Genomic DNA, 141354 nt, shown 5'->3' with positions numbered 1-141354 from the left:
TCTGGTCTCGCGGCACTCTGCGGTTGTGCGCTCTCGTGTCGCGGCGCTCTCCTGTCGCGCCCTCTCCCTCCGGCGCTCTGGTGTCGTGCGCTCTCGTGGCGCCCTTCCGAATTGAACACGTTCTGAAAAGTGCGAAGAAGACAAAGAAGTTGCTTTTTTTTGGTCTTCTGACAACGAAGGCGACATAGGTTTAGCAAGTGATGTGTCGAGGGCGTTAGAGGGTGGTCCAGCCTTCATTTGAAGAGAGGTGACACTTGTGGGATTTCCCTCCTGCTACCCGTCTCGGGGAATGACACAGCAGACCGGTTCAACAAAACGTAAACATTTAATGACTGCAGTTGCCTGCGCCGCGATCCCAACTGCCCCCGCGCATCCGCTGCGACGGCCCTTTATCAGCGGCGGAGCCCCACTCGCGTGGCCAGTTGCCCTTGGCCCCCTCGTGGTCAAGATGACCACTCATGATTGCCAGAGGGGCAGCCTGGGCCAACCGCTTGGAGTCCCCATGTTGCCCACACATCTCCCCCTTTCCGAAAAGGGAAACAGAGGTCGCCTTAGATGGTGTTGGTGGGCGTTTCTTCTGGATCAGCAAGGGTCTTCTCGGATGGGCGAGCATGGGTCCGACGTCTGTACTTCCGGACAGTACCGATGCAGCTGTGGAGGGGGGTGGTCTGATGATGGGAGCTGCGTCGCCGCTGTCTGGCACGAGGAACAAGAATTAAAAACAACCTGAGGCCATGGGGCGGTAGGAATAAATGTTCGCGCACACGAAAGATGCCTGCCCACAGTGCATACGGGAGCGCTGCTACTTTCTCTTCTCCCCCCAAAACACCGAAGAGGGCATGAACATAATGCACTTAGAGCTCGTGCTACTCCGGGGCGTCTTCACCGCCGCTTCAAGTTGCACCGCGGCAGAGACGGTGTGGAATCCTCCGAGAGGTGGTCCGGATTGTCGCCATCTGGGACCTGCGAAACATCTACCTCCTCGGGTTCATAGAAAGCCCTTAGGTCGGCGACATGAATAGACCCGTACACTTCACCAGATTCGCAATGCACCAGCTCATAAGAGAGATTGGGGAGCTTCCTACTAACGCGGTACGAACCATCCCCAATCTTTGCTAAAGAGGCCGTGAAGCCTCTAGCAGCATCACTCAGCGGATGAGTTCGCCTCAGTACCGGAACTCCTACCTTGAACTGCAGATTTCGCCTCCCTTTGTTGTACTGGTTTGGCTGCTGCAGTCTGCAGACGTCGAGGCTCTCTCATGCTTCAGGCAGGTTCTCTGTGAAACGCTTCCGTAGATCTTCTGCGAACTGTGTCGTAGTGCGCTGCATGCTTGCAGGATTTTTGAAAAGGAGGCCGTTTCCCAGGGGAAACACGAGCACTTCCCCAAAGTTAAGTTGAGGCGTAGTAAAACCCGTGGACCGGTTGATTGTTGTGCGGGTAGCGAGTGCCATTTCTACCGATTTCGTGTCCCAGTCTTTGTGTCGCTCTGTATGCAATACAAACATCTGCTTCAGATTACCGTTCACTCTTTCCGTGATATTCGCTTGCGGATGGTATGGCGAAGTGCTTTTTTACCGTATGCCTAGCGCCTTACACGCATCCACTAGCAACTTGCTAACAAAATAAGAAGCGCTGTCTGTAATAAGCGTTGCGGCAAAGCCAAAGCGCGCGAAAGTCTCGAGAAGACAGTCCCAGATTTTCCTAGTATCTAGTTTACGCAAAAGATACATTTCGGCCACGGCTTATAGTACGAGGCATCGAGATCGCTTCGTCTCGTGTTCTGAGGGTGTGGTTTATTCTCTGTGGCAAGCACTACGTTGGCCAAAGGTGTCGTTCTCTCAATGACAGGTTAAGAGAGCACGCTTACAGTGTCTCCACAACCGTGTCTGGTCATCTGGGCATTCATTGCCGCGACTGTGGTTGCGTACCCGACTTCCAACGGTGTGAGGTTGTTAAACGTCATAGGGACCAGCTTACTCCGGAAATTTTAGAGGCTCTTGAGGTAGCGAGGTAGGGTGCGGCATGTGTAAGCAGTCCTACTGTGACGCTATCAGGCAAAGAGATGAATTTCCTGGTTCCCTCATTTGCTCGTTCTTAGCACGTACTCTGCACGGCTGTGTCATGGTGCATTTATATATATATATATATATATAAATATATATATATATATATATATATATATATTATTTTTATTGGTGATGCATCAGATGGGGTGAATTCCTTCTTCTTATTTGTTTGGGACACCGCAAATATACATTGCGATTTTGCGTTAAATAAACTCAGTTGTAAGTCAGCGCTACGTCCGTGTCAGTTCTTTATCTGGTCCTCGTCTTTTTTGCGCTGTTATAAATTCCGAAGTAATTTCGACCCACTCCGTGAATGGTCGGTCACTACTAGCAAATACTGATTGCCGCGTTGATTACAGGAAAAGAGACCGACAACGTCGCAGACAACGTACTCCCAATGGAACTTGCTTTCGACTGACTGCTTTAAACCTGGTGTTTGGCCATCTCGGGGTTTCGCCTTCTGACAAACCGGGCAGCTACGTGTGTACCTCATCACATCCTGTCTCATACCTGGCCACGTTGCAATTTGGAAAACCTTTTCGTAAGTTTTGCTCCCACTGCTGTGGTCTGCCAATGCGGGATAATGCATATATCTTATAACTGACTTAGGCAGTTCCCGAGGTATTACAGTCCGGAATGGCGGGCTGCTAGACCCATCGTCCGCCTGGGGGATATATCGCAGCAGGATGCCGTCGCTGCTGAGCAGGTATGAGTCCAATTCTCTGGGATTCTCAACGTCGGCTGCGTTTTCTTCTGCCAGCTGGTGCATTACCTTCTGACAAAGTCCATCGGACAGCTGGGCCGCTCGGAGCTCCTCTCTGCTCACCAGGGTTCCTCCCGCGAATCTGGTGTGATGGGTGCCGCATTGACCAGTGCCACCAAGACGGGATCCACCTGCATTTGCTGCCCGAAAAGTAGAGCACGGGACAACGCATCTGCAACGTGGTTAGACCCTCCACGCTTGTACTCGAAAGTGTATTTCTAGCACTGGAGCGAAAGGGCCCATCGAGCGAGTCGTCCTGCAGGTTTTTGAAGCCTTTTGAACCACGAGAGAGCCATGTGGTCAGTTCGAATGCTAAACGAAGCGCCATCAAGGTACATGACAAACTTTTTAAGCGCAAAAATAACTGCCAGGCACTCCTTTTCAGTTGTTCAGTAGTTTCGCTCCGCTCCGGTTAACGTATCACTGGCGAAAGCTACGGGACGAATAACGCTGCCATGTTCCTGCAGAAGGACTGATCCTAGTCCGTAATCGCTTGCGTCGATCTGCAAGATGAAGGGACGATTGAATTCGGGCAGATTTAAACACGTGCTTTCAGTCACAGCCCTTGAAAGACACGCGAATGCGGTTTGCTGCTCTTGCACCCAGCACCATTTCGTTTTTTTTTTTTCTTTTTTTTTTGCAGAGCAATGGGTTCAGAGGCTCAGATATCTCCCCAAGCAGCACATTACGACCGGCTCAAGCTTGAGCCAGACTGGGTAGCCGGGGAAGTTTCACTGGGCCTAGATTGTTTTGCCCCATGGCGCTAGGCAGCCCCATCCTGGTATGCCAGTCTGGCGACCACCGGCAGTTCCCAGTGTAGCCATGGACTGGCTCACCGCTGGAATTACGGCATGGGCCAGGCGGGAAGCTCAGTGGTACCCGAAGCTTGGCTCTTTATTGTACATACAGCATGGGCCAGGTTAGTGGCCGGGTGGTCAGCCAAGCTTGGCTAAACTATAGAAATTCACCATGCAGTTAAACCAGTTTAGCTGGTGATATTGACAACACACGTCGTAAATCAATAAAATAAAATTTATTTCCACAAAAAAAAGCACATACTGCAGGCCACGAAAATAAGCATAAAGACATATGTACAATGCAAAAAAAATTTTCATGATATTATTGATGAGTCCCAGGCGGTTGGCGAGATTCTCCACATCTTCTGGAGTGTCGGGGTTCCGGTGGTGGCTAACGTAGTACCCCAAGGCATCTGAAATAATAATAAACATCAGTAATTACAACAGTGGCAGATTTATTTTCACCCGTCTGTTCTAAAACGGTATGTAACTAATGCCACAAACAAAAAATATGCACTACCATAAACAGTATGAGAGAGAATACGGAAGCGTGTGCTAATTGCACATGTGGTGCCAGGCTCGCGGCAATTAAGTGGAAACCGCATCTAAGCGATTTGACGAGCGATGACGATCCGCTTCGTTGTCGTTCGGTCACTCGTGCGACGCGGCAAACCGCATGAAAGCAACGGGAGCAAGCGACCAAGGCGATGAGCGACGATTTCTAGAAATCCAAAAACCGAGCAACGCGACGAGCGATTGCGGGGAATCTCTGCCGCTCGTCGCTCGCTTAATCGCTTACATGCGGTTCAGCCTTTACGCAAAACAACGCCTAGGAATGAAAAGATGCTGCCGTTGCTACCCCCCTCCTGCCTCCCCAGTCCGTCGTCCGTCATGCAACTCGCAATCGCCAGTTGCATAGCGGACGAAAGACTGGGAAGGCAGGAAGGGGGTAACAACAGCCGGATGCTCTACCACAGTGGTTAACCACTGTGGTACAGGATCTCTGAAGCTGAATGTATACACTGGAGGTTGCATTACTAGCATACTTGTTCCAAATTGGGTTGCAAACAGCTTCAGTTTCACATGCACCTGATTACAAAAATGAATCTAAATGGTCGAGCCTGCTTACCTGGCTCGCTGGCGCGGAGACAAGAGAGAGCCATTGCCCGCGCTGCAATCAGGACGGAGCGAATTCCGAACACGCCGTTCTGGGATGCAGCCATTGCGCCCACGAGCGAGTGGAACTCAGGCGGAAGACGTCATCAGCCACAGGAACCATCGGCAGAGGGTGCACTCAAGGCACCGGCAAATTATCACAAACACAGCAGCTTCTAACCTCCCCAAGCAGAACAGCAGCGGGCACTGGCGGGAACAAAGACCCAAATTCGCGCCACGCCAGATCCGCTTTTTTTTTTTTCTTCTTCTTTTTCTTTCTTTTTTTTTTTTGGTACTGCGCCGCCGCCGACTCAAACGGGCGCTTCGAGCGGACGCGAAGGCCGCGCTGATTGGCCCGCGCGCTCCCTGTCCTTGCACGTGAGCAGCTCTCCAAGTTTCAAGGCATCCGCCCGCGCTGCGCGTGGAGACACAGCATCATCTCCTGGGGCACTGGCGCATTCCAAGCGCGTGATTCACTTGGGGGTGTGGGAGTCTTCCCGCGCTTTTCCAACATCACGTGGGAGGCTCCCCGCCTCGGGCACTTGCGCTGGAAGCGGCTTGTCCGTGCAAGCCAGGATAAATAAAGGCCGCGGTAATAAGCGCGAAAGTTATAAAGTTCGAGTTCGACCAATTTAGACAGTTTGATTTCCGATTTGTCTGGTACAATTCCACTACAACCAGTTCATTTCGGGTTTGGCCTGTTCATATCCAAACTGTTTTCAAATACTTTTTTTTTTCTTTTTCAATGGGGAAAACGCGTTCTTTTTTACGTCTCCAACTAAAACAGACATCTCGCACTGAAACGTCGCTTTCTACTGCGATTGCTCGTGCCACAAAGCACCAAAAATATGTTAAGAGAACGCTCATAGGAATTAAAAAAAAGAAAGTGAAAAAAGTTAAACGAACTATAAAGTAACAGTGGCTTTCAGCGGGAATTCTGGGTCCAATAAAATACGAGCTTGAGCCACGGAACAGTGCATAGCGGAAATTCCCTGCTATTCCTTGGCTCACCCTATCTTCGATCTGGCAACATGCCCGAATACTGGCTGTTGCTTGTATTGAGTGGACCAGGGAATTCCTATGAACCACCATGGAACCTCAAAGCTTGGCAGAGGCATTGCTACCTTGGCCATCTCTGACCGAGGAAAATCAATAGACAGCCAGGGTACATAAATAATGGCAGCGGCCTGTTTACACTGGCCATCAATGACCAGGGAAATTGACTGGTCAACCAGGAAAGACGTTCCTTGGCAGTTCCGTGGCTTTCTGGTGCAAGGAAAGACTGTGAAACGCCAGGCTGGCATACAGACGGAAATGGCTGGGCAGTCGTGGCCAAGCTATGACAACTAAATGCCAATTCTGGCCCCAGCTAAGCCAGGCAAGTGTGCTACCTGGGTCAGCGCATTGCGGAATAAAATCTCTATAACACGTAATGATCCCGAGATATCTCTGTAGGTTTTGACGTCATAAGGGGGTGGGTACTCCGTTATTGCGCACAGCTTATCTTCATTCGGCCGCAGCGTTCCGTTATCTACAACAAATCTGAGAAGGTTGATTACAGGCGATGCCAACGGGACTTTAGATGAATCGTAAGGCCGGCCTGACGCATTCGTTCAAGTATGATGCGAAAGTGCACGAGATGCTCCTCGAATGTTCGTGAAAACACCCCTACATCATCCTTGTACGCTATCACAAACTCGTACTTCGCGTCACCGAGGACAACGTCCATTAGGCGTTGAAAGCTGGCGGGAGAGTTGGACAAACCAAAAGGAAGGCGAGTGTAATCGAACAACCCCCTGTGGCAAATGAATGCGGTCTTGTTTACATCAGCCGGATGAACTTCGATTTGAAGAAATCTGCGGCTCCAGTCGGGGGTTCTGAAAACATTCGCGTTTCCAAGGGCATATATTACTGAGGAAATACTAGGAAACGGGTAACTCTCTCTGACTGACACTTCATTTAGGCGCCTGTAATCAACACAAATCCTTGCTGTGCCGTCCTTCTTTGGAGCAAGGACCACCGGCGATGCCCATGGGCCTTTTGACTGACGTACTGCGCCTCTGTCAATTATTTCCTATAGCGCCATATCAAGAGGTTCACGCTTGTGAGCATTTATGGGTCTCGGATTGCACCTCCGCGGGGGTGCACCCTTGGTTTTGATGCGGTACTCTAGGAGATCGATTTTCCCAGGCCTTTCCGTGAACATCAGAGAGAAGGATTCCAGCAGGTGCTGGAGCTGCTTCTCATTGTCTTCACAGGAACACTTTTGCACGACTTTGAGCACGCTGTCTGGAAGTATAGACATCTGCCCGACAAAGTTTAACGCGAACGCGAACGTTACACAAAACGACTAAAATACGCGAATTAAATTAAGAACATAAGCTGTTAGGAAATTGTATCTTAGCTCGTCAAAGTCCTTTAGTGCATGGAACGCACTATTGAAGGGGCGATGTCTTACATTTTTTTAGAAGGCGTTGAAAGGTATTTCGGGTAGCAAAAAACATATATTCTATAAAACCTGATGTTACGGAACTCACCATAAACGCTGCTTCCACAAGCACAACCCCCCCCCCCCCCCCTCCCAGTCCTCCACGGCCAGCCTCCCTTCTTTCTACATGACACACCTTGGCTGCTGTGATAGCTACAGGGTTTTGTTTTTTCATTGAATGCACATGATTTATACTAAGCGTTGTCGTATAGTTCACGTGGTATTCTCGCTCTGTAATTATAACCACCCGGTAGGCATGTGCCTCGCTCGTCTCCAAGCAAGTGACACAACACAACGAGAAGACAGCGAATAGGTTTTCGGTACTTCCCGCTTGCCAGTCCTCAAGAGCCGGCAGTCCGGGCCCGCCGATCCTGGTTGTCTGCCGTCGTTCAGAGCTCGCAGTCGGAGTCCATTTCCAGGCCTGCGGATCGTCCTTCCCACGCCAGTGCTTGATAGGCAAGTTGTCCTTGGCTATCGTAGCCCGAGTCTCGCTGCTGAACCACTCTGGGATAGTCATGGTCCAGCCCTGTATGGCAGGGTTTTCCGTTCCCCCCAATCTTGGTCGGAACCTCGCTTGTGGACCGCTCCGGCATAGCTACAGGTCAGAGCAGCCGAAATGGCTCCCTCCTTCCTGATCGGTCCCAGCCTCGCGCAAGACGCTCTGTCTGGCTCCAGCCCATGACCCTTCGACCAATTGCCCGTCACGCGCCCTCCGCCCCATCTTCTTCCACTCTCGTCTCCCACAGCGTCTACACGTTTTCCGGCTAATTTTGATCCCAACGATGATCAATTTAATCCGAGGTTCATCAAAGTTTATTCAAACGCAATCACATTTAATCCCAGTGCAACCCAAGTTATTTCTGTCGTCAGTCAATTTAATCCCCAATGTGTTCACGTATAGATTTGGTCTTTAATGGGCGGGTTTTGGTTGCATTTTCGATAACTTAGATCAATTTTTTAATGACTTAGATTTCTTTAAAACAACTGATACCTTAATAATTATTTTGATTACCTTGACTTAACAGTAGGACAATTCCCGTACAGAATTGACATGTTGATTACTCTTTTGGTAACACCGAAATATAAGTAGCGCACTCGACTTTAATTTAGCTGAATTCATGTTTTGGTTTACGTTTTCTCATTGGTTCGACTTATTATTGACGCAATTCGATTGATATTATGAAAACTGCAGTTTGTGATCGATCTCTTGATTGCTTCGCGCTATTGTAGACACCTTTCATTTTATTTAAAGCTTAGAGGAGCTATGGCTTCTCATTATAATAACTGAGGCCAATTAATAACACAATTTATATGATAAAAGTTTACAAGCATATTTAGTTACTATCTCGATTACCTCAAAGAAGTATTCGCAAATTATAAGTTTCTAGAACCTCATAAGGCCCTGTAATTACGTTTTTGATATCGATTTCCTCGAATGTGGTTATTTTTTATATTTTGGCAAACTGTGAAGGTGCCCCCCCTCGCAGACGGGGTATTTTGTTTCTCGAATACACGCGACAGGTTCATCCGGTAATACTTTTACTCCCAATATCCACCCCCTAGCCGCATCTCTGTGCTAAATCGCAGCAGGATACCTTGGTAAACCTTTTTTTGGAGAGTGTTCAAAGTGAGCAAGAAGCATTTGGTAACACGCGGAGCGGTTGTCGATTCGCGGAAGTCTCAGCCTAAATTCGATACGTGAATTTTAATTTACATGTTACCGCGAACCAGTGAGGACACCCTTCGAGCGGACTGTTCATGTTGCCCTTCGTGACTAGAGTAGTTGCAGCGAATGCTACCGGTGTAGTGTTAACGAAAAAAGCTGCGTGCTCCGAGTGTCGTTGATAAGTGTGGTTACCGCTGCACCTCTGAAATAGAAACGAACGTCTTCCGTGTGGCACATTCTATGATGACAAAATATAAAATGATTTAGTTTGGACGAAAAAGTGGCACCGCACCTTCGCAGATTGCAATGCCCTCTTGCAATTCAAACATTGTCTACGTAGTAAACAAACATGGTACTGCTTCGCGGCCTCAGTATTAGCTATATAAAGGCTGTTTCACGAGAGGTGGACAAATGAGTTATTGCAGAAACTACTCACGGCACCAAAAAAAAAAGTCTTCTGTCATTGTGGCACTAGGCCAGGGACCTATTTAGGAAATATATTTAAGTTCGGGATAAGTAAACTGCTAATAATGGTCGCGTATATAATTTTTTATATTGCGTTTAAGGGCATTGTTTTAACTAGAATCTTGCGGATTACCATCGAAAATCACTAAATCAATAACTTGCAGAGCGATAAAAGGCACGCGTCGTATTTTACAGTTTTCCGAAAAACCGCACAATTTCCACGGGTTTTTAATTTTCGGTTTTGCAATCGAGGCACTTCTCGGCACCAACGGCACCGCACCCCGTGGAAAAATAGTGGAACCAACCTCTGCTGCGCTGTCCTCGCGCAACACACCAGAGGCTGGTTGCACTAATTCGCTATGGGGTGCGGTGTCGTCGGTGCCGAGAAGCGCTTTGATTGCAAAAAGAAACTTTAAAACCTGTCGAAGTTGTGCGGTTTTTTAGAAATCTGTGAAATACCGCGCGTGCCTTCTATCGTTCTGAAATTTGTTCATTCAGTGTTTTTCGATGATGCTCAGCAGTATTCTAATTACAACCATGCCATGAAAATCAATATTTATAAATGCACGAAAATAATTAACAACTTAATTATCTAAAAATTTTCTTAAACAGGCCCCTTGACCAGATCCAAAACAACACAAGCGTTTTTTTGGCGCGATACGTAGTTTCGCAACATCGAATTTGTCCACCTTTCATGAAACACCTTGTATATAAAGTATATCGAGACCCAATATTACATGACAGATAGGCAATATAGGTTCAGTGGAATCCCGCTGATTCGTCCCCGGTTTAGACGACTTCCCATATTCTGTGACGTTGTGGCGCTGCGCCTACAATCTCATAGAGATGCGTGGAATAAACGACCCAACCATTATGGCGTCGTAACTTCGTGAACATATCTGTTATGCTTTGTCATTTATGGTATGATAGTAAATAGTTTTTGGCAACGGTGTCGACTCTCACCATCTCCCGTAACTGTGTTTCTCTGGTGATTTGATCGGCATGAACGCGTGCCGCAGCAGCGTATAGTGGTTTTGAAAGTACACTGCGCTCCTGGGCAAATGTGCACGGTTTGTGCTATGATGACTCAGTGGTCCGCCTCAAACGCGAACCAGTTTTGTTCGTTTCAAGGATATGATGATAGAAATTTTAGAGATGCTATGAAGGTGCCCAAATATTGCTTTCAAATGAGTCAAACAAGACTTGCGAGCGTGTTGTTTTTGCAACGCTTGTAAAAACCAAATAGTTGATCGTTGTTCGTGCCACACTATCTCGAATTGTAATGTTCCTATAGACACCAACACATATTTGGAAGAAGATAGATTTTTTTGAATGAGGATGTCATGCCTATGTCTAAGGCGCGCCAATGAGTCATGACCCTCAGATAGTTAGAATGCCTCCCAGGAGTGCAGTGCAACCTCCTGTGCAGAAAGTATATGCTCTCCGCTTTAGAAGGAAAACATGGTTACAGTGGAATACGATGGACCGTAGTGTCCAAAGAAGAACATTTTCTAAAGCAAAATTTATGTTCAAGCATTCAATAGAAGCAGATTGGCGCACAGGGTGCCGTCATCATAATCGCTGTTGATTTTATCCTAGCACGCAATCAAAAGAAAGCGACATTCTCCTTTCATTTTCACAACTTTACGTACTTATGTTGTCACTTGTGGTAACATTTTTATGAGGCTGAGTGTATTGGCTCAAAGAAAAATAGACCTGTTGCGAAATACAAGCAATCCTTGTAGCATAGTGCGGCGCAGAGAACCTTGGGAACCCAATGGTCATGGTTTCAATTTTGATTTGCAACTTCGATTCCCGACATACTTTCGAGACAAAACACAGTGCATGCATTTTCGAATAAAGGACCATCCCTAAATTTAGAATACTATAAGTTTTGACTACCAATACAAAAGATTGCTGGGACATCTTTTTTTTCTTGATAAACACGAGAAGTATACTGTGCCGAATAGTCTGTTCATTTGTCTCAAAGTCCTAGTCTCCTTAAAGGATCCGTGACTCAGGAGGGACATGCGGCACTTTGAAGTTGTAGCCACGCTGCCCAACATGCATGGAAAGCGGCCGATCTCTAACTCCTAGGTAAGTGAAGGCTGATCCCTACCGCCGCTGGAGGTTTGCATTTTAACGGGGCCTCTCGCAATGATGATTGAGTATATGTAAGCTAGTGGTCAAAAAAAAAAAAAAATCCCACAACGGAATGTGATATGTGTTGCACATTGAATTTTTAGAAGTAGTTGATTGGATCATGGAAAAAAACTACCCTTCCTCGACAAGAGTATTAAACGAGCGAGGCTTCGGCACATTATTCACAGCTTTTAGCGCTGGCAGTAGCGCGGTGTGAGAACCGCACTCCCTAGTTCCTGGATGATCGGCTATACAAAAAAATGTGCTTGGCTATATTTTGTTAATCTGAACAAATAATGCAATAATATAATGCTTATTATATAGCAAAACCAGAATTACTTATGCATCGGAGATCCCGACTCGTAGCATCGTACCGGTGTTCTACGATAATTATCTAATCATCGCGATGACGACCATCTTGATAAGCACTTGTGCTGCCCCAACATCTTATGGAAGTGGCAAATATACAACCTGGTGGGTCTGTTTTGGCATGCGCTGAGAAACTGCGGTGAGGAAGAGACGAGAGCGTGTGGGGGTGTCTGAATGTCGAGCTCTTGTTGGAATTATTAGGAGATAGATGTAAAGTAAGCTGACTTTTTAGAGCGCAGCTCTTAGGGGCCCGTTCCCGGCTTGAGCGGCGTCGGCGTCGCCGTTGGCGTCGGCGTCGGCGTAACCAAGGTCACCCCAAGGTCACGTGACCCCCAGAGGTCTCGTGACCCCTCCCCCAGGGTCACGTGACCCCCAAGGTGACACCCAAAGTCACGTGACCCCCTGAAGTCACGTGACCCTCCCCCCCCCCCCCCCCGAGGTCACGTGACCCCCCCCCCCCGAAGTCACGTGACACCCCCCAGGTCACGTGACACCCCCCAGGTCACGTGACCACCCCCAGGGTCACGTCACCCCCACCGAGGTCACGTGACCTCCCCGATGACGTCATCGTCACTGATGACGTCACCGGCATCCGCATCGTCATCAGTGATGATGACGATGACGATGCGGATGCCGGTAAGGTCATCAGTGACGTCACTGATGACGTCATAAGTGATGATGACGATGACGATGCGGATGCCGGTGACGTCATCAGTGACGTTACCGATGACGTCATCAGTGATGATGACGATGACGATGCGGATGCCGGTGAGGTCATCAGTGACGTCACTGATGACGTCATCGGTGATGATGACGATGACGATGCGGATGCCGGTGACGCAATCAGTGACGATGACGTCATCGGGGAGGTCACGTGACCTCGGCGGGAGTCACGTGACCCTGGGGTGGTCACGTGACCTGGGGGTGTCACGTGACTTCGGGGGGCATCCGCATCGTCATCGTCATCATCACAGATGACGTCATCAGTGACGTCACTGATGACGTCACCGACATCCGCATCGTCATCATCGCTGATGACGTCATCAAAGTCCGCATCGTCATCGTCACTGGTGACGTCATCAGTGACGTCACTGATGACATCATCGGCATCGTCACGTGACCCCCCCAAGGTCACGTGACCCCCCCCAGGTCACTTCACCCCCCAGTACCCTTCCCTCCTCCTCCTCAAGAGCTGCGCTCTAATTCGGTGTTACAGGGAGTTGTAAACGGCTTTCACTTTTTTTTTCCACTGCACTCGTTGACTGCACTAGAATGCGAGAGCCATTTTAATCCGTTCGTCGGGTGCAGTGAAGACAAAGGAAGTTTCCCTTCCATCTACCCATTAATTATTGCAATTATAACTCGGCCTTCTGAAGTCCCAGCGATTTTTTTGTTTTCTTGTCTCTCGGGATTTATTTGAGCATAGGTTTTGGTGGCACGCGATATCGAACCTAGGAGCATCGAGTATTATGACCATACGCAATTATGAATTCCTATATAAGGTAGATTTCGAGCAAAGGTAAAAACCAGGTGTTTACTTACTACGGCCATGCTTATTGTAAAATCCTCATTGTTCAAGAGCCCTTAATACTTTACTATTAAAATTTCGGTCCTTATTGGTCTTAGTGCATGCGTCTGGATTTCATGAAATTTAGTGGCCGTCATTAGTCCTCTTTGTCCGATTCGTGAAAAATGGGTGCCGCGGAAATAAAGGATTTTACAGTAAATTTCTTAAGCGCTTCACATCTGATAGTGTCACTTATTTAAAAACATCAACAGGACGACCTATGAAACGGCCTATTCCTGGACTGAATGACCACGCCACGCCTCGGGTCTTGAAGGGAGATCCGAAACACCGCTTTATGCCACATGTTTTACCTGGCTGGGAAGGAGCTAAAAGTAGATAATAACACATTTATCAGAAGAGACTTACTTCCTTAAAACGATCTCTATATTAACAGGATTGGACTTTTTTAAAGTGACCTATGTGTTTTAATAAACGTGGTGTCTATTGTTAAATTTGCCGGAACACGAAATAAAAGTTAGAGTTACGTCCGACGTAACTGTAGAAACATTTGCTTTAGTTACGTCCGACATAACTGAAAACTCATTATTCTAACATAGCTGCACAAAAAACTTTGTCTCCGAGTACGTTGGACTCAACCTTGAATTTTATTTTAGGTTACGCCGGACGTAACTTTAAAGGTAATACGTCTCGAGACCTCCGGCCTCAAAACGTCTTGTCTTTTCTTTCCCCAGAAGTCGCGGTTTTAAAGCAGCGCCGGGTTTAATAGGCTCCATTGTGTATCGCGGCTTTTTTAGCGAGAATACATAAGCAAGGTCTTGCTTCAAACAAAGAAAGCTTTATTAGCAGTATCACTTCTAAACATGTCGTTTTAAAGTTTTGTGCACCATTTTATGATGCCAGAGATGGAATGTTCCGCGGAGTTAGTTGACGGACCTGAAGACGAAAATGTATTTTATTTTTGTTACCATCCATAACGATTTGTACTCCACAAACTCTGCGAGACACTGTCGCAACATACGGGGAGGCTGTGCTGGGAGATGCGACGGGCCAGCTGAAGGATCCGCAAGATAAGACACTGAAGACTCCCGCTGTTGTATCAGTAGTTATTTTTCTATTCTATAATGTTTACGTTAGAATGTAACTCACAGGTTGTGTCAAACAACCCTTTGGCAAACCAGATCCTCGTAAAATTTCGGCGTATATAGTTGCACATTAGTTGCTAGTAACTACTGCATTTTTCTACAGTTATTTAGAGTACTGCAGCACCAGAAAAGAGGCAAATAGTCTCATATTACTGTTTTCAGGACGTCAAAATGAACGACAAAACATTTAGCCAGAGCTGTGTTACCTGGCTATTTTTTATACAATTGTTTACATAAGTGCTTAAGTAAAAGAAGAGGAAGAAAAGTCGGAGGTGGGGGGGGGGGGGGGGGGGCTAGCCTCCCAGCATCTGCATCATTTTGTTGAAAGTCAATTTGAAACATAGGCAAAAACCGGCAAAACCTCGGTCACCCGTTAATTTAATCGGCTGAATTGTCTGAAGAAAGAACCTATACTAACAAAATAACAAAATTGAGTGAACAAGCCCACTCCGAAGAATTTACTCCCAAACTGACCTGAAGAGCGATATTTGTTAGGTATTTTTTCTCATGCGGAGCTGGGAGGGCACGTCACAGTTAAAGATAAATTTCTGATTCCCTCCCAGTATGCCCACGCCATGTGTTTTGTGCTGTCGGCCAAACTTACGGCGTCCCACCAAGTGTTATGGCCTCTTTAATATGCACCATTATCCGGCATTATCCGTTTGACATCCATTTAATTTTTAAGCATGTAGAGAGTTTCTGGACTTTCTCAAATTTCTTAGGAAACGTTACAATGCCAACTGACCCTTGCTCAAATTCGCACGACTGTCCTAGATTGACATTTAAAACGTTGGAAAAAAGATTGCGACAAAAATAGACATGCCCATTGCTTAAATAATATATTTACGCCGGTTCTGAATGACTTATGCAAGCAAACGCTCAGAAAAATAAATTTTGTACGGCAAGGTAAACATGATATTAAATAAAATTAATTTACATGTCAGAATTGTGCCACTCAATATTCTTAAAGGGGTCGCTGAGCACCTTAGAAGCATGCTTAGATATCTCGAGGCGATAAGCATGTAACAAACTAAATTCACTTTGGAAAAACTGGTCAGCGAAATTTTTATATTGCGATGCACGTCATGAGTTAGCTAAACGAAAACTTTCTTCTATTGACCCTAATTCGAATGAAGCCTTGTCAAATTCCGTTGGTTGAAGATGTTCAACGTTTGAATAGTCGTTATGAAATCGTTGATATGTGATATTCTGGTGTTTTTGTCTACATAATGGGTGGCTACGCGAGGACTCTTTCAAATATCTCAAAATATTTTTTTTTAAATTATTCCCAGATCTTTAATTCCGAATTTGTTTATCTGAAATTGTATTAAACATAGCTGCCAGCAATTGAGAGTCGTCCCATTCGACGCGGAGATTGTTGAGCTTGTCAATTTGTATGAGAGTGAGTCACTTCGCATTCGCCATGCTGATTATCTGGCAGTTTAGACCCACGCAGTTTTCAGCAATGGGCGCACGGACAGCGTTCAATTTGCGTAGCGCTGGTGCACGCCTTAATACCTTGATTGGTGTAACCCTACTGTCCTACTAAACTTCTTAGGTTGAAGTTGCTCGACTTAATGTTTCGCGCTTGTTGACGCTGATTTTACATATATGGTCCACGTTCGCCTCACTAATTTGTGGACGGGTGCAAGTGTTCCAATTGCAACCCTGGTAGAAATTGTGACACTTGCAGCCATTCAAAAAGCTCAAAAAATTTCAACGCTTGAAATGGGTAGATCAGCTTGCCCGGAAAAGAAAGCACGGCTCATGCATATTAAGAAAGTGCAGCGCAACTTCCGTAGCCGCGCATTTAGAACGATCTATCGTCAGTATGCGCGGGATAATAATTACAGGCAGCGGGAGACATAGGCAGACGATGACAGACGGTGCAGCGTCGCTTCTAACACGAGTGGCATGCGATGACGGACGCCAAGAAACAATAGGCTTGCGTGTGGTGTGCGGCCGAGCAGCACCAGCAGGTCAAAAATTAATGGGCGGGCCGGGGCGGGCTCGCAGTAAATTGCGTTTCGTGACGTACATGCTATGTATTTTGTATTTTGGGAAATATTTTGTTTTGTGAAATGCGTGTCGTATCTAGCCACTAAAATATTTTAGGCACCCATGCTCCTTTAATTCACTAGATGCCAGGCGTACTAAGAATTTATGGGTAGATTCTGTTTATCACTGTAAGAGAAAGCGAAAGCAGTTTACCACTCCCTGTGAAGCCGAATTGGAGCGCAGCTCTTGAGGGGGAGGAGGGAAGGGCACTGAGGGTCACATGTTCTTGGGGGAGGGGGTCATGTGACCTCAGGGGGGGGGGGCACGTGACCTTTGGGGGTCATGTGACCCCCCTCCCTGAGGTCACCGAGGGTACCCGAGGTCCTCCCGAGGTCCTCCCGACGGAACCCGAGGTTCTCGCGAGGTCTTCCCGCAGGAACCCGAGGTCCCCCCGAGGTCTTCCCGAAGGAACCCGAGGTCCTCCCGAAGTCCTTTCGAATGAACCCGAAGTCCTCCCGAGGTCCTTCGGGAGGACCTCAGCTTCCTTCGGGAAAATTACCCATAATGCACCGCGCGGTTACGCCGACGGCAATGGCGACCCCGCTCAAGCCCGAAACGGGCGCCTAAAAGCTGCGCTGTAAAAAGAAAAAGCCGTTTCAACTCCTTGTAATGCCGAATTAGAGCACAGCTCTTGAGGTGGAGGATGGAAGGGTACTGAGGGGTGTGTATACCCCTCTTTCCTCCTCCTCACCTCCTTACCCTCCTCGTCCCCTCATTCTTGAATCTCCTCCGGGGGAGGGGGGGTACGTGACCTCGGGGGGGGGGGGAGGGTCACCTGACCCCCCATGTCACGTGAACCCGGGGAAGGGGGCTCGCGCGGTGCTTTATGGGACATTTCCCGTAATGCACCGCGCATCTACGCCGATGGCGACGGCGGCGCCGCACAAGCCGCAAACGGGCGCATAAGAGCTGTGCTCTAGAAATGAACGCCGTTTACAACTTCCACTAATGCCGAATTAGAGCGCAGCTCTTGAGGAGGAGGAGGGCAGGGCACTGAGGGTCACGTGCTCTCGGGAGGGGGCCGGGATCACGTGAACTGGGGAGGGGTCACGTGACCACCCCCCTCCCCGTGGTCACGTGGGGGGGTCACGTGACTTTGGGGGTGTCACGTGACCCCCAGAGAAATTTTAGAGTGCAGCATTTGTGGGCCCGTTTGTGGCTTGAGCGGCGTCGCCGTCGGCGTCGCTGTCGGCGTCGGCGTCACCGTCGGCGTAACCGCGAGGTCACCTGACCCCCCAAGGTCATGTGACCCACTCAGGTCACGTGACCCCCGAGGTCACGTGACCCCTGAGGCCACGTGACCCCCTGAGGTCACGTGACCCCCAAGATCATGTGACCCCCCGACGCCACCCGACCCCCCTTAGGTGACGTGACATCAAGAAGTCACTTATTCCTGAGTACGCTTCCATCCTCCCCCTCAAGAGCTGCACTCTAACCGGCGTTGCAGGGAATTGTAAACGGCTTTAATTTTTTTTCGCTAGATTTAGGGGAAAATTGGTTTGGCTAAATCTAGCGGGGAAATTTTTCCGCTCGATTTAGCGGGGAAACGTTTCCACTAGATTTTGCAGGGAATTTTTTCCGCTAGATTCAGTGTGGAAATTTCGCCGCTAGATTTAGCGGGGAAATTTTTTCCCTAAATTTCACGGGGAAATCGCTAAATTTGGCGTAGAAATTTTTCCGCTCGATTTAGCATGGAAATTTTTCCGCTAGATTTAGCGAGGAATTCTTTTTCCGCTAGATTTAGCGCAGAAATTGTTTCGCTAGGTTTAGCGGGAAAATTTTTCGCTATTATTAGCAGGAAAATATTCCGCTAGATTTAGCGGGGAAAGTTTTCCGCTAAGTTTAGCGGGGAAAGTTACCCATAATGCACCGCGCAGTTACGCCGACGGCGACGCCGACGCCGATGCCGCTCAAGCCGGAAACAGGCGCCTAAGAGCTGTGCTTTAAAACATTACAGTTCTTGAGCTTTTTCTTGACTAAAAATTATATCAATAACAGACAGCATGCAGGACTGCTGGTACACTTTCGGTAACTTGTTACAGACACAATCACCTTTGTGTGTTCTTATCTTTTTGGTTATTCAGCCTTATGCTTTAAAGATTGCCAAACAGTTTTTTTATATTTTTATACTCAAATGTCTTTCAGGCTTTAAGTTCAATCAATCAAGCATTTTGTTGAAAGCAAGAACAAAAAAAAAAAAAAAAAGAAACACTACTTTCTGTCGAAATGGTGCGTCTCGCTTGACAGGCACGGTTACGATACTTTTCACTGCATTGTGATTTATATAAAAAATTATATATTGTCTATCGTGTTTAATGCTATTATTACACTATATAAGGTTCTTGTTTAAGCAGCAGCTTTCTAGGAGCTGAGTACTAACTCGAAGAGAATATACGCTTTATTCCTAAAATTAATTTAGAGGTTGTCTTCGAGATGATGCTGAAACCGGTAATATTCCTGGTCGCGGTGCTACTGGCAGCTCAACAGTAAGTCTTGCGAGGCATTCGGTACGGGCGAGTCATATTGTAGCACATTGGCTCGTGTCTTGTTTTCACATCTAAAAATTTAAACCATTTCTCACACCGAGAAAAAAGTAAATGTAATGCAAGTATTCGTTTTCAGTGAGGAGAAATAAATTGATTAGTCGGAGCTGTTAAAGTTGCTATGTTTCAGAATACGTCATTGCCAAATCGGTTGGTTTGGTACTGTGGCTGTGACTTTAACTCTACCATGCAAGGGTGACTAATGGCTATTCCGCGGGACAAAATGTTAGCATGGATAGAAAATCGCAAAGTGTAGTTTCTTAGCTCCTGTTACTACACACAGTTTTATCATATGGTATTTCTTCAAATGCAACTCATCAGTAGTAGACATTGTGCTGTGAATATTTGAGTTTTCACTGCCTATATTTTCTTTAAAGGCGTGGCTAAGCATTGTCGCATTAGGAGAATCGAAAACCGGATTGTTTTCAAGGATTTCGCCAAACCCCGACTAAGATGAACTGGAGACTTTGTAAAGAGTAGCTGAATAGTCTTAGCATTAATTTCTTCTCATGTAAAGAACGCAAAGTAGCAAATTGGCACAATTTCGCATCAAAATAACGAGCCAGCTTTAAAAGTATTCATCAAACTAAAACAGGTCTTATAAAAATAAAAGAAACCGGCATATTACATAACGCACACTGTGCGGGAGATGGCCGACGGGAGTCTACAGTAAAAATTATGATATGGCTGGAAAAAATAATTTTGACCTTAAAAAAGATGACTGTTTCGCTCTAATGCAAGGTTGGAGCATTAATACACGTTCACGTCTCCCTTAATTAAAACACGCTATATAACTTCCGCTGTCGTATTTCACACGCTATATGCTATTCTACAAAGACGTAAGATTGAATATATTGGGCGTGATTTTGGAGTAATATATACCGAGCGGCGCTCACGCAATAGAGCACTTATTCATTGAAATGTACAAGATCACATAATATTTTATTATAACAAAATGCGTAAGCAAAAGCTCATACTTCAGTAGAAACTTGAACCATAAAGCTTTTAAATAAAGTCAGCGCTCCGTTAAAATATTCTTGTCAAACGTATTAACCAAGCACTCTCAAGACAGGCCCGCAGAGGACACTGAATCATTCTGCATTAGTATATTTAATCCACAAAATGCAAGCAGCTGGATATATATATGAATACTATTCACATTGCCACCAAACAACCATATCGTGCGTTTTTTTTTTTTTTTGTCGCGGCTTCTCGCGCACCCGTTGATCGGGTGAGCCTGGACACGTTACCGCTAAAAAGTAACGGTGTTACAGTTACAGTTACACAGGGGAAAGGAAGTAACCCTGTTACAGTTACAGATATTGAAATACTAAAATGTTAAGTTGTTCATGAAAGTTACGCCGTTACTTTTTCATTAGTTTACCGAATGATCAAATATTTTATGAAGTATACCACAATTAATAGGCGTTTGTTATGGAGTATATTTCTGATACGCATTAAGTTATAAGCGACAATGAATCTTCTGCTTTTAAGAAACCGAGGTTTTTATAATATAGTGAATATTTATTTTTGGCCCTTCCTATATTATATTTACCACACAAAAAGCGCCGAATCGGATCATAATTTAGAGCAATATTTCGGTAAAGTCACTGCGTGATTAGACGTCGATAAAGCACTTCTAGCTTTTCTGTATCAAAATTACAAGCGACTATAATTATTCACAATGGTGAGCCAACTGATGCCGGTTGATGATGCAAGAAGCATGAATAAATATCAGGCGAAGCTCTCCATCTTTTCATTATTTTTGTCACTCACCGATGAAGAACTCGAAAATAGACGCAACCACCATGAGATTTAGACGTGTAGGTGGGTGTATATCATCCGAAATATCCAACAGGCCTCGAGTTTACACTAACTAAATAAAAACCTTGTATTTTTCCGGCGAGAATTAAAGAAAATAAATAAATAAAACAATATCAAATGTAAGGTAAACAAAATGCACGTCGCGTGTTAGTGCAGTAGTGACTCGTTGCTCCAATCGCGTTTAACTGCATGTATACCATCTTTAATAAAACACAAAGCTTCACTTTAAACGCGAATGTCAATTTTCCGTCAATACTGTTCCCTCAAATACTCTATAATCTGTAATGCCGTGGCGTAAAAAAAGGTCTTATCGAGGTACAAACGGTGGGCTAAAATTCCAAATGGTTGTTCCTGTCTAGTTCGACACGTATTCTTTAGCGGTTCCTAGCCAAATCGGTCAGCCTTGCACTCCATCCCACCACTGCACATAAAAGAGACCACAACGGGAAACCACGACGCAGGCATTTGTAAATCAGCTGATGCCGAATGCCCCGGGGCCTGGCGAAGGGCGGCCCTAGGGATTGAAGAGAACTCACAAAAACTCAGAAAGACATAGATGTTTCGGGTTGATGCTCTTTCTTAAATAACAGAGCTCGCAATGCTGAGAAATGGGCAGGAAGTGGGTTACACAAGAACTACCAGTAATTGCTACATCAGAAACAGGAAGGCCAGTAAGAGAAGGGGGGGGGGGGGGGGACTAGGGCCAGACACAGATACCGGCAGAAGCGCATATTGGAGATGGACGATTCACATTAGAGGGAAAGATATGATTTGCAACAGAATGCTAGTTTTGGAAAATCAACTTGGTGATTGCCACCCAAATGTCAAAGGCGATTGAGTGACAATCACCGAAAACTGTCCTCCACTTATAGAACCGGCTCCCTCCATCGGACAACGAAATAATAAATTGTTTAAACATGCTGCGCTTTGTTCTATGTAGGCGCGCTTTCAGGCATAGTAAAAACACACGTTATTTTTTTTGTTGCTGTTTTTAGATTTTAGCTTCAGACGAGCTTTGTAGCACTTTCTCTTTCACGAGTGGCGAGACGATTTTTTTGTCGTGTTCCAAATAACTTTCCGTCGAACTATGCAAAAGAATCTGTGACGACATTACTCTTTTCAGTTGCATCCATAAAGTACCAACCTCTCTATAGTTTAAAATTATTTCGACCAAGTAGTCTAACATTACAGTTACAAGTTACCGTGAGAAGTGACTGGTTGCGGATAACGCGTTACTCGTATTTCGTTACTGCTCAAGATCGCTTTGGTTCATAAACGCGGAAGAGGAGAGCACATCTGGCTAGAAAACGAAATAGGTGATTGGGTACAGCCGCAAGAAGAGTAGAGCTACGAGGCTAAGACAATGCACTCGACAAATATCTGAAGAAGGCGTTAATGGTGACAGAAATTCGGTATCCGCCAGATTTAACGCACGCTGCCCTGCTAAAAAAACATAACATTTGAAACTTTAATGGGTTTCAAACTGGTCAGCCCGTCAACCCATCTGGGGTGTAGGGATACGTGTACCTATTTGATACACGTACCTCTTTGGTATGGGTAGCCGTTTTATACTGACACCTGTTGGATACGTGTAAATATCCGATACCGCACCCGCTTGATACGGGCAGCCGTTGGAAGCGGGCACGTTTTGTGGAAGCCAGTGGCTTCCATCCCCTGAGCAGGTGTATGCCACAGACGTGATGGCCGAAGTCGACTGGTCTCTAGCCCGCTCGTTCTCTATCGATCGACACGCGGCCGCAACGTCTCGGAGCTGTGGTGGCGCTGCAATGACGCCGTAGCCGGGTGTTGTGGGCAGAAGGTCGCACGTTTTGCATGGGCATCATAGTATTTCACCATGCCGCAAAGCTGTGTTGCCGTTGTTGCACCGAAAGATATATAAAAAGTAGCTGTGTGAGGTTCCACAAGTTCCCGGCGAACACTGAAAGGCGCAGAAGCTGGATAATATCCGTGGATTGAAAAAAAAGAAGGTTGCCTCGCGAGGACGATCGCTTGTGGAGCAAGCACTTTCTTGTGGTCAAGTGCGACAGCCACTTCAATTTCTTTCTCCAGGCTTGCTTATGTGCAGAAATACCGTTGTCTCATGGAGACCACCCAGATTTTGTTCCCACGGTGTTCGTGCACAAAGCACTAAACAGGTGTTCGTCGGTGGCTCGCTACGCTACCAAGCGGAAAGAAATCGGAAGAAAAACGAACAAAGTGTTACCGCTGTCGTGCCTTGTGGGCATGAGTGTAAGAAAAATATCATAGCTTGACTTGAAGGACGCCTTGTGCATTGTATCAATTAACAAATACCCTTTCGCAGACCTACAGTCTGCTGATCCCGCAGGCAGCGCAGAAACCGGTTCGAAGGGATCGTAGACTGCGAGACACTCGTACGCCTGCACCGTGCCAGCATGCACCAGTTTGGAGCAAAAATTAATGAAGTGACGACCCGGGCCATCGACATCGGTGGCAGAAACTTCCCGACGGAACTCCAGCAGGCTTTCTTTACGGCGTATAAATCGTCGAAGGCAACGCCGTCAAAAAAAAAAAAGTTTTCTCGATACTGCCGCCGTTCCAGCCTGGGTAGCGAGCTCAAATAGTCGGGCATAATATACGATATATGTTAGCATGAAATACGACGCGCGAATAAAGTTAGAAGCGTCCCTAAGACGTCAACAACGAGTACGCGCCACACATTGAAATGACGAAAACACGGAGAGTCATTCAAATTCTTCCCACAAGCTTCTCCGCATGCGCGGCCTTCCGCCCGAGTTGCTAAACAGAGCTGCGCCGTGTGTCGGTCTGTACTGTTCGGTAGAGTTCGCCACCGTGCTGACCATCCCTCTCGCACTCCTCCGTGCGCCTCCTGTTTCGGGGACCAGGGACAGATTCCGCGGGCACAGTGGGCGTTCCCTCCTCTAAGTGCACGGCCGTCTGGCAGAGAACTCTGGATAAACAGCAAGCCTCGCAAACATTCACGGCTGTACGCAATCAGCAAACACTACCCGCCCCCTCCAACTGCCCGCTTATCTTTATGTGACGCACAATGCAGCATTTTGTAGCAAATCCAGACTAAAAGAGTAGAAGGATGGCAGGCCGGAACTGTGATAGGATAGGAGGGTAAGATAGCAGTAAGCCAAAACCACGTAGACAGAAGACCTCCACATGGTCTCCTCTCCCTCTATGAAAAGTCATCAGAGTCGGATCGCGCTAACTCGTCCATTGGGCCGAGCCCGACCTTCCACGCGCTGATTGAACAGGAGCCCCAGCCCTTGTCATCTCACGCCTCCATTGACCTGACTGCGATGACGCGTTTGGAGGCCTTCTTTCTAGGTGGTGTTGAGTAAGCCCACTGCCCGCGATTAGCACTTCTTGGACGCGCAATGGGGACTGCGCGCCTATTACTAGGTCGCGTGTTAGCCCACCCGGGCCCCCGTTTACGGCGCTTTGCGGCGCCAGACAGCGGCTGGCGCATTAAAAATATTAACCCACCTGGCACACCCGTACACACCGCTTCACGGTCCACCGCAGGCGGCCCAAATCGCGCTGTCCCCAATTACACCTCTGTAAAGTCGATTCCACAGCCCGCGCTCTCGTGTCTCGCTTAAGGTTTATACGACACGTGACGCCGAAACCTGCAATTTTGTTGCCTTGTCCCGCAATCGCGGCCATAATTTATTGTTTGTGCGCCTCAAATGCATACATATATTTTTCGCTTGACATGTTATTTCATACTCTGCTCTTCGGCACATGCTTTCTCTAGCCATCCGACGCCATGGAGAGAACCTGATGATTTTCCGCCGTTCAGTGTGTACTACTTTGTTTTCAGAGCTAACGCTTCCAGAGTCACAAATACTCCGCATGCAAAACCAGAGAGCTGTCAAATTCCGGTAACAACAAAACATTTCTTAAGTCCCCAAATATTGACATTATAGCGTTGTCGCAATGATAAATTAGGCAGGCGAAAAGACATACGTAACGCATGTTGTATATGATGTATTAATAGGGACAATTGTCTTAAAGTGTTCGTATCTTTATTAAAACTTTCGCCAGTAGAATATTTTAAGTGTTTTCTTACATGAAAACTTAGTCAAGCCGATAAGCAGAGCCACGCAGTTTTTGTTTGGAATAGATCGCGGTAATGTTGACACTCAAAATATTATACGCGTGTAGTTCTGAGAAAAAATGAACACTTTGAAAGTAATTTTACACTCGCGACTTAAAAGCATTTAACGGTAGGCAGTTATGTCGCGGTAAGAGGATTAAAGTTTGTAAGTAGAACAATGTTTATTACCTCCTTTATAAATCAGGCAAATTGCGAACTGAACAAATATCATGTTGGTGACAAGAATAGGGACAGCACGATATTATCTCTCAACTAGAATTAACAATCTTTAAGTGCCCTAGACCGTTATTGCTGACCCAGCCAGTGAGTTAATGAAGGTAATGATAGTAATATGACTATGGCAGATATAAAGAAAGGGCAAGTGCCAAGGCTAACCCTGCGGAAGGGGCCATGAATGATGTCTCTGCGTAACCGCTTCTTTTGAGGAAAACAGGACTCGAATATTTAAAACCTCAAAATATTGACAGGAAAAAGGCGCACAAACCAGGAACAAAAATAATCGCACGCAATAATAGTTTTTTTTTACAAACGCACAAGAAACACCTAGCCACGCCAAAGAATAAATCTAAAATCAGATGTTAATTTCCGTTCGAAGAACGTCACTCGGCCGCCCTAGAAAACGACTAGTGTTTTTATTATACCACGTCGACCTCTTTTGTAGGAACATGGTCATCCTACTCGAATAACCAAAAATATGTCTTGGAATACTCATGTTATCTATATTCATAAAAAAAACTATGCAAAGTTTTCTGAATAATGAATAAATTCAGATGCATAGTTGCGGTAAATATTAAAACAATAATTTACAATGCGTTGTTTCACCCTGGGCTTTGCTACTCCCACCTGGTGCGGGGTTCGACTCTAAAGGGCAACATTTACAAGTTACGCCTATTACTGAAGGAGGCACTTAGTATAATCGCAAAATGTTCCACGTGAATATTAGTCCCTTCCTCTTTTTGAAAAACATAGTAATTGATATAACCAATTTGTATGCGCATAGACTCATAGCTAATTATCAACGATCCGTAAGGGAAAGTAATGTAATTTATTTAAATCTTGGTAATCTAGAAGCGAACGAGTCTGTAAACCCATCGCGACATAGACCCCCCCGGAGTATTTCCTATTGAAGGACAAATTTCGGTCTACAAAGATATCGCCACCAATTACCACTTTTATGAAACACTCTGTGTTCCCGTGATATTGAAATACACTCTGTTAGTCATCGTTCCATTCAAGAAGCATTATAATAAGTAACCGACACTTTTTTGTATACTGTTGATTGCGATACACCTATAGAGAGGCATACACCTCTGTATATGTCCATGCCAATGTATGTGTGTGCATATTCATTCTTTTTTGTCTGTGTGTGCCCAGTGCCGTTCTTACCTTGTACTGGGCGCTGGGACTCCTCAAGCTGCAGGCGTGCAGCTTTTTTTTCCAGCGCCTGTGTCACAGATGTACTGTTTGTGGGAAAATAAACGAATTTGAATTCTAATCTGAACCAAAAAAAAAAAGTTTTTCCTAGATAACGAGCTGCTGGGAAATATGACCGTCGAATCAAGCGCGTTTGCTTGAAAGTCCTCTATGTGCTTTGTTTAGAAGATGGCCGTCGTTACATGACCCTAATGCTTAGATGGGAATAATATTTCAGTTCATGTACAGTCGCCCATTTTTTTAATAATATCACGCGAGCGTCGCTGTGCCGCGCTGTGCCGCGGAGAATTGCGGCGTCACGGGAGAGATTAGGAGCGTGCGCACAAAACTCTATCCGGTGCTAGCGTGGTCTGCTAGGCTATTCTGTTGACCGCACACATCCCCTGTTCCTTATCTGCTGGCATAGCTGACCGCCTCTAAGCAAGGATCTGAACAGCGCTTGCTTGCGTGATGCCGTGATACTGTTCAGGCGTGAAAGGAACCGCGCGTCATCTCCTTGAATTTTGTTTTTTTTACTCTTTTATTTTTTTATTGCGTTTCCTTTGTCAGCGAAAAAAAAAAAAAAGAAAAATACGATGACACGACAAGCTGAATGCAACGATGCATTCAACTATATACCGCAGCCAATGCTACGAGCCATCAAAATGAATCTAGCGCTGTCACCCTGCCACGGGACATCGTGCTTCCACGTGCAGTTGTACCCAACAGGAAGGTCACGTGACACACTATTTCCGATGGACTGGTGAAGATGGCTCGTAGCGTCGGCTGCGGTATAACACAAAGTAAAACGGCGTATAAACAATCAGTGCAACGCGCTCCTTTGCTACGGACCAGGGGCTATGTGCCATCAGCGGAATAGCCTAGCAGACGACGCTCCTCGGAAAGGGCTTTGTGCGCACACGCTCAATCTCTCTCGTGACGCCGCATTTCTTCGCGGCACGGCACTACGTTCGACGTTAGCGTGATAATATTAAAAATTGGGCGACTGTACATTGCAATTAAAATGACCATGAGATAACTCTAGCCTGGGGTCTTGATGCTTTTGCGGCAATCAAAAAACAAATATGTCCTGTAGATAGGCAATCTACCGTTTTACAGATAAGCTGATCGATACTATTTGAAACGTTTGCATCTATATGTGTGAGGTGGTTAAGTTCGGCAATGATTGTACAGTGAGGGTAGACCTTCAAATGATCTCTGTACAAAGCCGTCGTAATATTATCTGGAATATTGGAATACTATAGGAAGTGGTATCCAATTTATCCAAAGTTATGCGAATGGCTGCCCTATATTGACAACATTGACAGCTAATTATCACTTGAGTAGAAGTGGTATCCACATTATCCAAAGAGTTGTCAATAAAGGTCAAATATTCCACATCACTCGAAGACGATTGGTACTCCTCTGTTAGTGGTATAAGATTTATTTGACGGGTGCCATACACTGCCTAATATTGCAGCAGAACACCCATTGACAGTCTATCGGAAGTGATATTCGAAGTATATAAGCTGACGCCAATAAGTGTCCATTTTTGGACAGTGCTTGAATTTCATTGGCTCTACAGTGGAATTGTTTTTAGAGCGCAGCTCTTGGGCGCCCGTTTCCGGCTCGAGCGACGTCGCCGTCGGCGTAACCGCGCGATGACAATAACGATGAGGATGACGTCATCACAATGACGTCATCGTCATCGTCACTGATGACGTCACGGATGACGTCATCAGTGACGACGATGACAGGGGCTATTTTGGTGTGCTTTGTGTCTCGTGCGATGATCATCGAGTGGTGCGCTACAGAACAGCTTGGGCACTCAGAGAAAACGTGGGGCATTGCTGGCCGGCTCCTTTTCCAACAAAGTTTTTTCGTGTGGAAATATTTTTTATTATTATGTTCATCGGGCGTCTACATTATTGGTGACCGGACCAACTGCAGCCATAACAACGGAGTCGAAAGCAGTGAGCACGCTCTTCAGCAACTGGATCCACCGCGGTTGTGACGATTCCCAAGTTCTGGGCCTTTGATCGTGTACTTTGATGCGTATCAGTAGAAAACAAGTTTCGACATCCCCGAACCAGCTTCTAAACACGACAGTATGAAGTCCTCATCGAAGCCCTACCACAATAAGCTGCCACTGAGGTACGGGACAAACTCCACTTTCTTCTCGGCGAGTGGAGTTTGTCCCGTAATTTAGTGACAGCTCTTGCCAAAGGGGGTTTCGTCAGTCGCCTGGTCGCTTCCGAGAAGCGACGCCTTTAGCAACTTGTCAGCGTTCAAAGATTAGGTGGCCGCCGCCTATCTCAGTTCTTTTCGTCTTCTAGAGAATCTAATGAGCTACAGGTTAGCTTCAATCGACGCAGACTTTCTTCAACGTTTTTTCTCCAACTGCCGCCGGCACCTGTAGCACCGGTCTCGCAGAGGCCCACAGGCTACCGCCAGCGGAACTCGCCGAGCTGGCCGATGACCAACCGAACCGTGGCGCCAGCGGTTCCCCCATTGCTGTTAAAGAGCCGTCCCTGGACCTAGTGTCTTACATCGCAGGGCTACGCGGAGCATTACAGGAGTTGACCACCGCGGTATTACAGCTTCGACGAGACTTCAGCCAGCGAACAGACCTGATCTTGCGTCGTTCAAACGACCTCCCACGACAACGCATTAGCCACTAAAACTCACACTGATGTTCTACATTGCCCCGATCTTGTGGCAACCTCCTCGGCCAGTATCACCTTCAGTTTAATTTATAGGCCTGCCACTGTCGCCATTCTTCTTCTTGGAACAAGGAAGCGGGACAGCCGGTCACTAGCGGTGGCGAGCGACCCATACAGTCCTACCAGCCGCCTTTTTCGCGTTCGTGACAAGATCACCAGTACACAGTTTCTAGTCTACAAGGACGCAGAAGTGAGCATAATTGCGGCCAGCATATTCGACCACAGAAATCTCGCCGAAATATACTCGCTGCGGGAGGTCAATGCTTCACCTATGGCAACATATAGACAAATATCGCTGACCTCAAACCTTTGTCCAAGATGTCCTTTCAGAGCTTCTTCTTGGTGGCAGTCGTGGGGTACGCCATCAAACATGCCAATTTTTACGCCATTTCATCATGCTGGTAGATATCACAAACCGACCACCCATCTACACGGTCTGGCAAACATGCATGTTGGGCATCTTATCCAGAATACAAACACTCAATCCAAACTTCCTGAAACCTGCACCAAATTAGTTCACCTGCTTTCTCAACACTTGCCAGAAACTTGCATATCATAAAAAACAGAATAATTATCAAATCATGCAGTTACACAATATATGCTTACATCCGAACCGCCAGCAAATTTCCGACACCTCGTCTTGGACCTGAAAAGCTGCGAGTGGTTGCTGATGAATTTCAGCATATGCTCCATCACGAAATTGTGCGCCCCTGGTTCAGTTCCTGGTCACTGGGCCTTCATATGACGTACAAGAAGACCGGTGACAAGTATCCGAGCGCCGCTTAACGCGTTCACAATATCAGATCGCTACGCCATTTCACATGTAAGGGACTGCTTAATTTGTTTTATTAGGCACAACCATCTACTCCAATATCGAATTCGTCAAGGCATACCACTCAATTCCCGCCAAGCCTGCTGCAATACCGAAAACGTATAACAGCAGGTTTTGGTTTCTTTGACTAAGTTTGGATGTTTATTAGGTGTCGTAATGCGGCCCAAACATTTCAACGTTTTCTAAAGGACGTTATCCGAATACTATAGTTTACTTCGCTCACGAAAACTACCAACTCGTCGAAAGTAATGACTCGGAAGAACACAAGGGCAACTTATGTACATTTTTGCAGGCTTCGTGATAACGGGATCATCATCAACGCGGGCAAGTGTGAATTCTGCTTGGTCTAGCTTAAGTTTATTGGCCTCATAGACAACCTAGGAATCCAGCCACTGCCAGGCAAGGTGCAGGTTGTTGTGAACTTTCCACTTCCAAGAACAAAACACGTCGTACGGAGGTTATTTGTAATGGCGAACTTTTAAAGGCGTTTTCTGCCATACTCCGCAGTACTACTGCACTCTTAGGATGCCCTACTCTGCAATTCTGCCGCTGAAAGGTTACTGCTGCCTTGGCCCCCTTATGCAGAACTCGTGCTTGTCAAGGTCAAGACAGAACTCGCCGACGCCACGCTACTTTATCAAACCTCACCAGAAGCTATGACGTGCCTGATTGTCGATGCCTTTAGTGCCACAGCTGGTGCCATCTTTCAGCCGAAAACCAACAACAGCTGGTCTCCCACCGCCTTCTTTTCGCGAAAGCTGCAAGACACCAAAAGACTCAACTGCACTTTTCGCAGAGTTGCTGGCACAATATTTTGCTGCGAAGCATTTTTGGCGCTCTCTAGCTAGACGCCCCTGTACTATTTCCAACAACCACTACCACCTCGCCGATGCCATTCTGTTGCCTAGCCAAAACCACGCAACGGGAAAGTTTCACCACTTTAAGTTTAAAGCAAAATACACCACTGAAATTGGCCACGTGAATGGGCAAGGCGACACCGATGTCGACACATTAACTTGGATGGTTCTCAACGCGATTGCTTCCGGAAAGACCCGGTTCTCCTTTTCTGAGGTGACTAAGGCCCCAAGAAAGACAAAGATTTGCGGTCTATGTGTGACGTTGGCACATCACCCCTCTTTGGGGACGAACATTTTCAGATCACGGTGTCACCCTCGCCTGTGATACGCCCAATGGAACTTATCAACCATACGTTCCTCAAATACTATGTTGCGCAGTCTTTCTTTCACTGCACTCTCTTTGCCACCCTTGTGTTCGATCAACGAAGGAGCTAAGCACGAGCAGTCTTGTTTGACAAAGCTTCAGAGCCGACATTCGTTATGGGGTGCGGTCCTGCGATGCGTCCCAACCCTTGAAAGTGCTCGAGACAAACACACACACTTTTTGGCAAGTTTCCTTTTCTATCACAGCGGTTCGAACAAGCGTACGGAGATATCGCGCGACCATAACCACCGCACCGGGGCTACACATATCTACTCAGCAGTGTTCACCGTTTATCGCGCTCGCCAGAGATATTTCTTATGGAAAAGATCGCAGAAATGATAACTAGAGCAATTATTTTCATCTTGATAAGCAGCTTCGGCGTTCCTTCAATTGTGACGACAGACCAAAGACGGCAATTTGAGTCTTCTTTCTTTCTACAGGTGATACCTATCCTTGGGGCCCCAAAACTTGCAGTTCTGACTAAAATTTTGCAGAAAACGAATTACTGAAATGTTTCCACCGACGCAGACATTGCCTGACACCTGGGTGGGCAACCTGCCTTTCGTGCTTCTTGGATTACGGTCAACATTAAAACCTGACCTTGGATGCACAGCGGCAGACCTTGTCTACGGCTCCCCACTTCGTTGAGCGGCCAAATTGTCGAGCCTACCATTATGGGCAAGGTTTAATTTACGTCATTTGCCACGAATTAAGTAGACAGTGCCAACGCTAAGCCCGTTACCGTCACGCCACCAAGCTCTACATAAGGTTTTTCAGTAACCCGTTCTTGTTAAAGCTTCTTATGTTTTTATCTGAAAATACGCCCATCAGAAGCTCCTGGAGAACTGATACGACTGGCCGTTACTTGTAGCTGATAGATCACCTGGGGACCATAGTCTCAGAGGTCGTGGTTGTACAGGCAGTTATCAGCGCGTTCGCCGACGTCAACGTAGCTGGGCGGTCCCGTATCAAACTCTCAAATAGCGTTACGCAAACGTTTTGTGAATAGCCACACATTGAAGGACTCTGGTAAAAAATGTACTCTATATCATCCTCCACTCACCTCTGATACTGATATATGTTACCTTTTCTTGTTTCAGTGCAGTAAAAATGAAGAATGCAATAAGCCTCCTTGCAAATATTGCAGACACTACTTGTTTGGTTGGATTGCCTCCAAGTGTGATGGGTAAAGTGTGCGCACATTAAGATGCACGAATAAACATGCAATGCATCATTGTAGAACGTATTTTATTTTAAAGCCTAGCATATTTGATTAATGATTATCGCATTCCGAAAATTATAAAGAATATACTGTTTACGCACCTCACAATAAATAGTGTAAGGTGTGACTGGATACGTGGCTTGAAACAACATATCAAACAAAACAAACTGCTTCATATTGCCGCGCGCGCAGCTGGACAAATAGGCAGCGTGCGCGTGGCCTAATGGTTATCGTACTGGCCTCCCACGCGAAAGCTAGGGTGTGATTCCTGGGAGCAACGTGTCTTTTGTTTATCCCTGCATTTTAGTGTTCTGGCAAATTCGAGAATCCTGGTGCTTGTTCGAGGTGCGAAAGTTCTGCGCGTTGAACTTTCTGCGCCGATTGTTCCAGAAGCTCACGCGTGTATATAGGGGCTTCGGGTAGCGAACCAGTTTCAGTTTCGCCTCGGCGTTCTATCCCGCTGCTTCGCCGCCTTCGACGCCCGCGACGCTCTGTTGTTATCTTTCTTTCTCCTTTTATTTTTGGGCACAAGTTCGTCCCCATTAAACGTTCACTGCCTCATCACTTGTCATTCGTGGCAATAAGATGCAAGTATGGCAACCAGCTACTTTCCTACAGATATGTGTGCTGGTTGTGCGTATCCGCTAAATAAGTTGGATTTTCACTGCACGCAACCAAGCTGAAAAATAATTCCGCTGGATATATAACTAAACAAGTCTTTACTGGAAGCCTATCAAACTTGTCTCTCAACTGGATATGAGAGATTCAGTATGCACAATAAGATACTATGCAGAAAGTAACATGTCCATTCTCGCGGATGAAGCAGTTTATTAAATATTAAATTACTAAAACTTTGTAAAAATAAAAGTGTGTTCTTTCGCAAAAAGTATAACATAAGTACTCATAATTCATAACTTTTCACTGGAGCAACGTGACACTGTCACTTTGTTGGTCAAGGCTTGCGTGAAGCAATTAGTCGTGTATGTGAAATCACGCCTTCAAGTTAAGAAGTTTATGACAATCATAGCAACGTTTGCTGAGGTATATAAAACCTTGATGCTACACGCCCATCTTTTAAAAAAAGAGAAAATAAGGTATACATGGCGAAAACTCCCCGGCAAAAAAGAAATAATTCGAAAATAGTAAACTTTTGAATTTATATTATATTATGAAGAAAATATGGCGTTTCTTCTACATCATTGTATCAGTTACGTAGTGACACACAATGTTCTATGCCGGGCAGCTCAACTGAGCCGGTGTTTATTGCCCTATCGTTTATATACACTGCAAGGGCGTCGTCGTAGTTGCTAGTAACACGCCGCCAGTAGTGTATTATGATACACGATTGAGTCGGAAGTAAACAAAATCTGGTCACATACACGTAAGTAAACAAATTCCGCGCGCGTACTCGGCACGTGCCTTGGTTCCATCCTGTATCATCCTCCCACGTGACCATGACGTCACTTTCCCACGCCCCGTTCCCACGCCAACGCCCCGTTCCCACGCCCACGCCCTCTCCCGTGGCCCGGTCCTTGGACCCCAAATTTCGGGAGCTGTCAATCATTCGACAGAGTCACATGATGATGACGTCAGATGTCGGGTGGCCCCCACATGACGATGACGTCAGAGGACGGGTGGTCCTCGGACTCCAAATTTCGGGACCTGTCAATCATTCGGTAGTCACGTGATGATGACGCCAAAGGTAAGGACGACACTCGGCACCGTCCTCCCACGTGACGTCCCATTTCCACAGCCCCCTCCCATGGCTCCGTCCTCGGCCTGTTTAGAAATGTTTCCAGAGGGTACGAATTGACTTGAGAGGGTGACGTCACATGATGATGTGATAACATGGGACGATCACATGACGCGACATCGCCACAAACTATGTAGGCCGACAAGCATGATCATGTCCCATGGCACAAGATTATTCCCTCCCTCGACACAAAGATAGCGGATCCCATGAGGCGTTAACGGACGGTCTTTTTTCAAAGTTCTTTGAAGGACGTCCCATAGAAACACTGCGTCCCAGCAGTTGAGGAACACATGCTCTAGTGTTTCCGGCTGTTTACACAAAAGACAGTTCACTGACCACACTACAGAGATACCTTTCCCTTCCAGCCACACTTTAACCGGCAGGGTTTCACTATGCAGCTTAAAGAAGAAAGTTTTGGTGTAAGCGGGGACCAACATTCGCTTGACACGTTTTAAAACATCCTGCCCCTTTCCCGCGTTGAACACCGAACGGTACAGCGGAATGGGAAGGAGAGAAACAATGAAGTCTTTGGTCAGCCGTTTGCGCGACACACTGGACAGATATTCAAGTGAAAAACGAGCCACTAGAAACCGGTAGGAGGAAACAACCTCATTCAAATAACCTCGCACATCGGGGCTTAGGTCTACGTCTGTCGAGACAATAAACTCGTGCAGCGCACTGCGCAGCCGCAGCTGAATGACCGTGCGTAAAAAGCTGTCCTTTTGGTCCCTTAGAAAAATAAACCTTTTCACCATGGTTATAATGCAATTAAATGCAAAGGGGCAAGCGAGCTGGACAATACTGATGAAAATAATCCCTGGAGAAGGGGAACAAGGGGGACAAAGGACAAACGTAAATCTCCAAACACAGCTAGGTGACTGGTGAGCGACCGAAAAAATCCGCCTGGTCCGGGTATCGAACCCGGGACCTCTCCATTACAAGTGGAGCGCTCTACCAACTGAGCTAACCAGGGGTTAGACGTCAGTAGAGCAAACGGGTTTTATCAGCTGCCACCAGTCTAACACCAACAAGGGTGAAGCTTGCAATTTAAGGTTATGGTTATAATGCAGTTAAATGCAAAGTGGCAAGCGAGCTGGACAATACTGATGAAAATAATCCCTGGAGAAGGGGAACAAGGGGGACAAAGGACAAACATAAATCTCCAAACACAGCTAGGTGACTGGTGAGCGACCGAAACAATCTGCCTGGTCCGGGTATCGAACCCGGGACCTCTCCATTACAAGTGGAGCGCTCTACCAACTGAGCTAACCAGGGGTTAGACGTCAGTAGAGCGAACGGGTTTTATCAGCTGCCACCAGTCTAACACCAACAAGGGTGAAGCTTGCAATCTAAGGTTATGGTTATAATGCAATTAAATGCAAAGGGGCAAGCGAGCTGGACAATACTGATGAAAATAATCCCTGGAGAAGGGGAACAAGGGGGACAAAGGACAAACATAAATCTCCAAACACAGCTAGGTGACTGGTGAGCGACCGAAAAAATCCGCCTGGTCCGGGTATCGAACCCGGGACCTCTCCATTACAAGTGGAGCGCTCTACCAACTGAGCTAACCAGGGGTTAGACGTCAGTAGAGCAAACGGGTTTTATCAGCTGCCACCAGTCTAACACCAACAAGGGTGAAGCTTGCAATTTAAGGTTATGGTTATAATGCAATTAAATGCAAAGGGGCAAGCGAGCTGGACAATACTGATGAAAATAATCCCTGGAGAAGGGGAACAAGGGGGACAAAGGACAAACATAAATCTCCAAACACAGCTAGGTGACTGGTGAGCGACCGAAAAAATCCGCCTGGTCCGGGTATCGAACCCGGGACCTCTTTATTACAAGTGGAGCGCTCTACGAACTGAGCTAACCAGGGGTTAGACGTCAGTAGAGCAAACGGGTTTTATCAGCTGCCACCAGTTTAACACCAACAAGGGTGAAGCTTGCAATTTAAGGTTATGGTTATAATGCAATTAAATGCAAAGGGGCAAGCGAGCTGGACAATACTGATGAAAATAATCCCTGGAGAAGGGGAACAAGGGGGACAAAGGACAAACATAAATCTCCAAACACAGCTAGGTGACTGGTGAGCGACCGAAAAAATCCGCCTGGTCCGGGTATCGAACCCGGGACCTCTCCATTACAAGTGGAGCGCTCTACCGACTGAGCTAACCAGGGGTTAGACGTCAGTAGAGCAAACGGGTTTTATCAGCTGCCACCAGTCTAACACCAACAAGGGTGAAGCTTGCAATTTAAGGTTATGGTTATAATGCAATTAAATGCAAAGCGGCAAGCGAGCTGGACAATACTGATGAAAATAATCCCTGGAGAAGGGGAACAAGGGGGACAAAGGACAAACATAAATCTCCAAACACAGCTAGGTGACTGGTGAGCGACCGAAAAAATCCGCCTGGTCCGGGTATCGAACCCGGGACCTCTCCATTACAAGTGGAGCGCTCTACCAACTGAGCTAACCAGGGGTTAGACGTCAGTAGAGCAAACGGGTTTTATCAGCTGCCACCAGTCTAACACCAACAAGGGTGAAGCTTGCAATTTAAGGTTATGGTTATAATGCAATTAAATGCAAAGGGGCAAGCGAGCTGGACAATACTGATGAAAATAATCCCTGGAGAAGGGGAACAAGGGGGACAAAGGACAAACATAAATCTCCAAACACAGCTAGGTGACTGGTGAGCAACCGAAAAAATCCGCCTGGTCCGGGTATCGAACTCGGGACCTCTCCATTACAAGTGGAGCGCTCTACCAACTGAGCTAACCGGGGGTTAGACGTCAGTAGAGCAAACGGGTTTTATCAGCTGCCACCAGTCTAACACCAACAAGGGTGAAGCTTGCAATTTAAGGTTATGGTTATAATGCAATTAAATGCAAAGGGGCAAGCGAGCTGGACAATACTGATGAAAATAATCCCTGGAGAAGGGGAACAAGGGGGACAAAGGACAAACATAAATCTCCAAACACAGCTAGGTGACTGGTGAGCGACCGAAAAAATCCGCCTGGTCCGGGTATCGAACCCGGGACCTCTCCATTACAAGTGGAGCGCTCTACCAACTGAGCTAACCAGGGGTTAGACGTCAGTAGAGCAAACGGGTTTTATCAGCTGCCACCAGTCTAACACCAACAAGGGTGAAGCTTGCAATTTAAGGTTATGGTTATAATGCAATTAAATGCAAAGGGGCAAGCGAGCTGGACAATACTGATGAAAATAATCCCTGGAGAAGGGGAACAAAAGGGACAAAGGACAAACATAAATCTCCAAACACAGCTAGGTGACTGGTGAGTGACCGAAAAAATCCGCCTGGTCCGGGTATCGAACCCGGGACCTCTCCATTACAAGTGGAGCGCTCTACCAACTGAGCTAACCAGGGGTTAGACGTCAGTAGAGCAAACGGGTTTTATCAGCTGCCACCAGTCTAACACCAACGAGGGTGAAGCTTGCAATTTAAGGTTATGGTTATAATGCAATTAAATGCAAAGGGGCAAGCGAGCTGGACAATACTGATGAAAATAATCCCTGGAGAAGGGGAACAAGGGGGACAAAGGACAAACATAAATCTCCAAACACAGCTAGGTGACTGGTGAGCGACCGAAAAAATCCGCCTGGTCCGGGTATCGAACCCTTGTTGGTGTTAGACTGGTGGCAGCTGATAAAACCCGTTTGCTCTACTGACGTCTAACCCCTGGTTAGCTCAGTTGGTAGAGCGCTCCACTTGTAATGGAGAGGTCCCGGGTTCGATACCCGGACCAGGCGGATTTTTTCGGTCGCTCACCAGTCACCTAGCTGTGTTTGGAGATTTATGTTTGTCCTTTGTCCCCCTTGTTCCCCTTCTCCAGGGATTATTTTCATCAGTATTGTCCAGCTCGCTTGCCCCTTTGCATTTAATTGCATTATAACCATAACCTTAAATTGCAAGCTTCACCCTTGTTGGTGTTAGACTGGTGGCAGCTGATAAAACCCGTTTGCTCTACTGACGTCTAACCCCTGGTTAGCTCAGTTGGTAGAGCGCTCCACTTGTAATGGAGAGGTCCCGGGTTCGATACCCGGACCAGGCGGATTTTTTCGGTCGCTCACCAGTCACCTAGCTGTGTTTGAAGATTTATGTTTGTCCTTTGCCCCCCTTGTTCCCCTTCTCCAGGGATTATTTTCATCAGTATTGTCCAGCTCGCTTGCCCCTTTGCATTTAATTGCATTATAACCATAACCTTAAATTGCAAGCTTCACCCTTGTTGGTGTTAGACTGGTGGCAGCTGATAAAACCCGTTTGCTCTACTGACGTCTAACCCCTGGTTAGCTCAGTTGGTAGAGCGCTCCACTTGTAATGGAGAGGTCCCGGGTTCGATACCCGGACCAGGCGGATTTTTTCGGTCGCTCACCAGTCACCTAGCTGTGTTTGGAGATTTATGTTTGTCCTTTGTCCCCCTTGTTCCCCTTCGCCAGGGATTATTTTCATCAGTATTGTCCAGCTCGCTTGCCCCTTTGCATTTAATTGCATTATAACCATAACCTTAAATTGCAAGCTTCACCCTTGTTGGTGTTAGACTGGTGGCAGCTGATAAAACCCGTTTGCTCTACTGACGTCTAACCCCTGGTTAGCTCAGTTGGTAGAGCGCTCCACTTGTAATGGAGAGGTCCCGGGTTCGATACCCGGACCAGGCGGATTTTTTCGGTCGCTCACCAGTCACCTAGCTGTGTTTGGAGATTTATGTTTGTCCTTTGTCCCCCTTGTTCCCCTTCTCCAGGGATTATTTTCATCAGTATTGTCCAGCTCGCTTGCCCCTTTGCATTTAATTGCATTATAACCATAACCTTAAATTGCAAGCTTCACCCTTGTTGGTGTTAGACTGGTGGCAGCTGATAAAACCCGTTTGCTCTACTGACGTCTAACCCCTGGTTAGCTCAGTTGGTAGAGCGCTCCACTTGTAATGGAGAGGTCCCGGGTTCGATACCCGGACCAGGCGGATTTTTTCGGTCGCTCACCAGCCACCTAGCTGTGTTTGGAGATTTATGTTTGTCCTTTGTCCCCCTTGTTCCCCTTCGCCAGGGATTATTTTCATCAGTATTGTCCAGCTCGCTTGCCCCTGTGCATTTAATTGCATTATAACCATAACCTTAAATTGCAAGCTTCACCCTTGTTGGTGTTAGACTGGTGGCAGCTGATAAAACCCGTTTGCTCTACTGACGTCTAACCCCTGGTTAGCTTAGTTGGTAGAGCGCTCCACTTGTAATGGAGAGGTCCCGGGTTCGATACCCGGACCAGGCGGATTTTTTCGGTCGCTCACCAGTCACCTAGCTGTGTTTGGAGATTTATGTTTGTCCTTTGTCCCCCTTGTTCCCCTCCTCCAGGGATTATTTTCATCAGTATTGCCCAGCTCGCTTGCCCCTTTGCATTTACTTGCATTATAACCATAACCTTAAATTGCAAGCTTCACCCTTGTTGGTGTTAGACTGGTGGCAGCTCATAAAACCCGTTTGCTCTACTGACGTCTAACCCCTGGTTAGCTCAGTTGGTAGAGCGCTCCACTTGTAATGGAGAGGTCCCGGGTTCGATACCCGGACCAGGCGGATTTTTTCGGTCGCTCACCAGTCACCTAGCTGTGTTTGGAGATTTATGTTTGTCCTTTGTCCCCCTTGTTCCCCTTCTCCAGGGATTATTTTCATCAGTATTGTCCAGCTCGCTTGCCCCTTTGCATTTAATTGCATTATAACCATAACCTTAAATTGCAAGCTTCACCCTTGTTGGTGTTAGACTGGTGGAAGCTGATAAAACCCGTCTGCTCTACTGACGTCTAACCCCTGGTTAGCTCAGTTGGTAGAGCGCTCCACTTGTAATGGAGAGGTCCCGGGTTCGATACCCGGACCAGGCGGATTTTTCGGTCGCTCACCAGTCACCTAGCTGTGTTTGGAGATTTATGTTTGTCCTTTGTCCCCCTTGTTCCCCTTCTCCAGGGATTATTTTCATCAGTATTGTCCAGCTCGCTTGCCCCTTTGCATTTAATTGCATTATAACCATAACCTTAAATTGCAAGCTTCACCCTTGTTGGTGTTAGACTGGTGGCAGCTGATAAAACCCGTTTGCTCTACTGACGTCTAACCCCTGGTTAGCTCAGTTGGTAGAGCGGTCCACTTGTAATGGAGAGGTCCCGGGTTCGATACCCGGACCAGGCGGATTTTTTCGGTCGCTCACCAGTCACCTAGCTGTGTTTGGAGATTTATGTTTGTCCTTTGTCCCCCTTGTTCCCCTTCTCCAGGGATTATTTTCATCAGTATTGTCCAGCTCGCTTGCCCCTTTGCATTTAATTGCATTATAACCATAACCTTAAATTGCAAGCTTCACCCTTGTTGGTGTTAGACTGGTGGCAGCTGATAAAACCCGTTTGCTCTACTGACGTCTAACCCCTGGTTAGCTCAGTTAGTAGAGCGCTCCACTTGTAATGGAGAGGTCCCGGGTTCGATACCCGGACCAGGCGGATTTTTTCGGTCGCTCACCAGTCACCTAGCTGTGTTTGGAGATTTATGTTTGTCCTTTGTCCCCCTTGTTCCCCTTCTCCAGGGATTATTTTCATCAGTATTGTCCAGCTCGCTTGCCCCTTTGCATTTAATTGCATTATAACCATAACCTTAAATTGCAAGCTTCACCCTTGTTGGTGTTAGACTGGTGGCAGCTGATAAAACCCGTTTGCTCTACTGACGTCTAACCCCTGGTTAGCTCAGTTGGTAGAGCGCTCCACTTGTAATGGAGAGGTCCCGGGTTCGATACCCGGACCAGGCGGATTTTTTCGGTCGCTCACCCGTCACCTAGCTGTGTTTGGAGATTTATGTTTGTCCTTTGTCCCCCTTGTTCCCCTTCGCCAGGGATTATTTTCATCAGTATTGTCCAGCTCGCTTGCCCCTTTGCATTTAATTGCATTATAACCATAACGTTAAATTGCAAGCTTCACCCTTGTTGGTGTTAGACTGGTGGCAGCTGATAAAACCCGTTTGCTCTACTGACGTCTAACCCCTGGTTAGCTCAGTTGGTAGAGCGCTCCACTTGTAATGAAGAGGTCCCGGGTTCGATACCCGGACCAGGCGGATTTTTTCGGTCGCTCACCAGTCACCTAGCTGTGTTTGGAGATTTATGTTTGTCCTTTGTCCCCCTTGTTCCCCTTCTCCAGGGATTATTTTCATCAGTATTGTCCAGCTCGCTTGCCCCTTTGCATTTAATTGCATTATAACAATAACCTTAAATTGCAAGCTTCACCCTTGTTGGTGTAAGACTGGTGGCAGCTGATAAAACCCGTTTGCTCTACTGACGTCTAACCCCTGGTTAGCTCAGTTGGTAGAGCGCTCCACTTGTAATGGAGAGGTCCCGGGTTCGATACCCGGACCAGGCGGATTTTTTTGGTCGCTCACCAGTCACCTAGCTGTGTTTGGAGATTTATGTTTGTCCTTTGTCCCCCTTGTTCCCCTTCTCCAGGGATTATTTTCATCAGTATTGTCCAGCTCGCTTGCCCCTTTGCATTTAATTGCATTATAACCATAACCTTAAATTGCAAGCTTCACCCTTGTTGGTGTTAGACTGGTGGCAGCTGATAAAACCCGTTTGCTCTACTGACGTCTAACCCCTGGTTAGCTCAGTTGGTAGAGCGCTCCACTTGTAATGGAGAGGTCCCGGGTTCGATACCCGGACCAGGCGGATTTTTTCGGTCGCTCACCAGTCACCTAGCTGTGTTTGGAGATTTATGTTTGTCCTTTGTCCCCCTTGTTCCCCTTCTCCAGGGATTATTTTCATCAGTATTGTCCAACTCGCTTTCCCCTTTGCATTTAATTGCATTATAACCATAACCTTAAATTGCAAGCTTCACCCTTGTTGGTGTTAGACTGGTGGCAGCTGATAAAACCCGTTTGCTCTACTGACGTCTAACCCCTGGTTAGCTCAGTTGGTAGAGCGCTCCACTTGTAATGGAGAGGTCCCGGGTTCGATACCCGGACCAGGCGGATTTTTTCGGTCGCTCACCAGTCACCTAGCTGTGTTTGGAGATTTATGTTTGTCCTTTGTCCCCCTTGTTCCCCTTCGCCAGGGATTATTTTCATCAGTATTGTCCAGCTCGCTTGCCCCTTTGCATTTAATTGCATTATAACCATAACCTTAAATTGCAAGCTTCACCCTTGTTGGTGTTAGACTGGTGGCAGCTGATAAAACCCGTTTGCTCTACTGACGTCTAACCCCTGGTTAGCTCAGTTGGTAGAGCGCTCCACTTGTAATGGAGAGGTCCCGGGTTCGATACCCGGACCAGGCGGATTTTTTCGGTCGCTCACCAGTCACCTAGCTGTGTTTGGAGATTTATGTTTGTCCTTTGTCCCCCTTGTTCCCCTTCTCCAGGGACTATTTTCATCAGTATTGTCCAGCTCGCTTGCCCCTTTGCATTTAATTGCATTATAGCCATAACCTTAAATTGCAAGCTTCACCCTTGTTGGTGTTAGACTGGTGGCAGCTGATAAAACCCGTTTGCTCTACTGACGTCTAACCCCTGGTTAGCTCAGTTGGTAGAGCGCTCCACTTGTAATGGAGAGGTCCCGGGTTCGATACCCGGACCAGGCGGATTTTTTCGGTCGCTCACCAGTCACCTAGCTGTGTTTGGAGATTTATGTTTGTCCTTTGCCCCCCTTGTTCCCCTTCTCCAGGGATTATTTTTCATCAGTATTGTCCAGCTCGCTTGCCCCTTTGCATTTAATTGCATTATAACCATAACCTTAAATTGCAAGCTTCACCCTTGTTGGTGTTAGACTGGTGGCAGCTGATAAAACCCGTTTGCTCTACTGACGTCTAACCCCTGGTTAGCTCAGTTGGTAGAGCGCTCCACTTGTAATGGAGAGGTCCCGGGTTCGATACCCGGACCAGGCGGATTTTTTCGGTCGCTCACCAGTCACCTAGCTGTGTTTGGAGATTTATGTTTGTCCTTTGTCCCCCTTGTTCCCCTTCGCCAGGGATTATTTTCATCAGTATTGTCCAGCTCGCTTGCCCCTTTGCATTTAATTGCATTATAACCATAACCTTAAATTGCAAGCTTCACCCTTGTTGGTGTTAGACTGGTGGCAGCTGATAAAACCCGTTTGCTCTACTGACGTCTAACCCCTGGTTAGCTCAGTTGGTAGAGCGCTCCACTTGTAATGGAGAGGTCCCGGGTTCGATACCCGGACCAGGCGGATTTTTTCGGTCGCTCACCAGTCACCTAGCTGTGTTTGGAGATTTATGTTTGTCCTTTGTCCCCCTTGTTCCCCTTCTCCAGGGATTATTTTCATCAGTATTGTCCAGCTCGCTTGCCCCTTTGCATTTAATTGCATTATAACCATAACCTTAAATTGCAAGCTTCACCCTTGTTGGTGTTAGACTGGTGGCAGCTGATAAAACCCGTTTGCTCTACTGACGTCTAACCCCTGGTTAGCTCAGTTGGTAGAGCGCTCCACTTCTAATGGAGAGGTCCCGGGTTCGATACCCGGACCAGGCGGATTTTTTCGGTCGCTCACCAGTCACCTAGCTGTGTTTGGAGATTTATGTTTGTCCTTTGTCCCCCTTGTTCCCCTTCGCCAGGGATTATTTTCATCAGTATTGTCCAGCTCGCTTGCCCCTTTGCATTTAATTGCATTATAACCATAACCTTAAATTGCAAGCTTCACCCTTGTTGGTGTTAGACTGGTTGCAGCTGATAAAACCCGTTTGCTCTACTGTCGTCTAACCCCTGGTTAGCTTAGTTGGTAGAGCGCTCCACTTGTAATGGAGAGGTCCCGGGTTCGATACCCGGACCAGGCGGATTTTTTCGGTCGCTCACCATTCACCTAGCTGTGTTTGGAGATTTATGTTTGTCCTTTGTCCCCCTTGTTCCCCTTCTCCAGGGATTATTTTCATCAGTATTGTCCAGCTCGCTTGCCCCTTTGCATTTAATTGCATTATAACCATAACCTTAAATTGCAAGCTTCACCCTTGTTGGTGTTAGACTGGTGGCAGCTCATAAAACCCGTTTGCTCTACTGACGTCTAACCCCTGGTTAGCTCGGTTGGTAGAGCGCTCCACTTGTAATGGAGAGGTCCCGGGTTCGATACCCGGACCAGGCGGATTTTTTCGGTCGCTCACCAGTCACCTAGCTGTGTTTGGGGATTTATGTTTGTCCTTTGTCCCCCTTGTTCCCCTTCTCCAGGGATTATTTTCATCAGTATTGTCCAGCTCGCTTGCCCCTTTGCATTTATTTGCATTATAACCATAACCTTAAATTGCAAGCTTCACCCTTGTTGGTGTTAGACTGGTGGCAGCTGATAAAACCCGTCTGCTCTACTGACGTCTAACCCCTGGTTAGCTCAGTTGGTAGAGCGCTCCACTTGTAATGGAGAGGTCCCGGGTTCGATAGCCGGACCAGGCGGATTTTTCGGTCGCTCACCAGTCACCTAGCTGTGTTTGGAGATTTATGTTTGTCCTTTGTCCCCCTTGTTCCCCTTCTCCAGGGATTATTTTCATCAGTATTGTCCAGCTCGCTTGCCCCTTTGCATTTAATTGCATTAAAACCATAACCTTAAATTGCAAGCTTCACCCTTGTTGGTGTTAGACTGGTGGCAGCTGATAAAACCCGTTTGCTCTACTGACGTCTAACCCCTGGTTAGTTCAGTTGGTAGAGCGCTCCACTTGTAATGGAGAGGCCCCGGGTTCGATACCCGGACCAGGCGGATTTTTTCGGTCGCTCACCAGTCACCTAGCTGTGTTTGGAGATTTATGTTTGTCCTTTGTCCCCCTTGTTCCCCTTCGCCAGGGATTATTTTCATCAGTATTGTCCAGCTCGCTTGCCCCTTTGCATTTAATTGCATTATAACCATAACCTTAAATTGCAAGCTTCACCCTTGTTGGTGTAAGACTGGTGGCAGCTGATAAAACCCGTTTGCTCTACTGACGTCTAACCCCTGGTTAGCTCAGTTGGTAGAGCGCTCCACTTGTAATGGAGAGGTCCCGGGTTCGATACCCGGACCAGGCGGATTTTTTTGGTCGCTCACCAGTCACCTAGCTGTGTTTGGAGATTTATGTTTGTCCTTTGTCCCCCTTGTTCCCCTTCTCCAGGGATTATTTTCATCAGTATTGTCCAGCTCGCTTGCCCCTTTGCATTTAATTGCATTATAACCATAACCTTAAATTGCAAGCTTCACCCTTGTTGGTGTTAGACTGGTGGCAGCTGATAAAACCCGTTTGCTCTACTGACGTCTAACCCCTGGTTAGCTCAGTTGGTAGAGCGCTCCACTTGTAATGGAGAGGCCCCGTTTTCGATACCCGGACCAGGCGGATTTTTTCGGTCGCTCACCAGTCACCTAGCTGTGTTTGGAGATTTATGTTTGTCCTTTGTCCCCCTTGTTCCCCTTCTCCAGGGATTATTTTCATCAGTATTGTCCAGCTCGCTTGCCCCTTTGCATTTAATTGCATTATAACCATAACCTTAAATTGCAAGCTTCACCCTTGTTGGTGTTAGACTGGTGGCAGCTGAGAAAACCCGTTTGCTCTACTGACGTCTAACCCCTGGTTAGCTCAGTTAGTAGAGCGCTCCACTTGTAATGGAGAGGTCCCGGGTTCGATACCCGGACCAGGCGGATTTTTTCGGTCGCTCACCAGTCACCTAGCTGTGTTTGGAGATTTATGTTTGTCCTTTGTCCCCCTTGTTCCCCTTCTCCAGGGATTATTTTCATCAGTATTGTCCAGCTCGCTTGCCCCTTTGCATTTAATTGCATTATAACCATAACCTTAAATTGCAAGCTTCACCCTTGTTGGTGTTAGACTGGTGGCAGCTGATAAAACCCGTTTGCTCTACTGACGTCTAACCCCTGGTTAGCTCAGTTGGTAGAGCGCTCCACTTGTAATGGAGAGGTCCCGGGTTCGATACCCGGACCAGGCGGATTTTTTCGGTCGCTCACCAGTCACCTAGCTGTGTTTGGAGATTTATGTTTGTCCTTTGTCCCCCTTGTTCCCCTTCTCCAGGGATTATTTTCATCAGTATTGTCCAGCTCGCTTGCCCCTTTGCATTTAATTGCATTATAACCATAACCTTAAATTGCAAGCTTCACCCTTGTTGGTGTTAGACTGGTGGCAGCTGATAAAACCCGTTTGCTCTACTGACGTCTAACCCCTGGTTAGCTCAGTTGGTAGAGCGCTCCACTTGTGATGGAGAGGTCCCTGGTTCGATACCCGGACCAGGCGGATTTTTTCAGTCGCTCACCAGTCACCTAGCTGTGTTTGGAGATTTATGTTTGTCCTTTGTCCCCCTTGTTCCCCTTCTCCAGGGATTATTTTCATCAGTATTGTCCAGCTCGCTTGCCCCTTTGCATTTAATTGCATTATAACCATAACCTTAAATTGCAAGCTTCACCCTTGTTGGTGTTAGACTGGTGGCAGCTGATAAAACCCGTTTGCTCTACTGACGTCTAACCCCTGGTTAGCTCAGTTGGTAGAGCGCTCCACTTGTAATGGAGAGGTCCCGGGTTCGATACCCGGACCAGGCGGATTTTTCGGTCGCTCACCAGTCACCTAGCTGTGTTTGGAGATTTATGTTTGTCCTTTGTCCCCCTTGTTCCCCTTCTCCAGGGATTATTTTCATCAGTATTGTCCAGCTCGCTTGCCCCTTTGCATTTAATTGCATTATAAACATAACCTTAAATTGCAAGCTTCACCCTTGTTGGTGTTAGACTGGTGGCAGCTGATAAAACCCGTTTGCTCTACTGACGTCTAACCCCTGGTTAGCTCAGTTAGTAGAGCGCTCCACTTGTAATGGAGAGGTCCCGGGTTCGATACCCGGACCAGGCGGATTTTTTCGGTCGCTCACCAGTCACCTAGCTGTGTTTGGAGATTTATGTTTGTCCTTTGTCCCCCTTGTTCCCCTTCTCCAGGGATTATTTTCATCAGTATTGTCCAGCTCGCTTGCCCCTTTGCATTTAATTGCATTATAACCATAACCTTAAATTGCAAGCTTCACCCTTGTTGGTGTTAGACTGGTGGCAGCTGATAAAACCCGTTTGCTCTACTGACGTCTAACCCCTGGTTAGCTCAGTTGGTAGAGCGCTCCACTTGGAATGGAGGGGTCCCGGGTTCGATACCCGGACCAGGCGGATTTTTTCGGTCGCTCACCAGTCACCTAGCTGTGTTTGGAGATTTATGTTTGTCCTTTGTCCCCCTTGTTCCCCTTCTCCAGGGATTATTTTCATCAGTATTGTCCAGCTCGCTTGCCCCTTCGCATTTAATTGCATTATAACCATAACCTTAAATTGCAAGCTTCACCCTTGTTGGTGTTAGACTGGTGGCAGCTGATAAAACCCGTTTGCTCTACCGACGTCTAACCCCTGGTTAGCTCAGTTGGTAGAGCGCTCCACTTGTAATGGAGAGGTCCCGGGTTCGATACCCGGACCAGGCGGATTTTTTTGGTCGCTCACCAGTCACCTAGCTGTGTTTGGAGATTTATGTTTGTCCTTTGTCCCCCTTGTTCCCCTTCTCCAGGGATTATTTTCATCAGTATTGTCCAGCTCGCTTGCCCCTTTGCATTTAATTGCATTATAACCATAACCTTAAATTGCAAGCTTCACCCTTGTTGGTGTTAGACTGGTGGCAGCTGATAAAACCCGTTTGCTCTACTGACGTCTAACCCCTGGTTAGCTCAGTTGGTAGAGCGCTCCACTTGTAATGGAGAGGTCCCGGGTTCGATACCCGGACCAGGCGGATTTTTTCGGTCGCTCACCAGTCACCTAGCTGTGTTTGGAGATTTATGTTTGTCCTTTGTCCCCCTTGTTCCCCTTCTCCAGGGATTATTTTCATCAGTATTGTCCAGCTCGCTTGCCCCTTTGCATTTAATTGCATTATAACCATAACCTTAAATTGCAAGCTTCACCCTTGTTGGTGTTAGACTGGTGGCAGCTGATAAAACCCGTTTGCTCTACTGACGTCTAACCCCTGGTTAGCTCAGTTAGTAGAGCGCTCCACTTGTAATGGAGAGGTCCCGGGTTCGATACCCGGACCAGGCGGATTTTTTCGGTCGCTCACCAGTCACCTAGCTGTGTTTGGAGATTTATGTTTGTCCTTTGTCCCCCTTGTTCCCCTTCTCCAGGGATTATTTTCATCAGTATTGTCCAGCTCGCTTGCCCCTTTGCATTTAATTGCATTATAACCATAACCTTGAATTGCAAGCTTCACCCTTGTTGGTGTTAGACTGGTGGCAGCTGATAAAACCCGTTTGCTCTACTGACGTCTAACCCCTGGTTAGCTCAGTTGGTAGAGCGCTCCACTTGTAATGGAGAGGTCCCGGGTTCGATACCCGGACCAGGCGGATTTTTTCGGTCGCTCACCAGTCACCTAGCTGTGTTTGGAGATTTATGTTTGTCCTTTGTCCCCCTTGTTCCCCTTCGCCAGGGATTATTTTCATCAGTATTGTCCAGCTCGCTTGCCCCTTTGCATTTAATTGCATTATAACCATAACCTTAAATTGCAAGCTTCACCCTTGTTGGTGTTAGACTGGTGGCAGCTGATAAAACCCGTTTGCTCTACTGACGTCTAACCCCTGGTTAGCTCAGTTGGTAGAGCGCTCCACTTGTAATGGAGAGGTCCCGGGTTCGATACCCGGACCAGGCGGATTTTTTCGGTCGCTCACCAGTCACCTAGCTGTGTTTGGAGATTTATGTTTGTCCTTTGTCCCCCTTGTTCCCCTTCTCCAGGGATTATTTTCATCAGTATTGTCCAGCTCGCTTGCCCCTTTGCATTTAATTGCATTATAACCATAACCTTAAATTGCAAGCTTCACCCTTGTTGGTGTTAGACTGGTGGCAGCTGATAAAACCCGTTTGCTCTACTGACGTCTAACCCCTGGTTAGCTCAGTTGGTAGAGCGCTCCACTTGTAATGGAGAGGTCCCGGGTTCGATACCCGGACCAGGCGGATTTTTTCGGTCGCTCACCAGTCACCTAGCTGTGTTTGGAGATTTATGTTTGTCCTTTGCCCCCCTTGTTCCCCTTCTCCAGGGATTATTTTTCATCAGTATTGTCCAGCTCGCTTGCCCCTTTGCATTTAATTGCATTATAACCATAACCTTAAATTGCAAGCTTCACCCTTGTTGGTGTTAGACTGGTGGCAGCTGATAAAACCCGTTTGCTCTACTGACGTCTAACCCCTGGTTAGCTCAGTTGGTAGAGCGCTCCACTTGTAATGGAGAGGTCCCGGGTTCGATACCCGGACCAGGCGGATTTTTTCGGTCGCTCACCAGTCACCTAGCTGTGTTTGGAGATTTATGTTTGTCCTTTGTCCCCCTTGTTCCCCTTCGCCAGGGATTATTTTCATCAGTATTGTCCAGCTCGCTTGCCCCTTTGCATTTAATTGCATTATAACCATAACCTTAAATTGCAAGCTTCACCCTTGTTGGTGTTAGACTGGTGGCAGCTGACAAAACCCGTTTGCTCTACTGACGTCTAACCCCTGGTTAGCTCAGTTGGTAGAGCGCTGCACTTGTAATGGAGAGGTCCCGGGTTCGATACCCGGACCAGGCGGATTTTTTCGGTCGCTCACCAGTCACCTAGCTGTGTTTGGAGATTTATGTTTGTCCTTTGTCCCCCTTGTTCCCCTTCTCCAGGGATTATTTTCATCAGTATTGTCCAGCTCGCTTGCCCCTTTGCATTTAATTGCATTATAACCATAACCTTAAATTGCAAGCTTCACCCTTGTTGGTGTTAGACTGGTGGCAGCTGATAAAACCCGTTTGCTCTACTGACGTCTAACCCCTGGTTAGCTCAGTTGGTAGAGCGCTCCACTTGTAAAGGAGAGGCCCGGGTTCGATACCCGGACCAGGCGGATTTTTTCGGTCGCTCACCAGTCACCTAGCTGTGTTTGGAGATTTATGTTTGTCCTTTGTCCCCCTTGTTCCCCTTCGCCAGGGATTATTTTCATCAGTATTGTCCAGCTCGCTTGCCCCTTTGCATTTAATTGCATTATAACCATAACCTTAAATTGCAAGCTTCACCCTTGTTGGTGTTAGACTGGTTGCAGCTGATAAAACCCGTTTGCTCTACTGTCGTCTAACCCCTGGTTAGCTTAGTTGGTAGAGCGCTCCACTTGTAATGGAGAGGTCCCGGGTTCGATACCCGGACCAGGCGGATTTTTTCGGTCGCTCACCAGTCACCTAGCTGTGTTTGGAGATTTATGTTTGTCCTTTGTCCCCCTTGTTCCCCTTCTCCAGGGATTATTTTCATCAGTATTGTCCAGCTCGCTTGCCCCTTTGCATTTAATTGCATTATAACCATAACCTTAAATTGCAAGCTTCACCCTTGTTGGTGTTAGACTGGTGGCAGCTCATAAAACCCGTTTGCTCTACTGACGTCTAACCCCTGGTTAGCTCAGTTGGTAGAGCGCTCCACTTGTAATAGAGAGGTCCCGGGTTCGATACCCGGACCAGGCGGATTTTTTCGGTCGCTCACCAGTCACCTAGCTGTGTTTGGAGATTTATGTTTGTCCTTTGTCCCCCTTGTTCCCCTTCTCCAGGGATTATTTTCATCAGTATTGTCCAGCTCGCTTGCCCCTTTGCATTTAATTGCATTATAACCATAACCTTAAATTGCAAGCTTCACCCTTGTTGGTGTTAGACTGGTGGCAGCTGATAAAACCCGTCTGCTCTACTGACGTCTAACCCCTGGTTAGCTCAGTTGGTAGAGCGCTCCACTTGTAATGGAGAGGTCCCGGGTTCGATACCCGGACCAGGCGGATTTTTCGGTCGCTCACCAGTCACCTAGCTGTGTTTGGAGATTTATGTTTGTCCTTTGTCCCCCTTGTTCCCCTTCTCCAGGGATTATTTTCATCAGTATTGTCCAGCTCGCTTGCCCCTTTGCATTTAATTGCATTATAACCATAACCTTAAATTGCAAGCTTCACCCTTGTTGGTGTTAGACTGGTGGCAGCTGATAAAACCCGTTTGCTCTACTGACGTCTAACCCCTGGTTAGCTCAGTTGGTAGAGCGCTCCACTTGTAACGGAGAGGTCCCGGGTTCGATACCCGGACCAGGCGGATTTTTTCGGTCGCTCACCAGTCACCTAGCTGTGTTTGGAGATTTATGTTTGTCCTTTGTCCCCCTTGTTCCCCTTCGCCAGGGATTATTTTCATCAGTATTGTCCAGCTCGCTTGCCCCTTTGCATTTAATTGCATTATAACCATAACCTTAAATTGCGAGCTTCACCCTTGTTGGTGTAAGACTGGTGGCAGCTGATAAAACCCGTTTGCTCTACTGACGTCTAACCCCTGGTTAGCTCAGTTGGTAGAGCGCTCCACTTGTAATGGAGAGGTCCCGGGTTCGATACCCGGACCAGGCGGATTTTTTTGGTCGCTCACCAGTCACCTAGCTGTGTTTGGAGATTTATGTTTGTCCTTTGTCCCCCTTGTTCCCCTTCTCCAGGGATTATTTTCATCAGTATTGTCCAGCTCGCTTGCCCCTTTGCATTTAATTGCATTATAACCATAACCTTAAATTGCAAGCTTCACCCTTGTTGGTGTTAGACTGGTGGCAGCTGATAAAACCCGTTTGCTCTACTGACGTCTAACCCCTGGTTAGCTCAGTTGGTAGAGCGCTCCACTTGTAATGGAGAGGCCCCGGGTTCGATACCCGGACCAGGCGGATTTTTTCGGTCGCTCACCAGTCACCTAGCTGTGTTTGGAGATTTATGTTTGTCCTTTGTCCCCCTTGTTCCCCTTCTCCAGGGATTATTTTCATCAGTATTGTCCAGCTCGCTTGCCCCTTTGCATTTAATTGCATTATAACCATAACCTTAAATTGCAAGCTTCACCCTTGTTGGTGTTAGACTGGTGGCAGCTGATAAAACCCGTTTGCTCTACTGACGTCTAACCCCTGGTTAGCTCAGTTAGTAGAGCGCTCCACTTGTAATGGAGAGGTCCCGGGTTCGATACCCGGACCAGGCGGATTTTTTCGGTCGCTCACCAGTCACCTAGCTGTGTTTGGAGATTTATGTTTGTCCTTTGTCCCCCTTGTTCCCCTTCTCCAGGGATTATTTTCATCAGTATTGTCCAGCTCGCTTGCCCCTTTGCATTTAATTGCATTATAACCATAACCTTAAATTGCAAGCTTCACCCTTGTTGGTGTTAGACTGGTGGCAGCTGATAAAACCCGTTTGCTCTACTGACGTCTAACCCCTGGTTAGCTCAGTTGGTAGAGCGCTCCACTTGTAATGGAGAGGTCCCGGGTTCGATACCCGGACCAGGCGGAATTTTTCGGTCGCTCACCAGTCACCTAGCTGTGTTTGGAGATTTATGTTTGTCCTTTGTCCCCCTTGTTCCCCTTCTCCAGGGATTATTTTCATCAGTATTGTCCAGCTCGCTTGCCCCTTTGCATTTAATTGCATTATAACCATAACCTTAAATTGCAAGCTTCACCCTTGTTGGTGTTAGACTGGTGGCAGCTGATAAAACCCGTTTGCTCTACTGACGTCTAACCCCTGGTTAGCTCAGTTGGTAGAGCGCTCCACTTGTAATGGAGAGGTCCCGGGTTCGATACCCGGACCAGGCGGATTTTTTCAGTCGCTCACCAGTCACCTAGCTGTGTTTGGAGATTTATGTTTGTCCTTTGTCCCCCTTGTTCCCCTTCTCCAGGGATTATTTTCATCAGTATTGTCCAGCTCGCTTGCCCCTTTGCATTTAATTGCATTATAACCATAACCTTAAATTGCAAGCTTCACCCTTGTTGGTGTTAGACTGGTGGCAGCTGATAAAACCCGTTTGCTCTACTGACGTCTAACCCCTGGTTAGCTCAGTTGGTAGAGCGCTCCACTTGTAATGGAGAGGTCCCGGGTTCGATACCCGGACCAGGCGGATTTTTCGGTCGCTCACCAGTCACCTAGCTGTGTTTGGAGATTTATGTTTGTCCTTTGTCCCCCTTGTTCCCCTTCTCCAGGGATTATTTTCATCAGTATTGTCCAGCTCGCTTGCCCCTTTGCATTTAATTGCATTATAAACATAACCTTAAATTGCAAGCTTCACACTTGTTGGTGTTAGACTGGTGGCAGCTGATAAAACCCGTTTGCTCTACTGACGTCTAACCCCTGGTTAGCTCAGTTAGTAGAGCGCTCCACTTGGAATGGAGGGGTCCCGGGTTCGATACCCGGACCAGGCGGATTTTTTCGGTCGCTCACCAGTCACCTAGCTGTGTTTGGAGATTTATGTTTGTCCTTTGTCCCCCTTGTTCCCCCTCTCCAGGGATTATTTTCATCAGTATTGTCCAGCTCGCTTGCCCCTTCGCATTTAATTGCATTATAACCATAACCTTAAATTGCAAGCTTCACCCTTGTTGGCGTTAGACTGGTGGCAGCTGATAAAACCCGTTTGCTCTACTGACGTCTAACCCCTGGTTAGCTCAGTTGGTAGAGCGCTCCACTTGTAATGGAGAGGTCCCGGGTTCGATAGCCGGACCAGGGGGATTTTTCGGTCGCTCACCAGTCACCTAGCTGTGTTTGGAGATTTATGTTTGTCCTTTGTCCCCCTTGTTCCCCTTCTCCAGGGATTATTTTCATCAGTATTGTCCAGCTCGCTTGCCCCTTTGCATTTAATTGCATTATAACCATAACCTTAAATTGCAAGCTTCACCCTTGTTGGTGTTAGACTGGTGGCAGCTGATAAAACCCGTTTGCTCTACTGACGTCTAACCCCTGGTTAGCTCAGTTGGTAGAGCGCTCCACTTGTAATGGAGAGGCCCCGGGTTCGATACCCGGACCAGGCGGATTTTTTCGGTCGCTCACCAGTCACCTAGCTGTGTTTGGAGATTTATGTTTGTCCTTTGTCCCCCTTGTTCCCCTTCGCCAGGGATTATTTTCATCAGTATTGTCCAGCTCGCTTGCCCCTTTGCATTTAATTGCATTATAACCATAACCTTAAATTGCAAGCTTCACCCTTGTTGGTGTAAGACTGGTGGCAGCTGATAAAACCCGTTTGCTCTACTGACGTCTAACCCCTGGTTAGCTCAGTTGGTAGAGCGCTCCACTTGTAATGGAGAGGTCCCGGGTTCGATACCCGGACCAGGCGGATTTTTTTGGTCGCTCACCAGTCACCTAGCTGTGTTTGGAGATTTATGTTTGTCCTTTGTCCCCCTTGTTCCCCTTCTCCAGGGATTATTTTCATCAGTATTGTCCAGCTCGCTTGCCCCTTTGCATTTAATTGCATTATAACCATAACCTTAAATTGCAAGCTTCACCCTTGTTGGTGTTAGACTGGTGGCAGCTGATAAAACCCGTTTGCTCTACTGACGTCTAACCCCTGGTTAGCTCAGTTGGTAGAGCGCTCCACTTGTAATGGAGAGGCCCCGTTTTCGATACCCGGACCAGGCGGATTTTTTCGGTCGCTCACCAGTCACCTAGCTGTGTTTGGAGATTTATGTTTGTCCTTTGTCCCCCTTGTTCCCCTTCTCCAGGGATTATTTTCATCAGTATTGTCCAGCTCGCTTGCCCCTTTGCATTTAATTGCATTATAACCATAACCTTAAATTGCAAGCTTCACCCTTGTTGGTGTTAGACTGGTGGCAGCTGAGAAAACCCGTTTGCTCTACTGACGTCTAACCCCTGGTTAGCTCAGTTAGTAGAGCGCTCCACTTGTAATGGAGAGGTCCCGGGTTCGATACCCGGACCAGGCGGATTTTTTCGGTCGCTCACCAGTCACCTAGCTGTGTTTGGAGATTTATGTTTGTCCTTTGTCCCCCTTGTTCCCCTTCTCCAGGGATTATTTTCATCAGTATTGTCCAGCTCGCTTGCCCCTTTGCATTTAATTGCATTATAACCATAACCTTAAATTGCAAGCTTCACCCTTGTTGGTGTTAGACTGGTGGCAGCTGATAAAACCCGTTTGCTCTACTGACGTCTAACCCCTGGTTAGCTCAGTTGGTAGAGCGCTCCACTTGTAATGGAGAGGTCCCGGGTTCGATACCCGGACCAGGCGGATTTTTTCGGTCGCTCACCAGTCACCTAGCTGTGTTTGGAGATTTATGTTTGTCCTTTGTCCCCCTTGTTCCCCTTCTCCAGGGATTATTTTCATCAGTATTGTCCAGCTCGCTTGCCCCTTTGCATTTAATTGCATTATAACCATAACCTTAAATTGCAAGCTTCACCCTTGTTGGTGTTAGACTGGTGGCAGCTGATAAAACCCGTTTGCTCTACTGACGTCTAACCCCTGGTTAGCTCAGTTGGTAGAGCGCTCCACTTGTGATGGAGAGGTCCCTGGTTCGATACCCGGACCAGGCGGATTTTTTCAGTCGCTCACCAGTCACCTAGCTGTGTTTGGAGATTTATGTTTGTCCTTTGTCCCCCTTGTTCCCCTTCTCCAGGGATTATTTTCATCAGTATTGTCCAGCTCGCTTGCCCCTTTGCATTTAATTGCATTATAACCATAACCTTAAATTGCAAGCTTCACCCTTGTTGGTGTTAGACTGGTGGCAGCTGATAAAACCCGTTTGCTCTACTGACGTCTAACCCCTGGTTAGCTCAGTTGGTAGAGCGCTCCACTTGTAATGGAGAGGTCCCGGGTTCGATACCCGGACCAGGCGGATTTTTCGGTCGCTCACCAGTCACCTAGCTGTGTTTGGAGATTTATGTTTGTCCTTTGTCCCCCTTGTTCCCCTTCTCCAGGGATTATTTTCATCAGTATTGTCCAGCTCGCTTGCCCCTTTGCATTTAATTGCATTATAAACATAACCTTAAATTGCAAGCTTCACCCTTGTTGGTGTTAGACTGGTGGCAGCTGATAAAACCCGTTTGCTCTACTGACGTCTAACCCCTGGTTAGCTCAGTTAGTAGAGCGCTCCACTTGTAATGGAGAGGTCCCGGGTTCGATACCCGGACCAGGCGGATTTTTTCGGTCGCTCACCAGTCACCTAGCTGTGTTTGGAGATTTATGTTTGTCCTTTGTCCCCCTTGTTCCCCTTCTCCAGGGATTATTTTCATCAGTATTGTCCAGCTCGCTTGCCCCTTTGCATTTAATTGCATTATAACCATAACCTTAAATTGCAAGCTTCACCCTTGTTGGTGTTAGACTGGTGGCAGCTGATAAAACCCGTTTGCTCTACTGACGTCTAACCCCTGGTTAGCTCAGTTGGTAGAGCGCTCCACTTGGAATGGAGGGGTCCCGGGTTCGATACCCGGACCAGGCGGATTTTTTCGGTCGCTCACCAGTCACCTAGCTGTGTTTGGAGATTTATGTTTGTCCTTTGTCCCCCTTGTTCCCCTTCTCCAGGGATTATTTTCATCAGTATTGTCCAGCTCGCTTGCCCCTTCGCATTTAATTGCATTATAACCATAACCTTAAATTGCAAGCTTCACCCTTGTTGGTGTTAGACTGGTGGCAGCTGATAAAACCCGTTTGCTCTACCGACGTCTAACCCCTGGTTAGCTCAGTTGGTAGAGCGCTCCACTTGTAATGGAGAGGTCCCGGGTTCGATACCCGGACCAGGCGGATTTTTTTGGTCGCTCACCAGTCACCTAGCTGTGTTTGGAGATTTATGTTTGTCCTTTGTCCCCCTTGTTCCCCTTCTCCAGGGATTATTTTCATCAGTATTGTCCAGCTCGCTTGCCCCTTTGCATTTAATTGCATTATAACCATAACCTTAAATTGCAAGCTTCACCCTTGTTGGTGTTAGACTGGTGGCAGCTGATAAAACCCGTTTGCTCTACTGACGTCTAACCCCTGGTTAGCTCAGTTGGTAGAGCGCTCCACTTGTAATGGAGAGGTCCCGGGTTCGATACCCGGACCAGGCGGATTTTTTCGGTCGCTCACCAGTCACCTAGCTGTGTTTGGAGATTTATGTTTGTCCTTTGTCCCCCTTGTTCCCCTTCTCCAGGGATTATTTTCATCAGTATTGTCCAGCTCGCTTGCCCCTTTGCATTTAATTGCATTATAACCATAACCTTAAATTGCAAGCTTCACCCTTGTTGGTGTTAGACTGGTGGCAGCTGATAAAACCCGTTTGCTCTACTGACGTCTAACCCCTGGTTAGCTCAGTTAGTAGAGCGCTCCACTTGTAATGGAGAGGTCCCGGGTTCGATACCCGGACCAGGCGGATTTTTTCGGTCGCTCACCAGTCACCTAGCTGTGTTTGGAGATTTATGTTTGTCCTTTGTCCCCCTTGTTCCCCTTCTCCAGGGATTATTTTCATCAGTATTGTCCAGCTCGCTTGCCCCTTTGCATTTAATTGCATTATAACCATAACCTTAAATTGCAAGCTTCACCCTTGTTGGTGTTAGACTGGTGGCAGCTGATAAAACCCGTTTGCTCTACTGACGTCTAACCCCTGGTTAGCTCAGTTGGTAGAGCGCTCCACTTGTAATGGAGAGGTCCCGGGTTCGATACCCGGACCAGGCGGATTTTTTCGGTCGCTCACCAGTCACCTAGCTGTGTTTGGAGATTTATGTTTGTCCTTTGTCCCCCTTGTTCCCCTTCGCCAGGGATTATTTTCATCAGTATTGTCCAGCTCGCTTGCCCCTTTGCATTTAATTGCATTATAACCATAACCTTAAATTGCAAGCTTCACCCTTGTTGGTGTTAGACTGGTGGCAGCTGATAAAACCCGTTTGCTCTACTGACGTCTAACCCCTGGTTAGCTCAGTTGGTAGAGCGCTCCACTTTTAATGGAGAGGTCCCGGGTTCGATACCCGGACCAGGCGGATTTTTTCGGTCGCTCACCAGTCACCTAGCTGTGTTTGGAGATTTATGTTTGTCCTTTGTCCCCCTTGTTCCCCTTCTCCAGGGATTATTTTCATCAGTATTGTCCAGCTCGCTTGCCCCTTTGCATTTAATTGCATTATAACCATAACCTTAAATTGCAAGCTTCACCCTTGTTGGTGTTAGACTGGTGGCAGCTGATAAAACCCGTTTGCTCTACTGACGTCTAACCCCTGGTTAGCTCAGTTGGTAGAGCGCTCCACTTGTAATGGAGAGGTCCCGGGTTCGATACCCGGACCAGGCGGATTTTTTCGGTCGCTCACCAGTCACCTAGCTGTGTTTGGAGATTTATGTTTGTCCTTTGCCCCCCTTGTTCCCCTTCTCCAGGGATTATTTTTCATCAGTATTGTCCAGCTCGCTTGCCCCTTTGCATTTAATTGCATTATAACCATAACCTTAAATTGCAAGCTTCACCCTTGTTGGTGTTAGACTGGTGGCAGCTGATAAAACCCGTTTGCTCTACTGACGTCTAACCCCTGGTTAGCTCAGTTGGTAGAGCGCTCCACTTGTAATGGAGAGGTCCCGGGTTCGATACCCGGACCAGGCGGATTTTTTCGGTCGCTCACCAGTCACCTAGCTGTGTTTGGAGATTTATGTTTGTCCTTTGTCCCCCTTGTTCCCCTTCGCCAGGGATTATTTTCATCAGTATTGTCCAGCTCGCTTGCCCCTTTGCATTTAATTGCATTATAACCATAACCTTAAATTGCAAGCTTCACCCTTGTTGGTGTTAGACTGGTGGCAGCTGACAAAACCCGTTTGCTCTACTGACGTCTAACCCCTGGTTAGCTCAGTTGGTAGAGCGCTGCACTTGTAATGGAGAGGTCCCGGGTTCGATACCCGGACCAGGCGGATTTTTTCGGTCGCTCACCAGTCACCTAGCTGTGTTTGGAGATTTATGTTTGTCCTTTGTCCCCCTTGTTCCCCTTCTCCAGGGATTATTTTCATCAGTATTGTCCAGCTCGCTTGCCCCTTTGCATTTAATTGCATTATAACCATAACCTTAAATTGCAAGCTTCACCCTTGTTGGTGTTAGACTGGTGGCAGCTGATAAAACCCGTTTGCTCTACTGACGTCTAACCCCTGGTTAGCTCAGTTGGTAGAGCGCTCCACTTGTAATGGAGAGGCCCGGGTTCGATACCCGGAGCAGGCGGATTTTTTCGGTCGCTCACCAGTCACCTAGCTGTGTTTGGAGATTTATGTTTGTCCTTTGTCCCCCTTGTTCCCCTTCGCCAGGGATTATTTTCATCAGTATTGTCCAGCTCGCTTGCCCCTTTGCATTTAATTGCATTATAACCATAACCTTAAATTGCAAGCTTCACCCTTGTTGGTGTTAGACTGGTTGCAGCTGATAAAACCCGTTTGCTCTACTGTCGTCTAACCCCTGGTTAGCTTAGTTGGTAGAGCGCTCCACTTGTAATGGAGAGGTCCCGGGTTCGATACCCGGACCAGGCGGATTTTTTCGGTCGCTCACCAGTCACCTAGCTGTGTTTGGAGATTTATGTTTGTCCTTTGTCCCCCTTGTTCCCCTTCTCCAGGGATTATTTTCATCAGTATTGTCCAGCTCGCTTGCCCCTTTGCATTTAATTGCATTATAACCATAACCTTAAATTGCAAGCTTCACCCTTGTTGGTGTTAGACTGGTGGCAGCTCATAAAACCCGTTTGCTCTACTGACGTCTAACCCCTGGTTAGCTCAGTTGGTAGAGCGCTCCACTTGTAATGGAGAGGTCCCGGGTTCGATACCCGGACCAGGCGGATTTTTTCGGTCGCTCACCAGTCACCTAGCTGTGTTTGGAGATTTATGTTTGTCCTTTGTCCCCCTTGTTCCCCTTCTCCAGGGATTATTTTCATCAGTATTGTCCAGCTCGCTTGCCCCTTTGCATTTAATTGCATTATAACCATAACCTTAAATTGCAAGCTTCACCCTTGTTGGTGTTAGACTGGTGGCAGCTGATAAAACCCGTCTGCTCTACTGACGTCTAACCCCTGGTTAGCTCAGTTGGTAGAGCGCTCCACTTGTAATGGAGAGGTCCCGGGTTCGATACCCGGACCAGGCGGATTTTTCGGTCGCTCACCAGTCACCTAGCTGTGTTTGGAGATTTATGTTTGTCCTTTGTCCCCCTTGTTCCCCTTCTCCAGGGATTATTTTCATCAGTATTGTCCAGCTCGCTTGCCCCTTTGCATTTAATTGCATTATAACCATAACCTTAAATTGCAAGCTTCACCCTTGTTGGTGTTAGACTGGTGGCAGCTGATAAAACCCGTTTGCTCTACTGACGTCTAACCCCTGGTTAGCTCAGTTGGTAGAGCGCTCCACTTGTAACGGAGAGGTCCCGGGTTCGATACCCGGACCAGGCGGATTTTTTCGGTCGCTCACCAGTCACCTAGCTGTGTTTGGAGATTTATGTTTGTCCTTTGTCCCCCTTGTTCCCCTTCGCCAGGGATTATTTTCATCAGTATTGTCCAGCTCGCTTGCCCCTTTGCATTTAATTGCATTATAACCATAACCTTAAATTGCGAGCTTCACCCTTGTTGGTGTAAGACTGGTGGCAGCTGATAAAACCCGTTTGCTCTACTGACGTCTAACCCCTGGTTAGCTCAGTTGGTAGAGCGCTCCACTTGTAATGGAGAGGTCCCGGGTTCGATACCCGGACCAGGCGGATTTTTTTGGTCGCTCACCAGTCACCTAGCTGTGTTTGGAGATTTATGTTTGTCCTTTGTCCCCCTTGTTCCCCTTCTCCAGGGATTATTTTCATCAGTATTGTCCAGCTCGCTTGCCCCTTTGCATTTAATTGCATTATAACCATAACCTTAAATTGCAAGCTTCACCCTTGTTGGTGTTAGACTGGTGGCAGCTGATAAAACCCGTTTGCTCTACTGACGTCTAACCCCTGGTTAGCTCAGTTGGTAGAGCGCTCCACTTGTAATGGAGAGGCCCCGGGTTCGATACCCGGACCAGGCGGATTTTTTCGGTCGCTCACCAGTCACCTAGCTGTGTTTGGAGATTTATGTTTGTCCTTTGTCCCCCTTGTTCCCCTTCTCCAGGGATTATTTTCATCAGTATTGTCCAGCTCGCTTGCCCCTTTGCATTTAATTGCATTATAACCATAACCTTAAATTGCAAGCTTCACCCTTGTTGGTGTTAGACTGGTGGCAGCTGATAAAACCCGTTTGCTCTACTGACGTCTAACCCCTGGTTAGCTCAGTTAGTAGAGCGCTCCACTTGTAATGGAGAGGTCCCGGGTTCGATACCCGGACCAGGCGGATTTTTTCGGTCGCTCACCAGTCACCTAGCTGTGTTTGGAGATTTATGTTTGTCCTTTGTCCCCCTTGTTCCCCTTCTCCAGGGATTATTTTCATCACTATTGTCCAGCTCGCTTGCCCCTTTGCATTTAATTGCATTATAACCATAACCTTAAATTGCAAGCTTCACCCTTGTTGGTGTTAGACTGGTGGCAGCTGATAAAACCCGTTTGCTCTACTGACGTCTAACCCCTGGTTAGCTCAGTTGGTAGAGCGCTCCACTTGTAATGGAGAGGTCCCGGGTTCGATACCCGGACCAGGCGGATTTTTTCGGTCGCTCACCAGTCACCTAGCTGTGTTTGGAGATTTATGTTTGTCCTTTGTCCCCCTTGTTCCCCTTCTCCAGGGATTATTTTCATCAGTATTGTCCAGCTCGCTTGCCCCTTTGCATTTAATTGCATTATAACCATAACCTTAAATTGCAAGCTTCACCCTTGTTGGTGTTAGACTGGTGGCAGCTGATAAAACCCGTTTGCTCTACTGACGTCTAACCCCTGGTTAGCTCAGTTGGTAGAGCGCTCCACTTGTAATGGAGAGGTCCCGGGTTCGATACCCGGACCAGGCGGATTTTTTCAGTCGCTCACCAGTCACCTAGCTGTGTTTGGAGATTTATGTTTGTCCTTTGTCCCCCTTGTTCCCCTTCTCCAGGGATTATTTTCATCAGTATTGTCCAGCTCGCTTGCCCCTTTGCATTTAATTGCATTATAACCATAACCTTAAATTGCAAGCTTCACCCTTGTTGGTGTTAGACTGGTGGCAGCTGATAAAACCCGTTTGCTCTACTGACGTCTAACCCCTGGTTAGCTCAGTTGGTAGAGCGCTCCACTTGTAATGGAGAGGTCCCGGGTTCGATACCCGGACCAGGCGGATTTTTCGGTCGCTCACCAGTCACCTAGCTGTGTTTGGAGATTTATGTTTGTCCTTTGTCCCCCTTGTTCCCCTTCTCCAGGGATTATTTTCATCAGTATTGTCCAGCTCGCTTGCCCCTTTGCATTTAATTGCATTATAAACATAACCTTAAATTGCAAGCTTCACACTTGTTGGTGTTAGACTGGTGGCAGCTGATAAAACCCGTTTGCTCTACTGACGTCTAACCCCTGGTTAGCTCAGTTAGTAGAGCGCTCCACTTGGAATGGAGGGGTCCCGGGTTCGATACCCGGACCAGGCGGATTTTTTCGGTCGCTCACCAGTCACCTAGCTGTGTTTGGAGATTTATGTTTGTCCTTTGTCCCCCTTGTTCCCCTTCTCCAGGGATTATTTTCATCAGTATTGTCCAGCTCGCTTGCCCCTTCGCATTTAATTGCATTATAACCATAACCTTAAATTGCAAGCTTCACCCTTGTTGGCGTTAGACTGGTGGCAGCTGATAAAACCCGTTTGCTCTACTGACGTCTAACCCCTGGTTAGCTCAGTTGGTAGAGCGCTCCACTTGTAATGGAGAGGTCCCGGGTTCGATACCCGGACCAGGCGGATTTTTTCGGTCGCTCACCAGTCACCTAGCTGTGTTTGGAGATTTATGTTTGTCCTTTGTCCCCCTTGTTCCCCTTCGCCATGGATTATTTTCATCAGTATTGTCCAGCTCGCTTGCCCCTTTGCATTTAATTGCATTATAACCATAACCTTAAATTGCGAGCTTCACCCTTGTTGGTGTAAGACTGGTGGCAGCTGATAAAACCCGTTTGCTCTACTGACGTCTAACCCCTGGTTAGCTCAGTTGGTAGAGCGCTCCACTTGTAATGGAGAGGTCCCGGGTTCGATACCCGGACCAGGCGGATTTTTTTGGTCGCTCACCAGTCACCTAGCTGTGTTTGGAGATTTATGTTTGTCCTTTGTCCCCCTTGTTCCCCTTCTCCAGGGATTATTTTCATCAGTATTGTCCAGCTCGCTTGCCCCTTTGCATTTAATTGCATTATAACCATAACCTTAAATTGCAAGCTTCACCCTTGTTGGTGTTAGACTGGTGGCAGCTGATAAAACCCGTTTGCTCTACTGACGTCTAACCCCTGGTTAGCTCAGTTGGTAGAGCGCTCCACTTGTAATGGAGAGGCCCCGGGTTCGATACCCGGACCAGGCGGATTTTTTCGGTCGCTCACCAGTCACCTAGCTGTGTTTGGAGATTTATGTTTGTCCTTTGTCCCCTTTGTTCCCCTTCTCCAGGGATTATTTTCATCAGTATTGTCCGGCTCGCTTGCCCCTTTGCATTTAATTGCATTATAACCATAACCTTAAATTGCAAGCTTCACCCTTGTTGGTGTTAGACTGGTGGCAGCTGATAAAACCCGTTTGCTCTACTGACGTCTAACCCCTGGTTAGCTCAGTTAGTAGAGCGCTCCACTTGTAATGGAGAGGTCCCGGGTTCGATACCCGGACCAGGCGGATTTTTTCGGTCGCTCACCAGTCACCTAGCTGTGTTTGGAGATTTATGTTTGTCCTTTGTCCCCCTTGTTCCCCTTCTCCAGGGATTATTTTCATCAGTATTGTCCAGCTCGCTTGCCCCTTTGCATTTAATTGCATTATAACCATAACCTTAAATTGCAAGCTTCACCCTTGTTGGTGTTAGACTGGTGGCAGCTGATAAAACCCGTTTGCTCTACTGACGTCTAACCCCTGGTTAGCTCAGTTGGTAGAGCGCTCCACTTGTAATGGAGAGGTCCCGGGTTCGATACCCGGACCAGGCGGATTTTTTCGGTCGCTCACCAGTCACCTAGCTGTGTTTGGAGATTTATGTTTGTCCTTTGTCCCCCTTGTTCCCCTTCTCCAGGGATTATTTTCATCAGTATTGTCCAGCTCGCTTGCCCCTTTGCATTTAATTGCATTATAACCATAACCTTAAATTGCAAGCTTCACCCTTGTTGGTGTTAGACTGGTGGCAGCTCATAAAACCCGTTTGCTCTACTGACGTCTAACCCCTGGTTAGCTCAGTTGGTAGAGCGCTCCACTTGTAATGGAGAGGTCCCGGGTTCGATACCCGGACCAGACGGATTTTTTCGGTCGCTCACCAGTCACCTAGCTGTGTTTGGAGATTTATGTTTGTCCTTTGTCCCCCTTGTTCCCCTTCTCCAGGGATTATTTTCATCAGTATTGTCCAGCTCGCTTGCCCCTTTGCATTTAATTGCATTATAACCATAACCTTAAATGGCAAGCTTCACCCTTGTTGGTGTTAGACTGGTGGCAGCTGATAAAACCCGTTTGCTCTACTGACGTCTAACCCCTGGTTAGCTCAGTTGGTAGAGCGCTCCACTTGTAATGGAGAGGTCCCGGGTTCGATACCCGGACCAGGCGGATTTTTTCGGTCGCTCACCAGTCACCTAGCTGTGTTTGGAGATTTATGTTTGTCCTTTGTCCCCCTTGTTCCCCTTCGCCAGGGATTATTTTCATCAGTATTGTCCAGCTCGCTTGCCCCTTTGCATTTAATTGCATTATAACCATAACCTTAAATTGCAAGCTTCACCCTTGTTGGTGTTAGACTGGTGGCAGCTGATAAAACCCGTTTGCTCTACTGACGTCTAACCCCTGGTTAGCTTAGTTGGTAGAGCGCTCCACTTGTAATGGAGAGGTCCCGGGTTCGATACCCGGACCAGGCGGATTTTTTCGGTCGCTCACCAGTCACCTAGCTGTGTTTGGAGATTTATGTTTGTCCTTTGTCCCCCTTGTTCCCCTTCTCCAGGGATTATTTTCATCAGTATTGTCCAGCTCGCTTGCCCCTTTGCATTTAATTGCATTATAACCATAACCTTAAATTGCAAGCTTCACCCTTGTTGGTGTTAGACTGGTGGCAGCTCATAAAACCCGTTTGCTCTACTGACGTCTAACCCCTGGTTAGCTCAGTTGGTAGAGCGCTCCACTTGTAATGGAGAGGTCCCGGGTTCGATACCCGGACCAGGCGGATTTTTTCGGTCGCTCACCAGTCACCTAGCTGTGTTTGGAGATTTATGTTTGTCCTTTGTCCCTTTTGTTCCCCTTCTCCAGGGATTATTTTCATCAGTATTGTCCAGCTCGCTTGCCCCTTTGCATTTAATTGCATTATAACCATAACCTTAAATTGCAAGCTTCACCCTTGTTGGTGTTAGACTGGTGGCAGCTGATAAAACCCGTTTGCTCTACTGACGTCTAACCCCCGGTTAGCTCAGTTGGTAGAGCGCTCCACTTGTAATGGAGAGGTCCCGAGTTCGATACCCGGACCAGGCGGATTTTTCGGTCGCTCACCAGTCACCTAGCTGTGTTTGGAGATTTATGTTTGTCCTTTGTCCCCCTTGTTCCCCTTCTCCAGGGATTATTTTCATCAGTATTGTCCAGCTCGCTTGCCCCTTTGCATTTAATTGCATTATAACCATAACCTTAAATTGCAAGCTTCACCCTTGTTGGTGTTAGACTGGTGGCAGCTGATAAAACCCGTCTGCTCTACTGACGTCTAACCCCTGGTTAGCTCAGTTGGTAGAGCGCTCCACTTGTAATGGAGAGGTCCCGGGTTCGATACCCGGACCAGGCGGATTTTTCGGTCGCTCACCAGTCACCTAGCTGTGTTTGGAGATTTATGTTTGTCCTTTGTCCCCCTTGTTCCCCTTCTCCAGGGATTATTTTCATCAGTATTGTCCAGCTCGCTTGCCCCTTTGCATTTAATTGCATTATAACCATAACCTTAAATTGCAAGCTTCACCCTTGTTGGTGTTAGACTGGTGGCAGCTGATAAAACCCGTTTGCTCTACTGACGTCTAACCCCTGGTTAGCTCAGTTGGTAGAGCGCTCCACTTGTAATGGAGAGGTCCCGGGTTCGATACCCGGACCAGGCGGATTTTTTCGGTCGCTCACCAGTCACCTAGCTGTGTTTGGAGATTTATGTTTGTCCTTTGTCCCCCTTGTTCCCCTTCTCCAGGGATTATTTTCATCAGTATTGTCCAGCTCGCTTGCCCCTTTGCATTTAATTGCATTATAACCATAACCTTAAATTGCAAGCTTCACCCTTGTTGGTGTAAGACTGGTGGCAGCTGATAAAACCCGTTTGCTCTACTGACGTCTAACCCCTGGTTAGCTCAGTTGGTAGAGCGCTCCACTTGTAATGGAGAGGTCCCGGTTCGATACCCGGACCAGGCGGATTTTTTTGGTCGCTCACCAGTCACCTAGCTGTGTTTGGAGATTTATGTTTGTCCTTTGTCCCCCTTGTTCCCCTTCTCCAGGGATTATTTTCATCAGTATTGTCCAGCTCGCTTGCCCCTTTGCATTTAATTGCATTATAACCATAACCTTAAATTGCAAGCTTCACCCTTGTTGGTGTTAGACTGGTGGCAGCTGATAAAACCCGTTTGCTCTACTGACGTCTAACCCCTGGTTAGCTCAGTTGGTAGAGCGCTCCACTTGTAATGGAGAGGTCCCGGGTTCGATACCCGGACCAGGCGGATTTTTTCGGTCGCTCACCAGTCACCTAGCTGTGTTTGGAGATTTATGTTTGTCCTTTGTCCCCCTTGTTCCCCTTCTCCAGGGATTATTTTCATCAGTATTGTCCAGCTCGCTTGCCCCTTTGCGGGGGATCGGTGGCCGAGTGGGCTGAAGCGCACACCCAGCTCGACGCGCGTGGAGCGAAAGCTCGCGCTGCCGAACCCAGGGATCCTGGGTTCGAGCCCCACCCCTGCCCGTTTCGATTTGGATGAGCGTCGTACCGGCGTGCGGTCGTGTATCACTACTGCGTGGTGCACGTTAAAGACCCCAGGCTAGCGGTTACCGCACTGGCTAAATTGCTCATCTACAGTGTAAACCAGTGTCGCCCCTACTGGCAGACCAACCTTACGCTGTATAAATCACTCAAACGTCCAATTTGACTTTGATTTTGCCCCTTTGCATTTAATTGCATTATAACCATAACCTTAAATTGCAAGCTTCACCCTTGTTGGTGTTAGACTGGTGGCAGCTGATAAAACCCGTTTGCTCTACTGACGTCTAACCCCTGGTTAGCTCAGTTAGTAGAGCGCTCCACTTGTAATGGAGAGGTCCCGGGTACGATACCCGGACCAGGCGGATTTTTTCGGTCGCTCACCAATCACCTAGCTGTGTTTGGAGATTTATGTTTGTCCTTTGTCCCCCTTGTTCCCCTTCTCCAGGGATTATTTTCATCAGTATTGTCCAGCTCGCTTGCCCCTTTGCATTTAATTGCATTATAACCATAACCTTAAATTGCAAGCTTCACCCTTGTTGGTGTTAGACTGGTGGCAGCTCATAAAACCCGTTTGCTCTACTGACGTCTAACCCCTGGTTAGCTCAGTTGGTAGAGCGCTCCACTTGTAATGGAGAGGTCCCGGGTTCGATACCCGGACCAGGCGGATTTTTTCGGTCGCTCACCAGTCACCTAGCTGTGTTTGGAGATTTATGTTTGTCCTTTGTCCCCCTTGTTCCCCTTCTCCAGGGATTATTTTCATCAGTATTGTCCAGCTCGCTTGCCCCTTTGCATTTAATTGCATTATAACCATAACCTTAAATTGCAAGCTTCACCCTTGTTGGTGTTAGACTGGTGGCAGCTGATAAAACCCGTCTGCTCTACTGACGTCTAACCCCTGGTTAGCTCAGTTGGTAGAGCGCTCCACTTGTAATGGAGAGGTCCCGGGTTCGATACCCGGACCAGGCGGATTTTTCGGTCGCTCACCAGTCACCTAGCTGTGTTTGGAGATTTATGTTTGTCCTTTGTCCCCCTTGTTCCCCTTCTCCAGGGATTATTTTCATCAGTATTGTCCAGCTCGCTTGCCCCTTTGCATTTAATTGCATTATAACCATAACCTTAAATTGCAAGCTTCACCCTTGTTGGTGTTAGACTGGTGGCAGCTGATAAAACCCGTTTGCTCTACTGACGTCTAACCCCTGGTTAGCTCAGTTGGTAGAGCGCTCCACTTGTAATGGAGAGGTCCCGGGTTCGATACCCGGACCAGGCGGATTTTTTCGGTCGCTCACCAGTCACCTAGCTGTGTTTGGAGATTTATGTTTGTCCTTTGTCCCCCTTGTTCCCCTTCTCCAGGGATTATTTTCATCAGTATTGTCCAGCTCGCTTGCCCCTTTGCATTTAATTGCATTATAACCATAACCTTAAATTGCAAGCTTCACCCTTGTTGGTGTAAGACTGGTGGCAGCTGATAAAACCCGTTTGCTCTACTGACGTCTAACCCCTGGTTAGCTCAGTTGGTAGAGCGCTCCACTTGTAATGGAGAGGTCCCGGTTCGATACCCGGACCAGGCGGATTTTTTTGGTCGCTCACCAGTCACCTAGCTGTGTTTGGAGATTTATGTTTGTCCTTTGTCCCCCTTGTTCCCCTTCTCCAGGGATTATTTTCATCAGTATTGTCCAGCTCGCTTGCCCCTTTGCATTTAATTGCATTATAACCATAACCTTAAATTGCAAGCTTCACCCTTGTTGGTGTTAGACTGGTGGCAGCTGATAAAACCCGTTTGCTCTACTGACGTCTAACCCCTGGTTAGCTCAGTTGGTAGAGCGCTCCACTTGTAATGGAGAGGTCCCGGGTTCGATACCCGGACCAGGCGGATTTTTTCGGTCGCTCACCAGTCACCTAGCTGTGTTTGGAGATTTATGTTTGTCCTTTTTCCCCCTTGTTCCCCTTCTCCAGGGATTATTTTCATCAGTATTGTCCAGCTCGCTTGCCCCTTTGCATTTAATTGCATTATAACCATAACCTTAAATTGCAAGCTTCACCCTTGTTGGTGTTAGACTGGTGGCAGCTGATAAAACCCGTTTGCTCTACTGACGTCTAACCCCTGGTTAGCTCAGTTGGTAGAGCGCTCCACTTGTAATGGAGAGGTCCCGGGTTCGATACCCGGACCAGGCGGATTTTTTCGGTCGCTCACCAGTCACCTAGATGTGTTTGGAGATTTATGTTTGTCCTTTGCCCCCCTTGTTCCCCTTCTCCAGGGATTATTTTCATCAGTATTGTCCAGCTCGCTTGCCCCTTTGCATTTAATTGCATTATAACCATAACCTTAAATTGCAAGCTTCACCCTTGTTGGTGTTAGACTGGTGGCAGCTGATAAAACCCGTTTGCTCTACTGACGTCTAACCCCTGGTTAGCTCAGTTGGTAGAGCGCTCCACTTGTAATGGAGAGGTCCCGGGTTCGATACCCGGACCAGGCGGATTTTTCGGTCGCTCACCAGTCACCTAGCTGTGTTTGGAGATTTATGTTTGTCCTTTGTCCCCCTTGTTCCCCTTCTCCAGGGATTATTTTCATCAGTATTGTCCAGCTCGCTTGCCCCTTTGCATTTAATTGCATTATAACCATAACCTTAAATTGCAAGCTTCACCCTTGTTGGTGTTAGACTGGTGGCAGCTGATAAAACCCGTTTGCTCTACTGACGTCTAACCCCTGGTTAGCTCAGTTGGTAGAGCGCTCCACTTGTAATGGAGAGGTCCCGGGTTCGATACCCGGACCAGGCGGATTTTTTCGGTCGCTCACCAGTCACCTAGCTGTGTTTGGAGATTTATGTTTGTCCTTTGTCCCCCTTGTTCCCCTTCTCCAGGGATTATTTTCATCAGTATTGTCCAGCTCGCTTGCCCCTTTGCATTTAATTGCATTATAACCATAACCTTAAATTGCAAGCTTCACCCTTGTTGGTGTTAGACTGGTGGCAGCTGATAAAACCCGTTTGCTCTACTGACGTCTAACCCCTGGTTAGCTCAGTTGGTAGAGCGCTCCACTTGTAATGGAGAGGTCCCGGGTTCGATACCCGGACCAGGCGGATTTTTTCGGTCGCTCACCAGTCACCTAGCTGTGTTTGGAGATTTATGTTTGTCCTTTGTCCCCCTTGTTCCCCTTCGCCAGGGATTATTTTCATCAGTATTGTCCAGCTCGCTTGCCCCTTTGCATTTAATTGCATTATAACCATAACCTTAAATTGCAAGCTTCACCCTTGTTGGTGTTAGACTGGTGGCAGCTGATAAAACCCGTTTGCTCTACTGACGTCTAACCCCTGGTTAGCTTAGTTGGTAGAGCGCTCCACTTGTAATGGAGAGGTCCCGGGTTCGATACCCGGACCAGGCGGATTTTTTCGGTCGCTCACCAGTCACCTAGCTGTGTTTGGAGATTTATGTTTGTCCTTTGTCCCCCTTGTTCCCCTTCTCCAGGGATTATTTTCATCAGTATTGTCCAGCTCGCTTGCCCCTTTGCATTTAATTGCATTATAACCATAACCTTAAATTGCAAGCTTCACCCTTGTTGGTGTTAGACTGGTGGCAGCTGATAAAACCCGTTTGCTCTACTGACGTCTAACCCCTGGTTAGCTCAGTTGGTAGAGCGCTCCACTTGTAATGGAGAGGTCCCGGGTTCGATACCCGGACCAGGCGGATTTTTTCGGTCGCTCACCAGTCACCTAGCTGTGTTTGGAGATTTATGTTTGTCCTTTGTCCCCCTTGTTCCCCTTCTCCAGGGATTATTTTCATCAGTATTGTCCAGCTCGCTTGCCCCTTTGCATTTAATTGCATTATAACCATAACCTTAAATTGCAAGCTTCACCCTTGTTGGTGTTAGACTGGTGGCAGCTGATAAAACCCGTCTGCTCTACTGACGTCTAACCCCTGGTTAGCTCAGTTGGTAGAGCGCTCCACTTGTAATGGAGAGGTCCCGGGTTCGATACCCGGACCAGGCGGATTTTTCGGTCGCTCACCAGTCACCTAGCTGTGTTTGGAGATTTATGTTTGTCCTTTGTCCCCCTTGTTCCCCTTCTCCAGGGATTATTTTCATCAGTATTGTCCAGCTCGCTTGCCCCTTTGCATTTAATTGCATTATAACCATAACCTTAAATTGCAAGCTTCACCCTTGTTGGTGTTAGACTGGTGGCAGCTGATAAAACCCGTTTGCTCTACTGACGTCTAACCCCTGGTTAGCTCAGTTGGTAGAGCGCTCCACTTGTAATGGAGAGGTCCCGGGTTCGATACCCGGACCAGGCGGATTTTTTCGGTCGCTCACCAGTCACCTAGCTGTGTTTGGAGATTTATGTTTGTCCTTTGTCCCCCTTGTTCCCCTTCTCCAGGGATTATTTTCATCAGTATTGTCCAGCTCGCTTGCCCCTTTGCATTTAATTGCATTATAACCATAACCTTAAATTGCAAGCTTCACCCTTGTTGGTGTAAGACTGGTGGCAGCTGATAAAACCCGTTTGCTCTACTGACGTCTAACCCCTGGTTAGCTCAGTTGGTAGAGCGCTCCACTTGTAATGGAGAGGTCCCGGTTCGATACCCGGACCAGGCGGATTTTTTTGGTCGCTCACCAGTCACCTAGCTGTGTTTGGAGATTTATGTTTGTCCTTTGTCCCCCTTGTTCCCCTTCTCCAGGGATTATTTTCATCAGTATTGTCCAGCTCGCTTGCCCCTTTGCATTTAATTGCATTATAACCATAACCTTAAATTGCAAGCTTCACCCTTGTTGGTGTTAGACTGGTGGCAGCTGATAAAACCCGTTTGCTCTACTGACGTCTAACCCCTGGTTAGCTCAGTTGGTAGAGCGCTCCACTTGTAATGGAGAGGTCCCGGGTTCGATACCCGGACCAGGCGGATTTTTTCGGTCGCTCACCAGTCACCTAGCTGTGTTTGGAGATTTATGTTTTTCCTTTGTCCCCCTTGTTCCCCTTCTCCAGGGATTATTTTCATCAGTATTGTCCAGCTCGCTTGCCCCTTTGCGGGGGATCGGTGGCCGAGTGGGCTGAAGCGCACACCCAGCTCGACGCGCGTGGAGCGAAAGCTCGCGCTGCCGAACCCAGGGATCCTGGGTTCGAGCCCCACCCCTGCCCGTTTCGATTTGGATGAGCGTCGTACCGGCGTGCGGTCGTGTATCACTACTGCGTGGTGCACGTTAAAGACCCCAGGCTAGCGGTTACCGCACTGGCTAAATTGCTCATCTACAGTGTAAACCAGTGTCGCCCCTACTGGCAGACCAACCTTACGCTGTATAAATCACTCAAACGTCCAATTTGACTTTGATTTTGCCCCTTTGCATTTAATTGCATTATAACCATAACCTTAAATTGCAAGCTTCACCCTTGTTGGTGTTAGACTGGTGGCAGCTGATAAAACCCGTTTGCTCTACTGACGTCTAACCCCTGGTTAGCTCAGTTAGTAGAGCGCTCCACTTGTAATGGAGAGGTCCCGGGTTCGATACCCGGACCAGGCGGATTTTTTCGGTCGCTCACCAATCACCTAGCTGTGTTTGGAGATTTATGTTTGTCCTTTGTCCCCCTTGTTCCCCTTCTCCAGGGATTATTTTCATCAGTATTGTCCAGCTCGCTTGCCCCTTTGCATTTAATTGCATTATAACCATAACCTTAAATTGCAAGCTTCACCCTTGTTGGTGTAAGACTGGTGGCAGCTGATAAAACCCGTTTGCTCTACTGACGTCTAACCCCTGGTTAGCTCAGTTGGTAGAGCGCTCCACTTGTAATGGAGAGGTCCCGGTTCGATACCCGGACCAGGCGGATTTTTTTGGTCGCTCACCAGTCACCTAGCTGTGTTTGGAGATTTATGTTTGTCCTTTGTCCCCCTTGTTCCCCTTCTCCAGGGATTATTTTCATCAGTATTGTCCAGCTCGCTTGCCCCTTTGCATTTAATTGCATTATAACCATAACCTTAAATTGCAAGCTTCACCCTTGTTGGTGTTAGACTGGTGGCAGCTGATAAAACCCGTTTGCTCTACTGACGTCTAACCCCTGGTTAGCTCAGTTGGTAGAGCGCTCCACTTGTAATGGAGAGGTCCCGGGTTCGATACCCGGACCAGGCGGATTTTTTCGGTCGCTCACCAGTCACCTAGCTGTGTTTGGAGATTTATGTTTGTCCTTTGTCCCCCTTGTTCCCCTTCTCCAGGGATTATTTTCATCAGTATTGTCCAGCTCGCTTGCCCCTTTGCATTTAATTGCATTATAACCATAACCTTAAATTGCAAGCTTCACCCTTGTTGGTGTTAGACTGGTGGCAGCTCATAAAACCCGTTTGCTCTACTGACGTCTAACCCCTGGTTAGCTCAGTTGGTAGAGCGCTCCACTTGTAATGGAGAGGTCCCGGGTTCGATACCCGGACCAGGCGGATTTTTTCGGTCGCTCACCAGTCACCTAGCTGTGTTTGGAGATTTATGTTTGTCCTTTGTCCCCCTTGTTCCCCTTCTCCAGGGATTATTTTCATCAGTATTGTCCAGCTCGCTTGCCCCTTTGCATTTAATTGCATTATAACCATAACCTTAAATTGCAAGCTTCACCCTTGTTGGTGTTAGACTGGTGGCAGCTGATAAAACCCGTCTGCTCTACTGACGTCTAACCCCTGGTTAGCTCAGTTGGTAGAGCGCTCCACTTGTAATGGAGAGGTCCCGGGTTCGATACCCGGACCAGGCGGATTTTTCGGTCGCTCACCAGTCACCTAGCTGTGTTTGGAGATTTATGTTTGTCTTTGTCCCCCTTGTTCCCCTTCTCCAGGGATTATTTTCATCAGTATTGTCCAGCTCGCTTGCCCCTTTGCATTTAATTGCATTATAACCATAACCTTAAATTGCAAGCTTCACCCTTGTTGGTGTTAGACTGGTGGCAGCTGATAAAACCCGTTTGCTCTACTGATGTCTAACCCCTGGTTAGCTCAGTTGGTAGAGCGCTCCACTTGTAATGGAGAGGTCCCGGGTTCGATACCCGGACCAGGCGGATTTTTTCGGTCGCTCACCAGTCACCTAGCTGTGTTTGGAGATTTATGTTTGTCCTTTGTCCCCCTTGTTCCCCTTCTCCAGGGATTATTTTCATCAGTATTGTCCAGCTCGCTTGCCCCTTTGCATTTAATTGCATTATAACCATAACCTTAAATTGCAAGCTTCACCCTTGTTGGTGTAAGACTGGTGGCAGCTGATAAAACCCGTTTGCTCTACTGACGTCTAACCCCTGGTTAGCTCAGTTGGTAGAGCGCTCCACTTGTAATGGAGAGGTCCCGGTTCGATACCCGGACCAGGCGGATTTTTTTGGTCGCTCACCAGTCACCTAGCTGTGTTTGGAGATTTATGTTTGTCCTTTGTCCCCCTTGTTCCCCTTCTCCAGGGATTATTTTCATCAGTATTGTCCAGCTCGCTTGCCCCTTTGCATTTAATTGCATTATAACCATAACCTTAAATTGCAAGCTTCACCCTTGTTGGTGTTAGACTGGTGGCAGCTGATAAAACCCGTTTGCTCTACTGACGTCTAACCCCTGGTTAGCTCAGTTGGTAGAGCGCTCCACTTGCAATGGAGAGGTCCCGGGTTCGATACCCGGACCAGGCGGATTTTTTCGGTCGCTCACCAGTCACCTAGCTGTGTTTGGAGATTTATGTTTGTCCTTTTTCCCCCTTGTTCCCCTTCTCCAGGGATTATTTTCATCAGTATTGTCCAGCTCGCTTGCCCCTTTGCATTTAATTGCATTATAACCATAACCTTAAATTGCAAGCTTCACCCTTGTTGGTGTTAGACTGGTGGCAGCTGATAAAACCCGTTTGCTCTACTGACGTCTAACCCCTGGTTAGCTCAGTTGGTAGAGCGCTCCACTTGTAATGGAGAGGTCCCGGGTTCGATACCCGGACCAGGCGGATTTTTTCGGTCGCTCACCAGTCACCTAGATGTGTTTGGAGATTTATGTTTGTCCTTTGCCCCCCTTGTTCCCCTTCTCCAGGGATTATTTTCATCAGTATTGTCCAGCTCGCTTGCCCCTTTGCATTTAATTGCATTATAACCATAACCTTAAATTGCAAGCTTCACCCTTGTTGGTGTTAGACTGGTGGCAGCTGATAAAACCCGTTTGCTCTACTGACGTCTAACCCCTGGTTAGCTCAGTTGGTAGAGCGCTCCACTTGTAATGGAGAGGTCCCGGGTTCGATACCCGGACCAGGCGGATTTTTCGGTCGCTCACCAGTCACCTAGCTGTGTTTGGAGATTTATGTTTGTCCTTTGTCCCCCTTGTTCCCCTTCTCCAGGGATTATTTTCATCAGTATTGTCCAGCTCGCTTGCCCCTTTGCATTTAATTGCATTATAACCATAACCTTAAATTGCAAGCTTCACCCTTGTTGGTGTTAGACTGGTGGCAGCTGATAAAACCCGTTTGCTCTACTGACGTCTAACCCCTGGTTAGCTCAGTTGGTAGAGCGCTCCACTTGTAATGGAGAGGTCCCGGGTTCGATACCCGGACCAGGCGGATTTTTTCGGTCGCTCACCAGTCACCTAGCTGTGTTTGGAGATTTATGTTTGTCCTTTGTCCCCCTTGTTCCCCTTCTCCAGGGATTATTTTCATCAGTATTGTCCAGCTCGCTTGCCCCTTTGCATTTAATTGCATTATAACCATAACCTTAAATTGCAAGCTTCACCCTTGTTGGTGTTAGACTGGTGGCAGCTGATAAAACCCGTTTGCTCTACGGACGTCTAACCCCTGGTTAGCTCAGTTGGTAGAGCGCTCCACTTGTAATGGAGAGGTCCCGGGTTCGATACCCGGACCAGGCGGATTTTTTCGGTCGCTCACCAGTCACCTAGCTGTGTTTGGAGATTTATGTTTGTCCTGTGTCCCCCTTGTTCCCCTTCTCCAGGGATTATTTTCATCAGTATTGTCCAGCTCGCTTGCCCCTTTGCATTTAATTGCATAATAACCATAACCTTAAATTGCAAGCTTCACCCTTGTTGGTGTTAGACTGGTGGCAGCTGATAAAACCCGTTTGCTCTACTGACGTCTAACCCCTGGTTAGCTCAGTTGGTAGAGCACTCCACTGGTAATGGAGAGGTCCCGGGTTCGATACCCGGACCAGGCGGATTTTTTCGGTCGCTCACCAGTCACCTAGCTGTGTTTGGAGATTTATGTTTGTCCTTTGTCCCCCTTGTTCCCCTTCTCCAGGGATTATTTTCATCAGTATTGTCCAGCTCGCTTGCCCCTTTGCATTTAATTGCATTATAACCATAACCTTAAATTGCAAGCTTCACCATTGTTGGTGTTAGACTGGTGGCAGCTGATAAAACCCGTTTGCTCTACTGACGTCTAACCCCTGGTTAGCTCAGTTAGTAGAGCGCTCCACTTGTAATGGAGAGGTCCCGGGTTCGATACCCGGACCAGGCGGATTTTTTCGGTCGCTCACCAGTCACCTAGCTGTGTTTGGAGATTTATGTTTGTCCTTTGTCCCCCTTGTTCCCCTTCTCCAGGGATTATTTTCATCAGTATTGTCCAGCTCGCTTGCCCCTTTGCATTTAATTGCATTATAACCATAACCTTAAATTGCAAGCTTCACCCTTGTTGGTGTTAGACTGGTGGCAGCTGATAAAACCCGTTTGCTCTACTGACGTCTAACCCCTGGTTAGCTCAGTTGGTAGAGCGCTTCTCTTGTAATGGAGAGGTCCCAGGTTCGATACCCGGACCAGGCGGATTTTTTCGGTCGCTCACCAGTCACCTAGCTGTGTTTGGAGATTTATGTTTGTCCTTTGTCCCCCTTGTTCCCCTTCTCCAGGGATTATTTGCATCTTTTCACCAGTTGCTTGACAAAGAGATGCGACAAACCAAGACCACCATCTTTCACGCGAAAAAAAGGTTGGTTCGGCTTATGCGCTCCCAACGCGAGCCCCAAATAAAAACCGCTAAAACACGATGCAATCGCTGAATATTGACTCCCGAACAGTGCAACACCTGTAACATATACCAGACCTTAGCGACAAAAAAAAAAAATATTACAAACTGAGGCACGTGCAAAAATTGAAAAGCACTTACTCCCCCATTCATCTGCCTTTTGGCGTAAGGCTTGTCTCTCTTCGGACCAAAATGCTGTGTTGTCACTGTACTGCTCCATCGGGACTCCAAGATAACGCGCCGGCGTGGATGACCACGTCACACGCTCAAAAATATTGGGTTTCGAGGGCCAGTCACCGTAACAAAAGCCCAGACACTTTTGCCAATTCACAGCACTACCCGGCTGCTCGCAGAACTTCCCTGTTAGGTCTATGGCTTTCTTTATGTCGTGTACGGCGAACTGTTGTGGCGCGTTCTCAACAGAGGGCGCCACCTCACCGGCGCACGGGGCAGCAAGCAGAGGCAGCGCGGCCAGAGGGATGCTGGCAAGATGGCGTAACGACTGAGTATCAATAAACATGTTCTCTCGTGACATATGAATGTTCGACCTCGGAAACATGACATGGTGGCAGCGGTAAAAGAAAGAAACGACTAACCTCAAGAAGAAGTAGACGCCGTCCAGAGACCGGTGAGCGCCCACCAACTACACAACATGCCGGACGAAGAAGGAAACATCGCCACACAAAGGACAGCGGCAGCGCAGCAGCAAAATGGCGGGAACTTCTTCAACCCGTTCGCCATCGAACTTCCAGAAAAGTTGGACTTTCGCGATCCAAGTGACTGGAAACGGTGGAGTGCACGTTGGGAGCGCTACCGTGTCGTGTCGGGTCTTCACCTCCGCGACGCGGAAACACAAGTGAACACTTTTCTGTACGCGATGGGCAAGGGAGCCGAAGACATCTTAGCCTCATTGCAACTGACCGACGCCGACCTCGCCGACTACACAACAGTGAAAGGCAAGTTCGAGGAACACTTCATCCCCTGCACGAACATAATATTCGAGAGAGCAAAGTTTAACCGTCGTAAGCAAGACGCGAACGAGTCCGTCGAGGCGTTCATCACGGATCTCCACAAGCTCGCCGACACGTGCGAATACGGTCGGCTGAAGGAAGACCTCATCCGCGACCGGTTGGTTGTGGGACTTTTAGACGTGGGATTAAGCCAGAAGTTACAGCTAGATCCCAAGCTCACATTAAAGACCGCCACAAAGAAAGCACGTAACTCGGAAATTGTAAAAAAACAACAGAACGAGCTGCGCGATAAAGCTGGACAAGGTGCTGCGGTAGACGAGCTGCGAGGGCAAAAAGGACGCCTGTACTACGGAAATGGGCCACGAAAAGGAGGCAAGGCACCAGTCAGACATCCGACGGTACAAACCTCTTGCAAGTGGTGTGGCAGCACTCAACAACACTCAAAGAAACAATGCCCTGCGGCTGGAAAGCAGTGCCACAACTGCAGGAAGACCGGGCATTACGCCACTGTATGCTTGTCGGGACGTCAACACTTGGGAGGAGAACCACAGCAGAGGCCATACACCACAAAAAAAGGAACTGCAAATGCGGAGGCCGTGTTCCTCGGTGAGCCCTGTGACAAAGAAAACCAAGAGCCATGGTTCATCACAGCTACAGTGGAAGGACGTCTAGTGCACTTCAAAGTCGATACAGGAGTAGACGTCAGTGTTATTCCTCCGTCCCAGCACGACAACAACTGCATGGGGAAACCAAAGACACCAAACAAGAGACTTTTTGGACCTGGCCGAACACCCATCAAGGCGAAGGGAATGTTTGATGCAACCATTTCATGGCAAGGCAGGTCAACATACCAACAAGTCTTCATAGTGGAAGGGCTACAGACTGCACTGTTGGGACGACCAGCCATACGAGCTCTTAACGTTCTGGCACACTTGGAGACAGTGGAAACAAAAACACACGATAACCCGACTCAAAAAGGCAAGTCTCCCGAGGCGAGACCAGAATTCAGCTCACTGTTCATGGGTCTTGGTGAAATGAAGACAGCTTACAGGGTGACGCTCCAAGCGAATGCTACACCTTATGCAGTGGCAGCACCCCGACGAGTACCTGTTCCACTCCTGCCTAAAGTCAAAGCCGAACTCGAAAGCATGGAGAAACTGGGAGTCATCAGGCAAGTTGACCATGCAACGCCCTGGTGTGCGCCTATAGTCATTGCAAAGAAAAAGAATGACGAGATCAGAATTAGCGTCGACTACGGACAGCTAAACCAGAAAATGATCCGGGAGAGAGTCATCATGCCAACAGTGGAGGAAAAGCTGGCAAAGTTGGCAAATGCGAAGCTCTTCAGTAAGCTCGATGCCAACGCTGGCTATTGGCAGACACCCCTTGCACCAGAATCACAAGACTTGACCACTTTCATTACGCCATTTGGAAGATTTCAGTTTCTGCGGCTACCCTTCGGCATCGCAACAGCTCCGGAGTTCTTCCAGAGGGAAATGCTCCGCATCCTCGAAGGACTGCCTGGGCAAGCATGCCACCAAGACGACATTGTCGTGTTTGGGAGAGATCGAGCTGATCATGATGCTAAACTTCTAGCAGTGCTCCAGCGCCTCAAGGAAGCTGGAATGACGTTAAATTCACGCAAGTGTGAATTTCGGAAAACGAAAGTCAAGTTCCTTGGACACGTGCTGGACAGTAACGGTATCGCTGCAGACCCGGAGAAAACAGAAGCCATCAGAAAGATGTCACCACCAGGGAACACGACTGAGCTGAGATCCTTCGTGGGCGTGGTGAATCTGTTGGCCAAATTTCTTCCAGGACTAGCCGAGAAGACAAAGCCGCTACGAGAGCTGCTGCTCAACGAGACGAGTTGGTGTTGGCTCCAACCTCAGCAAAGAGCGTTCGACGAGATCAAGGCTGACCTGACGACAACTCCTGTCCTGTGCTACTACGACCCTCAGAAGCCTTTGACACTATCAGCAGACGCTTCATCATATGGCTTAGGAGCCGTACTCCTCCAAACCGACGACGAGGGGAAGCGACAGCCAGTGGCATATGCCTCCAGGGCTATGTCACCAACAGAGCAAAGGTATGCTCAAGTAGAAAAGGAGGCTCTCGCTGCAACGTGGGCGTGCGAGCATTTCAGGATGTATGTGCTCGGACTGCACTTCGTGATTGAGACTGACCACAAGCCATTGGTGCCTTTGTTTTCGACGAAGAGCATTGACGAAATGACACCACGACTTCAGCGTTTTCGCATGCGTGTGCTCGAATACGACTTCACGATTGTGCACATTCCAGGAAAGGACATGCACACTGCCGACGTGTTGTCGCGAAAGCCACTACAGTGCCTAGATGAAAACCTCGCGTCAGCGATCGAAGAGTATGAACTACTGACGATCGAGCAACTGCCAGCCTCCACTGACATGCTAAACAAAACTAGAGCCGAGCTGCAAAAGGACAAGACGACGTCACTCGTCATGCACTATTGTGCAGCAAAATGGCCCAAAACGGAGACGTTGACACCAGAAGTGCGCAAGTATGCAAGTGTCGCCGACGAACTGTCAGTTGTACATGGACTCCTGCTCAGGGGAACAAGACTCGTCTTTCCTCCAAGTCTACGCCAGGAAGTACTGGAAAGACTTCACACAGGACACCAAGGTATTGTCAGGTGTCGAGCGAGAGCACGCGAGTCTACATGGTGGCCAGCGATCAGCCAAGACATCGAGGGGTTCGTGAGCAGATGCCCAGCCTGCGAGAGGCACCGCCAAGCACCAACCGAGCATCTGCTTCAAACTCCTCTCCCAGAACGTCCTTGGCAAGTGGTCGGCACCGATTTGTTTTACTTCAAAGGAAGAAACTACATCATAGCCGTCGACTACTACTCAAAGTTTTTTGAACTTGAAGAGCTGCACGGGACACTGACGAAGCATGTTGTCCATTTTCTGGAAGACCTGTTCGCTCGCTATGGCATTCCAGATATCATTAGGTCGGACAACGGCCCACAGTATAACTCACTCGAGTTCGCACAATTTCTGAGTGGCTGGGGCGTAGAACATGTGACATCTAGCCCACACTATGCCCAGAGCAATGGTGAGGCTGAGAGAGCGGTCCAGACGGCCAAAAACATTCTGCGAAAATCTGACAGGGTCATTGAAGGCCTTCTGGCACACCGAGCAACGCCAGGCCCTGAGGGCTACTCCCCTGCCGAACTTCTCATGGGCCGCAAGCTAAAGACAAATGTTCCTACGATACCTGAGGCATTGCAACCAAAGTGGATGTATCGATTTACGTATCAACAACGAAACAAGGCCATTCGGGAGAGGGAGGCGGAAAACTACAATATACGACACAGGACGCAAGAAAGAGAGCCCCTCCATCCAGGTACGGTGGTCTACGTCAGGCAAGGCGCCCAACAACAAGGAACCGTTGTTGGACCAGCAGATACACCGAGATCATACATCGTCCAGACAGCCGCTGGGAATGTCCGACGTACACGAAAGCACCTGCACGCAGTGCCTCAGGGAAATCTTCCTAACAATGGAAAACCGCCCTGCCCAGAAGAGGCCATTCAAGTCACCCGCAGCGGTCGAGCCGTGAGACCACCAGAACGTCTCAGCCTCTAGTTGAGCCAAAGACTCGCTTCTCAGGAGGGGGAGGTGTCGTGTACGGCGAACTGTTGTGGCGCGTTCTCAACAGAGGGCGCCACCTCACCGGCGCACGGGGCAGCAAGCCGAGGCAGCGCGGCCAGAGGGATGCTGGCAAGATGGCGTAACGACTGAGTATCAATACAGATGTCCTCTCGTGACATATGAATGTTCGACCTCGGAAACATGACACTTTACACTTTCTTCATTCGCACAAAAAATAGCTACATCCTCGGCGTAGGCCAAAATGCGAACCTCTGTGGCTTGTAAGTTGAAGCCTCGTATTTTCCCACTACGGATCACACTAAGGCAGAAGGTCTCAAGGAAAATGCAAAAATGTAGGGGCGAAAGTGGGGCATCCCTGCCGTACGGAAGAAAAAAGGGGGACGCGCTCACGCACACTCTTATTCACCACGAGGCTGGTGGCACAAATGTAGTAAGCCATGCGTAACCCATCACACAGTACGGACCCTAAGTTAACATGTTCTAAAATAGAAAAAAGAATTTCGTGAGACACACGGTCAAAAGCTTTCTCAAGGTCTACTTGAAGTACCGCTACCTTTTGTTGGAAAGCATCGCAACACTAAAATATTTCGCACAATATGCACATTGGTAACTATAGCTCTCCCCTTGATGCCACACGTCTGGTGAGGGCCGACTATAAGGTTTATCACGCCCTGTAGTCGCTCCGCCAGAACTTTCATAAAGATCTTATAGTCAACATTTGTCAAGACAATCGGGCGGTCGGCTCCGACCGAGCGGAGCTTTACTTGATCCTCGCTCTTTGGAATTAGAACGGTGTGGGTAAACAAAAATGACGGGGGTAAAACTTTAAGTCGGTACGCCTCGGCAATCACACAATGCAAGAAAGGAGCCACTTGGTCCTTAAATGTTTGATAAAATTCGGCTCCCAAACCATTAGGCCCAGGCGATTTTCCGATCTTCAAATCATCTATTGACTTTCCAATTTCACTTAACATAATAGGTTGTTCTAGTTTTTCCTTGACGTCATCAACCACTTTCGGCATAAGCGGTAAAAAGAAATTTCGGAAATCACCACACTTGGCAGTGCGATAACTGAAGAGCTCTTTGTAATGATTAACAAAAGCTTTCTCAATACCCTGTTAATCGTTAGTCAACATTCTCCGGTAAAAAATTTCGCTGATTTAATTTTTTACAGCATATCTTTTTTCTATGCCGACAGCTCTTTTAGTGGGCATCTCCCCCTCATATAGGCGTTTCAAACGCGCCCTTACGACAGCTCCCTGATACTGCTCAGTATCTAATGCTTCCAGACGCTTCTTAAGGCCTATAATATCGTCAGTAAAAAGCCCAGGGGACACACATTCTTCGCGTAACAACTCCTTCAGTAGGTCGTTTAATTCGCGCTTTACCTTTTCCTGTTTATATTTCAAAACACTTGAGCGTTCTATAGCCCTCATTTTCACATTTTCTTTAAAATGCTCCCACTTTACCCCAAAATCGTTCCCTCCCGCCCTCGCCAACTCTTCTAAGGTTTGGCCAATAGAATTAACGAAGTATTTGTCCCCAAGGAGCTTGGTGTTGCATTTCCAAAGATCCCAACTAAACTTTTTTTGTGTCTCTTTGGATGAGCACAGTGAAAACGAAACAAGGCAGTGGTCGCTAAAAGACACATGGTCTACAGCATATTTTCTATACGCTCTTAGCAGATCGGCGGAAACGTACACCCTATCGAGGCGCGCGTGACTTGTCCCCTGGAAGTAAGTGAACAATAGAGCCCCCCCACTTGACGCGCAGTTGGCAACATCTTCCAGACCGTAACTTTGAACTATGCCCCCAAAAGTAAAGCACTTTCATCTCTAAATCTACCACTATTCGATCTGTTGCGGGGCGCGCACACACAATTGAAGTCACCCATCAAGATAACGCTCCGATCGGTCCAAACATACCTATCAAGGAACTCAAAAAAAAAAAAAAACGCGTTCATCTACTCTATTAGGAGCGTAAATGCACAAAACACGAAAGTGGAAATTAGACGAAGAAAAATCACACAAAACAAAGCGTCCCGACTCGTCAGTAACCACCCTTTCCACAGTGAACAAAAGGTTTCGCAAAAACAAAACACTCCCGCCGGAAGTTCCGACAGCGTGGCTTACGCAGACATCATATCGGGACTCGAACAGCCGCACCACGCTCTCCCTCTGGCTCTCACCCTCCATCTTTGACTCCCGAACCGCCACGATATCGAGATCGTGATCAATAAAGAGGCGGCTCAGTTGGCATTACCGACGTCGTAAACACAAACCCCGCACGTTTAAAGTGCCTACCCGCAACGATTGTTCTAGCACTTTCGGGCGGGTTTAAAAAAGCAGCCGGAGAGCATGGTTCATAAAAAGAACAAAAGAAACACAAAATAAGAAAAAAGAACAGTACAGTCAAGGTCACAACGACTCACTTAGGTTGTTCCTTTGTGCGCGGGCGCGACGCTGACCGCTCACGGTAACGTCCCACCTTGCCGACCCACTCGCGCTCGAGGCGTCGCAAATGCCTTTCGCCAGAGCGGGGGTTAACATCGCCGAACCGCCCTTTTATCGTTCCGGCCGTGACGTCCATGGGCCTGCTGTCTTCGTCAACGTCGTCCTCGCCGTCGTCTCTGTCCTCGCCTTTGGCGTCGCCATCGTCCTTCGCCTTGGCTGCGTCGTCGCACTTGGCCCCGGTGTCGTCGCTGCCCTTGGCGTTGTCGTCGCCCATAACCTTGTCGACGTCATCTTCCAACCTGGCGGTGGCACCAGGCCCTTCAGGCTCCTTGACCTTCCCATGCATGACGCCTCCGAAGACCCCAGGGGTCGCCCCGACCGTCGGCGCCGAAGCCGAGGGTTCTGGCGTCACCTCTACCGAAACTGCGTCGACCGCCGTGGTCTCATGTGGGGTCCCCGGGACCGTCACCGTTGCCGCCGAAGCCGCTTTCTCAGCTTCGAACTCGTCCATGAGGTCGAGGTCGTCCGGCCTCTCTTGGGTGTTGATGCCGGAGGCGCGGGTGTACGTCTTAACGCACGCCGCTGCCTCGTTTCCAAAGGCTCGGCACTGGGCGCACCAAGGCACGTTGCAGTCTCGACGTATATGGCCTGTTCGATAGCACCGCAGACAGATCGGCGCCCGGCCGGGGACGACGACGAGAACCTTCCCTCCGCAAATCCGCAACTGGTGCGGAAGGCTTTCCAGGGCGACGCCCTCTCTCAGCTCCATCCGCACGACCAGCGTGGTGGACTCGACGTCGACGAAGCCATCAATTTTCCACCGTTCGCGGAAAATCTCCTTGACCGCGCCAAAGGGTTCAAAGGCGCGGCGCAGTGTGTCCACCGGGACGTCGAAAGTGACCCAGTGGAGCTTGATGCGAAGCTCTCTCCGACTCGGGTAGACGACGAGACAAAACCGGCCCTTGACTTCCAAGTGACCGGCTTCCAAAAAAGCTTTGCCTTGTCTTCCGGCGTGTGCAACTTGAGAAGCCAGACGTGGCTCATCTGGAAAGCGCCCAGACCAGCCACGCCCGGCAGAACGCCCACCTTGTTCAACGGCTCTCGGAAGTCCTCAATCCGATACGGTCGACCTTGCAGGTCGGCGTGAAGTATCACGCTGAGCTTTGCAGCATCTCCGGTGGGTAGTGCAGGCAGTTGCAGACTAATCTTTAGGCAAAAAGTTAACACTCGTTTCACCGCGGCCGATAACGACCGCCGCCGCTTGCGGGGAGTGATTCATGAGCACGTCCGCTCAGGCTGATAGCACAAAAAGAAGCTGCGCTATAAGAACATTGCTTCTCAGAGCGCTTAACTCGTCTTAGTTGTCCGTGTGTGCAAATCAGATCACGTGTTTTCCTACTGCTTGGATTTTGTAACGGAATTGCTGAATCATTCACCGGAGTGCGCTACAGGGAAATGTGATGACGGAAGAGTTCAGGATTGTTGAGTCATCTGCTAGGAGGGAAAATGCACTGTCACAATGACGCCACAGGTATGTCGTCCGTCGCCGTGGCATTAGTGACGAGAAGTGCATTGTAGCATGGTTTCCCTGTGGAGCATGTGACCAGCGTCACGTGATATTTCAATCGCTGCGCGGTAATGTCTTACCAAAAAATTCTTTGTCCTAGCTGGATTGGAACTCCGAGAGTCGGGATGGAAGCACGAGTTCTGCATGCTAAGTGAAGATCGCATCTCATATTCCCGATTTCGCGCGTGCACAGTTTAAATCCGTGCTTTTGGGCGTATGAGTTGACATCTCAGTTCATAGATGGCGCACTTCTTTTTTGCTAAGCGTCTTTGTTGCTAGGGCATGAGCGACATCTTGCACCGTGGGTCTGACCTTGCGCCATCTGTTGCTGAAAAGTTGAATTGTGCGTGCTCCTAAGGCGTGTCCATCGGTATTTTCGCGCGTGCGCAATGCGTCTGACTTGTCGGATCCGTTTGTAGATGGCGCCCACCTGAATCCCTTGGCTGGCGTGAACTTTAACCATTATCACGCGATATCTCTCGATAATGTTAGCGGCAGCTTTTTAGATGTCGACAACTCTCGCGCTCACGGCATCTCTCGCTAATTTTAGCTGTCTGCTGTACCGAGCAATGTGAGAAATGAACCGGAGCATGGTCGCATCCATACGGACCAAAGACGAGACAGATATGGTGTTTCACTTTTTTGATTTTCATTCGCTCTAAAAGCAAAAAAAAAAAAAGAAAAAACACGCACACATACAAATACAAATACGGCTTTTAAATTTACTCTACGCGACAAAAAAACCACTGGAAACACTTTGCACAAAAATGTGCAACACAAGCAATAACGCGAAAAAAAGAAGTTGTCGAATAGCAATGGAAAAAAATATTTACAAGGTCAGGACGTGGAGGGGGAGGCTGATCGCTCGCTTCTTAAAACGCTGTTATGGCCAAAAGGAAGCGTCGTAATCCCATCGCTGCAAATGCATCGCTTGTTGTCGAACGGATTCAGAGCAATCTTTTCGACCGCTATGGTTTTGTTTTCGTTAAGTTTTCGAGCAATCAAATGCTGCGTCACTCTGTGCAAAGTTTTCGTCTCTAGAGCGTGCTTGTACAGTTCGTAGGTCAACTTGCAAGACTCGGATTTCTTTACTCCCTTGGCTCTTACGCAACACGTGTTGCTGCTTGTTTTGAAGCTGTATAGCTTTGGTTTCAAGCAACAAAAAGCCACCAAGTGAGTAGTCGGATATTCGTTTTTTAACACGCCGAGCTTCATTTTGTTTTCGGTTGGAAAGAGTTTGTGACTCTCTGGATCTCCAGATGTATCCAAGCATGCGTCTCGAAGTTGGAGGAGTTTGTCGTCTACGTCTGATCCCTGAAGGTGTAGGAAGAAGGAATTCGTGTCGCAGTAAAGAGCCCTTGCTGAGGGGATCGCACGACGAAGTTGATTATAAAAGAAGTCGTACATTACTATTTTTGATATCTCAAGAGACGAGAACCCTGCGTAGAGTGGTTGCTTGAGTTTGATCACTTTCGGAGCAAACTGGAAAATTACCACCTGCGAGCTAAGTGCTCGAAACTGCGTCAGGTTCGGTTTCTGAAGCATTTTCAGTATGTCGTCCTCTTTAACACATAGTTTAATGTGTCCATGTTTACGTGCATTCTCGATCGTCTTGCCATATATGCTGTTCATGAACAGTTTGGAAAGATTCTTCTGGAAGGAGTTTTTTTGCTTGCTGTCTCAGCTGGTGGTTAAAATCAATAAACTCCTTCAAGAACGCTCGCTGCGAGAATTTTAGGACTCGGTGAATTTCGGTGACTTCTAGTCCTAAGTGGATGTACAGTTTCAAAATCCGGTAGTGCAAAACGTATTTCGTTTTGTCGTGAAGTGTGAGCAACAGCTTCGTAGTTGATTCCTCTTTGGGTATTTCAAACTTGTCAATCAGAGTTTTTGATAGCCGGATAACCAATCGTAGGGAACGCTTTGCTTCACCGGGGCCAAGGGAAAGTCAGAATGAGTCTCGTGCAAGTTATAAGGATACCTGAGGTCTACCTCCAGAATGTAGCCCATCGGAGCGCCATCTGGAACGTCAGCAATGTTCACCTGGCAATCTCGTGTTTCGTCATCCACTCAAAGTCCGACACTGGCAGGGCTTCTCTCATTGTCGTCGCATACAGACCGTTGACGTCCAAGTCCAAATTCGTGCTGCGGGTTAAACGTATCCGTTCCCGGAACATTTGCGACAGCATGACGGGTCGTGCATTGGGTAATCCCTCCGCGAATACCGTGTTCTATCATGAGATAGGTGTCAGGATCGTCAATTAGCTGCAGTCTTACTTTCGACTGTTTCAACGCACACGACAAGCTTAGGGACGGTAACGATACGAAATGTAGAGCCTCGATTTCGTACGTCTCCAGCCTCCACCGTCTAAAGTTTTGGAAAACGTCGGCCAGTAGGAGGCAGTCCGTCTTTAGGTACAGGTCGCTGTATTCTCCAAGGTTCCTCAAACCAAAGGTATCGAAAACGACCTGTGCATGTTCGTAGTCTTCTTCACACACCCCACTCGCAGCCAACTTGTTAAAAAGGCCTCTCATGGCGGGGGCTTTGACCCTCGTAACTCTCAAAGCTTGTAATGAAATTATAACAAAACACTCCTTTGCGGGCAAGGAGGTCGACGTGCTCGGGAAAGGACTGACGAAGGCAACAAAAATGCTCTGTTCCCTTAGAGTGTAGATTTTGCACCAGCGTTTCCAGGCTTGCATTAAGAAATGCGAGACTGTCAATAAAGCGAAGGTTGCCTATCTCTAACAATTTAAAATTCTGGCACGAGCTTCCGAGTACGTTAATATGCTTAGACTCGATCAAATTATGCTTGCCTAAAAAGAAGCTGAGGTCGTAGGAATGGTTATGCGCTACGACTGGAACGGTATGTTTGTTGATTCGATGGTGTAGGTTACACTGGGAGCAAAGCGCAAGCCTATACTCTCCCGTCATGTGGTCGTGGTCGCCAGTTTTAATTTTCTTGCTAAAGCTTTCGTAGCAAATACCACAGTGGGAAGAGTCCGCGTGGGAAGCCCCGTTTTCTTGAGTCATTTCAAGAGGCACTTCACTCGACCTAATCAATCGGGGTATTTCCTTCGCTAGAAAGTTGAGAATCAAAATGAATATTTCTACGCAGTCGGGTCCGCGATAAAGGTATCGTTCAACAATGGATGTGTGGGGCAGTGTTGCGAGATTTTTGCGGACTCGAAGGAAAAACGTCTGACTCCGTGTTTGTACAAAACGGTTCTGTTTATTGTCCTCTCAGGCGGCAGCGCGGAAGGGACCGAGCGGCGAGCCCCGCGGGGGCCCGGTTTTATGACCCTCCGCTGGGGCTGCCGCGTTCTCATTATTTTCACCCCGCGAGGGAAGGGGCCGCGCTGGTCTTGCCGCGCGGACCCCACTTTTTACTTCTCGATGTGACTGGCGGTGAGGAGACCGCCACAGAGGCCCCCTCCAGTTTCCTGGCGTGTGAGTTGTATAGCCGGGAGACGATGCGAAAAAAAAAGAAACTCAAAGCTGCGGAAGGGTCCATGTCACTGTCCGGACTTTGCGCTGGAGTGATGGGCCGGGTCCGGTATGCGAGGGGGAGGAGATGACAGAAGATACAGCTGGGGGGACATCGGGAAAGGCGGGTTTGATGCGGTCGATTGTGATGACTTCCTGCTTGCCTTTAACATCCAAAGTCATTGTCTTCGCTGCGCGTGCCGATACCTTAAAAGGGCCATCGTACGCCGGTGTTAGCGTCTTCTTGACCAAATCGCGCCGCACGAAAGCATGCGTACATGTCTCAAGGTCTTGGGACATGAACACTTTGCGGGAGGCAGGATTTCTTGGGGACGTTGGCTGCAGTTGGTGGAACGCTTCTCGCAAGCGGTTCATATAGGCACACGGTGATGGCAAGGCTTGCTCGTTCAGGGGGGTGAAAAACTCTCCTGGTAGCCGTGGTGCTGTGCCGTACACGAGTTCCGCCGATGTGCATTCCAAATCGGGTTTGAAGGCACATCTGATGCCGAGAAGTACGAGTGGTAGGTGTTGGAGCCAATGCGTGCGGTCGTCCTGTGCTGTGAGTGCGGCTTTCAGCTGCCGGTGAAGTCGTTCCACCATTCCGTTAGCCGAAGGGTGGTAGGCTGTCTTGCGGATGTGCCGTGCCCCGAGGAGCTGAGCTAATGCCGAAAAACAGCGCTCACTCAAACTGTCGTCCTCGATCTGTCGTGATGGTAGACGGGCATCCGTACCGGGAAATCCAGTGCATGACGAAGTTCTCCTCGACGGTCTCAGCTGTGATGTTGGAGATCGGTATGGCCTCAGGCCACCGTGTGTACCTATCCACGCAGGTGAGGATATAGGTGAATCCCTGGCACGGTGGCAGGGGTCCAAGCAGGTCCAAATGAATGTGGTCGAAGCGAGCCTCGGGGAGTGGGAAACGTACCAACGGAGTGATGTTGTGTCTCGTAACCTTGGAACGCTGGCAGTGTAGACAGCCTCTGCTCCAGCGGCGCACGTCAGCATTGATACTTGGCCACACGTAACGAGCTGTGACCAGTCGCTGCGTGTTGCGAATCCCGGGATGGTGGAGGTTGTGCAAGGCGTCGAAGACCGCCTTCCGAAACGAAAGAGGTACGAAGGGCCGTGCGTTGCCAGTTGACACATCGCAGGTGATCGTCGATGAGCCCAGGGGCAAGGGTATGTCATCGAGCTGCAGTGACGATTCTTTCTGACGCTCGGCTAGAAGGTCAGGGTCGTCACGCTGTGCTTCGGCCATTGCTTGAAAATCCACTGTCACGGGTAGGGGTGAAAGTGCCGCCACCCGCGAAAGGGCGTCGGAAGCGGAATTGTCGGATCCCTGCACGTGTCGGATGTCGACTGTGAATTCGGAGATGAAACCCAGATGTCGTATCTCGCGGGCAGAGTAGTTAGTATGATTCCCAATGAACGCGAAGGTGAGAGGCTTATGATCCGTCAGGACGTGAAATGTGTTGCCTTCCAAGATGTGACGGAAGTGTTTTACGCTGAGGAAAATGGCCAACAACTCACGTCCAAAGGTGCTATACCTTGTCTCTGCCGGCTTCATCTTCTGAGAGAAGAACGCGAGAGGGTGCCAGTCACTTCCGCCGTATTGTTGCAGCACAGCTCCGACAGCGACGCTCGAGGCGTCTGTCATCAAACGAAGGGGGGCATCGGCGCGTGGGTGAACGAGGACGGTGGCGTCGACCAGGGCTTTCTTCGCGAGGGAGAAAGCAGACGCCGCTGCGTCCGACCATTCGACCGGCGAGTTAGGGCCTTTTTTTGTGCGGAGCAGATCAGTAAGAGGTTGCAGGATACGGGCACAGTCGGGTATGAAGCGTCGGTGAAAGTTTAGAAGGCCAAGAAATTCGCGTAACTTGCGCAATGATGTAGGTTGGGGAAAGTCACGTACCGCTTGCACCTTGTCGTCCAGTGGCGTGATGCCGTCTGGCGTGATGTGATGGCCAAGAAATTCGATGGTTGGGACACCAAATACGCACTTCCCTGGGTTCACAACGAGGCGGAAGGATCGGGGGCGATCGAAAAGGAGCCGGAGATGTTCTTCGTGTTCCTCAGTGGATGAGCTGGCGACGAGCAAGTCGTCGAGATAGGCAAACACGAAGTCCAGGCCTCGGGTCACCTAGTTGATGAACCGTTGGAATGTTTGTGCGGCGTTTCGCAGCCCAAACGGCATGCGCACGTATTCGAAGAGCCCGAAAGGTGTGGTGATGGCTGTCTTGGCGACATCCGAGGGTTCGACTGGTATCTGGTGATACGCTTTAACCAAGTCTATTCTGGTGAAGACGGACTTGCCTGCGAGGTTCGTTGTGAAGTCCTGGATATGCGGAAGTGGATACCGGTCCGGGACGGTGTGGGCGTTCAGCGCGCGGTAATCACCACATGGTCGCCAATCACCAGCTACTGCTTTGGGGACCGGGTGCAGAGGCGATGACCAGTTGCTCGCCAATGGCCGTACGATGCCCAGTTGCAGCATGTGATCAAACTCGCGGCGGGCAACGTTGAGTCGCTCACCCGTGAGACGACGTGGTCGCGCGAACGTTGGAGGGCCAGTAGTCACTATGTGGTGGGTGACTGAGTGCCGCACAGGTTGATCCAGGCTATTGGTCCTTGTAAGTTCGGGGAACTTGGCCAGCAGGTCCTCAAACGTTGAGCTCGGGGGCGCAGGACGTACCTCCGAGATCACATAAGAAGACTCAATGCCGTTGACGGAAAGACGAGTCGTTGCGTCAACGAGGCGGCGGGAATGCATGTTCACGGCGAGGTTGAAGTGGCTCAAAAAGTCTGCGCCGAGAATAGCCATGCGAATGTCCGCCACAATGTAGACCCACCGAAATGTCCGGCGCAGGCCCAGGTCGATGGTCAAGGAGCGTTGACCATATGTTGGGATAGACGAACTGTTGACTGCACGAAGTGGCGCTGTCTGGGAAAGGCGACGCTTCTCAGCTGGTGTCACTGGCAAAACGCTAACTTCCGCTCCGGTGTCCACGACAAACCGGTGGCCAGCGATGCGATCCACGACGTAAAACAAGCGGCTTTGTCGCGAACCGGGAGCACCCGCCGCTGCTAGTGCCCGGTGGTCGGGTTTCCCTGCCACGAACATGGCTGGGAGCATTTGCGCGCAGCTGCCCTGAAGGTACGATGGTACAAGCAACGTTCGCTGTCCGGTGATACAGCCGCCGGGGAAGTACGACGGGAGCTTGATCGCCGACGGGAAGACGACGAACGGGAGGATGGCAGTTGCAGGTCTTGGATGGCCTTTTCCAAGCGGCTGAGTCGAGCCGCTATATCCGGGGAAGGTGCGGCTGCTGTGGGATCAGATGCTCGTGATTGAAAGCTGGTCGCGGCGACAACCGGGGGTGTCGAGTATTCCGCAACACGATCCGCCAGATCAGCCAGGCGCTCCAGGGGCATGTCCTCTGCCGCTGCGAGCACGACGACCATGTTGTTGGGCAAGCGCTGCAGAAATAGCTCACGGAGGAGCGATGTGTCGGCATCCGAAGTGGCGTCGCCCAGAAGTTGTCGCATCCGGCGCAGTAGCTGGGAGGGACGCTGGTCACCAAGCTCCTCCATGTTGAGCAGGTGCTGGAGGCGGCTCCGCTCCGACGCGGTCTTCCGGGCGAGGATAGCGGCTTTGAGGTTGTCATAGTGGTTGGATGTTGCCGGCGCCACGAGGATATCCTCTAGTTCGTCGGCGACTTCAGCTGGCAGCGAGGAGACAACGTGCAGATATTTAGTGGCTTGCGAGCTGATGTGATGCAGCTGAAATTGCGCCTCAACCTGCGCAAACCAGACCTTGGCGTTCTTCGTCCAAAATGAAAGCAGCTTGAGTCGAATTGCCGCCAAAGATCCCGTCGGAATGGCATCCCCAGCAGCAGACTGTTCGCTTTCGGACATGGTTGGAAAATTGCCGGGAACCGTGAAGGAGTCGCTCGTCCGGGGTCACCAATTTGTGGGGCAGTGTTGCGAGATTTTTGCGGACTCGAAGGAAAAACGTCTGACTCCGTGTTTGTACAAAACGGTTCTGTTTATTGTCCTCTCAGGCGGCAGCGCGGAAGGGACCGAGCGGCGACCCCGCGGGTTCCCGGTTTTATGACCCTCCGCTGGGGCTGCCGCGTTCTCATTATTTTCACCCCGCGAGGGAAGGGGCCGCGCTGGTCTTGCCGCGCGGACCCCACTTTTTGCTTCTCGATGTGACTGGCGGTGAGGAGACCGCCACAGATGGATCGTTCGAGCGGACGACGAGAACACAGAAAGAGCTGGGGACGTGATTCTCGTAAACATTACCCGTCGACTGAGGCGGTTCCGGAATCGCTTCAAAGTCGTAAACGCAATAAAAGGGGAACTCTTCCATGACATGCGTGCTCCGAAAGTATAGTTCGTCACCCTTGTTTGGGAAGACGGTTTTTCCCAGCTTCTTGTCCCTACACACTGAGAGATGGTCAGACAGGGTTTCTTGCCTCTGAAACCCGGTCAGACACCTCTTACAACGAAAGCGTAGGTTTTTGGCATTTGAAAAAGTCTCGCAAAGTTTGTAATGCCCACAAAATGATTCTCAACAAGGAGAAGATCGACATGCTGCTCCAACTCGTTGTCAACTACCTTCAGTGGGTAGACAACGGTTTTCTCGCTGTCATAACCAAACACATTCACTGAGACACAATGATTTCGCTCAAAGGCTCCCACGTCCTGCGGGAAGGTTACAGGGAACGTTTTCGGAAAGGCATATTTGCACATATGTTCACGATGCAAGGATGCTCTTCCTCTGTAAAACCCGCTCGCAGGATGCAGAACGGCGAGCACCGCAAACACAAAGCACATGTCCCGTTCAGATTCGTGAAGACGCTCAGTGAGACTGACAAGGCATTGCTTTGAGGCAAGTTGCTTCGGCAGAGAGAAATGTCCGCAACCAACGGTCGGGGGAAGGAATCGGCCCAAATTAATAGTACAAACCTTGATCCCGACAAGAAAGAATCCTGAGCCTCGTTCCTGATAATGCTCCAACCGGGCAGCTACTTCAGTAGAGACTCGCTGAATTGAACTATTGATATTACCGTCCACAAATGCTGTTTGGACCTGACTATGAAAAAAGTGCACAGTCACATCAATGTCGTCGTCAGGAAGGAGACGTCCGAGCTCGACAGTGAGTGTCACAAAAAAACGCAAAGGCAAACCAAAATGTCTGAGCACGTTTGACATGTGCTCTGCACGATGCCTAAAAAAGGTCGCCACATCGTACGCTCCTGCGTCTCTTCCGTGTGAGTGTAACTCGTACTGAGCCACATAATTACGAAGAGCGCACACTCTTTCGTAAAAGGGAATGCATGGCGAGGGAGTCACATTGTGAACCAAGGCTAAGTCAACTTGTAGCGAGTCTGCGCTGGAAAAATGCTGTCGATCGTCGGGAGAGCACAAGTGACAAGTAACCATGATGGGGATGAGATGGCTGGACGAGATTCGTAGATATCCGACGATTAGGTGCCGAGGGGGCTAGATGATCCGGGTCGTCTAGGTGACCTTTTCAGAGATATCGAAACAAAAAAAAAATCATTTTAGCGATGATGAGAACGCTATGCTCTTAGACTGCTCACCTTGAAGTGCAAGAAGGGTGTGGCGGCAGACCGAGGTGATTTTTCTCCCTCTCGATGACCAAATGCTGAAAAAAAAGTCTTATTAGCAAGGAAAACGCGAGGTTTTTTTCTGCTTACCTTGTAGCGCCAAGATCAGGGGAAAAGAAACCATGCGTGAGTCGGATAGTTCGAGTGCGAAGCAGTTTCATAGAGTCACAAAGCTGGAGTACGCTCAGCGAGTCATATGCCGTGCAATTGGACTAAACGTTGAAGTCGCAATGTTCAACGCAGATTTTCCTCTAAGCAATTGCTGATAGGATGCGCACGTCCGACGACGACACTGCCATTAAGCAACTAAAACGAGACAGTGGCTGAAAAGAAGCAAAAACCCGTCAAACCGCTTCAAGGTCACTCGTCGAGATAGACCGCGCGCCTCTCGCAACATTTTTTTTTTCATCGTCTTTTGTTTTTAAGACCCGCGCAGACATGTTTCAACCTGTTATTGTGTGGCCAGCCCGCGGGTTTAAAGAGCGCGGTCTATCTCGAAGAGTGACCTTGAAGCGGTTTGACGGGTTTTTGCTTCTTTTCAGCCACTGTCTCGTTTTAGTTGCTTAATGACAGTGTTGTCGTCGGACGTGCGCATCCTATCAGCAATTGCTTAGAGGAAAATCAGCGTTAAACATTGCGACTTCACCGATTAGTCCGCTTGCACGGCATATGACTCCCTGAGCGTACTCCAGCTTTGTGACTCTATAAAACTGCTTCGCACACGAACTATCCGACTCACGCATGGTTTCTTTTCTCTTGTTCTTCGCGCTACAAGGTGAGCAGTCTAAAAGCATAGAGTTCTCGTCATCGCTAATAGGATTTTTTGTTTTTGTTTCGATATCTCTGAAAAGGTCACCTAGACGACCCGGATCATCTAGCCCCCCTCGGCACCTAATCGTCGGATATCCACGAATCTCGTCCAGCCATCTCATCCCCATCATGGTTAGTTGTCACTTGTGCTCTCCCGACGATCGACAGCATTATTCCAGCGCAGACTCGCTACAAGTTCACTTAGCCTTGGTTCACAATATGACTCCCTCACCATGCATTCCCTTTTACGAAAGAGTGTGCGCTCTTCGTAATTATGTGGCTCAGTACGAGTTACACTTACACGAAAGAGACGCAGAGGCGTACGACGTGGAGACCTTTTTTAGGCATCGTGCACAGCACATGTCAAACGTGCTCAGACATTTTGGTCTGCCTCTGCGTTTTTTTCTGACACTCACTGTCGAGCTCGTACGTCTCCTTCCTCACGACGACACTGATGTGACTGCGCACTTTTTTCATAGTCAGGTCCAAACCGCATTTGTGGACGGTAATATCAATAGTTCAATTCAGGGAGTCTTCACTGAAATAGCTGGCCGGTTGGAGCATTATCAGGAACAAGGCTCGGGATTCTTTCTTGTTGGGATCAAAGTTTGTACTATTAATTTGGGCCCATTCCTTCCCCGGACCGTTGGTTGCAGACATTTTTCTCTGCAGAAGCAACTCGCCTCAAAGCAATGCCTTGTCAGTGCCACTGAGCATCTTCACGAATCTGAACGGGACATGTGCTTTGTGTTTGCGGTGCTCGCCGTTTTGCATCCTGCGAGCGGGTTTTACAGAGGAAGAGCATCCTCGTATCATGAACATATGTGCAAATATGTTTCCGAAAACGTTCCCTGTAACCTTCCCGCAGGACGTGGGAGCCTTTGAGCGAAATAATTGTGTCTCAGTGAATGTGTTTGGTTATGACAGCGAGAAAAACTTTGTCTACCCACTGAAGGTAGTTGATAACGAGTTGGAGCAGCATGTCGATCTTCTCCTTGTTGAGAATCATTTTGTGGGCATTACAAACTTTGCGAGACTTTTTTCAAATGCCAAAATCCTACGCTTTCGTTGTAAGAGGTGTCTGACCGGGTTTCAGAGGCAAGAAACCCTGCCTGACCATCTCTCAATGTGTAGGGACAAGAAGCCGGGCAAAACCGTCTTCCCAAACAAGGGTGACGAACTGTACTTTCGGAGCACGCATGTCATGGAAGAATTCCCCTTTTATTGCGTTTACAACTTTGAAGCGATTCTGGAACCGACTCAGTCGACGGGTAATGTTTACGAGAATCACGTCCCCAGCTCTTTCTGTGTTCTCGTCATCCGCTCTAACGATTCGTCCATTGTTGAACAATACCTTTATCGCGGACCCGACTGCGTAGAAAGATTCATTTTGATTCTCAACTTTCTAGCGAAGGAAATACCCCGATTGATTAGGTCGAGTGAAGTGCCTCTTGAAAGGACTCAAGAAAACGAGGCTTCCCACGCGGACTCTTCCCACTGTGGTATTTGCTACGAAAGCTTTAGCAAGAAATTTAAAACTCGCGACCACGACCACATGACGGGAGAGTATAGGCGGGCGCTTGGCTACCAGTGTAACCTAAACCATCGAATCAACAAACATACCGTTCCACTCATGGCGCATAACCATTCCTACGACCTCAGCTTCTTTCTAGTCAAGCTTAATTTGTTCCAGTCTAAGGATATTAACGTACTCGGAAGCTCGTGCCAGAATTTTAAATTGTTAGAGATAGGCAACCTTCGCTTTATTGACAGTTTCGCATTTCTTAATGCAAGCCTGGAAACGCTGGTGCAAAATCTACACTCTAAAGGAACACAGCATTTTTGTTGCCTTCGTCAGTCGTTTCCCGAGCACGTCAACCTCCTTGCCCGCAAAGGAGTGTTTTGTTATAATTTCATTACAACCTTTGCGAGTTACGAGGGTCAAAGCCTCCCGCCACGAGAGGCCTTTTTTAACAAGTTGGCTGGGAGTGGGGTGTGTGAAGAAGACTACGAACATGCACAGGTCGTTTTCGATACCTTTGGTTTGAAGAACCTCGGAGAATACAGCGACCTGTACCTAAAGACGGACTGCCTCCTACTGGCTGACGTTTTCCAAAACTTTAGACGGTGGACGCTAGAGACGTACGAAATTGAGGCTCTACATTTCGTATCGTTACCGTCCCTAAGATTGTCGTGTGCGTTGAAACAGTCGAAAGTAAGACTGCAGCTAATTGACGATCCTGGCACCTATCTCATGATAGAACAGGGTATTCACGGAGGGATTACCCAATGCACGACCCGTCATGCTGCCGCAAATGTTCCGGGAACGAATACTTTAACCCGCAGCACGAATTTGGACTTGGAGGTCAACGGTCTCTATGCGACGACAATGAGAGAAGCCCTGCCAGTGTCGGACTTTGAGTGGATGACGAAAGACAAGAATGCCTGCTGAACATTGGTGGCGTTCCAGATGACGCTCCGACGGGCTACATTCTGGAGGTAGACCTCAGGTATCCTCATAACTTGCACGAGACTCATTCTGACTTTCCCTTGGCCCCGGTGAAGCAAAGCGTTCCCTACGATTGGTTATCCGACTATCAAAAAAGTCTGATTGACAGGTTTGAAATGCCCAAAGAGGAATCAACTACGAAGCTGTTGCTCACACTTCACGACAAAAAGAAATACGTTTTGCACTACCGGATTTTAAAACTGTACATCCAGTTAGGACTAGAAGTCACCAAAATTCACCGAGTCCTAAAATTCTCGCAGCGAGCGTTCTTGAAGGAGTTTATTGATTTTAACCACCAGCTGAGACAGCAAGCAACCAACTCCTTCCAGAAGAATCTTTCCAAACTGTTCATGAACCGAATATATGGCAAGACGATCGAGAATGCACGTAAACATGGACACATTAAACTATGTGTTAAAGAGGACAACATACTGAAAATGCTTCAGAAACCGAACCTGACGCAGTTTTCAGCACTTAGCTCGCAGGTCGTAATTTCCCAGTTTGCTTCGAAAGTGATCGAACTCAAGCAACCACTCTACGCAGGGTTCTCGATTCTTGAGATATCAAAAATAGTAATGTACGACTTTTTCTATAACCAACTTCGTCGTGCGATCCCCTCAGCGAGGGCTCTTTACAGCGACACGGATTCCTTCTTCCTACACCTTCAGGAATCAAACGTAGACGACAAACTCCTCCAACTCCGAGACGCATGCTTGGATACATCTGGAGATCCAGAGAGTCACAAACTCTTTTCAACCAAAAACAAAATGAAGCTCGGCGTCTTAAAAAACGAATATCCGACTACTCACTTGGTCGCTTTTTGTTGCTTGAAACCAAAGCTATACAGCTTCAAAACAAGCAGCAACACGTGTTGCGTGAGAGCCAAGGAAGTAAAGAAATCCGAGTCTCGCAAGTTGACCTACGAACTGTACAAGCACGCTCTAGAGACGAAAACTTTGCACATAGTGACGCAGCATTTGATTCATTCATCCATTCATTTATTTATTATTCCTTGAGGGCCCGTTAGGGCATTATACGAGGGGGGTCAATAACACACTAATAATCATAGTTTAAAATAAATTAACAGTCACAGAGAGGAAGTCAGCAATACAGATGAATCAAAGAACAACAAATACAATAAGTTATCAACATTACACAATATTATTAATATTTTAATGGTATTCACTGTACACAGTAAAAAGGGAGAAAAAATTAGCAGGTAGACATGTTTGTAAGTTCCAGGTAATTGATCAGTTCTTCGGCAAATCTATCAGCGTTAGTCTCGGTTACAACGCTATCGGGTAATTTATTCCAGTCCTTGATTGTCATGGGCAGATAGGAATTATAAAATGATACAGTTGAACTAAAAATCGGGCGAACTTTGCGGGAGTTATCATGGCGGAGAGATATGCTGTGGTGTGGAAGGAAGAGGGATGTTCTAATAGAGGCATTGTTATAGTATAATTTATGAAACAGGGCTAGTCGAGAAAGAATGCGCCTAAATGAGAGTGCGTGAAGGTTAGCTTTGTTTCTTAGGCCTGTTACGCTAGTGAAACGAGAGTAGTCTGAGAAAATGAACCTTAAAGCTCGGTTTTGAATTGCCTCTAATTTCATAACTAGGTAATGCTGCCATGGGGACAATACTGAAGACTATACTCTAGACGAGATCTAACAAATGTTATGTATGATAATTGTTTAATTTCAGGTGAGGCCAGTTTGAGGTTGCGCCGAAGATATCCTAATGATGAATTAGCCTTAGATAAAATAAAATGAATGTGAGTTGCCCAAGATAGATCACAGGGTAAATGAACGCCGAGGTATTTATAAGATGTACAGGGGTCAGTTATTGTGTCGTTGAGTTGATATGAAAAGAGTGATGGGGACTGTGATCTGGTGAAAGATACTAGTTTCGTTTTATTTGCATTAACTGTCATTTGCCATGTTTGGCACCATTCTTCTATTATTAGTAAGTCACCCTGTAAGAGTACGTGATCATTATTATTACTTATCGGTCTCTATAGAGCACAATCGTCAGCAAAGAGGTGAATTTCAGATGTTAGGTTAGCAGGAAGGTCGGTAATGTATATTAAAAACCGCAAGGGGCCAAGAACAATACCTTGGGGTACGTCGGACGTTACACGAGAAAGAGGAGAACGGGACTCGTTTACAACAGTATATTGTGTACGATCGGTTAGGAAATTTTTTATCCAAGTGATTACTGAATTAATAATACGCAGTTGGGTTAGTTTTTGTAGCAGACGTTGGTGGAGAACTTTATCGAATGCTTTAGAAAAGTCTATGAAAATGACATCGGTCTGTAATTTCTTGTCAAGGTTACTGTGAAGCTCATGAATGAAATGTATTAGCTGGGTATCACACGAATATGTCTTACGAAAACCATGCTGATATTTAAAAAGCAGATCGTAATTTTCCAGATATTTCATGATAGAAGAGAAAATTACGTGCTCTAGTAATTTACATGAAATGCTGGTGAGAGATATTGGGCGATAGTTCGATACAACATTACGATCCCCACTTTTAAACATAGGGATGACTCTACCAATTTTCCAATCAAACGGAAGCTTGCCGACAGCTAGTGACTGTTGAAAAACAAGGGTTAAAAATTGGGATGAGCTATGTTTTGTGTTTTTCAGCAATTTAGAATTTATTTGGTCATCACCGGAGCTGGCAGGATTTTTTAGATTTTCTATTGCTTTCACTATACCCAAATATGTTATTTCGATAGAACGCATAGCAGAATGAGAGAGGTGATTTAGGAGAGGAATATTGTCATTGTTTTCTAGTGTAAATACTGAGCTAAAGTAGGTATTTATTAGTGAGGCGCTTTCGCAATCAGACGCGGGAGTTCCATTCATATAAGTCAGGTGGATGGATTTATGCTCTTTAGGATGAATGATCTCCCAGAACTTATTAGGCTTATTCTTCAAAATGTTAAGAAGGTCAAAGTTAAAAAAATTTGTTCTTTGCATTTTTCACTTCTCTTTCATATTCCTTAGCTGACGCGTTGTAAGTATCCCATGCAATAGTATGGTCCTTTTCCTTACCTTGCTTAAAATGTCGTTTCTTCCGAGCACTTAATTTGCAGATTTTCTTGTTGTACCAAGGCTTTGCATTGTTTGTTTTAAATCTGATGGTTGGAACGTACGTGTCAGTCAGAGTTGTTACCTTGTTTTTAAAGAGATTCCAATTTTCCTCAACTGTTCTTTGATAAAAGTTGATATGAAAAGTTTCATAAAACTGTTGAAGATTTCTATTAATTGTATCATAGTCAGCTTTATTGTAGTCTTTAATAAATTTATAATGGCATGATCTGATGACGACGTCAAACTGCAGGTTTAAGTGTATAACATTGTGGTCACTAATAGCGGGAAGATGAGTGACGTTATTCACATGTGAGGGGTCAGCAGTAAGGCACAGGCCAAGAATGTTGCTAGAGTGATGGCTAACTCTTGTTGGTTTAGTTATCATTTGGGAGAGGTTAAACGTAAGAGCTAGGTCCATGAACTCATTATCAAGCTGATGACCTGATGAAAGGGAGTTCCAATCAATATTCGGAAAGTTAAAGTCGCCAAAGAGGATGACCGACGCATTTGGTTTAAGGGTATTAAAGACGAACGAGCGGGAGTCATGAAGTTCACTAATAAAACTAGCGTTATGATCGGGTGCTCTGTAACACACACCAATTAAGACATCGGAACACTGAGAGTGAAGTTGAAGCCATACAATCTCCAGGTTACCTGGAACATTAACTTGTGACGCACTAATATGATTGCGGATAGCGATTAGGACACCGCCACCCCTCTTTGGTAGTCTGTCGCATCTGTGTAAGGTATAATTCATATCGGGGGAACACTTCTGAGTCAGCAATTTCGAGTTTCAGCCACGTTTCTGTCAGAATGACGAGGTTGGCACTGCATGATTCAATTAGTGATAATAGGTCGTCGCGGTTTGTTAAAACACTTCTTATATTTGTAAAAACGACCGAACATGACTTGGTGTTTCTGCGTACTCGGGAAGACTGGGGTGGGCGGCGGCGTGTACACATCTCCTATGGCTTTTTTTCTTCATATATACTGTTTCTTGCAGAGTCGAAGCAAAATGTTTTGTTATCAATGACTAATCTGTTCGAGCGCAGCTTGTACTGCTTTCCTTGTTGTTTCGCAAACTCAATCAGTTTTCGCCGTGCCTCGCGTACTGCTGGTGAAAAACCCTCGCTGACGGCAAAATTGGTATTTTTTAGTTTGTAACACGCACTCAAGATAATATCTTTATGCTTGGTAGAAGAAAGCTTGACAATGATAGGGCGTGTTTTATTATCGTTAAAGCGACCTAGCCTGTGCGCTCTTTCTATGAAACTGGATTGTAGCGAAAGACCCAGGTTGCGAGAGCACATGTCAAGAACCAGTTTTTCTGATTGGGCCCACGTTTCATTTTGTTTGTCAGCGTGACCATAGAACAAAAGATTGGAACGTCGCATTCTATTCTCCGCGTCCTCACACCGTGATTCCAAAGTATGAATTTGTTCTGTCATGTTTTTTAAAGATATTTTTCTGCTTTCTGCATCTTTGCGTATCTCGTCCAAACTAGACACGCATGCTTCCACATTCGCTACTCTTTTAGTCAGGGCAGTCACGGCTGATTCAGTACGAGACTGATCTTCTCTCAGTTTTTTTAGTTCGCTTAAAACTTCATTTTACCCTTCTTTAAGGCTTCGTACAATGGCCAGGACAGATTCTAATTGGGCTTCCTGAGCCTTGGTCATTCCAGGGTTAGTCTCTACATCACCGGATAAGAAGAGAAGTAATTGGTTACAACAGCCACCGGCGTAAGTAATGCTATCAATGATGAACAGATACCAATGGGTCGGGCACGACACCGCTATTAACAAGAGGTCATCGTTTTTGTAACAATCAAGGTGAATAACACCAACCTGAACGAGAGCGAGCGGTAAGGCTTCTATTCCTAGAGCGGTGACGTGCCCGAAATGCCGGTCCGGAGCTTGTTGTTTAAGTAGTCGCGGGCTTGTTGTAGTAGAGCAATGTTGCCAGCCAAGGTCTGCGCTGAGTTCCGTGATTGGCGGGAAAGGCGTTCCAATGGTTTCAAGTTGAACAAATGGCAGGGCTGTTCTGTTGTCGATTATCCAGTCAAGCCGTTGAGGGTCGTTAGTCAGTCCGGTAGCTGTAGCTGGTACAAGCAGGCAGGAGAACCAGACAGGCAGCCATGCTTGGAGGAGCATCTGAACGAGAGCGAGCGGTAAGACTTCCGTTCCTAGAGCGGTGACGTGCCCGAAGTGCCGGTCCGGAGCTTATTGTTTAACTAGTCGCGGGTTTGTTGTAGTAGAGCAATGTTGCCAGCCAAGGTCTGCGCTGAGTTCCGTGATTGGCGGGAAAGGCGTTCCGATGGTTTCAAGCTGAAAAAAATGGCAGGGCTGTTCTGTTGTCGATCATCCAGCCAAGCCGTTGAGGGTCGTTAGTCAGTCCGCTAGCTGTAGCTGGTACAGGCAGGCAGGAGAACCAGACAGGCAGCCATGCTTGGAGGAACACCTGAACGAGAGCGAGCGGTAATACATCCATTCCTAGAGCGGTGACGTGCCCCGCTCTTATGGCTTAGCGAAAACTTAACGAAAACAAAAGCATCGCGGTCGAAAAGATTGCTGTGAATCCGTTCGACAACGAGCGATATATTTGCGGCGATGGGATTACGACGCTTCCTCTTGCTTATAAGAGCGTTTTAGGAAGCGAGCGATCAGCCTCCTCATCCACGTCCTGACCTTGTAAATATTTTTTTGCATTGCTATTCGACAACTTTTTTTTTGTTTCGCGTTATTGCTTGTGTTGCACATTTTTGTGCAAAGTGTTTCTAGTGGTTTCTTTGTCGCGTAGAGTAAACTTAAAAGCCGTATTTGTATTTATATGTGTGCGTGTTTGTTTTTTTCTTTTTAGAGCGACTGAAAATTAAAAAAAACGTGAAACACCATATCTGTCTCGTCTTTGGTCCGTACGAATGCGACCATGCTCCGGTTCATTGCTCACATTGCTCGGTACAGCAGACAGCTAAAATTAGCGAGAGATGACGTGAGCGCGAGGTTTGTCGACATCTACAAAGCTGCCGCTAACATTATCGAGAGATATCGCATGATAATGGTAAAAGTTCACGCCAGCCAAGGAATTCAGGTGGGCGCCATCTACAAACGGATTCGACAAGTCAGACGCATTGCGCACGCGCGAAAATACGGATGCACACACCTTAGGAGAACGCACAATTTAACTTTTCAGCAACAGATGGCGCAAGGTCAGACCCACGCTGCAAGATGTCGCTCATGCCCTAACAACAAAGACCCTTAGCAAAAAAGAAGTGCGCCATCTATGAACCGAGATGTCAACTCATACGCCTAAAGCCCGGATTTAAACTGTGCACGCGCGAAATCAAGAAAATGAGATGCGATCTTCACTTAACGTGCAGAACTCGTGCTTCAATCCCTACTCTCGGAGTTCCAATCCAGCTAGGACAAAGAATTTTTTGGTAAGACATTACCGCGCTGCGATTCAAATATCACGTGACGCTGGTCACATGCTCCACAGGGAAAAAATGCGACAATGCACTTCTCGTCATTAGTGCCACGGCGACGGACGACATATCTGTGGCGTCATCGTGACAGTCCATTTTCCCTCGTGCCAGATGACTCAACAATCCTGAACTCTTCCGTCAACACATTTCCCTGTAGCGCCCTCCGGTGAATGATTCAGCAATTTCGTTACAATATCCAAGCAGCAGGAAAACACGTGATCTGATTTGCATACACGGACAACTAAGCCGAGTTAATCTCTCTGGGAAGCCATGTTCTCATAGCGCAGGGGGTAGGGTGTCGGGCTGCTATTTTCAAGGTAGCGAGGTCGATTCCCAGCCGCCGCAGAGCCTTTTTAGCGAATAAAGGAGGAGGAGGAGGAATGAACGTCTTTATTTGCCTGCAGAACTAGGTCAAGCCTAGCCGGTGCGGCCCACACCATCCGACGCCCCAGCGCAGGGGGCCCGAGGTCGGACCTGCCTGCGCAGTAGACGCCGGGCCTGCTGGACGACCGCTACCTGGAGGTCCAGGCTACTAGCCATCACCCCGGCTTTGATGTCTGGCGGAAGCCCACTCGATGTGGCCGCCTCCGCCGGCCGAGTTTCACAGTCCCACAACACGTGCTCCGCAGTTGCCCGCGCACCACACAGCACGCACTTATCACTTGAGTACACATTAGGCGCCACATAGCGCCCCACCACAGGAGTAAACACGCACTCCACCTGCAACTGCCGCAACAGCACGGCATCCTCCCTAACCAAATCCCCGTGGGGCAGCGGGAACACCCGCCGTTCCTCCCTCCTGGTCCTTAGCACTTCCCCAAAGCCGCTGGGCGAATACTCCGCGGCGCCCTCGAAGGCCCGGCCAAGCAGTTCTCGGGCCCTTCGGTCAGCATCCACGTCGCCCGCTTCGTGAGCGGGGCACCACACAATGTCCACCGCGCCCGTCGGACGCAGCAGCCTCTTGGCCACCACCCCAACGCGTCCACGCGCAAAGTTCCTTATCGCACTCATAGAGTCACTCATGACCACCTTGGTCCCTGGCAGGGAGGCCGCCAAACTAATGGCCGTCTCCTCCACCTCACAAATATTACTAGTTCTAACACTCACAGCGGAGAGCTCCTCCCCACTTCCCGCCCTCACAGCCACAGCCACCCCCACTACCCCTCGAAGGGCAGCGTCAACGAATACAGTACTATCTTGTCGCTGGTACAACCTGAAGAGGGCCTGCGCTCTGGCCTCCCTTTGTCCCTTATCACGCACAGGATGCATGTGCCTCAGCACAGGCCTAACCCTGACATTTTTCATCACCTCTCCCGTCAGTCCCCCGCCGTCAGACGCATCCTCCGCCAGCAGACCGACACGCCTCAAAACCCCCCCGCCAGCCGCAGTGCGCTCCAGCCTTTGAATCTGCGAAGCCCTGTGCGCCTCGACAATCTCCCCTATCGTATTGTGCACACCCAACATCTCCAGCTTCTTCGTGCTAGTGAAGGCATACAGCCCCAACGCAGATTTGTAAGCCCTGCGCACCATGGCATCCAGCTTGGTCTTCTCCCCCGCCCTCCAGCGAAGGTAGGGCGCCACGTACAGGTTGTGACTCAATACAAAAGCCTGAACCATCCTCATCACACCGGCCTCGCGGATACCCTTCCTCCTGCTGGTCACCCTCTGGATCATGCGCAGAGCAGACGCTACCTTACCCTGAATTTTCCCGAGCATGACAGAATTACCCGCCTTCTCCTAAACAAATAGCCCCAGAACCCGCAAAGCGTCCACCCTCGGGACGGGTCCCCCGCCGGCGATCAGCCGCATCTCATTCCATCTACAACGCCCAGCATAACACACGAGCAACTCCGACTTTTCGGGAGCACACTCCAACCCCGAACACATCAGCGCCTCCTCAATAATCTCGATCCCTCGCTGCAGCGTACCCTGCACCACCTCCTTCCTCCGATTGGGGCACCACAGCGTAAGATCATCCGTATATATAGAGTGCGGAATCCCCTCCTCACAGAGACCGCGGGCGGCCCCCACCATCACTAAATTGAACAAGACCGGAGAGATGACGGAGCCCTGTGGGGTGCCGACACTACCCAGCTCCCCCTCACCAACATCCAAGTCCCCCACCAGCAGCCGAGCCGTCCGGCCCGACAGGAAGTCCTTAACGTAGTTATAGCTCCGTCTGCCGAGCCCCGCATCCGCCACGCCGCGAAGGATGGCAGAATGCCGGACTCTATCAAACGCGCTGCGCAAGTCCAGACCCAGAACCGCGCCCGGCCGCCTCGGCTCAATCACCTCGTGGTACAACACCAACATCGCGTCCTGCGCCCCCAGGCCCTCCCTGAACCCGAACATCGAGCTCGGGAAGACCCCTTTGTTCTCCAAAAAGGATTGCCACCTCCGCAGTAACATGTGCTCCAGAACCTTCCTCACACAGGAAGTGAGCGAGATCAGACTAAGGCTTTGGAGCCCCGGTGGCTTCCCACGCTTCGGAATAAGAACCATCTTGGCTTTCTTCCATTCCACAGGCAACTTCCCTTCCCTCCAGCACCTGTTGAAGAAATCAAGCAGGGCCTCCAAACACTCCTCAGCCAAGTTACCAAGCATCTTATTATCCACCCGGTCCAGCCCGGGCGCCGACCTCCGATTAATCCGCAGCAAGGCAGCCCTAACCTCCCACAGCTCGAAATCCTTATCCAACTCGGCATTGTCAACCCCCGTGTACTCCGGGTGGACCTCCCTGCCGCAACTCGGAAGGAACGTATCCAACAACTGCCTTCTAACCCCTTCCTCACCAAGCTCCCTGACAGCCCGACCGACAACCTCCCCCATTCTCCCACACTGGAAGCTCCTCGTCCTGGACTCGTCCAGCAGGTGCCGCAGCAGCTTCCATGTGTCTCCACTATGCATCTTGCCCTCCGCCCTATTGCACACATCGTCCCACTGCTGCCTAGACAGGGCCTCACAGTGCCTCCGAATATCTTCATTCAACTGCGCCACCCGCTTCCGCAGCGCACGGTTGTTCTTCCGCTCCCGCCAACGGCTCCGCAGAGAGTCCCGGGCTTCGACAAGCGCACCTAAACTGCTCTCCACCAGCCCCACATCCTCCGACTCCACCACCACGGGCCGCTCAGCCGACCTGGCAGCGTCCACCAAACTCGCGGACCATTCCCCCAAATCGCTTATCTCCCCCTCCGGACCCAGCCGCCTGAAGGCATCCCAGTTCACCAACCCCTGGGGTCTAAACTCCTTCCTCCGAACCGCCAAGGGAACCGAGAGCTCCACTAAACGGTGATCGCTACCCAGATCCTCCAGCGCGTTCCGCCACTCCGCCCCGGGAGCGTCCACGAAGGCTAGGTCCGGGGTGGTATCCCTCTCAATCGCGTTCCGCGCGGGCCGCGTCGGCACCCCCGGATCCGTGAGGAGGATCAGCCCCACCTCCTCCGCGTCTTGGAACAAATTCCTCCCCTTGACCGTGGTAGCCGCGTGGCCCAAGAACTCGTGCCTAGCGTTAAAGTCCCCGGAAACGACTAAGCCCCTGCCATCGGCCCAACGCGCACATCCATGCAGCAGATTCCTGAACCTCTGTCTGCCGAAACGCGGATTACTGTACACGTTGCACAGACAGACCCCCAATCTACCCACTAACACGTCGGTCAACACCCTCTCGACGTTCTCGTCTCCCTCAAGCTCGTGCACTAGGACCAGAAGACTCCGCCGCACGAACGTGCAGACCCCCCTGCGGCGGCCCGCAGGACCCCCACTAGACCGGTACGTGACGTAGCCGGGGAGACTCACATCCTCCTGTACCACCTCCTGAACCATTATCACATCCGGCTTAACCCCCCTACCCCTAATGTACTGCTGTAACCTGGCCCTCTTACTCCTAAAACCGTTACAGTTCCAGACCCAGATATTTAAAGGGGCAGTGCAACGATTTTCAGACTTTGGCCAGTTAAGTGCGGAAGTTAATCTGCGTCACCTATGGAACGAAAAACCGAAAGCCGCATTTTCTTGCGAGCGCTAGTTCTTATTTAAAAAAATGAAACAAATCGAAGGTCGAAGTGCCTCTCAACTCTCCACGCCGATTTTCGAGTGACGTCTCTGGGGGTTCACGTGGTTTCCCCTTGGGCCCTCTCTTCAGAGACCCCAGCCGCTTCCTCCGCGATTGTGGACTTTCAAAGGATTAGCCTCGTCGAAGGGCGCGGCGAGCGATGGACACAAAGGACGGTTCTCTATGGGGCTGACAGCGAGTGTAGCAGCGGAGGGGGACAGGGTTTGTTGACATCCGCGTATCCCCCAGAGACGCCGTCATTTTAGTTCCCGTAGCCGCCACCGGCGGCTGCAGATCGGCAAATAATTCGTTTTTTGCCTTGCGATTACGCAGCAGAATAGCCGTTTTTTTGGGAAAGGTGACGCGTTTTTGGTCACTTGGGCTTGTATGAACAATATAAAAAATGCAAACTGGCAATTCTTTCAACATTAAAACCGTTGCACTGCCCCTTTAAGGTTGATGCCATTGTCCCTCTGAATTTCGCTGTAAAGTACCCTGCACCACCATTAGCACCTTCATGATCGAATCCATTTTCTCGTTAAGCTGTTTCACCCTGTCTTCCACCAGACCGACACGGCCCTCAATCTCCTCAAACCTGTCCTCAACACCCTCCCCCCTACGTCTGCGAGCCTCCACACTCCTGCGCTTGGCGGGAGGGGCGGAGTCCTCCGGTCCCGAGGGAGGAGCCGAACTGTCCAGCCGACGAACCAAGCCCTCGACCAGTGCCTTCAGCTCCTCCACGGTCTCCACTAACTTCTTGTTCTCCCTTCTCAGCTCCACGACCTCAGCAGCTTGCCTACGATTCTCCTCACGCAACTTAGCAACCTCCCCCCGATCAGACTGCACCGCCTGGGCCCACGTGACCTGACCACTTGTGCTCCTGCTGCGACTACGTGCCGCCGGCCTCTCAGGCTCGCGCGACCTCGAGCGAGACCTCCCCAGCCTAGGGTATTCTTCCGCAGAACCCCGCGGGGGAGGAGACGGCCGATCCCCGGACAGACCCCGCTCCGCTCTCTCCCACAGCCGCCTACGAACGATGTACGGCGTACGAAACCGATTCTTACACACCTTATCCCCGGTAACATGCGGACCCCCACACAAGCCACATCTGGGACTACACGCATGTCCCGGGTCCGGAGTTCCTCCACATCCCAAGCACCGTCTGACGCCGGGGGTTGGGCACACATCAGTTCGATGGCCGACACGGCCACACGTCTTGCACACCTCATAGTGCTTCCTGTACAGGGAGCACCGCAACACACTCCCTCCGTAGAACACCTGATGCGGCACTACGTCACCCCCAAAGATCACCACGACCGTTGCCGAAGAGCCGATACGCTCCGCCGCTCGCACCGTCGGGTTCCTGGGCCCGATGAGAAGTCGCTCAATCTCCTCCGCCGTATGGTGCACCGGGACGCCACGGATCACCCCCTTGACGGTGTCAAAGGGAGCCGTGACGTAAGCCCGCACTTCGTAGGACCTCCCCGCCACGCAGATACACGTCACCGCAGCATACTTGACCGCCCTGGCGTCGCTCCCCGTACTGATGATCACCACATTTTGCTGCACGTTCGGGCACTGCGTATCCAACGAGGCCTCCTCCTCCGAGATCCCAGCCGCCGCCCGGATTGCGTCCGCCACGACGACGATCAACGTCTTCCTCAAATCCAGGCCACCTCGCGGCCTCACCACCACCTTGTTCTCGCCCTCCAGTCCCACTCTCGGCATCCTCCCCATGCGCTCGACCTTCTCGATGACCTTCCGGGCCACGTAGGAACTAGGCCTGGGGTCCTTCTCCACGTGAGTACCCCCGCGTGCCCGAGCGCGCATCCAGCCTGCACAAAAATCAGGGTCGACATCCTCCCCGACCATCGAGACGACCGTCGGGCCGCCATTCTTGGCCACATCCACCGTAGAACCGCCGAGAGGATCCTCCATGTCGACGTGCTCGAGTTAGGCCTAGCGGCCCCACCCGGCCGGCGAACACGCAAACTCCCACAAAATCGCCAAATATCGACACTCACTCACTGCCGATACCTCCCCGTGACCGGGAAGACTTGCTCCTTCGATTGGCACCGAAAATTCCGAGGTGTCGATGATTTGGACGCAATAAATCAATCAGCAACACGGGGCCGATGCGAAGCACGTATTCCGTAGGTAACAGCCTGGTGAAGAAACTTGCACGCGCCCCGGCAGTACGTTCCCCTCTTTAGCGAATGAAATACATTTACCGCGCGGTGATTCAAATGTCACATGTCCTTCGTCGTCATGTGATTGTCCCATGTTATGTTATGACATCATCATGTGACGTCACCCTCTTCAGTTAATTCGTACCCCCTGGGGACATTTCTAAACAGGCCGAGGACAGAGCCATGGGAGGGGGCTCTGGGGATGGGACGTCACGTCGGAAGATGGTGCAGAGTGTCGTCCTAACCTCTGACGTCATCATGACGTAACTACCGAATGATTGACAGGTCTCAAAATTTGGGGTCCGAGGACCACCCGTCCTCTGACGTCATCATCATGTGCGGGCCACCCAACCTCTGACGTCATCATCATGTGACTCTGCCGAATGATTGACAGCTCCCGAAATTTCGGGTCCAAGGACCGGGCTATGGGAGGAGGCGGGGGCGTGAACGAGACGTGGGAACGTGACGTCATGGTCACGTGGGAGGATTATACAGGATGGAACCAAGGCACGTGCCGAGTACGTGCGCGGAATTTGTTTACTTCCGTGTACGTGACCAGATTTTGTTTACTTCCGGATCAATCGTGTATCATAATACACTACTGCCGCGTCTTATCACGCCACTTTCACACGATACACGATACATCCTCTACTGTTTAGAAACATATTGCAACTATGACATGTTAGGACATTATAAAAACACATTGTTACTTAACGCGCACAGACTACGGCACTTGTTCAAAGTTCCGGTCCCACCCGAGCCGTGAGGGTGATTGAGTCTGCCGACCGGAACGCCTTGGAGGTACTGTCGGTGACCTGGACACAGAACTGGGCGATTCCCGATGACGTTGTCGTGGCGTTCGTGGCGCCGGCTCATTTCCGTGGTCTTCATCAGAGGAGTCGTCACTTTCCAATGATCCTGGCTGGACGCTTTCTTTCGTTGTTAACAGGTGCTGACGATTCCGCCGCAGATGAGAGCCGCCTTGCGTGGCGACGTCGTAGCATCTTGGTACTGCAAGACTCTGCACCACGGCTTTCTTGGACCAGGACTTGTCCCTCAGCCTCACGACCTGGCCCTCTCCCGAGTGCTGGGAGTAGACGGCCTTCGTCGTCCAGCTGACGACGTTTCTTCACCTGTGTACCGGGGGTATCCTTGAACTCTGGAAGTGTTGTTCGAAGTTGACATCCCTGCAAGAGTTCTGCAGGTGAACGGCCATCTTCCGACGGAGTCGACCCATAGCTTAACAGCCCCATCCAAAAGTCTCCTCCTGCTTCCCTCGTTTTTTTCAGGATGCGTTTCACAAATTGAACGCCCTTCACTGAGGTGTAGTCCCAATATCGCCTGACGGCCTTGTTTGACGACGAAGAAATCAGCTTTGCACTGCTGGGTCGTAATGCCCTAGTGGCCGATGAGCCCATCGCAGGCCAGAAGCACGGAGTTGCTGGGAGTCAGGCTCTCCAGTCCGCCGAACTTGCGGTACGTAGCGTAAGGTAGCAGGTGGGTTTGCGATCTCGTGTCGACCTTCAACAGTACCTCTCGGCCAGCCATCTGCGCCTTGACGACCCAATCACTTTGCGCAGCTACGCCGCAGGCGTTGATGCCGAGTATACTTACATCGTCGTCATTCGCGTCATCTTGCACTGTGCGGACCTGAGTCCCAGAAGTGCAACAAACTGCGAAATTGTTCCTCTTTTTGCAGGCCTTGCAAATTCGTCCGAATGCTGGACAGTTTCCCGGCTTGTGCAGTCGATTACATTTTCGGCAGGGGTGCATTTGTTGTCGAGTTTCATGTACCGGTGCTTCTGCACTTTTCCTCGTGGCGGAATCCACTCGCGATTCTTGCTTTGCCGATTCCACATTGTGTAGCACACTGGTCTCGGCTGCCTTGCACAATTTCTCTGCTTTAGCCATGGTCGTCTTTTTCACGCAGCATCTTTTCTTGGAGTATTTTGCTGTTCGTACCAAAAGCAATTTGGTCGCACATCAAGGAATGTCATAACTCTTCGAAGTGACAATACCTGGCTTGTTTCCTGAGGTTCCGAAGAAGGTGCTCGACAGGCTCTGATTCGCCCTGCATCCTGGACCGAAAGATGAACCTCTTCTAGATTTCGTTCTGCTGTTGTGCAGAGTACTCTTTGAACTTCTTGACCACTGTGTCGTAGTCCTCGCGGTTTTTCTTTTCCAAGAACTTGAAGCTGTTGAATACTTCCAGGGCCTCTTCTTCAGCAATGATGAGCAGCAACGCCAACTTAGCAGCTGTGGACGTCACCACTGCCGACGTGGATTGCGACTTGCCACCAATCGCTGTCGCATTGAGAAACAGTTCAAACTTTTGCCTAAAAAGGCTCCAGTTTCTTTGGTCCGGCGGCTTCAGTAGTTCCATGGCGTTCAAAGTACGCCAAAGTACGCCCCACTCCTGACACCATGTATCAGTTACATTGTGACACACAATGTTTAGTGCCGGGCAGCTCAACTGAGCCATGTTTATTGCGTTATTGTTTATATACACGGGAGGGGCGTCGCCGTAGTTGCTGAGTCACACGCCGCATCTTATCACGCCACTTTCACACGATACACATCATAAATATGTTCAAACTATTGCAGAATTATTTGCATTAAGTTTCTGTATTTTTTTTGCTGATCATTATAATTAAATAATGTGCTAGTTGGTAGAAAGTGTTATCAGCAACACCACATATTTCGCCATATCTTATGCAACATTTGGACACAAAGAAATACATGTGAAGTTAGTTCTTGTAAAGAATTATGTTCAGTAGATAATGAACAATTGAAGGCAGTCTCTTGTTCATTGTGACTCGAAGCTCGTGTTTATTACGCGCGCCAAAAATATCAACTTTCATTGGTTTTAAATGTTACGATGACTCAGCGTGGGTTGGTCACTACAATATATTTACGGAGTGCAGTTTTCTTTAAAAAAAATCAAGTAATGAAACATAATAAATTAAAAGGAATATGCTTCGAACAATTTGGTTACGAAAGGTTACATATTTCGTGGAAATGAACGAAGCAAATGAAAAAAAAAAAACTTTTGCGAGTTAAAATAGCACTTTTATGGCAAAAAGCAATACAGTATAAAACAGTCTTAACAAAAAAAATGCTGATTTTGTTTGGAGGAGAAGTCCAAGTAGTCGACGTTTATTTATGCACTGTCCTCGACTGGGCTGTAAGTGACGCGGAAGTTATGTGTGCTAGCGATCAAAAGATTTAAATAAGAAAGCTAGTCAAAAGCTTGTAGGTGTCCTGTGACCCAGACTGCTCCCGGAAAAAAAGTTTCTATACGGCCCTGGAGAATCCCCGGGCCTCCAAGACTTCTCTGCCATGAGACCTGAGCTGCCTGCCCGGGCCTGCAGACGAGAGCTAGGGAGGCGATCGCCCTCGCTCATGGGGAAGAGTATACTATCGGACGACGCCGAGCCAGACGCAGCACCGCTCTAGAATTGTAACCTTTATATAATCCCCCTTTGTGTATTCCTCAAAGTTTTAATTAAATAAACAGTTTAATCCAACCACATCGTAATTTGTTCACCCTAAACGCTAACGCACGCCCTGCGCACCAAATACGTGTCACCTTTGCATCACATGAGTTAGGTATTTCGTCGTCTTGAGCACTCAAATGCAGTAATACGCAATAGTCTGATTTGCCCAGCAAGAATGAAGTATCCAAAAAACCGTGAACCCACAGGACCGTCAACATCGAAGACAACACTGATTTTGCTTCCTTCTTTCCGAAACCCTGCTTCGTTTGTCCAAAGCTTAAAGCGGGACCCCCAAAAAAGGATTAATGTGTCGGCTGGTAGGGGGAAAGAGTGTCATTTATATCGCTTTCACGGCAAAGCTGATAGTGCAGTGATATCTATGCGCCGGCCGGACCAGTTTATCCCCTTTCTTTTATCACTGGCCTGCCTCACTGGGCTTAATTATTGGTGAAAGTGTGATCACGCTGCGAAAAAAAACAAAAACATACAACCGCTGGTATAACAAGCACGTAGCTTCCACCGCATTATTCGATTAGGTCAGCTTACTACGACGGATCGGGGACGCACCTTCCCGAGGTGAACAGTCCAAAGGAATAAACAACACCTACAGAGTTATTTCGGCTGTATTGCGGCTTCAGGCGAACGACCGAAACAACAGGGGGTCGGATTCGGAATAGGATGAATGTTGGGTTTCGTCGAGCGGCACCTGACAATTCAAATCTCGAACGCGACAAAGAGCCTTGTAAGTTTGGAAATAATGTTTCAGCAGCTGATGTCTGAAGCGCTGTGTCGTTCGGTGTTCACACGTATTTCCAGTTTCCGCGGTAGAAGTTAATGCCCAGGAAACGAATGTCTACCTGGAGTTTGTCGGCACACTCTTGGTCTCCAATCCTGACACCTCGTCAGTTGATAAATATTCCCAGCACACCGACATATTTCTGTAGTGTACAACTCTACCAATACCTCTTAATTTTAGATTGAAGTGCATTCACTTCAGCTTTCATTTCATGAATTGTGTACTTCAGTTTTGCACGAGTATCAGCCTATTTGTTGCCTTGAGCCCAGTCAACCATACAATTTCTGGAAAAAAAAACGCCCACTTCTAGACAACTGAACGGAGTACAACACTATCCGTACTTGCTAGACACCTCAAAGAGCAGTAAATACAATAAAAAAATTCTACAAATCAAGGATTTTTCTTCGCCATTCGAAATTTACTAGCGGATCTTAGTTTATATATACGGCACCCGAAGGAAAAATTTATGAATGTAACCCTGTTTGGAAGTCAATGTTTTCTACTGGACCGCTGACTGCGCCTGACTGGACGTCAAGCATGTCTGACTGGTCAACAAGTTACTCTGACCGGCAGTCAAACTCCAGTCAGACTCCGCTTGTCGGCGTTCTGATGGTTTCATGGTGGCAGTTAGTGCCACTAAATAAGCTACGCTTCAGAGTAACGACACTTGGCCATATTGTGGCTTAAAATCACGGTCGCCAGTTATCTGAAGCTTTATCTGAAATCACAGGAAACGCTTTTCCGTCCTTCACAAATGTTTAAACAGACCGCGACAGAGAAAAGCAATATTATATGAGCTTCCTAACACCGAATCGAATGGTGAGGAAGTCGCGCTTTTGTATCATGACGATCTGCAGTTGCGTCTGCTCTGCACAAGCCCCAATATAGCGGCGCCCAATACAATGTCAGGGAACGGAGTGCCGATACTCTAAGCGCAGCTCATTTAGTGGCTTTAGTGGCAGTCGGCCGCCGCGAAATGCCATCAAGATGTCTTAGTGGCGATTCTGATTGTACATCGATTGTCTCTGACTGTACGTCAAAAAGCTTTGACGTGCAGACAGACGACGGTCAAAGGACGTAAAGTTCGTTCGGATACCACTATTTCGTCAAATCTCTGAATACGAAAAATAATCTACGCACGAGAAAACGATTTCGGGACGTGAGCCCATAAAACCGCTGATGTTAGAGATATGACACGCAAACGACCGACAACCTTGATCAGAAGCCCCCCGAATCGCCGAACACGCCACTTTCGCTTCGCCCATAGAGGCTTCGCCGAGCATCCATGAACGATCGCTCTCGACTCGTTTTGTTTGCCCGCTTGCTCCAACCTGTCGATCCTGCCCGGGCTCTACAATGTTTTAAGTTTTAGTACAATTTCTACTCGAAAAGACCCAGCTTGTTGTGAGTTCCGACGATGTAAGGGACTTTAGCGGTGTAGTTGAAGACTACAAGGTGTACCAGGTCTACTGGGCCGGAGACGCGCGAACAAAAGTATCGTTCTACGACGCGAAAGTACTCTACATGGCAGGTGAGTAAAACTGAAGTCCGGCGAGTGATGTACAAGTGCTTTGCATAACATGCTGAAGGCTTAATTGCATATGCAGCCGAAGCATTCTTTAGAGCGATGCGCTCATTGTCGGAATCTGGCGCTGCAATACTTAAATGCTCCTAACTCGGTCCGAGAGGTTTGGGCTAGAAAGTTTATACCTTTCTGTCTGGCATGGGCTATTGGCCTTACCGCTGTGTCGGGGCTGCTCGCGCTCGTCCGTGGAAGCCAGAGCTGCCTGTCGTAGCATGCACGCTTGCTCTCTAGCTTCAACGGAGTCGCACAGGTTTTTCGAATTAAAGTGTATACGGTCGTCCCGAAAGGTTCAGACATCGAGGGCGTTTCTTTGAAACATGCTTACGGTGCATGTGGTCCCGTTTGTAAACAATGTCCCTTTTGCCCGAAAAACGTATATTTCAAAAGGGGGAAAAAAACAAAGGTCGGGTACACACTTTTCCTGATTTTTGATGTCACGAATTACATCCAATTTAAGGATTTGTGAACCGTTTCACAGCCATGCAAAATGGCCACCTCGGCTTGTGAACCGTTTCATAGACATCCAAGATTGCCACCTCGGAATTTGAGCTTTATATAAAGAGTAAAGCTCTACGCACTCCGGTTTACACTTCAGACGGAAGTAGCTATACGCGCTCCGGTAACCTCATATAAAACGAATGGTCAAAACGACTTTCGTAAGCGATGGCATAGTATAGGGTTTAAGGTGTCCGATTTGTACGCAAGTGGACGCGGGTTCGATTCGCGGTGGGCCTGCTTTGTTTGTTTTTTTCTTTTCTCGTACATTTTGTTTTGTTGCGGCATTTGGCGATATTTATGAGTGCGTATAGCTTTACTCTTAAATAAATGCTGCCCTTGTTGATGAAATTCCCTTGGCAGTGGCAGTCAGTCGTCATCTGACGGACCATCAGGGCACGTGCCATTAAGGCTCCTGACTGGCAGTCAGTGTGCCAAATTACGTATCTTGATAGAATTTTGAATAGGGAAATGTTCATTTCTTTGAAACACGAACCTTGGAAGACAATATGTCAAGTAATAAAATATAACTAAGCATACAAAAATTTGTTTTTAATGGAGTCAATCATTCTTGCACAAACACTATCAGAAATTCACATATTGAAGAAGGGCACACCGCAGTCTTTCTTGAATCATTTGAACTCTCGCGGTTCAAGTGCGACTAAACAGATATCGCAATTCAACGGTTTTGCGCATCCAATAATCTTCTGAAGGCTTTGATGATGACTTCGCCAAGCAAATATGATCACCACAGCTCTCAGTTTCCCCTTTCACTTTGATAAACCTTCGGTTGTCACAGTCCAGATTACCACAATCATTTGTTTACTTTAAGTATAATTTCATTAACATGCCATGCCTGGAGCTTTTTTTTTACTTTCGGTGTCTTAGGAACCTTCAAGCTTTTAACCATATCCAACCGCGTTTTTCTTAACAAAGTGAAAAGACCTCGCAGCTTAGGCAGGTGCGCCAATCGGTAGTTTGTGCAGCTGTACAACGTGCTTTTCTATGCTGGCAGGGAAATCGGTGCTCACTGAACGAGTCGCCTCGTTTCCTTGTTATCATGTCCCCGCCAAACTCTAGGCACAGATAGCGAGGTCACGCGATAAAAGGGAGGTGGTTAAATAGTCAAGCGAGCGGCGAAGATACCACCGCACTTTCGGCTTCCCGGATCACACACTCAACTTTATGGGGGTCACTCTTCGAACTTCAGACAGTGGGTGGGGTTGAGGACAAAAAGCAAAAGGGGAAAACAACGATCATTTTCAAAACTGATCGTTTAGAGGATCGACGCTTGCTAGACCAATCAGCTTTTAGCATTGAATTGCCTCCGAGTGAAAACGCCGAACGCACAAAGTCATGTGGCGCAATAGGTACATGTATTTCGTCTGTAAGACATGTATCTACCGTCCCACCAACACCACTGGCGTGCACTGAGTGGAGATAAATGTTGGCCTCTAAGGCTTCAATGTTTAGAAGAAACGAGCGGTATTTCTTTTTTTTTTTTTGTTAAAAGCGCTATTTTTATTCCCAGAGGGTTTTGAACCTACCTTTTTGATACCGGCAATAAATTGCTCAACGCATACCCAAGTTAAGCTTTATTGGGTTTTTGTACTATATGAAGTTCCTAATAAGTCGACCACTGGGATAGGACATATCCTCTACAAAAAGTAAATTCCGAAGCGTTCTGTTGGTGCACAGTGTGCATATGGTGTGCCAGATATCTGGTGATGGTAATTCTACTTTTGAACACTTATATTTTAATTTTTCTTTATAAGAATAGACATCCCAAGGAACAGACGCGGTTAAACAGAAATTTACATTACTTAAAAAAAGTGAAAATTCTTTACAACTCCGTGTAACGCCGAATTAGGGCGCAGCTCTTGAGGAGGAGGAAGGGGAGGTACGGATAGGAGGCTATGCCCCTCCTCCTCTGCTGCTCCCCAAGCTTCCATGTAGGGGAATTTTTCCGATAAATTTAGCGGGGAAATTTTTCCGCTAAGTTTAGTGGGGAAATTATTTCCGCTAAATTTAGTGGTTAAATTTTTTCCGCAAGATTACAAGGAGAAATTTTTCCGCTTTATTTAGCGGCGAAATTTTTCCGCTAGATTTGGCGGGGAAATGTTTTCACTAGATTTAGCGGGGAAATGTTTCCGCTAAATTTTGTGGGGAAAAGTTTCCGTTAAATTTAGCGGGGAAATTTACTCATATTGCAGCGCGCGCTTACGCCCACGCCGACGCCGCTCTAACCGGAAACGGGCGCATAAGAGCTGCGCTCTAAAAACATGCACCAATGATGGTCCATCGCTGCCAGTGGCTCATCAATATTGGCTGTGTCACGATATAAGGTTTTCTATTATGGCCCATCTTTTCCGAGGGAAAACTAAAATTGGAAGAAGACTGGCATTAGCTGAAAACTTTGACGTGTCAGCTTCCTTGGTTTATCAACATTGGATGATAAGCGACATAAAATGGGAAATCGTGGCATGTCAGTCCCATAGATGAAGAATTAAAAAATGCAAAAATGGTAAATGTTGACATGTAAAAACTTTTGGCTTCCCAAATCTAAAGACATATGCATAAAATTGCCGGTGTTGGCTCATTAGTACCACTGACTCGCCAACATCAGTACACTGGCACAAAATTGTAGATGTTCACCATTCAGTACCATTGGCTAGAAAACATTGGGTAAGATATATGCATTAAATGGTTAATGTTGGCCTCACAGTACCATTTCTTCGTGAGCATTGCAAGAAAATTGTAATATATCGGCTGGTAGGTGTGCACCTGCCACTTAAATATTTAATGTTGTGTGTGACATTACGATTGCAGCATGTGGTTTAACGCATGACTCATAGCTTCAACAGTTACTTTTGTAGAGTTCGGCTATTTCCTGTCTAGAGTTAGCCAGGTTGAAGGTTTATTGTACGCTGGAGTATTCCCTGCGCGTTAGTGATTGAGGTTGGAGGCTAAGAAATAACGCTTTGTTCGAGTTGTGTATGACCAATATCTATGAGACAATGGCTGCACTAACCTGGGTTGTTTCTGGATCCCTGCATCGGGCCAAGTGGCAAACAGGCTGAACCTTGAAGAGAGATGCTCTAAACCGACCAACGCGTCCGTCTCGGAGTCGACGGATTCCAGCGTTACGCTCGATGGAAGAAATTGCGACACCCGAAGGCGGTTGACCTGACGCAAGCCAGGCGGCGCAGGCTTTAGACACCATAGATTTTTACATAGAGGGCTTGTACGCGATCTGTTGTTTTTCTACAAGCAGCTCGACCCAGCTTTGATTATCAGGCCGCTGCTACAAAGTTGCATATATTTCCATGTTTCCCGACGATAGAACATATCTAAAACGTTTTTTTTATCCACTGCACATAAAATGTGGCGCTTTATGTCTCACCCATGTACTATATTGTACGATGCGGTTCATTATTATATGTAGATTTCCCAAGTTTTGATGAATTAAATGGAGCGCGGTCAAGACGAATGATACCAGGAGACGTTTACAGACAAAACGCAGACCAACAATTTAACTTTATTGAAAAGCGACTCATAAAAATCGCCGTGAATAAATATGACGCAATTCTTATCTCATTGCCTTGCGCAATGACTGCCACACACGTGCCCCAAGGAACATCAGATATTTATCTAACAACAATCGAAGGCGCACTTACAAAGACATCATTTCCACGTCCAGATAAAAAGTACGCCTTGGCAATCTCCCCCGTTGCTTTTGTGGCTATCTTCGTCCAGGATGATTGCATCTTCTAACATCGGTTCACACCCACATCTGGCAGAATGAATGGCGTGATTGCCCGAGGGCGATGATCTCACCCAGAGCACCTGTATCCTTAGCATATCAAGTTTATATCGCCCTGTCTGGCTTATCTACACTCTACAGGATGACAGAGGTATCTGATACACCACATCATCTTGTATATTCTACAAACTTTTTTATGTGTCTCTTTGTGCATTCGTGACTCCTCTGTGTGCCTCGATCTACTCTGGAACATGACCTTCCCAATTTGGATTGGGCTGAAAACGCCACCAGGACGTTATGTCTCTGCGCCCCTTTCTTCAAGCGCTCTGGTGGTGTTTTCTGCACCAACGAAGTTTGGAAAATTATGTTCGAGAGTAGATCGTGGTAAACAGAGGAGTCAAGCATGTGCAAAGAAACGGTGAAAACAGTTTGTACATTATTGGAAGGGTGTTGTTTATCAGATACCCCTATCATGCAATAGAGTTCACATCGGCCAGACAGGACGACGTATAAATGATAGGCCAAAGGAACACGTGCTCTCGGAGAGGCACGTGTTCCCAGATTGGGCCATCTTGTCATTAACTGTGATAGCTGTGGGCGTCAACCAATGTTAGAAAGGGCACAATCATTGTGAGGGGGGTGGGGGCGGTACAGACAGCGAACAACGAGAGAGATTGCCGAGCCGTGGCCTGCAGCTCGACGCGGGAATGACGTCTGTGTAAGTGCGCCCTTGATCGCTATGTTTGATAAAGTGCTGGCGTTCCTGGGGGCACATGCATGTATGCGTCTGATATATCCAGGGCAATTTTTTGTGTGTTGAGCTTCAATAAAGTTCAGTTGAGAGTCAGCGTTCTGTGTGTCTACGTCTCCTAGTATTCTTAATGTTTTTCGCGCCTGTTTTTATTCTTCCATACGCCAATCCACCCCGCCCAGATCTTCACGCGACTCCCTCAATTATTTTTAAAAGATTAAGAAAAAATGTTACCCTTATTTCTTCGCTATTTAAATTCTTTTTTTAATTTGATGAACGTGCACCCACATATTGAAGCCTACCAGCTGATTTTAGAGTACAATAAAACGCGCGATTAATTTATTAATTTTCATTGACCAGTGTTTCTTTTATTATGTAAATTCAGAGCGCACGTTTTCTGCTTCTTGTTACAGGTTGCAATGTTGTTAGAAGGCAGAGCTCTTATTAGCTGATCAAAATAATAGTGAGTCGACCTCAATGCATCGACCATTGTGGTCGACTCACTATATTTTTCCCAATATTTTTAATCAGTCAAACTCAATCAGGGATCGGCGCTGTACTGACGCCGCCGCAACATTTGCTCAAGAAGCAGACAACTGGTTCTCCGGAAAGGGCTGATCGTTAAAGGAACATCGTGGTCAAGGTACATTTATTGAAATCAGTAAACATGCCCTTAGCGAAAACTAGGTTACTTTAAGTACACTTTACGGTCTTTTAAGATACTCATTCTCAAGAAGTATACTGAAATTGTCCTTAAAGGATGCTAGCCAGAAGTAGGCTTGTACTATTAGTGTCCTTTCTTAGTATGCTTGAAGTAAGTACTGTAATATTATACTTTCAGTAAACTAGCTGAGACCTAAGTAGCTTCTAAGTTCATGCGAAGCGTCTTACTAGTAGCCTGCCCTGGGTATATTTTAGTGCACTAGAAGTACGTTATGGAAGTAAGCTGGAAGGATCTTATAAGTATTCGTGCAGTGACTTATTAGTTTCCTCTCTAAGGTTTCGTTTAGTGAACGAAAAGTTTACTATGCAAGTGCGCTGAAAGGATAATCGGAGCATTCACCGAGTATGCTTAGCTGCGCTCACCATGAAATGAGGACAACATTGGGCTTCGTCGCTGTGTCTGTGTCATGAAATGGCGTCAGCAGCTCGCGTTGTTTTGAGCGCTGTGGCGTTCCAGTGCTGTACGTGAGCCCCTTGATCAAGTTCTCAGCGTTCCGGTGGCAGGCGTGACCGACTACCTCTGCGATTGCACCGTCCCAGAATGAGTGTAGTGACCATTATACGTTGCGCACACGCTGTGGACGCGTAGCTTCCCGGCGTGGCGATCTAGATATGAGCCGCCTGGAAACGACAACAATAGTTGCGTTGACGCAGTGGTTACCCCTCACAAGAGCGCAAGAAAAACTGTGAAAGGTACGTTCAGTTGATATCTTCAGGAATGTGAAAGGTAGCCACTGCAGTCTCAGCGCAGTTGTTGTCGTTTTCAGTTCGCTCTGGTTACACGGACGCGGTGAGCAGCCTGCAACAGCGAGTGAGATACGCTATCTACCGTTTGATCCACCAGCTTCGGGAGGCTGATATCAGATCGCAACCCGCAAAAGTCAGGAGCTTGGCGGATGAATCCGAACACCGCGTACAAAGAAACTGATTGCTTGGTGACAATCAACAAATATGCGAGCATGACAAACTACGTCTGTGATTCCATCGTTTAATCATCAGTTCTACGTGTTATTTGCCCCACCAACATTGACGAGCAATCTTCAGTCGTCGATAGTTCTCAGTCGGATTATAAAGCAGTGCAGTTTGTGTAGTGGTGCACAGAGTCGCGAAATCGATGCTCGTGAGTTTCGTCGACGCAGAAAAAACAAGCTCCATCGTGTCTGCGTCTGAGAGCTCCGCGTGGTTTCATTGCAGTGTTAAAATTCGAGTGATTTGGGGTCTGTTGCTGTCGTGAAGCGTTTGAGTTCTTGGTATTTCTATCAGTCGTGAGCGTGACCGACCACGTTTGCAAATACGTCGCTTTTTAGACTTAAGCTAGGTGGCGCAAGCTACCGCCCGTTACAAAGTGCGTTGCAAGGTGCCGCAGTAGTATCTATACCCATACAATCATCCAGATGGTGCCGGATTGATCAGCCGTCAGTTTTGTTGGTTTTAAATAAACCAGTTTTTTTTATGAACGTTCGATGATGTTACTTCGAAAACTTTAGCATTCAGAAGTGGGATTACCGCTGAGCCTTCCCGGAACAGTGGTGGCTGCGACAGCCACGTTCACGCCGACGAACGTGAGTCTTCTTCACGGGCGGTGATGCGCGTCCATTGTTTCCGCCACCGAGGACAGGCCGTTCAGTGTTCCCGTTGACTCGGCGAGAAAGCACAGCCATGGCCGCGGACCGTGAGCTCGTACGGACCCTAGCGTCGCAACCGAGCTTCGCATCGGTGACCGCGATGCCAGACTTGACGGCGTCCATTCCCGCCTTCTCTGACTCGTCGTCGGCAGCGAGCGCCATGAAGTGCGCGGGACTGGGAGGCGCATATCAACACGGTGGCGGCGCAACGCAGTCCGGGTGGAGCGATGAAATAACGCTCGCTGTTGCTTCATCGAAGGTGAGCGGGACGGCTTGAGTGGCATCCAACGACCGGGAAGCGACTGGAAACTTGGTCGAAATGGGCTGAAGAACTACAGATGGTGTTCCCCGATGATGACGATTCGCACTCTACGAGATGATGCTCCGGCGGACACAGACCAGGTCAGTCCGCCGCTGATTATTTTTTCGACAAGAGCTTCTTCTGCTGGAAGTGTGACGTCAAGGAAATGAGTTTACAATGGCGCAGCTTATAATTGCGGAACTTGGGAACATGAACCACGCTGTGATCCTGCGGCTTCAACAGCGACGTTCGCAACGTCTTTCGAAATTTTGCAAAAACTTGCTGATTTTTTTTCTTAAAATCACTCGTTGCAGAAGAAGCAGCCCACAAGAAAAAAAAGAAAGACACTGTGGAGGACAAGCTTCTCAAAAAGCTTCGCCAGGAGCTCAAAGGTCACAGGGTATGTATAACAACATTTTTGTTAGAAAGTGTTAGCTTTATGGAGAGCACATCAGATTTATATAATGTTGCCATTTTGGTGCTTGGTTAGATATATTTTAATCAATGTCATTATTGCTTTTTCAAGTGTACTTATCAATTATTCATTCATGCAAACTGCAAGCTGTTCAGAACGCTGAAGTAATTGGAGACTGTAGATATACTGTTTTAGTAACTTTTGCACTGTGAGGGCAGATGACATATGATGTTATTTTCCTCAGCATTAGAAAAAGTTGGCGGGCAACGGGAATGCAACTTTGCGGGTCAGTCAGAGGTCACTTCTGGGAAGCAATTGCTTAGGACTTCCAATGTTATACTTTGTTGTACAACTCTGATAATCTATCATTACTGCTTATATTTTCTGTTTATAGCTCCGTGCATCTTCTGGGGATCCTGAGGACGTTGCATCACAAGCTCGAGGACCTGTCTTCGCTGTACCTGCCCTGGCCTCTGCTGAAGAGGCCTCTGCTAGGTCCTAGGAGGCCCGGATAAAGGAGGGCGAGACCTGGGCCAACAATGTCGAGACCAGGGCCAGAGAGCTTCAGACCGGGGCCGAAGCCAGGGCTAATAAGGTCAAAGCCTGGGCCAACGAGGCCGAAGCCAGGGCAGGGCCACCGATGCTGAAGCCAGCATGGAGCAGGTTGAGACCAGGACCGACCTGACTAGGGGACGCTGAGGCTAGGGCGGCCGAGGCCAGAGCACAGGAGGTCGAGGTTGTAACGTAGCGTCCTCTGCATCCGGATGTAAGGTGAAACAGAACAACCTATTTGTCGAGGCCTAACTGTTCGATGTCGCAAATTCGCAACCTAAAAGATTTTTTGCTTAGAAGTTCATTTGCACCAAAAATAACTTTAGTGATCGATTACATATACACATTTGCAGGTACGTCCCCTGGGCGCCGCCATCTTCCTAGCTGGAGAGCGCGTGGGGTGCGCCATAGCATAATTACGATGCCTTGAGACGAGGTTGCAGTCAGATTATGGCGCGGCCCACAGTGTACCTAAGTACCCCCCAGCAAGCAAGATGGCGGCCCCCATAGGCCATACTTACAAAGATGCATACAAAGCAAAAAAATAAAGTTTAAAACATTTTCTTTATCTACACTTTGCTTTAATTCCCTGCGTTAAATGGTCAACGAGCTTCTTCATATCCCAAAATGAGTACTACTGCTGCTACCATTCTTTGTGATTCCATAAGTTTTTTTAGTTAAACTGAATGCTGATACAGGAAAGACTTTTTCAAAATCAGGGTAGGCAATATCTGTGATGGTAAAGCACTGAATCGTGATGCGAGAGCTGACCCTGCTTGGGTTTGGAGTTTGAGTGTCTCTATATTTACACACAGTGTCAATTTTCATGCTTATATTTGCTGTTCTCCCTACAGGAATAGCTTGTGCATTTCTCTTTAAAGTTGCAGCTGTACATAGGTGAAATGGGGCCAATCATAGTATGATATAGAGTGGCAGCATCATTCTTACTCGATTTGGGAGCCGTTTGTGAAGCGGCGTGTTGACAGTGAGTGCCCGTGTCGAAAGCAGTGAAATATGCACAAAAATACTGAATGTGCACTAGGAGAGAAATTTTGAAAATAAAAGTGACAGCCACTGAACTGAGCTGACTAAGGTCAGGGAATGAGATTTGAGGGGTATTGGGGTGGCGAAGCAGTCTGACGGGAGAGCAATATTTCTAGTGCAAGTTAAAGGGCTCGGATAATTTCACGAATGGTTTCTTTATGGTGAGTATACACATGTCCAGCATGGGATTTCAGGCTTGGATTTCACAGCTTCATGCTTTCCCACCATTCATATTAAAAGTTTGAAGTCTAGGAGCAAGTTTGGTGCAGTGTTTGCTTTAATCGTGTGCACTTTTAATTTTCCTTAATGTTAAACCAGGTGCCACATGTGTGTAACTTCAAAGCGCCTGTGATTTCAGTGTTGAGTGTTGAACCAGTAATTTTCTCATAATTTGATCCTTCCTACCGGCAGGTATGCCACCACTTGTTGCGGCTATGGAGACTCGTGGAGTGGCAGGCCCTGTGGTTCAAGAGGATATTGTGTAGAATATGGTATGTAACAATTTTTTTTCTTCACATCGCAGTTAAAGGTGTGAATCTTTTATCTTGTCTTTTTCCTAACCGTAATGGCTCATTCACACGAAATTCTGACGCTGGGCGTCAAAATTTGATCAGATTATTTTGATGCTCGAACCACAATTGCAGACTTTTGACGCTGGGTGTCACAACTCTGTGGAATATCCTGTGGCAAGCGGATCGATCAAAGACCTTTTTGATCTTTTTTTTTTCTTTTTTTGCTGGAGAAAACTTTTTAACTACAACAAAAGGCAGGAGTTGTATTGCCATATGTCACACCAGGGAATGTCAGCTTATGTGCAGCAAAAAAATGAATTTCGGCGACGCGAGGATGTCTCGTGCAAGGCTCTGTCACATGCCTCCTCAGCTTGCAATGGCCTTGCCGCTTGCCTTCCTTGTCTTGCTCGGCCTTTTCTGTCCTCAGCTACAGTTGGTTTGCGACAGCACACTGCATTTTGGTGCCAGGGTAGGTAGGTGCCGCTTTTAAAAAAGGTCTATTGCATCCTTTGTGATATAGCAGACGTTCACAGATCATTTTAAATCTCGCTTAGCAGATGATACATCAATGTCTTTTTTGTTGTGTTTTCGTCGGTGATTGACACTTCATGGCAGGCGAAACCAACACAATTTAGACGAACTTGAGTTTTTAGCACCGATTTTCCATGTCACCTAAAAGGAGTCAGTGTGAAGCGCGGATTGAACACGAGTGTCATGTCAGCCTTGACTGCCCATTCGGTGAGAACACGAGTCGCACCTGATTGATGATGCTTCACTAATTATTAATCTTGAATCTGTGCTCTGCTCGGTCCCCCTTTTGGTCACAGAAAATCCAGCGCGTTGACTTCCAAAACTCTTCTTTTTTTCGCACTGACAGGCAACATACTGGCAACATATTTGCAAACAGTCTTTTAGCTGTTTCACTCTCGCCAAGTAGAAAATCAGACCCCGTGCTGTGGACAGCTTTCGTTCGGTGCTCGCATATTTCTTGGTTGTCACTGAGCAATGAGCATAGGTAACCTACTCAAAATAATGCATGGTGTTTGTCAAAAGTTGACCTCCTAACTTCCTCCGCCGACGCACACTGGCACGGCGGGGTTGTACTAAGGAAACGGATTTCCCAGATACATCATATGGGAACGGCAGGGAGTAGTAAGCCTCAACATTATAACTTACAGTGCGACTAGGACAAAGACAGACAGAGGAGAAAACACAGGACAAGCGCTGAACTAGCAACTGATTCTATTGAAAAGAAAATACATATGATGTTGCTGCTGCTCAGGCAGGCATGCCCCTCCGTGGCCCTGGCGCTTCTTCTTTCACTCAACACGATACCAGCCGAGTTATCCGAGATCCGAAAAGCCGATCTCGGTCTTCATCAAAGTCACTGTGGGCTGGCTCACACACAGAGATCCGTTTTGTGTTATGTAGTATGTCTCCATCATTTCTCGGGGTAGTTTTTCGTTGTGTCGGAACATCACTGTCGTGTTCTTAAAAAAGGGTTGGCATCCGCAATCCCGGCAATGCATCGCGAGATGTGTGTGAGTGGTTCCTTTCGTAGAACTGTGGTGTTCTCGTAGTCTTTATCTTGAGGCAACGCCCAGTTTGTCCTATGTAGGCACGCCCGCAGGAAAACGGGATCTTATAGACCACACCTTTTATGCAGGCGACAAACTGCATTCCGTGTTTGATGCTGCTGCGGCTGAGATATAGGATCGTCATTTCTCGCACGTTTGTTGACTGTGGAGCACTCAGAGCCGAGCTTGTGGCAGGCGGAAAAATCAACATTCACATTGTATCTCGAGGCGACTTTCTTGAGTCCTTGGGAAAGGCGGTGGATGAATGGTATGACTGAAGTTTTCCTTTTCTCTTTCTGCTCGAGTTCACATTGCTCGATCTCTGGATCTGTTTTAAGGTATTTCACGATTTTTTCGCAAGTTGAAGTAATGACCGAATTAGGATACCCCGAATCCTTGAGCCGTTGAATTTCGGAAATGAAGCGGGAACTCAATTTGTGGATGCATGTGCTTGTTAAAGCTGTCCTCAGACAGGGAAATGCGATGCCTTGTTTGACGAGTTTAGAGTGGGCTGACTGAAAGTTTAGAAGAGCCTTTGCTGTTCTGGGACTGTAACACCAGCAAACATGATCATCCCCCTCTTTGATGCGGAGATCCAGGAACTGAATAAGTTTCTCTTTTGGGGCTTCATAGGTGAATCGAAGTCCTTGCCCTTTTTTCGTGAAGATCTTCAGCTCATCGTCAAGCTTCTGATGGAAATTAGCCCTCTCAACGAACACCAAATAATCGTCCACGTACGTAAACACTTTTTTGGTGTTTTTCTCCAAGCAAGGTTCCAGATTCCGATGGATCTTGCCTAGGAAGATGTTACTGAGCACAGAGGCTACCCTGGACCCTATGCATACTCCGGACTTCTCTATGTACACCTTGTCCTGCCATCCGATGAATGTGGACTTCAGCCCACTCGAAACTCGTTACACAAGGCATCGCATTTTCCTGTCTGAGGACAGCTTTAACAAGCACATGCATCCGCAAATTGAGTTCCAGCTTCATGTCCCAAATTCAACTGTTCAAGGATTCGGGGCATCCTAATTCGGTCATTACTTCAGCTTGCGAAAAAATCGTGAAATACCTTAAAACAGATCCAGAGATCGAGCAATGTGACCTCGAGCAGAAAGAGAAAAGGAAAACTTCAGTCATACCGCACATCCACCGTCTTTCCCACGGACTCAAGAAAGTTGCCACGAGATACAATGTGAATGTTGTTTTTTCCGCCCGCCACAAGCTTAGATCTGTGTGCTCCAGAGTCAACAAACGTGCGAGAAATGACGATCCTACATCTCACAGCCGCTGCAGCATCAAACACGGAATGCAGTTCGTCGCCTGCATAAAAGGTGTGGTCTAGAAGATTTCGTTTTCCTGCGGGCGTGCCTACATAGGACAAACTGGGAGTTGCCTCAACATAAGACTACGAAAACACCACAGTTCTATGAAAGAAATTGCTCACACACATCTCACAATGCATTGCCGGGATTGCGGATGCCAACGCCTTTTGAACAACACGACAGTGATGTTCCGACACAACCAGAAACTACCCCGAGAAATGATGCAGACGTACCACATAACACAAAACGGATCCTTGTGTGTGAGCCAGCCCACAGTGACTTTGATGAAGAGCGAGATCGGCTTTTTGGATCTCGGATAATTCGGCTGGTATCGTGTTGAGTGAAAGAAAAAGCGCCAGGACCGCGGAGGGGCATGCCTGGACAAGCAGCAGCAGCATTATATGTATTTCCTTTTCAATCTAATCAGTTGCTCGTTAAGCGCTTGGCCTGTGTTTTCTCCTCTGTCTCTCCTTGTCCTAGTCGCACTGTAAGTTATAATGATCTCTACCGTAAACTCGCCCAATTGTTCATTCTGCTAAGCCTGAAAAGTTCGGTCTTTTTTTGGTGACCAAATTCGGTCGGCAGCAAGACTGCTTTTTAGAAGTGTGAACGAACCATATGTTCTGGCAAAAAATGTGCCTATTAGAGAGGTTCAACTATTAGAACCATAGCTATACTTACTGACCTTATCATGTGAGGCCTAAGTTTCCACATTCCACCAGGATGTGCAGAGAGGTAGGCATTGGAATCTATGGAAGAAGCTTAGCAATGTTAAGGCATAGAAAGGTAATGGTTCTTTAAACGGCGCTAACTGTATTGTTGGTTTCATTTCTGAATTGTTTCGTATTGTCTCTGTTTCTGTCGTGTCCTTAAATCTCAGTGATTTGCTTTGTTCGTGGTTTGCAAGGTTTCAGCAGACCCGTCCTCTTTTTTAAAAGGTTCTTTTTTTTAATTAGATGCTGTATATGGGGTGGGGTGTTTGTTCATGCAGGCTTAGGCCATTCCAACAATGTCAGGACTGCTTTCTGCTGATCGTTTTCATAACCTAAATACTATTCTGTTAGAACCCAGGGAACAATTTTTGCAACAGATATATCCCTCATGGCCTCTATGCACGCCTTATAAATTCTGGGAACTGGATGGAAATAGTGTATTAGGTTCACCACTATCTTTCGATGATTTTCCGAGTGATGCTGCCTCACTCCACGAATGCGGCCAGCGGAAGTTCTCATTCAGCCACTTTAGGGCACGCAGCATTCAATCGGTTGAGGCGTTTTCAAAGCTGGAGGATATAGTGGTGCCTCGATTATATGACTTTCAGGAGACTGCACGACTACATTGGATAATCGAAAAAACAACAATTATGGGACAAAGATATGCAGAACTTCCAAACAGCCTTTAAGCTGATAATCTGCTGAAATCTGAAGAAGCTAGAACCCTCATGCAACTATGAATTTAACCTAGAAATTGTGTAATAGAGGTGCCAATCAATCTTTTTATCGCATTGGAACTTCAAAGAAATCAGTGAGTTTCTGCTGACTCGTCCAGTCGTGCATAAACCGGGGACACATAACTGGGGTTTTACTGTATCCACTGTGGGACACATTTCAGGCTCGATCGCATAATGTGTAGAAGTTTCTTAAAATTTCTGGGCCTTGCCTTTAAGAACTAGCATTTTCAAAATAAATAAAAAAAAACAGGAAACTGCTTTAATAAACGACGCAGATCAAGCCTGGAATGTGCTCGACAGCGGATGTTTTCTTCAGCTCCGATAATACTTCCCCAGTCGACTGCTGCATGCTGCAAGATTGCCAATTCAGAACTTCCGGAGGCTGCAATCACAGAGTGGAGAAGCGTAATTATAGTTGGAGGCACCTACTACAGTCCATGTGCATGTTCTCTTAAAGGGACACTTGCATGGCTGTTAGGGATATAGCTAATAGTAATCAATAATATTGATTACTATTAGCCTTGGCACACTCACAACTGTTGTTTATTTGGAAAGACAATTTACTATATAGGCCCCTTCGGTCAGCCTAGTCATCATCACTTCGCGCGAAGCATTTTTGTTTAATAGTGCGATTGATGCCTCATTTACACACTCTTTTCCTTTTTCCTAAATATCATATTCCTCATGCAGTTCTCTGCTTTTTTTGTCATTGTATCTGGCAAGAATCTTAACATCGTGCAACACCAAGGAACAGGGGCATCTACTGCAGTGAATGGCGAGGTGGCCAGACAGGCTAGCTCGCGTGGCAGCCACGTGCTCATGGGCATGTTCATTCATGCATCCACAAATTTATTCTTGTGTTTTATGCTGCAAGGCTCAGACGGCTGTTGATTCTGTGGCAGAGCCGAGCCATCTTATTGGATGCCAAGGACACCACAGGAATGCGGTGGCGCTGACCGACTTCCCTTAGTTGTGTGAAACTGAGGCTATGGTATCACAGCTGGTCTTACATTGGACCTCTCACGAGTGGGTTTGTTTATCCAGAAGCAAGCTACCTGCAGATGTGTATAATTCTGGTCGCCAAAAGCTTGTTAAATAAAGTTGAGGCATAAACAAACCTGCTCGTGAGAGGCCCAATGTGAGACCAGATGTGGTACCATACTTACACTCATACCTGCCAACTCTTCCGAATTATTCGTAAAATGTACAAATTGGGAATAATTTTATGATTTTACAAATCTTGCTTCAAATCTTACAAAAAATTTTTTATTTTTTTTGTTGTTGTTTTTGTAACTCCGTTGGTGGTATCTTGCATTGCCACAAGAGGGCGATAGGTACCGTCCACAGCAGCGTTGTGGTTTTTACTATCCGTCTATCCGGTGGCCACGGATAGAAAACCAATCCAAAGCTCAAAGCCTTTGTTCGTGTGTTCGGCGGTGCACAGGTGCACGTTGGTTCGGCGTGTTCAGACGTTGTTGGGCCTCGTTGTTTCGGCCAGTTTCGAGGCAAAAAATATGGCGTCTGTGTTTGTTGCACGTGTAACTGTAGCATTCTCCTGGTCACTGTGGCTTCGCAGCGCAATGCCGAACTCGAAACCTCAAAAGAGGTACTTTCACGTGTTCCTGAAGTCCTACACGTCGACATTTCCGTGCTTCATGCCGCCCAAAAAGCAAGTGAAGTTTGCATTGTGTAGCACGTACACGTGTGATGTAAGCGTTTCGCACGCTGGCCAGGCTGACATTAAGCTGCACATCGCGTCGCGTAACCCCCCCCCCCCCCCCGGCCGCAGCCGCGCGACTTTTACGAATTTGAAAGTCCACAGGTTGGCAGGTATGTACACTCAGTGTCACACAATTCAAGGAAGCCGGTCAGCAGTACCGCACTATTGTGATGTCTTCGGCACACAATAGGATGGCTTGGCTCTGCCACAGAATCAACAGGCCCAAGGCCCGCCGTCTTAGCCTTGCAGCATAAAACACAAGGATAAAATTGCTGGGTGTGTTTTGGGCGTTGTGTATCAGATACCAATATTGTGAGGAGCAGTGTATATGGGCCAGATGTGTGAATGACCCTGCCCGTGAGCATGTGGCTGCCACGCGAGCCAGCCTGTCTGGCCACCTCGCCATTTACCGCAGCATATCCCTCTGTTCCCCGGTATTGCATTATGTTAAGATTCTCGCAAATACAATGACGGAACAAGCAGAGAACTGCATGAAGAATATGAAATTTGGGAAAAAGGAAAAAAGCGTGTGAGTGAGGCATCAATCGCCCTACAAAAATGCTTTGCGCCAATGTGATGGTGACTAGCCTGACCAATGGACTTTATATAGTGAATGTTCAAACTAGCCTTATTACCCTCTTTACTATTAGCTAGCTCTCTTCATCAAACACTTCCTTACCACCAGCATGTCACGGCCATTCGTGCACATGCGCTCATCTAAAAGGCATTCATATGGATGTAATGACCGTATTTGGTTCTATTTTTATGTTTCAGATAACCTTTGGAGACATTGCGCTTCCTGAAGTGCAGTTCAAGCATGTCGACACGAAGCAGCCATCCATTTACGTTCAGGAACTCGCGGTCATGGTATTTGGAACTGAGGCCCTGACAAACTGCTGCCTTACTGGGTCGGCAATGAAGGGAAAAGCTTCCTAAAAAGGGAGTTAAAGAGTTGATAGGTGAGTAAATTGCCGTAAAGAAGAAATGGCAAGGCACTATTGCAATCAAACTTAACAGGAACAAATACTAAGTCTACTCTTGACATATATTGGACTTAAATCTTGGACAAAAGCTCACCAGACAGAAGCTCACCGGTCAAAAGCTCACCACGTGAAAATTTCATGTTGGTCTTAACACGAGTGCAGACAACTTAGGTGCATGCGTGCGACACTAAAACACAACAATGAATTAAATCTGATAGGCACATGGTTTGTTGATTAGACTGGAAACAAGTTTATCGATTGGTTAGAAGGAAATGCAGTCCCGTACAGGCTGCCTCCAGCAGTCTTGGTAGATCTCGGTGTACCTGGAGCCCCTTGCAAATATTTTCCAGACGGTTGTGGCATACCTTGAGTCAACCCAGATTGATCTTATCAGCTTCAGCTCCACTCAGTTTCGTGACCGAAATTTTTGTCCTAAATCGTTGCTTCCGTGCCTGTTATGGCTTACCTGTCGACACCGTTTCATGAGATGGGGTACCACTTCTTCTAAAAATAGTGCAATGTCCATTGCGTCCGCACTTTGGCCCAGCTCGTGATTCACCAGGTAGCCAAAAAAAGGGGGTGAGCTATTGTGTGGGTCTACGAAAAAAACGGGTTAGCTTCTGTCCGGTGAGCTTTTGTCTGGTCACCATTGGAGTTGTGTCTCGGTACTCATGGATGGTTGTTTCTTTTTGGCTTATGTTGGAGGAGGTATTTGTCTTTTTGTGTCATTACGTCTTGCGCTACACCTCTGGTTTCCAATAATGTGCCCCAGTTCTAGCATACTTTAATTTTTGCCTACATTATAATTCACTCTGATGTTCCTTCTGCTTAATTTTGATCGTCGATTTATATCAGCGATTAAACTTAACGAAACTTCAGTATTGTTTACTTTTGTGTGCAATTTTCTAAAGATAGCTGACTGTTTACCCCAGCTTTAGGCTGCTGAATCTTTCAAAAACTTTCAGCTTGTTCAGTTGTTTTTAAAGTAATTGTTTGGTACAGTATGGCCTCAGTTGGTTTTATATCAGTAAACCCTGAATTATGATATAAAATAGATGTCAGAATCAAAATTAAAAAATGTGGTCATCTGTGTGTTTAAAATTATTGTCTAGCTACGCTATCTCCGACTTTCTAGCCAAATATCCTGAGGCACTGGTTCTCGAACAGGGTTTTTAGTACAGTATACTGAGGGTTCTTTCAGCACCTGAACTTCCTCAATCGTTCCTACACCATTGTAATACACTCAATTGCAACAATGCCAAGAGTGGAAGGGGCTCCTCGGCTAACAATAACAATAGTAAATTTTTGTTCGCTGATGTCAGAAAGTTTGAGAGTCCCTGTCACAAAGAATGTTATGTTTGCAGGCGTTTAAAGGGGTTATGAAATAGTCTTCAGACTTCGGCCAAGTAAGTGTGGCAGTATCTCACCATCGCATGTGCAGTGAAGATCAGAAAAAATTTTTTTCCAAGGTGCACTAGTTTTATTTAAAAAATTAAATAGACTCAAGCTTGGGGGGCCCCTCAACCTTTAGAGTCCTTTCCAGGTCACGTGCGTGTGACATGAATTGGGGGGCCAAATGAGTGAATGACCACTTTTATAAAAACCTTAGCTTCAAATTGGGCAGATACCTGCTCAACTCGCAAACTCGACCACTATAGGCGCCAAGCCAGTAGTTCCTGTGGCCACCATAAGCTGCATGATGAAAAATGGACCCTTTTTTCCTTTCTGATTACGCAGTGCAGTCGCGAAATTTTGAGGGATCACGGTGTGTTTTCTCGTACTTGTGATATGGTAAAAGAAATAAAAGTAACGAGCTGCAGACTGTTTCCACAGTAAACTTGTTTCATGATCCCTTTAATGCATTGGAAATTGACGAAATGCCTTGTTTTACATTATTTCACAGCAGCAATATTTCACAGTTGCAAACAAACATAGTCATTGGTCCCCGTGCTCAATATATCTAGATGATTAACTTTTTGTTGTTGGTTTCTCTTTGTGAAATTTTCTGAAATTATGTGGACGTGAAGTATAATTTTAAGTAGTATTAAGTAAATATGGAGTCTTAAGGCAAGTTTCTTATTTGTCTATTGTCTTCTCTTTTCAGCTTTTGTTACTGCCTATTCCCTGGAGAAACTAGGAAGTCCGTGAAAGAATACCTGTAAAGGAAGTGCAGCAATGCTTCCTACACTCAAAACAAAGCCTCCAACACACAGAAGAAAACTGCAGAATGAAAAAAAAAGAAAAGAAAATTAGCTTTCATTTTCATTCATTTTGCGCATTGGCTTTTTTTTTTCTCTTAAATCTGATTAGCGATTAATTTAGATTTTATTTAACAAGTGCATTAACTTTTTTCATTCATTTTACTTCAGTCATGTAGGTGATGTTACTTCAGTCATGGTAGATGATAAATATTGTAGGTTTTATATTAACAGGTGCAATACTATTTTTACTCGTTTTTCTTCAGCATGATAGTTTGTAATTTTTTTTTCTTCTAATAAGAGCTTGTTTATAAAGCTTTAAGTACATCTGTGATATTTGTAAGCCACTAAAAGTATTACGTTTTTTGTTCCATCGTAAGTGTTTGTTGTAGGCAACATGTGTTCATTCTATTGAAAAAAATATTTGTTTAATAAAAAGTTCTTACTTTAATTTGTCATCACTTTGAACTCGTCTACATTAAAGCCTGTACCATAATGCATTTCAGTTTCGATAAGTGCAAACCACTGCAATTGCTAAATCAATATAATTTTCTACTTTTCTTATCTGGAATTGGTCAGGAATAAATTGGTGAAATGCTTTAAAAGTTCTATTAAGTGTACCCCCGATTATATTTGAAAGCCTTCTTCCAAGTTTAATCCGGGGTACAATTTATAGTACTACAGGCCTGCATAAAAGCATACTAAAATTCTGCTCAGAAGTGTACTAGAAGAAGTATCCTAAAAGGATGGCAAAATGTTACTTTTGAAGTGCGCAAGAAGTGTACTAAAATGCCTCTTACAGGCATGCTTAGAAGTATCCTAAAAGGATAGCCAAATGTTACATTTGAAGTGCGTAAGAAGTATACTAAAATGCCTCTTACAGGTATGCTTAGAAGTATACTAAAATTATGGCGAAATGCTACTTTTGAAGTGCGTCAGAAGTATACTAAAAACCGGCCAATTTAGAGCATCAAGCATACTTCTGGAAGTGCAAATAAAGTATACTCTAAGAGCCCCGGTTTTTCGCTAAGGGTGAGGTTGTGTGGTAAACGTTTTAATTACCGGAAGAATTAAATAAAATAGTTACTTAACCATAAAAAAACATTGGAAAGCAATCTGTTGTAATCGAAGTTGTGGAGAGTCCGTCGTTAGAATATATACCAAACAAACCTCTAATTTGAAAAAGAAAAAAACAATACGACGGTTTTTAGGACGTTTATTGTTTTGTGTTTAAATATCTTTTTGCTTGAATCCTTTATCCAATGCAGAAGGAGCGCCAGAAACACAAAAACAAATATCTAAACCGAATACCCTTAGACGCCTTCCCAGCCCGCACATCGTATGGGCCAGCACTGAATAGGCCTGGACGACCAGTCTCGTCGTGAAAGTTCCCCCTACTGGGCGACATCGGTTTCTAGCAGTACGTTCTGCCAAGTCTCGTCACAAAAGTTCTTGCTTTTTGTCAACATCAGATTTTGGTTGCATGTTCTGTCTAGTGTTGTTATGAAGGTTCCAGCTACTGGGCTACATTGCTTTGTTGCTGTACATTCTGGCCAGTCTCGTTCCAGTCTCATCGCGAAAGTTCCGGCTACTGACCGACATTGTTTTTTTTTTTTTTTTTTTTTTGCTGCGCGTTAATGCAATGTTGTTAAAGTTAAAGAGCGCGAAAGGAGTGAGCTGTTTTGTTTCATTTACTTTCTTAACATCTAGAAATCTTACACTGAAATTTAGAGATTCAAGCGATGCCCTACTATCATTTATATTCAATTAAAATATTTAAAAAATCAACATAAGATTATTTGCTTATCAAACAACCAACCAGATTGAATCACTATATTTCAATAACAAATTTTTGAAGACACATAGCACATTCCATCATCGCGATAAAATTCAGTCGGACCTGCCAATTCCAACAATACCTAACTTTTACAAAATACCTAAAAACAAGCTCAAATTACAAATTTCAATACATCTTTTGCAGTGCATGCACCCCAATATAGGCTTCGTAAACAAATATTAAATCGAAAATCTTTTTCATGATTACGGTTTGAATCATCAGGGCCTTGCGATCATAATTATACCAACCATTCTTTGAAACCAACTCGGGAATACCTAAAACTCAAGAAAATAACAACACTCAGTATACCTAAAAGAAACGCCACCTAAGAAGTTCTTCACTTTCTTCGAGACTGTAACTCAGACAAACGAGACTTTATTATAAATCAAAATTTGTTTTGCACCGAGAAGGTCGTGTTTAATCCACACAGAAATTGACAATGAATACGAAAAAAAAAACATGGCTCTCAGAAAAGATGGAAGCTGCGACGACCCTTAGACATTTCAGATCACGACCACACGGCCGTACGATGTTCATTCAGATCGAAACAGGAAGGAGTGGGGGTGAACCCAGGATCCCTGAGTTCTGCAGCGCGAGCTTTCGCTCCACGTGCTCCAATCTGCTGTGCGCTAGCCCACTCGGCCACCGATTCCCTAAGGAATAGGCGACGTTCACTTAAGCGTCATCAGGTTAATGGAAGACGATACCGCTCACTTTAACAAAGAAACTGACTCCCAAACGTTTCAACTCTTTGCAAAAGTAATGAGAATAAGCTCGCGCCAAGAAGACGAAAACGCAGCTCTTCGAGCAGAGCTTGAAGAACGAGAGAAAAAAAAAAACACCTCGTACGCGGACGACCTGCACGGGTACAGCCCAGCTAGCACAGCACGTTGGCCAGGGCCAAGATCGGCCAGTTCCGGTATGTTGACGGCGGAGCGTGGTCAGTGGCGAATGGGCTCTGCCCTCCCAAGTAGCACAACTCGCTGGTTTGGGAATGGGGCGGTACCGGTCTGCCGGCAAGATCCTACTGGCCCGACGCTGGAAACGCCCTGTGGGGCGACAAGGGGCAAGTGAGATTGCCAGTCACTGGCCAGCGACTGGGACTGACTGGGACGCCTGGCACTGGGCGTCCCAGTGTGTTCCCGGGATGCTGCCAGCACAATTCCCCAGCGTAGTACCAGTAATACGGTAAGATACCAGCAAGACCCCAGGCTAGCGGCCTCAAACCGTACAGTTTCCGGACTTTTGTCCCAGCGAGTTCCCGGGCTGCTGCCAGGACAAATCCCCGGCATAGTACCAGCAGTACCGCAAGATACCAGCAAGACCCCAGGCTAGCGTGCTAAAGCCATTTGGTTTTGTGTGCAATTCACACCTGAGAAGAAATGATGTAGTTCATAACAAGGGTAATTTTAACAAGTAATGTGTGTAAGCAATAAATGAAACATACAAAATTGTTACCGTAATTGTTTATTTTCAGTTGCAGTGAAGCTACAGTTCGGCTGGTAATCATGCGCTTGTCGCCAGTGGAGTGCGCTGACTGAAAAAGGCTGCATGTCGCGGGCCAAGGAAGTTTTCTTACCCCTTCTCATGCAGCTTGTGATGCAAGTCGACCATGCACTCGGGAAGGCAAGTCCTTCATTACAGCACCTGTAAAGAGAATCGACACCACAGTAGAATGACAGGGTAAATCAATACCAGCTGCACGTGACAATCCAGAAATTCCAAACTGGGGTGAGGGGCACGAGACCAGCAGCCCATGTAAAAGGAAAATTTTTTGTAGCTAATGCACTAATTGTCTTTATTTTTTTTTCAATCTGGAAACTATATTAAAACAAAAATTCCTAAGGGACACACTTGTAACAACACACTGGATGACCAAGGGTCAAAAATGGTCAAGTTATCTCATAATCAAGGTCAGCTATTTGTATGAAAAAGGCCCACTTCAGAGAAAGGCTTGTGGAAATCATCTATTTTAATTCAAAAGGGCATGTCCAGAGACGGGCGAGCTTGGCGGAGTAGTTGGCATGTAGTTTAACACTGAGGTTTGTTACAATAGGTGCGCAGTCGCCGATATCCACATTCAGCATTTTTAGGAAATATTGCGATTCATTAGCCTTACTGAGACAATGACAAATCATATCCTTGACGTATACAGCTCACTTTTGTACACATACTAATGAGATTGGGTATACACAGGAAAACATGTAATGCATTGCAGAGTATGACCCCCAGGTTCCCACATAATGGCAACTTGACGACTAAAAGTCATCTGCAGACTTCATGAAATAAAAAATAGCGACTTACACACAAACTAGTATATATTATCAGCGTCCACCATCAAACTCACATTGAGTGTTTTCCATCGGTATGCCCCATAGCCCTTGAAAATGGCCGCAGGCCTCACTTACTTTAAGCATATGACACCACATAAGAAGAAACATTCCCTCGTGATCATCATTAAAATGTCTACAGGTGCGAACAGTTCGGGCAAATCAATTGAAAGATACCAAATCAGTGGTGAGGCAGTGTACATTGGTTGGTAGATGCAGGTTAATATGTATATGGCATCTATTTTCTAAGTGATATTGTTTATCTGGTCAATTTTCTTCACAGACCCATCACATACTGGGACATAGTTCTCAATACAGTGGAAAACAGGAAGGAGGAGTGAGTTCCAGATTTAGTTTTGCACAAGCTATGTGGCAACTGACTTCATCCTCTTAGAATTTATTGGAGTGGATCTTGGCATAATTATGCCTAGCCCGACAATACTGCCAGGAGCACCTATCCCAAAACCTTCAGACACGGGTAGAGGAAGTTTTAATCATACTTTCCGTATTGCGATGAGAGCTGCTCACACTGAGAATTGATAGGAGCAGTGTCGGCCATCCTTCTGTCTGAAATATCTATGTGTCAGCCACCCCCTATCAGAAAATGTTTTAGCTGAGCGCTTTTTACGGCCCGCTCCGCTCAGCCACTGAGCGGGAAAGTAACCTGGCATGCACGTAACGCTCAGTCAGCAGTGGCCATGGGGGTGCAGGAATTGTCTGCTCCATCGGCATCTGCGCTCCGATTGGTCGTTGCTGACTGAGCATTGTGCGCATGCAGGTGCTTTCCTTTTGAGTGGAGCGGGTCTAACAATGCTCAGATAAAACTATCTAATGTCTATGTCGCAGCCTCAGCAGCGAAACGTGCAGTCTCTTCTTCCTCGCTTGCACAATAGACCAAAATTTGCACTGCATACTGCTTTAGAGGCTTGCTGGCATGTTTCACACTCCCTCTCTGGAGACAGCTGGCACTGTCGGTAAGCGAGGAAAAAAAAAGTGTGAACACATTGAAGTGACTGTAGATCATGGCATGC

General features: G+C 47.6%; 1 protein-coding gene, 35 non-coding genes and 4 pseudogenes across 36 annotated transcripts; 36 read left to right on the top strand and 4 right to left on the bottom strand.

The window, feature by feature from the left end:
* Positions 1 to 4790, bottom strand: part of LOC120836014 — a 7753-nt pseudogene extending 2963 nt beyond the window's left edge.
* A 30712-nt stretch (positions 4791 to 35502) lies between these two features.
* Positions 35503 to 35575, bottom strand: Trnat-ugu. Its single transcript has one exon. It is a non-coding gene; the product is annotated as a tRNA-Thr (tRNA).
* Positions 35576 to 43737: 8162 nt separating this feature from the next.
* Positions 43738 to 43810, top strand: Trnar-ucu. The gene has a single exon. It is a non-coding gene; the product is annotated as a tRNA-Arg (tRNA).
* Positions 43811 to 47359: 3549 nt separating this feature from the next.
* Positions 47360 to 47432, top strand: Trnap-ugg. Its single transcript has one exon. It is a non-coding gene; the product is annotated as a tRNA-Pro (tRNA).
* Positions 47433 to 53397: 5965 nt separating this feature from the next.
* Positions 53398 to 53470, top strand: Trnap-ugg. Its single transcript has one exon. It is a non-coding gene; the product is annotated as a tRNA-Pro (tRNA).
* A 2945-nt stretch (positions 53471 to 56415) lies between these two features.
* Positions 56416 to 56488, top strand: Trnap-ugg. Its single transcript has one exon. It is a non-coding gene; the product is annotated as a tRNA-Pro (tRNA).
* Positions 56489 to 57925: 1437 nt separating this feature from the next.
* Trnak-uuu lies at positions 57926 to 57998 on the top strand. Its single transcript has one exon. It is a non-coding gene; the product is annotated as a tRNA-Lys (tRNA).
* A 4455-nt stretch (positions 57999 to 62453) lies between these two features.
* On the top strand, positions 62454 to 62526 carry Trnap-ugg. The gene has a single exon. It is a non-coding gene; the product is annotated as a tRNA-Pro (tRNA).
* A 1437-nt stretch (positions 62527 to 63963) lies between these two features.
* Positions 63964 to 64036, top strand: Trnat-ugu. Its single transcript has one exon. It is a non-coding gene; the product is annotated as a tRNA-Thr (tRNA).
* A 531-nt stretch (positions 64037 to 64567) lies between these two features.
* Positions 64568 to 64640, top strand: Trnat-ugu. Its single transcript has one exon. It is a non-coding gene; the product is annotated as a tRNA-Thr (tRNA).
* A 531-nt stretch (positions 64641 to 65171) lies between these two features.
* Positions 65172 to 65244, top strand: Trnat-ugu. The gene has a single exon. It is a non-coding gene; the product is annotated as a tRNA-Thr (tRNA).
* Positions 65245 to 65774: 530 nt separating this feature from the next.
* On the top strand, positions 65775 to 65847 carry Trnat-ugu. The gene has a single exon. It is a non-coding gene; the product is annotated as a tRNA-Thr (tRNA).
* Positions 65848 to 66075: 228 nt separating this feature from the next.
* Positions 66076 to 66148, top strand: Trnat-ugu. Its single transcript has one exon. It is a non-coding gene; the product is annotated as a tRNA-Thr (tRNA).
* A 530-nt stretch (positions 66149 to 66678) lies between these two features.
* Positions 66679 to 66751, top strand: Trnat-ugu. The gene has a single exon. It is a non-coding gene; the product is annotated as a tRNA-Thr (tRNA).
* An 845-nt stretch (positions 66752 to 67596) lies between these two features.
* Trnat-ugu lies at positions 67597 to 67669 on the top strand. The gene has a single exon. It is a non-coding gene; the product is annotated as a tRNA-Thr (tRNA).
* Positions 67670 to 67898: 229 nt separating this feature from the next.
* Trnat-ugu lies at positions 67899 to 67971 on the top strand. Its single transcript has one exon. It is a non-coding gene; the product is annotated as a tRNA-Thr (tRNA).
* A 228-nt stretch (positions 67972 to 68199) lies between these two features.
* On the top strand, positions 68200 to 68272 carry Trnat-ugu. The gene has a single exon. It is a non-coding gene; the product is annotated as a tRNA-Thr (tRNA).
* Positions 68273 to 68802: 530 nt separating this feature from the next.
* Positions 68803 to 68875, top strand: Trnat-ugu. The gene has a single exon. It is a non-coding gene; the product is annotated as a tRNA-Thr (tRNA).
* Positions 68876 to 69104: 229 nt separating this feature from the next.
* On the top strand, positions 69105 to 69177 carry Trnat-ugu. The gene has a single exon. It is a non-coding gene; the product is annotated as a tRNA-Thr (tRNA).
* A 229-nt stretch (positions 69178 to 69406) lies between these two features.
* Positions 69407 to 69479, top strand: Trnat-ugu. The gene has a single exon. It is a non-coding gene; the product is annotated as a tRNA-Thr (tRNA).
* A 228-nt stretch (positions 69480 to 69707) lies between these two features.
* Positions 69708 to 69780, top strand: Trnat-ugu. Its single transcript has one exon. It is a non-coding gene; the product is annotated as a tRNA-Thr (tRNA).
* Positions 69781 to 70009: 229 nt separating this feature from the next.
* On the top strand, positions 70010 to 70082 carry Trnat-ugu. The gene has a single exon. It is a non-coding gene; the product is annotated as a tRNA-Thr (tRNA).
* Positions 70083 to 70613: 531 nt separating this feature from the next.
* On the top strand, positions 70614 to 70686 carry Trnat-ugu. The gene has a single exon. It is a non-coding gene; the product is annotated as a tRNA-Thr (tRNA).
* A 229-nt stretch (positions 70687 to 70915) lies between these two features.
* On the top strand, positions 70916 to 70988 carry Trnat-ugu. Its single transcript has one exon. It is a non-coding gene; the product is annotated as a tRNA-Thr (tRNA).
* Positions 70989 to 71216: 228 nt separating this feature from the next.
* Trnat-ugu lies at positions 71217 to 71289 on the top strand. The gene has a single exon. It is a non-coding gene; the product is annotated as a tRNA-Thr (tRNA).
* A 530-nt stretch (positions 71290 to 71819) lies between these two features.
* On the top strand, positions 71820 to 71892 carry Trnat-ugu. The gene has a single exon. It is a non-coding gene; the product is annotated as a tRNA-Thr (tRNA).
* A 1146-nt stretch (positions 71893 to 73038) lies between these two features.
* On the top strand, positions 73039 to 73111 carry Trnat-ugu. The gene has a single exon. It is a non-coding gene; the product is annotated as a tRNA-Thr (tRNA).
* A 229-nt stretch (positions 73112 to 73340) lies between these two features.
* Positions 73341 to 73413, top strand: Trnat-ugu. The gene has a single exon. It is a non-coding gene; the product is annotated as a tRNA-Thr (tRNA).
* Positions 73414 to 73642: 229 nt separating this feature from the next.
* On the top strand, positions 73643 to 73715 carry Trnat-ugu. Its single transcript has one exon. It is a non-coding gene; the product is annotated as a tRNA-Thr (tRNA).
* A 227-nt stretch (positions 73716 to 73942) lies between these two features.
* Positions 73943 to 74015, top strand: Trnat-ugu. The gene has a single exon. It is a non-coding gene; the product is annotated as a tRNA-Thr (tRNA).
* Positions 74016 to 74545: 530 nt separating this feature from the next.
* On the top strand, positions 74546 to 74618 carry Trnaa-ugc. The gene has a single exon. It is a non-coding gene; the product is annotated as a tRNA-Ala (tRNA).
* A 229-nt stretch (positions 74619 to 74847) lies between these two features.
* Positions 74848 to 74920, top strand: Trnat-ugu. The gene has a single exon. It is a non-coding gene; the product is annotated as a tRNA-Thr (tRNA).
* Positions 74921 to 75149: 229 nt separating this feature from the next.
* Trnat-ugu lies at positions 75150 to 75222 on the top strand. The gene has a single exon. It is a non-coding gene; the product is annotated as a tRNA-Thr (tRNA).
* A 228-nt stretch (positions 75223 to 75450) lies between these two features.
* On the top strand, positions 75451 to 75523 carry Trnat-ugu. The gene has a single exon. It is a non-coding gene; the product is annotated as a tRNA-Thr (tRNA).
* A 229-nt stretch (positions 75524 to 75752) lies between these two features.
* Trnat-ugu lies at positions 75753 to 75825 on the top strand. The gene has a single exon. It is a non-coding gene; the product is annotated as a tRNA-Thr (tRNA).
* Positions 75826 to 76054: 229 nt separating this feature from the next.
* On the top strand, positions 76055 to 76127 carry Trnat-ggu. Its single transcript has one exon. It is a non-coding gene; the product is annotated as a tRNA-Thr (tRNA).
* A 5014-nt stretch (positions 76128 to 81141) lies between these two features.
* Positions 81142 to 81738, top strand: LOC120848345 (annotated as a pseudogene).
* A 16119-nt stretch (positions 81739 to 97857) lies between these two features.
* LOC120848344 lies at positions 97858 to 102775 on the top strand (annotated as a pseudogene).
* A 2243-nt stretch (positions 102776 to 105018) lies between these two features.
* Positions 105019 to 106965, bottom strand: LOC115312845 (annotated as a pseudogene).
* A 2140-nt stretch (positions 106966 to 109105) lies between these two features.
* LOC115312849 lies at positions 109106 to 110593 on the bottom strand. Its single transcript, XM_029971785.2, has one exon. It carries the CDS (start codon positions 110591 to 110593, stop codon positions 109106 to 109108), a length of 1488 nt encoding a protein of 495 aa, XP_029827645.2.
* Between the last annotated feature and the right edge of the window lie 30761 nt (positions 110594 to 141354).

The sequence above is a fragment of the Ixodes scapularis genome, unplaced genomic scaffold (genome assembly GCF_016920785.2).
Source record: "Ixodes scapularis isolate PalLabHiFi unplaced genomic scaffold, ASM1692078v2 ptg001739l_1__unscaffolded, whole genome shotgun sequence".
Classification (NCBI taxonomy): domain Eukaryota; kingdom Metazoa; phylum Arthropoda; class Arachnida; order Ixodida; family Ixodidae; genus Ixodes; species Ixodes scapularis.
Note: the sequence above shows the minus strand (reverse complement) of the source record. Positions and strands in the feature narration are given on the sequence as shown.

What these genes read in the sequence shown, in the direction of transcription:
- LOC115312849 (XM_029971785.2), bottom strand. Translation starts at nt 110,593, where the DNA reads ATGGAGGATCCTCTCGGCGGTTCTACGGTGGATGTGGCCAAGAATGGC.